Raw genomic sequence first — 144,179 nt, forward strand, 5'->3', positions numbered from 1 at the left:
AACCCTTCCAACGCCAGACAGGGTAGTGAAGCCACTTAAAGGGAAAGTGCACCCACACAAACCCCCGTGCACACCAAACAGGGAAAGTGCACACATACATATACATGCTGCCAGGTTCAACCGCATGCACTTGACAGCAAGCTGCCTAGCAACAGCTCAGGCTGCTGTACTGCTAAATACAATATGTTGCCAGCGGCAACCACAGGTGAGGCAACATACATCAGCCCTCCCCTGTGATTGACAAACAAGACCAGAACGCAGGCAACTGCATGCGGTTCCAGGAGTCACGGCCATGACCATGGTCGTGACAGGCCATTTCGAGACAGAATCCGACAAACTGTTCTGGTTGACACAGGGACTTCAGGTGACCAGGTCTCGTGGAGCTCTGCTGCAGTGGAAAACGGTCCTCTCGAGCAGTTGTCTTGCAGGGTCAGCCTGACCTGGCCTTGTCCAAAACATCTATAGGCTCTTCAAATCTTTTTTTTTTATCCTCTAAACTTGACGCTGAGACACATTGAAGGTGTCTGCCACATCAGCAGTGGATCTGGTCTTCAGCCTCTTGATAATCAAGACTTTAGTCTCCGGATGAATCTTAGGCATGTTTGCAGAGGTCTAGTTGCAGTTGATGTGATGGTCTAGTGTACTGGGGTTCTTTTTATACACACCCAAGACCTAATTGATCCATTATTAGTCACAGGTGAAGCTCATATGACAAGGAGACAACACTTATGTCTTGGCAAAAATTGACTCAATGGGCTTTACCAAGCTGTAAATATAAGAATACTTTTTGTCAGTTTCGTTTTGCACTGGAACATTATTACAAAAGCTGTTGGGATTAAAATGACCCATTTCTTGTAACAAAATCTTGATTACAAATATATTTTAGCGGCATTTCAGGTCAATTTGTACAAGACTTTTGTCAGGGACTGTATACACACAAGGATATATACAGTGGTCTGAGGTTACAAATACAGGTGGTATGGTATACAAACAGGATTAAACAGAGCAAAAGACAGTTTAACAGATGGATGAGTCCTTTTGGGTTGTGATGAATCCTTTGCTGTAGTCACATGGAGGGCAGTGATGTCAACAGGTTGCAGGTCCCTCTAAACACATGGCACGATGTGACCCTCCTTCAGAAAAAAGACACGCCCGCTTGCTGGCACAAGCTTTTTAACCTCCCCTCCCGGCCTCTGCTGGGTTGGCAGCACATGATCCCGAAAACCGATTAGGGCTCATGGCTCCAGACCAGAATGCTGCAGGGAGGTGGGACCAATGGATCCGCCTGGGTTCCAGCTACCAGTAGAGTCCAAGCATGGTACCATTATTTGGGTTCTGTGGGGAGATATGTATATCTCCCCTCCCTGGCATACCACCACCACGCTATGACCACAGACCTGTTCATCGTAGCCACAAGACAGAAATATGCATCTGCTTTATGTCTGTGATGGACGGGCGATTCATAATTCCTTATAAATTGCTGGTTCCATGATGTCTGACAATGTGAATTGAACTGGGGAATAGCCTTGACCCCCTGCAGGGAAGTTTTTCCAGTTTCTTTAGCTGGGTTCCTGGCTGGCTGAATAGAGGTGAGAAATTTTAACAAAGGTGGACTGCTAGAGGCTCTCTGCCATCTAGCTGGCTTTGAAGCAGAGCTCCCCTGTGGAGCTCACTACCACTGCTACCTTTTAGCAGATGGTTGGTGTGGGAACATGTCTGACAGTAAATATTAATCAATATTCCTCACACCCATGTATTTCAATGGACAACCCCTTTAAGCTCCCATGACTGGCCTTCCATAGTGGATGAATCGCAGAAATGTCAGACACAGGATGCAGTGCCTGCTGGAGAAGAGTAGAGACCAGGAGGTCAGCCAGTGTCCAATCCACGAGCACAGAACGTTCCGAGTTTGCCTACAATGCAAGAGTTATTGTACCACAGACATGTGAACCCAAGGAGCATCAGAGATTCTATGAGTTATGATTATTATTATCTGATCATTGATAAAACAAGATCAATCAAATAATAGAAACCATGAGACACAAGGGAGATGATGGCGGCAGTAGTGACAAACATGAAATATTGGAAATAAAAAATAAATAAAAAATGTAACCCCCATCCTCCAATACAACTCTGCAGCTGTAGCTGCTGGGATGACATCAGGCACTGGGGGTCTCTCTCCCTTCTGAGTTCAGGAAGTGTTAGTGCTTTCCCATGACACTGACCCCAGTGATGAGATTTACTGTAGGCCATGCATCATCTCATCCTCAGCACACACTCTAGGGATCAGTCTTTATGATTAAGGGAAGGGCAGATGGAAATAGGCGCACATTTTTTGAGGCAACACCATCATTTTTAACTATAATAGACAAAATAGCCAGTGTGTGGGACAGAGTTAAAGCAAATAAATGATTTTTTCTCGGATGGGGCTGGTGCAGATATGTCCTACATACAGACAAGCAATTCACATTTACGGCATACATATTAGGACATCGTCAGACATCATCCACAACTCCACCGTCCGCCAGGCAAAAGATGTCTGATGTCCTAGTATGTATGCCGTACACATCACCCTCATATTCCTTCAGCAGATACACCTTATCCAGGTAGATCCGATCAGATCTGTGTGAGAATACTAGTAACAGCACAATGGCAGGTATACTTCTGTGTGTCAGATACTGTATATATCATCCTGTTATATTGAGGTCATCTTCAGCACCTATGCACACGGCACAGTACCACTTCTTCTATTTTATATGTACTACTGCTAGTATTCTTTAGCCCTTTATGTTAAATGTAATTATCAGCATTTGCTCCTGTTCTATAGATATGGACACTGCACAGTACCACTTCTCTTGTCCTGTATACTGGGTGTAATTCTCAGTATCTGCTCTTATTCTGTATATATGGACACTGCACAGTACCACTTCTCCTGTGCCTGTATACTGGGTGTAATTCTCAGTATCTGCTCTTATTCTGTATATATGGACACTGCACAGTACCACTTCTCTTGTCCTGTATACTGGGTGTAATTCTCAGTATCTGCTCTTATTCTGTATATATGGACTCTGCACAGTACCACTTCTCCTGTTCTGTATACTGGGTGTAATTCTCAGTATCTGCTCTTATTCTGTATATATGAACTCTTTTAATTTGAAAAATAAATAAATAACAAAAGGCCATAACAATATCTATACACAGAAACAAAACACATTACTAAACCCACCCCGACCAGTCCACCACCCCACTAGAACCTACAATACTATTCACACTTAAAACACTTTCGTAACCCCATACTATACATATTTACATCTTACACGTATATATAAAATCCATAAAATATATACACAATATACATAAACTATACACAAACTATATACAAATTATATACGACTTATAGAACTAAATCTAACTAACCCACCACCAGTCCACAGCAAATATGCAAACTGATAACCCCCAAAGTTCCAAGGGGATAAACCCCGAGCTTTGAGAAGTCCTAGTCTTTCCCCAGTCGGACTGGGGTCAGTCAGTTTGCAACAAACAAAAACACCCTTTTTTTTTTTTAATAATTTTATATATATATATTTTTTTTTTATAATTTTATATATATATTTTTTTTATATATACATATATATACATACACAGACATACATACATATACACATACACACACATATACATATATGTATACAATACACAATAGAAAAGAAAAATATATACACTCCCTCCTCCCTCCCAGCCCCCCTCCCAACCTAACTAAACCCCACTATAAACTTAACAATACTAATATAATAATATATTATCACAATACTAACATAATACAAAACATACCTATATAATACACTATAAATACAATATAGACACCATAATACTATTACATCTAAACCAGCTATGGTTCGGTACCCGTAAGCCTTTCCATACTTACATTACTACAAAACAAAACAAAAACCTATAAGTGTGCTATATCAGCCCACCACCAGGAAAAGAGTACTACTCAGCTAAGGAACCCCAAAACAGAAGCCCCTCCACAGACGAGAGGCCTTGGGGTCCCCCAACCTTTCGTACTCAAGAGAGCGTACCTTCACCAGGTCACCCATGATATTCCTATATACCGTCTCCACCGGGAGGATTTTGTGACTCTTCGTTGACACTAGACACCTTGCACACCAAATGTGGTGCCTAACCACTGCACTAACTACAAATAAAGTGCGACGGTCCCTCCCACCAAGGTCTTTGAAAGCCCCATAGGCCCACTCCGCATAGGACAGGGCGGCCAGCCTAGGCCAACCGATGGAAGCTCCACCCTTTTGTATACCTCTATATTAAAGAGACAATGAAGTAAGAAGTGGTCCATGGTTTCCAGCAGGTTACCACACTCCTCCCGGGGACAACCCCTTTCCTCTGAGTTTCTACACTTCACATTGTCCCTTACATATAGCTTACCGTGGAAGCAGCGCCAAGTCACATCCCAAACTTTCTTAGGGATCCTTTCTGAATTCAACAAAGACAGCCCACCCTCCAGATCCTGACTTGGGCAGTCCCTCAAGGCCAGTGGGGCCTGAAAAAGGTAGGATAGAACCTTCATGTCAAGGGAAAACCTCGACATGGTCTCCACCTCTCCCTTCCCAGACCCCACCGTCTCAGGATTCTCAGAACCGGGGCAACATAAGCCGGGAGATATCCATGTGACGCACGTAGGTCTTTCACTCGCCCTCCTGTCTCCCATTCCTGGAAGAAAGGCCGAAACCACTCCCTACAGGAAATTACCCACAAAGGAGCCCTCTCTTTCCAGAGGTTTGCAATATTAATTTTCAAAAAGGTATTTGTTAAGAATACCACCGGGTTGACCATATCCAACCCGCCTAGTCTCCTTGTGCGGTAAGTAACCTCTCTCCTGATTAGGTTCAGCCTGTTTCCCCACAACATCTGGAAAAAGAGGCTGTAGACCGTACCCCAGAGAGACCCTGGCAAAACACAAACACTGCTTAGATACAAAAGCACGGGAATCAGGTAGGCTTTGCACAGGTGAACCCTTTCCCTGAGGGATAAAGACCATCCCTTCCAACGGTCCACCTTTTGGGCGACATCTTTTAGTCTACTCTCCCAATTTTGCTGATGATAATCTCCATCCTGGCCAAAATTGATGCCTAAGATCTTTACAGACTTCTGGGGTTCTGGAAGAGTGCCCTGGAGATCGAAGACAGGATCCCCTTCCCCCAGCCAGAGAGTCTCACATTTGTCCCGGTTGATCTGAGACCCAGAAACCTCTGAATAGCGGTCCACCTCCGACATCACCCAGCTCACCTCCTCTTCCGAAGAGGCAAGAATGGAGACATCATCGGCGTACGCCACCACCTTCAGAGATGGCCCCCGCACCGCCAGTTCCATCCCCACCCCCGCCAATGGTCCACGATCTACCCTTCTAATGAAGGGATCAATCGCAAACACATACAGCAAAGGGCTTAAAGGACATCCCTGGCGGACACCAGAAGCCACCTCAAAAGGTCGACCCGACCAACCGTTAATCAATGGGAAACTCTCCGCCCCTTTGTACAAAGTTTTTAACCAGTCTACAAACCTCCCGGGTAGACCATACCACAAGAGAACGGACCACAGGTACTCATGGTTCACCCGGTCAAAAGCCTTTGCCTGGTCCAAAGATAACAGGAACCCTTTCCAAAGGCCCGCCCTGCCCCGCTCCACGGCTTCTCGGACACCGAGAACGGCGCTAAAAGCGCTCCGACCGGGAACAGAGCAGTGCTGAGCCTCAGAAAGAAGTCTCGGTGCAAACTTCACCAATCTGCAGAAAAGTATTTTTGCCAGAATCTTCCTGTCCACATTGAGAAGCGATATGGGTCTCCAGTTCTCAATGCGGGATGGATCTTTACCCTTTGACAGAATAATCAGGGCTGACTTACCCATTGACTTTGGCAGAGTGCCCGAGGAAAGACACTCGTTAAACACCTCGGTCAAGAGAGGAACTAATTGTTCCTTGAAAGCCTTGTACCACTCGGATGTTAAGCCATCCGGACCTGGCGATTTCTTGGGCCTAAGCCATCAATGGCCAGTCCCACTTCCTCTTGCCTGATAGGTTCTGCCAAAACATCAAGAGAGGGGTCTATTCCTGCCTTGGGAATAGCTTCAGCCAAGAAAGCTGAAAAACTGTCCTGATTTAGTTCTTTCCTACCCAAGAGGTGAGAGTAGAAAGACCTGACGACCTCCAGGATCCCTGATTTGGACCTATTCAGGGAACCCGTACTGTCGACCAGGCCTACCACAAATTTACTTTTTACTGCCATCTTACAGTTTCCAAAGGGGTCAGGTGAGCGGTACTTCCCGAAATCCCTTTCAGCTATCAAAGAGGCGTATCTATCGTACTGACACCTCTTGAGCAAGGATTTCACACCAGAGATATCCTCACGGCTACCCCCCATCGAAACCAGTCTTTCAAGTTTCTTCCTCAGTTCCTGGTACAGACAGTATCTGTCCCAGCTCCTGAGGTTAGAAAGCTCACAGGAAAAACCTCGCCGTCCTTTTTTTGAATATCTCCCACCACTCCGACTTACTGTTGCAGAGGTCCACCAAGGGTTCCTGGCTCTGAAGGAAATCCTCAAAGGACTGTCTTATTGTCACTTCTTCCAGGAGAGATGAATTCAGCTTCCACATACCTCTGCCCATACAGGGAGTCTCTGCAACATTCAAAGAGAAAATAATCAAACAGTGGTAGGAGAATTCCACTTCCACGGCTTCTAAAGCCGAGAAAACGGCCTCCTCCTTTAAATAAAACCTATCTATTCTAGACCTACGATTTCCCTGATGAAAGGTGAAATCCACGTGGTCTGGCTTATGCCGTAAATGGGCGTCCACCAGACGAGTATCCTCAACTATCCTAGACAACACAACGCTATCAGCATCCAGCCCACCTTTGGAGCCTCCCCTATCACAGGCCCTCGTCACATTGTTGAAGTCCCCTCCAAAGATCACTTGCCGGCTGGTAAAAAGAAAAGGCTTAATCCTCATGAGGAGACACTTGCGGTCCCACTTACTCTGTGGGCCGTAGATGTTTATTAGTCTCAATTCTTGTCTCCCCATGAGGACATCTAAAATCAGGCACCTTCCCATTTCTAACTCGATTATCCTCCTGCATTCCACTCTTTCGGCGGTCTTAAAAAGTACCGCCACCCCGCTACGTGGCTCGGCCGCAAGAGACCAGAAAGACGGACCTAGCCGCCATTCTCGCTTGGCTTTTGCCAGCAGAGTTGTACTTGTTAACCAGGTCTCTTGCAAAAACAAAATATCAGCTTCAATACGGCTGAAAAAATCAAAGGCCAGGAAACGAGCTGCGTCTGACTTAATACTGGCAACGTTAATGCTTGCCAGTGTCAACGGGGTGAGTTCCGCCATCATTGATGATCGAGTTAGATAGCCTTCTTTTTCCCCACCCCACCACCATCAGCATTGTCATCTGAACCATCACACTCCTTCTGTCTTTTCAAACATACAGAGACACTCATACCATCCTTTTTGCCCATTGTTTCAGGCTTAGCCCTCCCCCCCTCCAGAAGGTAATTTACCCGCCGAAGGACAGGGCCTGGCAGCCTGCGAGGAAGCCCCCGTGCCCTCTGGCACCACGCCCTCCTCCCCCCCAGCTGAAGCAGTTGGTGGCTCCTCGTCAAGGGCCTGGTACCGATTAGAGACTTCCACCAGAGGGGACCCAGTTGATCCTTCCTTAGGCCTCTGGTCAAGGATGAGTGGGACAGATGGGTCCCACTCCAGAGAGGGCTTACGACCCTCTCCTTTCTTCTTCTTCTTACTCCGCTTGTTCCTCCTACCCTCCAACCACGCTCTGCCACCCTCGTCCAAGCTTTCGCCGTACGAGGAGACAGGGTTGGCGGATGGGTTAGCCTCCACAGGTTGGGCCTCTGGTTCCCCATCGTCGCTATACCCCGGGTCACTACAACTGGGATCCTCAGCCAGACCAGCCGAAAGACCAGCTGAAGGGTCAGCTGCCACCTGTTCCCTATCCTTGCGGCGTTGTTCTAGCTGCCTGATCTTGGATGGCCTTTGCTTCTTCGGATCCTGCCTGCTTCTTCCAGCGCTAGTAGTTCCAGCGCTCGTCCCCTCACCAACTGATTCAGTCCCGGCAGCAGGCTCCTCTCTAACCACAGACCCAGCCTCGCGGCTAGTGCCTGCCTGATCTTGAGCCCGGCCCTGAACCCTGTTGGCGAAGGCAAGCGGACAGCGACTAAACGGGTGACCTAGGTCCCCACAGAGGTTGCACCGGATCCGCCTACAAGATGCGGCAAGATGACCAGTGTCCCCACACTTCGCACACATGCGAACATCGCATTGTGCGCTGAAGTGGGTGGGACTGCCGCACTTGTGACAGACCTTTGGCTGGCCCCTATAGAACACCATAATCCTATCCCTTCCTATGAAGGCAGAGGAGGGAATATGAGCAACAGAATTGCCCCGATCAAACAGCTCCACGCTGAAGGTCCAGGCACCTGACCAGATGCCATGCTCATCGAGCACCTTGGCGGGGAACTGCCCCACCCTACCATATCGACTAAGCCAAGTCATGATGTCTACACTAGACAGTGATTCATTACAGGTCAAAACGGTCACTGTCTTCACAGTCGATTGGCGGGTGATGGCCTCGACGGCAAAACCCCGCCACCCCGGGGTGTTCTTCATCAGCTCATATTTAGACCAGAAGAGCTCCAAACCCTCCGGCCTAACAAAGCTGACGTCGAACATAGCGGTGCCGTAGGGATGTATGAGCGCAAAGATGTAATTTGCGACAAACCCCGCCCCCAGGAGAAGTTCCACAACAGTCTTCCTAGAAGGAACTGCTGCTTCCTTACTCCTCCAATAGAGGCGGGCCACATTCCTACGGTCCCTCCCCGGTGTGGGGTGAGTCCATACGATCTCACCCCTCCTTTGTTCTCGGAAGGCTCTAAAACCATGCCTTTCTGTCCAAAAGGCCAGGTCAACCGACCCTCCCTCTACCTGTATGGAAGTCCCCGGTCCTTTTTTTAGGGCCTCCAGGAGGCGCCGTTGCAAGTCACCCCCGCCCGAAACCTTGGGCAAAGAGTCACCGAAACAACACCCGCATACGTCTTTGTTTTTGCCATCCTCTCTCTCACATCCCTCCTCATTGCTTCCTTCCGCATAACTTCCTCCTGTTCATCCACTTCCGTATCCGCAATATACTTCTCAATCAAAGCTTCCTCATCCACCATCTCAATTTCTCCCTCATCCACAATCCCATTCACCAGTTCATTTGTATCCTCATTTATAACCTCATTCACGTACTCATTCACCCCCACCTGCACATCATTACCCACAATCCCATTCACAACCACATTTGCATCCATATTTGTTTCCGCATCACCTTTCACTCCCCCTGGACTGGTCGGGTTCCCTAAAGAGACCGCAGTATCACTGGGGGCGGGCCCTGAGGAGCCCCCCGCAAAACCCGCAGGGGACTCCCCACCTCCCGCACCCCCCACTGCCTCCATGGCCCGCACAGTCCTGGGATACTCGACAATAGTGTTCTCCCCAGGTTCCAAAGTCTTTACACCTTCAACTGATTCTAATGGTCTTTTCGCAGTTTTGACAGTTTTATCAGTTTCTAATACTTTCTTCTCCTCTTTCTCAGCACCACCACCTTTAACCTTGTCCACAATCATCACATCCTTGTCCGCCACACTGTTTGGGGTTTTACCCCCTGCGCTTCTTGTGACCACCCTACCACTACAGGAAGGGGGGGCACCACCCGTCACCATCTTAGAATTAATCGAAGCACTTCTTCCATTACAGTTTTATTTTTCTCCTTTCTGATATTCACCAGCTCATCCTCAGGGACCTCCTCATCCCCAAAATACAGTCTGCTCACCGGGGACTCCAGCTGCCTGACTTCCACCATTAGCCTTCCCCCAGACCCGCTTTCATCCCCGGAGACGGCCGCAATCAGGTCTGAGGGGTCCCCCTGGCCACAAGGCAGAGAGTCCGCCTCCGAATCCTGTGTTCCAGGAACCACCTTCCCCTGGCTCCCAGCCTGCTGCCCTGACAGACTGGGGCCAGGCGTACCAGAAAGTCCAGACATGCCCTCAAATCTGCAGTCATTCCTGAATTTCTCCAAGAATGGGCCGCCATTTTCCTCAATGGCGGCCCTCTTCTCCTCCAAAACCGTGATTATCTCCTCCAACTTCACCAGTCTGGAGGAGAGGATTGCCTTCTTTGTCTTAGGAGCCATTTTCGGTTGCATTTTTACAATTTTAAACTCCACATTAAGTCGTTTTAATTCCCTCTTGACCTCCTCATGCATGTTCAGAAAATATGCTACTCGGGAGGAAAAGGTTTTTGAGGACTCCTTAGGGCCCAAAATACCCCAATTCTGCAGTCTCTCAGCCGCTGGGCAGGAAGAACCCCCGACACCAGGCTTCTTTACAGGAACTTTGTCGCCGGGCTGAGGCACCGACACAGACATACCACATGCTGAATCACCTACCTCAGCCTCTGGCCTCGTCACCTTCTCCACGGCCTTCCCTGTATCCCATCCAGCAGCTTGTCCAGCCACTGTACATATCATTTTTTCACCCACTGCTTGTGCAGCAGCGGCCTTTTCACAGCATCCTGCTTTCTCGGGTGCTGACTCAAATTGTCCCGAGTGGATCCCAAGCTGGCTGCTCTCCTGGAACCCCTCCGGACCCCACCTGGTACTCCGTTGGGCTCACTGCAGGGATCACAGCCGCTCCTAGCAGCAGGGCCCCTCCTGCCCGCGGCACTTGCGGGGCTGCCCTCCATCACCTGCGACCTTGCGGCCGCTTGCAGCAGTGTCTTTATATCCGCATCGTCGTCCACCTCCAGTAGCGCCAACGTATCCAAGCCCAGGTCTCCAGTCCTGGAGGCCCTCCTCTCCACTCGCGCATCTCCGCCGCGGCTGCCGACGAGTGGTGATGAACGTCGGCAGCCGGAGGCCTGGGGATCCATACCGGGAGAAACCGCCACCCCCTGGGGAAAGGGTAGCAATTCCCCCAGCAAACAAAGTGCTGGTAAGTCTCCCGGACCTCACACACCCACAAACAACAGGAAACAGGAACAGGAAGGAACAGCAGCTCTTCCTACCACTTCTCCTGTCCTGTATACTGGGTGTAATTCTCAGTATCTGCTCCTATTCTGTATATATGGACACTGCACAGTACCACTTCTCCTGTCCTGTATACTGGGTGTAATTCTCAGTATCTGCTCTTATTCTGTATATACGGACACTGCACAGGACCACTTCTTCTGTCCTGTATACTGGGTGTAATTCTCAGTATCTGCTCTTATTCTGTATCTATGGACACTGCACAGTACCACTTCTCTTGTCCTGTATACAGGATGTAATTCTCAGTATCTGCTCTTATTCTGTATATATGGACACTGCACAGTACCACTTCTCTTGTCCTGTATACAGGATGTAATTCTCAGTATCTGCTTTTATTCTGTATATATGGACACTGCACAGTACCACCTCTCTTGTCCTGTATACTGGATGTAATTCTCAGTATCTGCTTTTATTCTGTATATATGGACACTGCACAGTACCACCTCTCTTGTCCTGTATACTGGATGTAATTCTCAGTATCTGCTCTTATTCTGTATATAAGGACACTGCACAGTACCACTTCTGTCCTGTATACTAGGAGTAATTCTCTGCATCTGCTCTTATTCTGTATATAAGGACACTGCACAGTACCACGTCCTGTATACTGGGTGTAATTCTCTGCATCTGCTCTTATTCTGTATATAAGGACACTGCACAGTACCATTTCTCCTGTCCTGTATAATGGGTGTAATTCTCTGCATCTGCTCTTATTCTGTATATAAGGACACTGCACAGTACCATTTCTCCTGTCCTGTATAATGGGTGTAATTCTCAGTATCTGCTCTTATTCTGTATATAAGGACACTGCACAGTACCACTTCTCCTGTCCTGTATAATGGGTGTAATTCTTAGTATCTGTTCTTATTCTGTATATATGGACACTGCACAGTACCACTTCTCCTGTCCTGTATACTGGGTATAATTCTCATTTATTTCTCTATGAACATTGCACAGCCCACTTCTCTTATAATAACTATTAAATCCTGTTTAATTGGTGCATATTAAGATAAAGGTTTATTTTATAAGATATTGGTTTATTTTAGGAAGAGGTGAAATGAAATCTTAATATCCATAAAAATTTCTCATTCCCGTTTATGGTTTAAACAATTTACAGTGAGAAATAAATAAAACTCAAAATAAGTATGGACCCATAGTGGAAGCAGGAAAACGTGGGAGGTCAGGGGCTGATAATTTCATAGTGGAAGGAACAGCAGTTAGCTGCATGTATATAATCCAGGGGAATAGTTGTTATTAAAATAGATGACAGTACAGTGCTGGGTGTACAGAACAAGACTTTGCAGTGTGGAAATCACCAGAGTAAACTCTGTGCAGACACTAAATAAGCAGGGAATGCTGGAAGATCCAAATCTGAAACTGCAGAATAGTGAATGCAACTTTGTAGTATAACTCGGGATCAGTACAGGATAAGTAATGTAATGTGTGTATACATTGATTCTACAGCAGAATAGTGAGTACAGCTCTGGAGTACAATACAGGATGTAACTCATGATCAGTGCAGGATAAGTAATGTATGTACACTGTGACTCTACCAGTAGAACAGTGAGTGCAGCTCTGGAGTATAATACATGATGTAACTCATTATCAGTAAGTAATTTAATGTATGTAGACAGAGATTCCCCTAGCAGAATAATGAGTGCAGCTCTGGGGTATAATACAGGACGTAACTTAGGACTAGTACAAGATAAGTAATGTATGTTCACTGTGACTGTACCAGCAGAATAGTGAGTACAGCTCTGGAGTATATACAAGGGGCAAAAGGGGCAGCTGCCCCGGGCCCAGTTGCTCCTGGGGGGCCCAAGGCAACTGCCTCTTGAGCCCTGCTAGCCACTGCCCAGGGTGTCAGGCTGTCAGCTAAAGGGGGGTGCTGCCATGCCATGCCTGCCGGCACTCCAGGCAGCGTACTGTGAGAAGTGTGATTCTCTAGGACCTTAGATGACATCATCACCATGTGACCAGTAACCTAGCAATATTACTGGTCACATGGCTATGAGGTCATCAAGGTCCTACCAGGAGTGTTGCTGTAGAAGTTTGCCTTAGCAGTGGAGCTTTTTATGTGAAGATTACATCAGAAAAAGGTGACAGGGGCTGTTATGCTAATATACTGTAAACTACTGTATAGTGTGGGGGCCTGTATAGTGTGTGGGCCTGTATACTGTGGGTGCTGTATATTGTCGAGTGCTATACTGCTGTACTGTATACTGTGGGGGGCTGTATACTGTGGGTGCTGTATATTCTGGAGTGCTATACTGCTGTACTGTATACTGTGGGGGGATGTATACTGTGGGTGCTGTATATTGTCGAGTGCTATACTGCTGTACTGTATACTGTGGGTGCTGTATATTCTGGAGTGCTATACTGCTGTACTGTATAGTGTGGGGGGCTGTATAGTGTGGGGTGCTGTATACTGTGGGTGGTGTATATTGTGGAGTGCTATACTGCTGTACTATATAGTGTGGGGGGCTGTTGACTGTTGGTGCTGTATATTGTGGAGTGCTATACTGCATAGTGTGGGGGGCTGTATACTGTGGGTGCTGTATATTGTGGAGTGCTATACAGCATAGTGTGGGGGGCTGTATACTGTGGGTGCTGTATATTGTGGAGTGCTATACTGCTGTACTGTATACTGTGGGTGCTGTATATTGTGGAGTGCTATACTGCTGTACTGTATAGTGTGTGTGGGGGGTGTATAGTGTGGGGTGCTGTATCATGTATAGTTTGGGGTGCTGTATACGGTGAGGTGCTATACTGCTCTACTGTATACTGTGAGGTGTTGTATACTGTGGGGTGCTGTATACTGTGGGCTGCTATACTGCTCTACTATATACTGTGGGGTAGTGTATAGTGTGGGGTGCTTTACTGCATACTGTGTGGTGCTGTATACTATAGGGTGCTATGCTGCATACTGTGGGTTGCTGTATACTATAGGGTGCTATACTGCATACTGTGGGGTGCTGGGGTGCACTGTAACACTAGGGTGAGCCGAGCCCTGGTCTCCTTCCTGCAGAGCGGTGCCCACTTCCAGCCTGAGCCCAGCTGCCCAGAGCACTGACCTTGAGCCACTGGAGTCTTCAGAACTGGAAGTATTTTCAGTCATTCACTGTACTCTACCAGATGTGTGGATTTTTTGTGTGTGTGTTGTGGTGGAGGGCGTGATTGCCTGCTAAGGTGTGGGAAGGCGGGTGCCCAGGGGCCAATCAATATTAAAGACGGCCCTGACAGGATGTAACTCAGGATCAGTACAGGATAAGTAATGTAATGTATGTACACTGTGACTGCACCAGCAGAATAGTGAATGTAGCTCTGGAGTATAATACAGGATGTAACTCAGGATCAGTAAGTAATTTAATGTATGTAGACAGAGATTCCCCAGCAGAATAATGAGTGCAGCTCTGGGGTATAATACAGGACGTAACTTAGGACTAGTACAAGATAAGTAATGTATGTTCACTGTGACTGCACCAGCAGAATAGTGAGTACAGCTCTGGAGTATAATACAGGATGTAACTCAGGATCAGTACAGGATAAGTAATGTAATGTATGTACACTGTCTCCACCAGCAGAATAGTGAGTGCAGCTCTGGAGTATAATACAGGATGTAACTCAGGATCAGTATAGGATAAGGAATGTATGTATACAGTGACTCCACCAGCAGAATAGTGAGTGCAGCTCAGGATCAGTAGATGAACAATGCCTGTAGAATATGGTAAATTAACTTTTTAAAGGGCAATTCCCATCTCAGCTTTGTATGGTCAAGAAGGGAATAACCAGAGTAAGCGCTGGCTAGGGTGGCTGAAGTTATGGATTCATCAGAGTAAGGACTCATGCACATGACCGTATGCGCTCCGAGACATACGGTCTGTGAGCGGGCCATATGTCCCGGAGCTGCATACATTGTGCGCAAGGGAGTGCACAGCATCCTAGGGTACTAGGATGCTGTGCGCATCAGGCCGCCCTCGGGACTATTTTCCTACACTCATAAGATCATAAGTGCAGGACAATAGTCCCGCGGGCAGCCCGATGCGCACAACATCATAAATGCTGTGCGCTCCCGTGCACACGATGTATGCCGCTCCGGGACATATGGCCCGCTCACGGACCGTATGTCTCGGAGGGCATACGGTTGTGTGCATGAGACCTTACAAACAGTGTATTCCAGTGTATTCCGTTGTTTCCAGTAATTCTGCCGCTATTGAAATGGTATAGCACGATGTTCTGTTTGCGTAGCTCCTATTCCGTATGGGATTTGGGAAACAGCACAACCCACCCAAGCATTTCGGTAACTGTTTAATCCTGGGCTGGTGCTTCCTCTGGTTATTCCTATCTCAGCTATGAAAGGCTGAGAGTATGTTCACACTGAGGATTTAGTCTGCCTTCTCATATCCAGCAGCAGAAACTGCTGCGATGTGCTGCTGTTTCTGCAGTGCGTTTTCATGTGGACCTGCTCTATTCCATTGAATGGAGCTAAACCTCCAGCAGGAGCTCCTGCTGCGGTCCATGTGGTAACCGTGTGCCAATAATGGACCACTACATCCTTGGCGCAGCGCGAACAACTGTCGGCCACATGAACTGTTTCAGCACAAGTTCTTCCAATTCTCAGCACCAAATCTGTACTGAAACCTGGGCCTAAGGTCCTCTGTGTGAGCCTGCCCTGAGATGGGAATAACCCTTTAAATCTCTATCACATGCCACAGCCTGGAGCAACACAGAGACTTTGGACTTTATGTACATCAGTTTCTAGATTGCACTGCCTGAGCAAGCAATGGTCGGGAGGGAACTGTTCTTTCCTGATAATTTCCTGCTCCTCAGTGGAGGTGAAGCACCTCCACTGTATGGGAAGAGAAATGGCTACTGCTATCCCTCATCCTCATACAGATTGTTCCTGAGCAGCAGATCACTGTTCACACAGCACAGACTGCGGCACAGAAGCGATGATTTAGGTGAGCACATCAACGATGAATACACCCGACAGACAAGCATTTTGCTTCATCGGGGGCTCGGTGGCACCTTTACACAGGCTGATTATTAGGAACGGGCGTTTGTACGAATGTTCGCTCCCGTAAATTGGTCAGATAGTCGTGTGTAAATCCGCTGCCTAGTTTTTCCAGTTTTAATCTAGAAACAGAAACCTGAACAGCGGCCTGGATCTGTCAAATGAGGGACAACAATGGTACCCGATGGAACCCAATGGCTATAGTGGGTGAGTCAGGTTTCCATCAGGGAGCGTGACATTTTAGCTGAGAAAATAGTGAGGCACGCCAGTGTCTGGCCTCTTTTTACATGTCAGTGAATCTCAGACGTGTGCTGTTCGTGTTCTCTGCAGACAGCACACACATCCATTGATTTTAATGTGTTTTTTCACGGTCAGTGGAAAACCATGGAGACAAGCACTACTTAGGTATGTGATGAAGACCAGACACGCCCATTGAAGTCAGTGAAAACCACTGATGGCATCCGTGTTCTGTCAGTGGTTTTCACGGACCATTGGTAGGAGACAAAGGCAAAAAAATATACAATGCAACAGCACTCTGCAAACCAAATAAAGTACAATAATGCCAAAATAATAGAAAGTATTCTGGTGCTAATGCTACGCTAATAAATTTGAGATGCTTGGCAAATCATTTTGTAAAAAATTATTTGGGCCCGTCTGCCAAACGTCAAGGTGATCTCAGTAAGACGAGAACCTAACACTAAATACCACATTAACTGGTGCCATACTGGCCTCCATTTCATTCAGGGAATGCAGGTTCCACAATTGGTGGAAGAGACAATTGGTAGGAGGCTGGCCTCTTTCACACAGTCATTGTCAGTGATTTCCATAGCTGATTGTGAGCCAAAACCAGGAGCCTGTGTTGTAATGGTTGTGATTATGTAATGTCCCGGAGTGCCATTACCACTTCCGCACCCCGCTACTGTCACCTATGGTCTAATATAATGTCATCGATGTATTTATTTCAGGTCCAAACAATGTGCATTTCCTATTTTGTAACTGTTATTGTTCATGTTATTTATCTGGTTCACCAGAAGGTGGCAGCAAGCATGGCAGAGCTACAGTTAGAGAGAATGGAGTCCTTCTTTCCATTCTAATTCTACCTCTAAGGAGGAGAGGGAACTAGTTAGTTAGAGTCAGTCTAGCTTACCCCGATAGGGGAAGGAAGCAGGTGCACGTCCCTGCTGGACGTGCCTTGCGTAAGCCAGCCAGAGGTCCTTCAGCTCTGCTGAATGTGTAGGCTACAGCTTGGAGCCTTTGAAGGCAGGAGCAAAGTTCCCTGGATTAAAGGGCTTCTGTCACCCCCCAAAAGTCATTATTTTTTTTAAGCTAATTAAAATCCTTATACAGCGATATTTCAATATATAGGGCTCTTACCCTTTTCTGTTGGCTAGTTTCTTTAAAAATGGCACTTTTATAATATGTAAATTACCTCTCTACCAGCAAGTAGGGCGTCTACTTGCTGGTAGCCGCCGCATCCTCCTTTCAAAAAAACGCCCCCTCCTCCTGCTGATTGACAGGGCCAGCAAGTGCTCTCCTCCTCCGGCTGGCCCTGTCTGCAATTCAAATCCCGCGCCCGCACCTCATTCGGTGCAGGCGCTCTGAGAGAAGGACGCTCGCTTCCTCAGTACTCCCTGAGTGCGCCTGCGCCGATGACGTCACCTCTAAACCCGAAAGAGAAGACATCATCGGCGCAGGCGAAAGGCATCTGCTAGGACATAGGAGCTCCGCCCAACATCCAAACCCACTCAGCTCGTATGCCCTGGCAAACCCGATTTCTCCAATAAATCATTGCCAGGTTTTTTTTTTTGCTTTTTTTTTATATACAAAGTGTTTGCCAAAGCATATGAACACCGCCCCTCAACTTATATGCCTCGGCAAACGTATCTTTTTTACTGCAGAGGAGAAATCTCGTCTTGCAGCGCCGCATACACCGACTTTTTCTGTAATTTGACAGCAGCGCAATGCTTCTGTAAGAATGCACATCAGTGCTGCAGCTGGTCGATCGGTTGGTCCACCTGGAAGGTAAAAAAACTAAACAAAAAAAAAAAAAAAAAAGGCCGCAACACAATAAATTTATTAACATGAACTTTATAATAACATTTGAACAGAACATTAACTTTTATAAACTTTATTGAATTTTTGGAACAAAACATAAACTTTTTTGCTTACTGGTGATTTTTTGTTTTGTTTTGCTTTTTTTACCTTTTTATAGGACAAACCTCTCCTTCCCCATGGGACAATGTGCAAAGCGCAAATCGCCCAAAGATGTGGCGAAGTGCGTTATGCACTTTGTCCCAGGTGAAAGGAGACGTTTGCAGCAGCTGTGAGTGAATGGGCCCTAATAGCCCTGTGTGCCTGTCCTGTGTAACGCAATCCCTATGCTAATAGTGTACCTGTGTGTGGTACTTCCGGAAACACTCCCCTAAGCATAGGGCAGGGTGGTCAGGGCAGTCAGGACAGAAATAGCGGGTGTCACGCCTTATTCCACTCCTGCTACAGACACAACAATTTTTTCGGGGTGGCGGTTGGTTTGAGGTACCAGCAACGACATTGGGGAAATGTCGCTCGTGTAGACGGCTCACTACACTGGTGGTTGGGGCCACGGAACCTTCTGGATACAGGAGGTTCTCGATGAGCTCTTCCTGAAATTTGAGGAAGGATCTTGTTCTCCCAGCCTTACTGTAGAGAACAAAACTATTATACAGTGCCAATTGAATTAAATATACAGACACCTTCTTATACCAGCATCTGGTGTGGCGGGACACTAAATAAGGAGCCAACATCTGGTCATTGAAGTCCACCCCTCCCATGAGCAAATTATAGTTGTGGACCAAGAGGGGCTTTTCAATGGCTCCGGTTGCTCGTTCAATTTGGATTGTCGTGTATGCGTGAATGGAGGAGAGCATGTAAACGTCACGCTTGTTTCTCCATTTCACCGCAAGCAGTTCTTCGTTACACAAGGCAGCCCTCTCCCCCCTTGCAAAACGGGTGGTAACGAGCCGTTGGGGGAAGCCCCGGCGACTAGGCCGCGCGGTGCCACAGCAGCCAATCTGTTCTAAAAACAAATGCCTGAAGAGGGGCACACTTGCCAAATAAGGGTGACACCAAGTCCCAGACTGTCTTCCCACTGCTCCCCAGGTAGTCAGAGCAACCGACTGGCTCCAGGGTCTGATCTTTACCCTCATAGACTCGAAATTTATGCGTATAGCTTGTGGGCCTTTCACAGAGCTTATACAATTTGACCCCATACCGGGCGCGCTTGCTTGGGATGTATTGTTTAAAGCCATGGCGCCCGGTAAAATGTATAAGGGACTCGTCTATGCAGATGTTTTGCTCAGGGGTATACAAATCTGTAAATTTGGTGTTAAAGTGGTCTATGAGGGGCCGAATTTTGTGGAGCCGGTCAAAAGCTGGGTGGCCTCTGGGACGAGAGGTGCTATTATCACTAAAGTGCAGGAAATGCAGGATGGTCTCAAATCGTGTCCTGGACATGGCAGCAGAGAACATGGGCATGTGATGAATTGGGTTCGTGGACCAATATGACTGAAATTCATGCTTTTTGGTTAGACCCATGTTGAGGAGAAGGCCCAGAAAAGTTTTAATTTTGGAAACTTGGACGGGTTTCCACCGGAAAGACTGGGCATAAAAGCTTCCCGGGTTGGCAGCTATAAATTGAGTGGCATACCGGTTTGTTTCTGCCACGACTAAGTCCAACAGCTACGCAGTCAAGAATAGCTAAAAAAAAACCAGTGCTGATCCGATCTGAGCTGTCTCAACCCGAACTCCAGACTGGGCGGTGAAAGGGGGAACTACTGGTGCGGCTGAAGTTGGGGGCTTCCAATCAGGGTTTGCCAGCACCTCAGGGACTCTAGGGGCTCTACGGGCCTGTCTGTGCGGTGGCTGCGACGGGGGAACTAATGCACGTGCCACCGTACCAGCTTCAACTGCCCTTCTGGTGCTCGCCACTTCACCATGTTGTACGGCAGTGCTGGTACTCGGTCCAGGATGGGCTGCACTGCTGGTGTATGCCTCACCACGTAATCCGACAGCGCCAGCCCCACTCTGCTGCCCTTGAAGCGGATCCTGCGCGACCTGTGGTCGGGTACGCCTGGTGGTATCAGGGACCTCAACCTCCTCGTCCGAACTTTGGGTCAGACTGCCACTGCTTTCTACAGGTTCGTATTCTGACCCGCTGGATTCGTCAGATGAGGGTTCCCATTCCTCATCCGAATGGGTCAGAAGCCTGTAGGCCTCTTCAGAAGAATACCCCCTGTTTGACATTTGGACTACTAAATTTAGGGGTATTCCCTGAGACTACCCAAGAAAAAAAGCAAGCCTGTCTTACAAATGGGAGGCTAGCGAAGTACCGGAGGCCGCTGCGGTTGATAAAAAATATCAAAACAGATTTTTTTATCGCCGCAGCGCTTGTAAAGTGATTGTGCAGTGATCAAAACATAATAATTTTTTTGTCACTGCGGCGGGGCAGGCGTGGGTGAACGCACGTGTGGGCGACCGATCAGACCTGATCGGGCAAACACAGCGTTTTGGGTGGAGGGCGAACTAAGGTGACACTAATACTATTATAGATCTGACTGTGATCAGTTTTGATCACTTACAGATACTATAAAAGTACAAATGCTGATTAGCGATACGCTAGTCAGCGAATCAGTGACTGCGGTGCGGTGGGCTGGGCGCTAAATGACGCTAACTACCTACCAAAGGGGCCTAAACTATCACTTTTTCCCTTTCACTAGTGATTGACAGGGGTGATCAAGGGGTGATCAAGGGGTTAATTGGGGTGATAGGGGGTGATCTGGGGGCTAAGTGTAGTGTTTGGTGTGTACTCACTGTGATGTGTGCTCCTCTGCTGGGACCAACCGACGAAAAGGACCAGCAGAGGAGCAGAGAAGCCATTTAACACATTATATTTATAAATATAAGGTGTTATATGGCTTCTGATTCGATTTTTTAAGTCACCAACCTGCCAGCGCTGATCATTGGCTGGCAGGCTGGTGACGAACTTCTGATGTAACGATTCCCGGCCCGCTCTGCGCATGGGCGGGCCGGCTCTGCCCGAAATCTCGCGTCTCGCGAGAGGACGCATCGGCGCGTCCAGGAGGAATAACAGGGCCGCCGCCCGGACACAATCCTGCGGGCGGCGGTCCTGTAGTGGTTAAAGGGCCCTGGGGGGAGGCGCCTGCTGCAATTACATACACAAACCTACAAAAATTAGCAGACCGCACGCACGCAAGTACAATACTGCATATACTTTATTAGTACATATAATGAGGGTTTGCAAAAAATGTGACATCATTGGAGGAAGAGGGGCACAGACAGGACTGGCGATATTAGCTGTATGCATATATGGAAACAGATTTGACTATGCAGATAAAAGGCTAATCATAAAGTGCAAAGAAAATCACAAGCCTAATGCAATAATCTGCAAGCGGTTATACAAAATCAAATACAGTTCATAAGAGAGCCATTACCCATGCTGCGTCCCACAATCCAAGATGGCACCTACCTAGGGTTGCCACCTTTCCTAACAAAAAATACCGGCCAAGTTAAGCCACACTCCAAAGGGGGTGTGCCTGTGGGGGCGTGGCTTAATGCAGGTTGTTGAGTAGTAATAATGTGGCTCCCAGTATAAATGATGTCCCCATTAGTGCTCCTGGTAATATTAATTCCCCCATTAGAGCCCCTCAGTAATATTAAAGGGGTTGTCTCACTTTAGCAACTGGCATTTATCATGTAGAGACTGTTAATACAAGGCACTTACTAATGTATTGTTATTATTCATATTGTTTCCTTTGCTGGCTGGAATTTTTTTTCCATCATATTATACACTGCTAGTTTCCATGGTTACAGACCACCCTGCAATCCATCAGTGGTGGCCCTGCTTGCACACTATAGGTTATAGTGGCAGTGTCTCTGGTGGACGGAACCATGTGAGCGCACATAGGCTAGTGCATTTTCTATAGTGTGCAAGCACGACCACTGCTGATGGATTGTGGGGGGTCGTAATCATGGAAACAAGCAGCATATAATGTGATCGAAACATGAATGAAGCCAGCAAAGGAGGCAATATGGCAAATCACAATACATTATTAGGTGCCTTGTGTTAACTTTCTCTACATGATAAATGCCACCCTTTTAATGCTCTTATTAGAGCCCCCCCCCCCCCCCCTCCCAGTAATATTAATGCCTTCATTATTATTAATAATGCCCTACTTCTCTGCTTGTGCGGGAAAAAAAAAAAAACTCACTCTTGCTGCTGAGTGGAAGCTCAGGACAGGACCTGCGCTCCAGCTTGATGACGTCTCACAGGTCCTGTCCTGCACATGCAGTCAGCAGCCATCAAATGGATGAGGTGAGTTTTTATTTTATTTTTTCTTAACACAAGTGGGGGAGGGGCGGAGGCACTCATTAGTAACAGTTCTGATAGGAAAATACCGGTAATTATTATTGCAGGGAGAAAAAAATGTGTAGCCTGCGAGTTACCAGCCAGATGGCAACCCTATGCCCACCCCCGAACACGTGTGTATGTATCCACAAGCGCAGGCACAACCAATGCCACATATAATGCGGATTTACACAGAGATAAAGTGTCATGGAAATGGCTGCACCTATCTGACCATCATCTGGTTTGGGCTCCCAATCACTGGCTGTGTGGGGTCGGCTATATTCTGGAAATTCATTTTCAGTCTTGTACATGGAGGAGAAGAATCCTACATATGAACCAAACACGGATCTCCGCAGATAAACACTGACCCTCTCTGATCATAACAGATGTGTGAACGGAATCTGCGCCACCTGTGTCCCCGATCTATGAACATAGCCCAAGTTGTATCTGTCCCCTGGAAAGCTGAGTGTTGATCAGGATGCTCTCTGTTTACTGGAATGAATGCCACCCAGCTTTCCTGGAGCCCTGAATGGGAAACTGTCCGTATCCAGGAGTCTACGATGGAGGAGGAGACTCCAGGCTGAGGACGGCGGGCACCGGGTGATGCCCACCCCTCCCCCTTTTATGCCCAGGGTCTCCCCATCCCCCGGAGCTGCTGCATTTCGCTTACATCCCTGGAGCCCTGACAGGTGCACTGTTCTGTGAGTACTCGGGGAGAATGGGGGTTATTCTCTTGGTATCTCTCCAGTGAGGAGGCTCGGAGGCAGGGGCAGGCGTTGCTGATATTACCGTAGGTCTGCAGCCTGACAAAATGCATGAATGGCGACCGCCAGCTCGACCGTCCCCTGTTATCTGCCTCTGTATGATGTACTATTGTCTTTCCTAGTGTGATATAACCTGATGGGAGTACGATATCTGCAGTATATCTTCCATTATTCTGCATTGTGCTATATTGCGCAGCGGCCACTAGGCGGCGCTCTCTGGTGACATCCTGCAGGAGATGCCTATACGTTCGCACTGCGATGTAAGAATTCGTGCTATGCCGAGGCCATTAGTCTGACATATGACTATATATTATGCTGAGGGCCGTTAGTTTACAAATCTCTGGGGGGCAGGGGGATAGCTGTTACTTTACAATGTGCCCCCCTTGCCTGTCACTGCAGGGAGCTCGGCCCATATGCTGCATGTAGTACGCCATTGCCCATGGGGAGAGTTCATGTATTATTACTGTGCTCTTCAGATGAAACCCTCTAGTATTATATGACCAGATACCCCCAGACCAAGAAATCCTTATATGATGTCCCAAGTGATAGAGCCCCCCTAAATCAATAGACATTGGACCCCCAAATCAGAGGTCGTATGAGAGAGAACATCCCCAAAAACAGAAAACCTCCAGCAGATGTTACCTGTAAGTAGGCACCAACAGAAAAGGAACCTCTCAACAGATTTCTCATATGGCAGGGCATCTCTAGATCAGGAAACCCACACCTGATATAGAGGCCCAACCATCAGATGTCCCATGTGACAGGGTGCCCCCCCAGGTCCAAGAAACTCCAGCAGATGTCCCGTTGAACAGGGCACCCCTAATCAGGAGACCTGCAGCAGATCTTATTTGTGACATGGAAACCCAGAAATAGTGCCCCAACCATCAGATGTCCCATGTGACAGGATACCCCCAGGTCCAAAAAATCCAGCAGATGTCCCGATTAACAGGGCACCCCAAATCAGGAGACCTGATGCAGATATCCCATGTGACAGGACACCCCCCAGGAAACCCCTAGCTTATGTCCTATTTGACAAGAACCTCCAGATCAGGAAACACCAAGCAGATTTTGCATATGACAGGACACCCCCCTGATCTGCAGCCGCTGTCCAGTAGATGTCCCATGTGACAGGACACCCCCCTGATCTGCAGCCGCTGTCCAGTAGATGTCCCATGTGACAGGACACCCCCCTGATCTGCAGCCGCTGTCCAGTAGATGTCCCATGTGACAAGACACCCTGATCTGGAGCCTCTAGTCAGCAGATGTCATATGTGACAGGACACCCTGATCTGGAGCCTCTAGTCAGCAGATGTCATATGTGACAGGACACTCCTGAATCAAGAAACCCCAAGCTGATGTCCCATGTGACAAGACACCCCCAAGATCAGGAAACCCCTTACAAATCTTGTGACAGGGTTCCTCCAGATCTGGAGCTCTCACCCAGAAAATATCCCACGTGACAGAGCACCCCAGATAAGGAATCTACAGGCAGATATTACATGTGAACGTTTCTCCCATGTGAAAGGACAACCCTGATCTGCAGCTCTTATCCAGAAGGTCCCGTGTGACAGGTCACCCCTATCTGGAGCCTTCACCAGGCAGATGGGCTTCCTACAATCTGGAGCTTGCACCTAGCAGATGTTCTATGTGACAGGGTACCCCCCACCAAATGAGGAAACCCCAAGCAGATCTTCCACGTGATAGGGCACCTCTGATCTGGTACCCCCACCCTTCCAATGTCCTATGTGACTGGGACCCCCAGATCAGCTGCTGACGCTCCTGTTTCCTCTCTCGTTCTTGAGATTCTCACAGCTCCAAATAAGTGGAGCCTGGAGTAGGGAGATCTGTGAGGAAACTAGAGAGGAGGCAGCAACTGATCTCACGACCTAAAAATAATCCCAGCTCCAGCCTCATCCATCTGATAGAAGCCCCCAGAGCGGGACCTGCCCTGACTAATACCAGAGACCTGGAGCCTCAGACCCCCACAAGGTAAGAGTCAGGGTGCAGACTGGGGTACTACTGCAGTGTCAGTTATGCTGGGCTACAACATTGTGGGGTCACAGTCCTGGGTGTGAACATTATTCAGCATTTCTCTAGTCAGGATCAGGGTCTGTATGGTGACAAGCAGCAGATTAACCCGAACGGCCCCTGCTCCCTGCTGGACTGGACTGCCATGCTGTTTACCCTGGGTCGGCTTGGCGTTGTGAAATATGTAGTTTTCCATTGAGATAAAAACTGCAAATCTTATGATATCTTGTATCTGTGCATAACATGAAACAGCATATAGCGTATCATCTCATACAGAGTACACACATTGTATCATCTCATACACATTATATAATCTCATACACATTATATATATTGTATCATCTCATACACAGTATACACATTGTATCATCTCATACATATTATATATATTGTATAATCTCATACACAGTATATACATTATATCATCATCTCATACACAGTATATACATTATATCATCTCATACACAGTATACACATTGTATCATCTCATACACAGTATACACATTGTATCATCTCATACACAGTATATACATTGTATCATCTCATACACAGTATACACATTGTATCATCTCATACACAGTATATACATTGTATCATCTCATACACAGTATGTACATTATATCATCTCATACACAGTATACACATTGTATCATCTCATACACAGTATACACATTGTACCATCTCATACACAGTATACACATTGTATCATCTCATACACAGTATATACATTGTATCATCTCATACACAGTATGTACATTATATCATCTCATACACAGTATACACATTGTATCATCTCATACACAGTATACACATTGTATCATCTCATACACAGTATACACATTGTATCATAACATACACAGTATACACATTGTATCATCTCATACACAGTATATGCATTGTATCATCTCATACATATTATACACATTGTATCATCTTATACACAGTATACACATTGTATCATCTCATACACAGTATATACATTGTATCATCTCATACACAGTATGTACATTGTATCATCTCATACACAGTATATACATTGTATCATCTCATACATATTATACACATTGTATCATCTTATACACAGTATACACATTGTATCATCTCATACACAGTATATACATTGTATCATCTCATACACAGTATGTACATTGTATCATCTCATACACAGTATATACATTGTATCATCTCATACACAGTATATGCATTGTATCATCTCATACATATTATACACATTGTATCATCTTATACACAGTATACACATTGTATCATCTCATACACAGTATGTACATTGTATCATCTCATACACATTATACACATTGTATCATCTCATACACAGTATATACATTGTATCATCTCATACACATTATACACATTGTATCATCTCATACACAGTATGTACATTGTATCATCTCATACACAGTATACACATTGTATCATCTTATACACATTATACACATTGTATCATCTCATACACAGTATATACATTATATCATCTCATACACAGTATACACATTGTATCATCTCATACACAGTATACACATTGTATCATCTCATACACAGTATATGCATTGTATCATCTCATACATATTATACACATTGTATCATCTTATACACAGTATACACATTGTATCATCTCATACACAGTATATACATTGTATCATCTCATACACAGTATATACATTGTATCATCTCATACACATTATACACATTGTATCATCTCATACACAGTATATACATTGTATCATCTCATACACAGTATGTACATTGTATCATCTCATACACAGTATGTACATTGTATCATCTCATACACAGTATATACATTGTATCATCTCATACACATTATACACATTGTATCATCTTATACACAGTATACACATTGTATCATCTCATACACAGTATATACATTGTATCATCTCATACACAGTATATACATTGTATCATCTCATACACATTATACACATTGTATCATCTTATACACATTATACACATTGTATCATCTCATACACAGTATATACATTGTATCATCTCATACACAGTATGTACATTGTATCATCTCATACACAGTATACACATTGTATCATCTCATACACAGTATGTACATTGTATCATCTCATACACATTATACCATCTTATACACAGTATACACATTGTATCATCTCATACACAGTATATACATTGTATTATCTCATACACAGTATATACATTGAATCATCTCATACACAGTATATACATTGTATCATCTCATACACATTATACACATTGTATCATCTCATACACAGTATATACATTATATCATCTCATACACATTTTATTGTTCTATAAACATATACATGATATCATCCAATCATATCTACATTGTATCATCTCATACACATTATACACATTGTATCATCTTATACACAGTATACACATTGTATCATCTCATACACAGTATACACATTGTATCATCTCATACACAGTATTTACATTGTATCATCTCATACACAGTATATACATTATATCATCTCATACACAGTATATACATTATATCATCTCATACACAGTATGTACATTGTATCATCTCATACACAGTATATACATTGTATCATCTCATACACAGTATGTACATTGTATCATCTCATACACATTATACACATTGTATCATCTCATACACAGTATATACATTGTATCATCTCATACACATTATACACATTGTATCATCTCATACACAGTATGTACATTGTATCATCTCATACACAGTATACACATTGTATCATCTTATACACATTATACACATTGTATCATCTCATACACAGTATATACATTATATCATCTCATACACAGTATACACATTGTATCATCTCATACACAGTATACACATTGTATCATCTCATACACAGTATATGCATTGTATCATCTCATACATATTATACACATTGTATCATCTTATACACAGTATACACATTGTATCATCTCATACACAGTATATACATTGTATCATCTCATACACAGTATATACATTGTATCATCTCATACACATTATACACATTGTATCATCTCATACACAGTATATACATTGTATCATCTCATACACAGTATGTACATTGTATCATCTCATACACAGTATGTACATTGTATCATCTCATACACAGTATATACATTGTATCATCTCATACACATTATACACATTGTATCATCTTATACACAGTATACACATTGTATCATCTCATACACAGTATATACATTGTATCATCTCATACACAGTATATACATTGTATCATCTCATACACATTATACACATTGTATCATCTTATACACATTATACACATTGTATCATCTCATACACAGTATATACATTGTATCATCTCATACACAGTATGTACATTGTATCATCTCATACACAGTATACACATTGTATCATCTCATACACAGTATGTACATTGTATCATCTCATACACATTATACCATCTTATACACAGTATACACATTGTATCATCTCATACACAGTATATACATTGTATTATCTCATACACAGTATATACATTGAATCATCTCATACACAGTATATACATTGTATCATCTCATACACATTATACACATTGTATCATCTCATACACAGTATATACATTATATCATCTCATACACATTTTATTGTTCTATAAACATATATACATGATATCATCCAATCATATCTACATTGTATCATCTCATACACATTATACACATTGTATCATCTTATACACAGTATACACATTGTATCATCTCATACACAGTATACACATTGTATCATCTCATACACAGTATTTACATTGTATCATCTCATACACAGTATATACATTATATCATCTCATACACAGTATATACATTATATCATCTCATACACAGTATGTACATTGTATCATCTCATACACAGTATATACATTGTATCATCTCATACACAGTATTTACATTGTATCATCTCATACACAGTATACACATTGTATCATCTCATACACATTATATACATTATATCATCTCATACACATTTTATTGTTCTATAAACATATATACATGATATCATCCAATCATATATACATTGTATCATCTTATTTACATTAGGATACAGTGTCTCTCTATAACATGGAGCTGTATACAGTGTACACACTATGCAGTATACTTTATCCTCCTACATTCTAACATTATACAGATTGAATACATTGTATAATTTTAGATGTCATGTAAAATTACACATTATACGCAAATTTAGTTTTTACAATCATTTATCGTACAGTGATGATTAGGAGCTCATATACTGAGATTACTAGCTGATACCAGCGAGCCAGAGGGACGCCTCTGCGATTGCTGGAGTCAGGGGCCAGATGCTGACATCACTATTGTGTCTACTGACCGATCCTGACATCAAGTCTTTGCACTGTACCACATGGTGATCATAGTGTGAACTTTCCACAGATTTATGATGTCATAAACCATTATAATATTTGTATACGGGGCACTGGATCTTGTCTCCCACATGAACAGTGCCGAAAAGTTATCGTGACATATCCAGCACTGTCCTTACTTATATCCTACTGATCCTGAATTACATCCTGTATTATACTCCAGAATCAGATCAGCGGGGGAGACTGCTGCTATTACATGCAGCGATCCCCTCCACAGTATGGTGAGGAGTGATCGCTAAATGCCATCGCTCATCCCCATACTGACTCGCTATTTGCTGGCAACTGATGGATGCTCTTTACACAGAATGATCTGCTGTGGCAAACACCAATTTGTGTGTCCGCACAAATGATCCACGATGCATCGGGTAATCGGTGGCAACTTTACGCTGTCAGATAATCCTGTGAACGCTTGTTATCGATTATTTGGTGGATTCTCGGCCCATGTAAAGAGCCCTTCAGGCTACTTTCACACTTGCACTAGCAGGGTCCGGCAGGGGAACAGCCTGCTGGATCCGTACTAACGCTAGCCCACGTCTGCTCCGTCCCTATTCACTATAATGGGGGCGGGCCGCATGCAGCATGCACACATGGGCTAGCGTTAGTACGGATCCGGCAAGCTGTTCCCGTGTCGGACCCTGCTGGCGCAAGTGTGAAAGTAATTATTATTATTATTATGATTTATTATAAAAGCGCCATTCATTCCATAGCGCTGTAGATATGATAAGGGGTGCACATACATAATACAGACAAGTGCTCTAATCATAAGCAAGATGAGTTACAAACTGGTAGAGAAGGAGAGAGGGCCCTGCCCGTGAGGGCTTACAATCTACATGGTTTGGGAGAAGGACACAGTAGGTGAGGGTGAGGTGGGTCATGGCGGTATAGAGGCAGCAGTGTCACGGGTTGTAGGCTTGTCTGAAGAGGTGGGTTTTCAGGTTTCTTTTGAAGGATTCCACTGTAGGTGAGAGTCTGATATGTTGGGGTAGTGAGTTCCAGAGTATGGGGGATGCACAGGAGATATCTTGGAGGCGATTGTGGGAAGAGGCGATAGGAGGAGAGGAGAGAAGGAGGTCTTGTGAGGATCGGAGAGTGCGTGTGGGGGTGTATCGGGAAAGTAGCTCAGAGATGTAGGGAGGGGATAGGTTGTGGATCGCCTTGTATGTGTTTGTTAGTACTTTGAAGTGGATTTGTTGGGCAATGGGGAGCCAGTGAAGGGATTGGCAGAGGGGAGAGGCAGAGGAGTAATAAGGTGAGAGGTGGATTAGTCGGGCAGCGGAGTTGAGGATAGATGAGAGGGGTGCGAGAGTGCTAGATGGAAGGCCACAGAGGAGAATGTTGCAGTTGTCTAGGCGGGAAATGATAAGGGCATGTACAAGCATTTTCGCAGACTCAAAGTTAAGGAAAGCGCGGATGGGAGAGATGTTTTTGAGTTGGAGGCGGCAGGTGGTGGAAAGGGCTTGGATGTGTAGTAGGAAGGAGAGGGCAGAATCTAAGGTCACTCCAAGGCAGCGGACTTGGTTGACCGGGGAGAGTATGCAGCCATTGATCATGATAGATAGGTCTGTTGGGGGGGTTGAGCAAGATGGGGGAAAGAGGATGACTTCTGTTTTATCCATGTTAAGTTTTAGAAAGCGAAAAGCGAAGAAGGGGGATATAGAAGATAGACATTGTGGGATGTGGGAAAATCACAGAATAGAGTGGCCTAACTGGGAGGAAATGCTTAAACCCCAAATACTGTAGCGTATTTATTTATAGCAGATCCTCCACATGTGATCCGTTGCTAACTTCAATCCCCAAAAATGCATACAATGGAGGATGCCGGCAGCGGACTACATGTACCACAAAAACATCCTACACAAGATGAAATAATGTGTGGATTAAAATATAAGAGTAAATAGATCACTGCAAATGGGGCACCACAATAGTATGCAACTGACAATAGGCTACTTTCACACTTGCGTTCAGAACGGATCCGTCTGCATTATATTTCAGAAAAAAGTCTAAGTCTAATTGTCAGTCAGATGGATCCGTCCAGACTTTACATTGAAAGTCAATGGGGGACGGATCCTTTTAAAATTGCACCATATTGTGTCAACGTCAAACAGATCCGTCCCCATTGACTTACATTGTAAGTTTGGACGGATCCGTTTGGCTCCGCACGGCCAGGCGGACACGAAAACGCTGCAAGCAGCGTTCGGGTGTCCGCCTGCTGAGCGGAACGGAGGCGAAACGGTGCCAGACAGATCCGCATTCACTCAGAATGCATTGGGGCCGTACGGATGCGTTCGGGGCCGCTTGTGAGAGCCTTCAAACGGAACTCACAAGAGGAGCCCCGAACGCAAGTGTGAAAGTAGCCTTAACCCTCACACTGATGCTAAAAAATGAGATTTTAGCCAATATATTCCTGTCAGGAACATATCGCAGCCCGCGCACTCCGCCAAGATATCTCAGTGTAGCGCGGGACCTACCGCTAACCTACCTATAGTGTGTGAACACTGTCCGATAGGTGCCAAGGTCGACTCACAGCCACATACCTCCAAAGTAAGATCACTAATACAATGGGATGTTCTCATACCGGAGAGTAAACCACAGCATGCAGCGGTTTTCTTTCCATCCTGGGATGCGGAGCAAAACGGATACGTCATGACCCACGTCAATGGGGGACAGATTATTTTTCTCTGACACAGTAGAAAACGGATCCGTCCACCATTGACTTTCAGTGGAGTTCATGATGGATCCAACTTGGCTATGTAAAAGATAATACAGCCAGATCCGTTCATAACGGATGCGGTTGGTTGTATTATCAGTAACGGAAGCGTCTTTGCTGAACCCTGCCGGATCCAGCCAAAACGCTATTGTCAAAGTAGCCTAAGACATGATGTAACGGCAGAATTGTGGCTGCTGCTCTGGATGTGACTTGAGTATAAGACAAGAGGTAACAGCAGAATTATGGCTGCTGCTCTGGATGTGACTGGAGCATAAGACATGATGTAACTGGTAATCTTCACCCCCCATTGACCCCATAATGCTTTGTTTTCTAGGAAGAAATGAGCCTCTCGTTCTGTGGTAACAACACAAATGCCTCCTACAATGTGAACAACGGGGTGCTGAACAATATCTGCTTCCTGGACGCCCTGAACCTCGTCCCTCATGTCTTCCTGCTGTTCATAACTTTTCCCATTCTGTTCATAGGTGAGTGTCCTGCTCAGAATCTGAGGATATGGGGGGTCCCAAATGCCACATGTGGACCGCACCTGGTTCATAGTGAATGATACATACGTGTGGACTGCACCTGGTTAGGGGGGGTACATATATGCACGTGGACTGCACCTAAGTATGTGGAGTTGCAAACATACCTGTGGATTATACCTGGTTACATGTGTGGAGAATTACAGAAAAGAAAGAAGGAGCTGACAATCTACAATAGTTTTCTCCTGAAAACTTTTGACCGGGTAGAGTGTTTTTGGAGGTCAGCTCCGCAATCTCTGCTCTGCCCAGATTTGGACCCATGACCAAGGTGCTGTAGAGGATTATGCCACCACCTTGGAGTATATGGACCCTGTGACTTCGTCATAGAAGTTTATATGTTTATATGTTTTCTGTACTATTTTCAGGATGGGGAAGTCAAAGCTCAAAGGTCCAAATTCACCACAACACTTGGCTGCATTTCCCGGGACACAGCCTGCGATGGATCCTGACCTTTGTGCTGCTGTTTGTCCATGTGTGCGAAATCGCAGAGGGCATCGTGTCCGATACGTGAGTCCATGCCACCTACACAAACATTGGAGGATCCTGAGACATGAACTTTACATCAGAGGGGTAACATGCAACCATGGGGCCCCATGACAAAACTTGGAATGGGGCCCCATTCCACCATGAGTTCAGCAGCATTTTCAGAAAAGCTTATGACTGGTCTCTGAAGCAAAGGTCTAAGGCACACATTCATGTCACAGTACAGGGATAACGCACCCAGTGATGTCACAGTACAGGGATAACGCACCTAGTAATGTCATAGTACAGGGATAATGTGGACAGTGATGTCACAGTACAGAGATAATGTGGACAGTGATGTCACAGTACAGGGATAACGCACCCAGTGATGTCACAGTACAGGGATAACGCACCTAGTAATGTCATAGTACAGGGATAATGTGGACAGTGATGTCACAGTACAGAGAAAATGTGGACAGTGATGTCACAGTACAGGGATAACGCACCCAGTGATGTCACAGTACAGGGATAACGCACCCAGTGATGTCATAGTACAGGGATAATGTGGACAGTGATGTCACAGTACAGAGATAATGTGGACAGTGATGTCACAGTACAGGGATAAAGCACCCAGTGATGTCACAGTACAGGGATAACGCACCTAGTAATGTCATAGTACAGGGATAATGTGGACAGTGATGTCACAGTACAGAGATAATGTGGACAGTGATGTCACAGTACAGGGATAACGCACCCAGTGATGTCACAGTACAGGGATAACGCACCTAGTAATGTCATAGTACAGGGATAATGTGGACAGTGATGTCACAGTACAGAGATAATGTGGACAGTGATGTCACAGTACAGGGATAACGCACCCAGTGATGTCACAGTACAGGGATAACACACCCAGTGATGTCACAGTACAGAGATAATATGGACAGTGATGTCACATTACAGGGATATTGTGGACAGTGATGTCACAGTAAAGGGATAACACATGCAGTGATGTCACAGTACAGGGATAACACACCCAGTGATGTCACAGTACAGGGATAACGCACCTAGTGATGTCATAGTACAGGGATAACGCACCCAGTGATGTCACAGTACAGGGATAACGCACCTAGTGATGTCACAGTACAGGGATAACGCACCCAGTGATGTCATAGTACAGGGATAACGCACCCAGTGATGTCACAGTACAGGGATAACGCACCTAGTGATGTCACAGTACAGGGATAACGCAGCCAGTGATGTCATAGTACAGGGATAACGCACCCAGTGATGTCACAGTACAGGAATAATGCACCCAGTGATGTCATAGTACAGGGATAACGCACCCAGTGATGTCATAGTACAGGGATAACGCACCCAGTAATGTCACAGTACAGGGATAATGTGGACAGTGATGTCACAGTACAGGGATAATGTGGACAGTGATGTCACAGTACAGGGATAACGCACCCAGTGATGTCACAGTACAAGCATAATGTGGACAGTGAAGTCACATTAAAGGGAACCTGTCACCAGGATTTTGTGTATACAGCTAAAGACATGGGCTTCTAGATAGCCACTAGCACATCTGCAATACCCAGTCCCCATAGCTCTGTGTGCTTTTATTGTGTAAAAAAAACCGATTTGATACATATGCAAATTAACCTGAGATGAGTCCTGTATGTGAGACGAGTCAGGGACAGGACTCATCTCAGGTTAATTTGCATATGTATCAAATAGTTTTTTTTACAAAATAAAAGCACACAGAGCTATGGGGACTGGGTATTGCGGATGTGCTAGTGGTCATCTAGCAGCCCATGTCCTCAGCTCTATACCCAAAATCCCGGTGACAGGTTCCCTTTAATGTCACAGTATTGGCATAATGCACACAGTGATGCTACAACACAATTATAATGCATGCATGATGTTACAGTATACAATGTAGTGATGGCACAGCACAAAATAATGCAAACGGGCCCCTTAGTTGCTGGACCCCATAAGAGCTGCTATTCCTGCTGTTCTGGTAGTTACATCCATGCTTTACATACTAACTCCGAGGAAAATTATATCAGATTCTTTGCTGCAGGAGCATTACACCAGTCACATCCAGAGCTGCAGTCATAACAATGCTGTTACACCATGTATTATACTTCAGTGACATCCAAAGCTGCAGCCACAATGATGCTGTTACTATGTATTATACTTCAGTAACACCCAAAACTGCAGCCATAGTGATTCTATTACACTATGTATTATACTCCAGTGACATCCAGAGCTGTAGCCATAATGATTCCGTTACATTATGTATTATACTCCAGTGACATCCAGAGCTGTAGCCACAATGATGATGCTACACCATGTATTACACTCCAGTGACATCCAGAGCTGTAGCTATAATGACATAGTTAAAACATGTATTATACTCCAGTGACATCCAGAGCTACAGTCACAATACTGCGGATAGATCTTGTCTTATACACCAGCCAAACCCAGTGCTGCAGTTATAATGATGCTCTTATATTAAGTCTTGTACTCCAGTCACATCTAGAGCTGCATACTCAGTTATGCTGTTACATCATGTCGTATATTTAAGTCAGATTCAGAACTTCTGTCACAATTCTGCCATAACATCATGTCTTATACTCCAGTCACATCCAAAGCTGCATTTACAATTATGCAATTATGCTCCAGTAACAGTCAGTTTCTGATGTGTTATGTGCAGGAAGATGACGTCGCGGCACCTCCACCTGTTCATGCCGGCCATTGTGGGATTTATTGCTGCAACCACGTCCATTATCTATTACCACAACATTGAGACGTCAAACTTCCCAAAACTGTTACTAGGTGAGAGGATGAAAGAGAGAGTGATGCACAGGATGTGCATGGAGGGTCAGTGTAGAGAGCAGGGAAGATGAAGAGAGAGAGTGCAGGGAAGATGAAGAGAGAGAGTGCAGGGAAGATGAAGAGAGAGAGAGAGAGTGCAGGGAAGATGAAGAGAGAGAGAGAGAGAGTGCAGGGAAGATGAAAAGAGAGAGAGTGCAGGGAAGATGAAAAGAGAGAGAGTGCAGGGAAACTGAAGAGAGAGAGTGGAGGGAAGATGAAGAGAGAGAGAGAGTGATGCACAGGATGTGCATGGAGGGTCAGTGTAGAGAGCAGGGAAGATGAAGAGAGAGAGTGCAGGGAAGATGAAGAGAGAGAGTGCAGGGAAGATGAAAAGAGAGAGAGTGCAGGGAAGATGAAGAGAGAGAGTGGAGGGAAGATGAAGAGAGAGAGAGTGGAGGGAAGATGAAGAGAGAGAGAGAGAGAGAGAGAGAGTGATGCACAGGATGTGCATGGAGGGTCAGTGTAGAGAGCAGGGAAGATGAATAGAGAGAGTGCAGGGAAGATGAAGAGAGAGAGTGCAGGGAAGCTGAATAGAGAGAGAGTGCAGGAAAGATGAAGAGAGAGAGATAGAGTGCATTGAAGATGAATAGATAGAGAGAGAGAGTGCATTGAAGATGAATAGAGAGAGAGAGAGTGCAGGGAAGATGAAGAGGGAGAGTGCATTGAAGATGAATAGAGAGAGAGTGCAGGGAAGATGAAGAGAGAGAGAGAGAGTGCAGGGAAGCTGAATAGAGAGAGTGGAGGGAAGATGAATGCGGAGAGTGAGTGTTGTGCAGTAGAGTGCAGCACAGGTCAGTGTAAGGCGAGATGTCGAGCAGTTTAGGGGTGATCTGGGGTATATCATGTGCTGCCGTAGTAGATGGGTGTGACACATTCCTGGGGGGTTGGAGGACTTCCAGTCTTTCCTCAGTCCTCCTATTACAGATCTGTCATGAGCAGACCTCACAGAAGTATTGACAGAAGGCCTCTTAAGTTACCTTCAGTCTATGCAGTTGTATTTGTGGGCGGCCATGTGGGTTTTAACCCTTGTGTACCACTTCACAGCGCTCTTCCTCTACTGGGTCTTGGCCTTTATCTCAAAAACGATCAAGCTTGTGAAGTATTGTGAAAATGGCATTGGGGTCCACCAGCTACGGTTCTGCATCACTGGGGTCATGGTGATCCTGTACGGCCTCCTCATGGCAGTGGAGATCAATGTCATCCGGGTCCGGGTACGTCATTGGTTTGTCTGCCGTCCCTTCCGCTCTCAGACTGTCCCCTGATGTTCCTCTGTCCTCTTTTTCCAGAAATATGTGTTCTTCATGAACCCTCAAAAAGTAAAACCCCCAGAGGATCTCCAGGACCTGGGAGTGCGCTTCCTGCAGCCATTTGTCAACTTACTTTCCAAAGCAACATACTGGTGGATGAACCCGGTAATCATCGCTGCACACAAGAGGCCGATCGACCTGAAAACCATCGGTAAATTACCAATAGCGATGAGAGCGCTCACCAACTACGTCAGCCTGAAAGACGCTTATGACGACCAGAAGGTAAGGGAATCCATTTCCCCGTGCTTGTATATAGGCAGGGTATATCCTATGTAGGATTACCCTTCTGATGATAAGGGGGCAGTGGACAGAGGGGCCCCAGAACTTTCCTTCTATATATGTCCTGGTGTTACTTAAAGTGATAAGGAGGCAGTGGACAGAGGGGCCCCAGAACTTTCCTTCTATATATGTCCTGGTGTTACTTAAAGTGGTTGTCCTGATTCAGAACTGAACCCGGAGATATCCCCATCTTCACCCCTCTGGCCCCCTGCTATGAGCATCAGAGCATTTCATGCTCCGATGCTCTCCCTTGCCCTGTATCGCAGGGCAAGGCCTTTTTTGTTTACAATAGCACACTACTAGGTGGAGGCTTCTGTCCAGCAGTGTTCCCAGGCTAGGGCAGCGCTAAAGCTCGCCCATGAGTGCCAGTGACGTCACCAGGTTCACTGCTGAGCGGAAGCCTCCACCTAGTAGTCCCTATTAGAATTGAGCGAGCATGCTCGGCCGAACACCAGTTCGGCTCGAGCATCGCTATGCCCGGCACACCACCACAGGTGCTCGAGCGCAATGATTGAGGCAGTGTATTTAAATCTAATTTAGCCTCTATTTTTATGCAGAAGATCAGTGAGGGAATCCCTCAGTGTGAGTCAGCGGCTTAGGAGTCCTGTTCTGACTCCATTTATAGCTATGTCCATATATGGAGTCAGTGCTTGGGGACACCCAGTGTATTTCAATCTAATTTAGCCTATATTTCAGAAAAGTTTCGGCCAGGATTCCAACTCGCAACCTTCTGTATTAGAGGCAAGGAACTGATGATCATCAGCATCTGACCGGCGGGGGTCCGACACCCGGGACCCCCACCGATCAGCTGTTCGAGAAGGCAGCGGTGCTCAGCGGCCTTCTCACTGTTTACCGCTGGCCCAGTGACATCACGACTAATATCAACTGGCCTGGGCGGGGCTATGCTCCATTCAAGTGAACAGAGTTTAGCCGCGCCCAGGCCAGTTGATACTAGTCGTGACATCAATGGGCCAGCGGTAAACAGTGAGAAGGCTGGAGCGCCGCTGCTTTCTCAAACAGCTGATCGGCGGGGGTCCCGGGTGTCGGACCCCAGCCGATCAGATGCTGATGATCTATCACAGAAGTTCGGGTTTGGGTTAGGTGTTGTGTAGATTGTATTATTTTCCCTTATAACATGGTTATAAGGGAAAATAATAGCATTCTTAATACAGAATGCATACTACAATAGGGCTGGAGGGGTTAAAAAAAAATAAAAAAATTTAACTCACCTTAATCCACTTGTTCGCGCAGCCTTCTTTGAGGAATAGGACCTTTGATGACGTCACTGCGCGCATCACATGGTCCATCACATGATCTTTTACCTAGGTGACTGACCATGTGATAAGCTCAGTGACGTCACCACAGGTCCTTTTCCTGTGCACAGCAATGATGAAGACAGAAGAGAAGCCGGGCTGCGCGAACAAGTGGATTAAGGTGAGTTAAAAAAGTGATATTTTTTTTTTAATCTGTATTAAGAATGCTATTATTTTCCCTTATAACCATGTTATAAGGGAAAATAATAATGATCGGGTCCCCATCCCGATCGTCTCCTAGCAACCGTGCATGAAAATCGCACCGCATCCGCACTTGCTTGCGGATGCTTGCGATTTTCACGCAGCCCCATTCACTTCTATGGGGCCTGGCTGCGTGAAAAACGCAGAATATAGAACATGCTGCGATTTTCACACAACGCACAAGAGTTGCGTCAAAATCACTGCTCATGTACACAGCCCCATAGAAATGAATGGGTCCGGATTCAGTGCGGGTGCAATGCGGAAAACTCGCTCGTGCGAAAGGGGCCTAATACAGAAGGTCGTGAGTTTGAATCGCAGCAGAAACTTTTCTGAAATACAGGCTAAATTAGATTTAAATACACTGGGGTTTCCCCAAGCACTGACTCCATATATAGACATAGCTATATATGGAGTCAGAGAAGGGACTCCTAAGCGGGACTCCCGACAGGGGGTGCCTGGGGTTCTCCCATTGACTTCCATTGTGCTCGGCTGCTCAGTAGAAGACCCGAGCATCGCGAAATGTTGAACACGAGCACTTTGATGCTCGCTCAACACTAGTCCCTATGGAGAGCCCGGTACACCACCGGTTTTCCAAAAAATGCATTTGCCCTGCGAGATTCAGCACAGGGCAAAGAAGAGTATCGGAGCATGAAATGACAGAATGAAAGGCAGGTGAAGCAAATACGCCTGTATAATTTTACACCTAAAGCCCGGCGAGCTTGATAAATGTGCCCCAGTCTATCTCCAAGTAATCAACCTATAGCAGGGGAAGGGGGGATGCACGAGACAGATGTGTGCACTGCTATATACGTTACATCAAAAGATCTGCAGGATTTTCTCTGGATTTAAGATTAATTGGCAAAAGTCTGCTCTGATGCCGGTAGATGGGCAGGCCATGTCAGCTGAGCGAGTTGATAGTAGGATTCCCTGGGTGGAAAAGTTCAAGTATTTAGGGTTGTACATAACACCTAGATTGCTGGACTTGGAAGAACTAAATCTGACCCCCTTGCTTGTTACTTTCAGACTTGGTGTAGGCTCTTCCTATCTGTAGTGGGTAGAGTGAACCTTTTAAAGATGGTAATGATGCCTCAGCTGCTTTATGTACTCAATAATGCTCCTGTCTGGATCCCTCTAGATAGGTTCAGGAAAATACATTCCATATTCAGGGACCTCATTTGGAAGTATGGCCAAGCAAGGATCAAACTGGAGACGCTGCAATACCCTAAGGCAGGAGGTGGTTTGGCGGTCCCGAATGCCTGGATTTACTTCTTGGCTTCTCAGTGTCAGCACTTTAAGGGCTGGATTGATTTTCAGTCACCGGATGTGACAGGCAAGATACTGCAGCACTGGTTGGGCAGTCGTGACCTTATGTGTATACTGGAGGGGGCGGGAATGCATGAGGGGAAGGAGACGGTCTTACTTATTGAACTTATGAAGAAAGGTATGGGCTTTGATGGGATATGTTTTGTGTCTAAATTTTTTTGCCATATCTAATTTTGGAGATGTACATTGTATACCATTGCAGTTATTCTGGATTGTGTACATTGCCTATTGATGTAATGGTTATGTCGTCTGATGATGTCCTATGTTATTATACATTATTGTGTTTTGCACTATGGTGAAATGTTGATCTGAATGCAGAAAATGCTTATTATAAGTGATCAATAAAAATGATTTGATAAAAAAAAAAAAAAAAAGATCTGCAGGATTAGACGTTGAGGGAATTTAAACTGCCCTGCGCTCCGGATTTCTGGCTTAAAAAAGTCACAAAATAGGGGGCCGCAGTTTTTTGGGCGTATTTAGCATTTTACTCCAATCTCTCCAGTTTCATTTTCAGTTGTCTCAATCTTACTCCAGTAAAGTAACGTCTCCAGAAGGAAGCGTTAGGGTGCCGTCACACATAGTGAAAAAAATGGATAAACTGTCCGTTTTTCATGGTGCATCTATTTTCTGTCTATCCATTTCTAACATCCGTTTTCATTGGCTTTTTTTTAACCCCAGCCCCTGCTGTACCCTCAGTATATATTATGACCCCCACTGTGTCCTCAGTATATATTATGACCCCACAGTATCAGTATTTTTTTTATCTGCAATTTTCAGACTCCAAAACGGATACAGTCGAGTGCATAGGGCGTAAAGGGAGCCTGTTACCAGGAATTTCACAGTTAAACCAGGCATGCTGCCATTAAGGCTGGGTTCACACCTGAGCGTTTTACAGCGCGTTCCTACGCGCTGTAAAACGCTCAACAAGGAGAAACCAATGATTCCCTATCGGCATGGTTCTCACCTGGGCGTTTTACAGCGCGTACGATCGCGCTGTAAAACGCCCGACGCCCCAAGAAGTACATGAGCTTCTTTGGGGCGTCTTGTCGCGCGTTCCCGTACATAGACTTTCGGGAACGCTCGACAATGGGCGTTCGCTTGTCTCTGTATGCGCGATTGCAAACGCCGGTACAATCGCGCATACAGAGCGCTCCTTTCAGAACGCTCAGGTGTGAACCCAGCGTTAGGGCTAGTTCAGGTGAATGTCGTGATATCTTTCACTTAGTGATACATTGTTACATTCTGGAGAAATCACTTTTAATCCATGTGCAGATGAGCACCGAGGACGGGCTTGCCAGAAGTCAGAACCAGGAGTGGGTCCAAAACAGCTTTTTTCCATTATACTTTTTTCTGTAGCTTCCACTCCTGGTTTTGGCTTACAGCTAATGAGTAGTTTCACATGTCGCAGATTCAGTCGAAAAAGACTGAAAAAATAGAGCATTACGTTGTACTATTTTTTACTCAAAATGATGGACCTCATTGTAATCAATGGGGTCTGTCAAGTTCTGTAAGTGTCCATCATGAAATGGATCCGGCACTGCCTTTCTTTTCAGATAATGGAACAAAAATAATATGAGCACTGCTATATTTCTGATTGCTGTCAGTGACTGGGAACATTGGGGGAGATTTATCAAACTGGTGTAAAGTAGAACTGGCTTAGTTGCCCATAGCAACCAATCAGATTTCACCTTTCATTTTCCAAAAGAACTGGGGAAAGTAAAAGGTGGAATCTGATTGGTTGCTATGGGCAGTTCTACTTTACACCATATATCTGTAAAGAATAAATCAAGGCAACTGGACGTACTGTAGATTTCTTGAAAACGTTTCACTCGTTCTTCCAACGAGCTTTCTCAATTCTGAGTGATTGTACAAAAATTCTGGGAATAAATATGTAACTGAATCAACATCTGGTAATATTACCCAGCATTGGGTCAAAGGTGTTGATACCATTATCCTAATTGGAGTCAGTAGGTGATACAGACTTCCCAGAAAAAGGTGTCAAGACAGCATTGTATGTGGCAGACAATAGATGTCTAACCCCCCCCCCCACCTCTATTCAAGCTTGGCTTCTCTATTGTCTGCCACATACAATGCTGTCTTGACACCTTTTTCTGGGAAGTCTTTATCACCTACTGACTCCAATTAGGATAATGGAATCAACATCTTTGACCCAATGCTGGGTATAATTACCAGATGTGGATTCAGTTACATATTTATTCCCAGAATTTTTGTACAATCACTCAGAATTGAGAAAGCTCGTTGGAAGAACGAGTGAAACGTTTTCAAGAAATCTACAGTACGTCCAGCTGCCTTGATTTATTCTTTACAGATATATACCATGACCTAGATAAATGAGAACCTTCACAGACATACTTTACACCAGTTTGATAAATCTCCCTCATTGTTTACATCCAGGGGTTGGAAAACTGTCCTACCCTAATACATATCACAGCTGGAGGTTTGTTACAGTTCTATCTGTTGAAGACAATCCTGTAAACAGCCTGGACTCCTGTGCTGAAACATTGTAACAGACCATTTATGTGTGTTTACTTCATAGTACTGTCTAGACTGGAGTACATTGTAACAAACCTTTATCTGTGAGCACAAAGCAGGAAAGGGTTTCAACTTCTGGATGTAAATTAGAATGTTTCCACTCATTGGCAGCAAGCAGAGTGTCTGAAAATGGTGAAGAATAAAAACATAAAGGGGTCATTTATTAAGACTAAGGCGTTTTAGATGCGAGTTTTAATAACCCCGTGTGTGCTGGCCTCTATATAACTTTGGCACATCTACCACTTCCTTGCTGGCTTAAATTTAGACCATTTCTACACCTAAACCAGGCGTAGAAAATGATAAATGAGAGGCGCCTGCCATCCTGTCCCCTTCCCCGCCCATGCAACGCCCCTTTTTTAAACCTGGCGTGAGCAGGGAAAAATTGCTGATTGCAGCGCAATTAACCTTTGCGCCACAATCTGAGGCAAAAATATGCCTAAAATTTCAGGCAAATTTCTATTAGTAAATGACCCCCAAAGTTTATAAGAAAGTTGATATGGAGATGTTGATAAACCCTTTAAGCCTCATGCACACGTCCGTGGAACACGGTCCGTGTGGTACTGGCCTGGATTTCTTCTAAGTGCAGTAGCGCACGGTGTCATTGGTTGCTATGACGCCGTGCGCTTCCTGCTGCCGGCGCAGTACAGTAATACACTGGTATAGATCATACTAGAGTATTACTGTACTGCGGCGGCAGCAGGAAGCGCACGGCGTCATAGCAACCAATGACACCGTGCGCTCCTGCACTCAAAAGAAATCCAGGCCGGTAACACATGGACCGTGTTCCACGGTCGTGTGCATGAGGCTTTAATGTGAGATTGTAACATCCAAAAACCCATAGATCCCTGGGCCCCCAGGAGTAGATGTGGCCCGCAGTCGCCGCGGGGATGTGGCCGCATTGCTGCATGCTTTGCACATGGATTGTTTCTGCCAGCGATGTTGTGGGCAGTAGGAGGTGACTCCTGGGTGGTGCGGTTATCGCCTGCGCTGTGTGAGTGTGTGGAGGGTTAACCACGTTATCGCCTCTTACATTCTGGCACTTGCTGCATTTTTCCATTGTGAGGTGAGACGCTGTTCTGAGCAGCGATTTAAACAAGTGCCTGGGCCATGGCCAATGTGACTGGCGTGGAGTCTGCTCTTCTGCTCTCAGGACGTCATCTTCACTCAAGAGCCTGGGTTAAAAGGGGCACTCCACCCACAAAATGTCACTGGGTCAAATGCTGCCCATTTACTGAAAGACAGAAAGTAGGATAATGAGTCATGCACCTGAAGGGGGATGTAGTTCTGTGTGATTCTATATCATACATGATAGCTTTAGATGTTTGATGTATCTTCATGCAATCATATACGAGACCATCTGCTTAGCTGTTGTATCTAATCCTCTCTGCTGAGCTGTGTGTCTAAGGCAATTTGTGTGATGCTGTCTGTGTATCTAAGCCTATCACATATTATTATGTTTGTTGAGCCACTGTATCTAATCATATCATATGTGATACTATCTTTTAAAACTATTTCTAATCCTATCATGATTGATGCTGTCTGCTGAGCTGCTATATCTAATCCTATCATTTGTAATACTGTGTTCTGGGTCTGTATCTAATCGTATCTGGTGTGATACTGTCTGCTGAGCTGTTGTATCTAATCTTGCCATGTGTGATACTGTCTGCTGAATTGCTGTATCTAATCCTATCATAGTTGATACTGTCTGCTGAGCCGCCATATCTAGTTCTGTCATTTGTAATACTTTCTTCCGGGTCTCTGTCTCTAATCGTACTATGTGATACTATCTGCTGAGCTGTTGTATCTAATCTCATCATGTGTTGTGTTGCCTGCTGAGTTCATGTATCTAATCTTGCCATGTGTGATACTATCTGCTGAGTTGTTGTATCTAATCTCATCATGCGTTATGTTGCATGCTGAGTTGATGTATCTAATCTTGCTATGTGTGATACTGTCTGCTGAGTTGTTGCATCTAATCTAATCATGCGTGATATTGCCTGCTGAGTTGATGTATCTAATCTTGCCACGTGCAATACTGTCTGTGTTTGACCAGTATAATGCCCCTGTCCCAGTAACATTAGATGATGAGGGTTGTAGTGCTGTGTGAATAACCTTTTACATCTTTCAACTGTTTTGTACAGAAAAAGGTGATTGATCAGCCTCACAAGACTCCATCCATCTGGGTCGCCATCTATAAAGCATTTGGGCGTCCAATCTTGTTGAGCAGCACCTTCCGGTATTTGGCTGACCTTTTGGGGTTTGCTGGTCCTCTGTGTATATCGGGGATCGTCGAGCATCTCCGAGACACCAATAAAACCAAAATAGATCAGGTGAGTCCTCTCCAATAGGAGCGAGTTCCATAGTGTGACTGCTCTTACTGTAAAGAATCCCTCCTCTGCCGATAGAGGAACCTTGAAGTGGTGACATAAGGGGCATGGCTTCCTAACTGCTACAAGATCCCATGTATGCTATGTGTCCTCTAATCTGAATTCAGCCTCATATCTTACTTGTCTCACTATAATATGTGCCCCCTGAGTAACTTTCCTCCTCCTCTGTCTCCAGGACCTGCCCAGCAGCCCGTTCATCAGTGTCTGCTTCCTTTCTTCAAAGGAGTTTCTGGAGAATTACTTTGTATTGGCTGTCCTTTTATTTTTGGCTTTAATTCTCCAGAGGACGTTCTTGCAAGCGTCATACTACGTCACCATAGAGACCGGGGTCAACTTTCGGGGGGGTTTACTGGTAAGTGCACCTCTCTTCCCTGACTGCTAAGCTTCTGTCTCAGACTGTGAAAGAATATGAAAAATAATATTTATAGGGAAAGCATAGTTGCCAAGGGCCCCGAATTAACAGCGTCTGTCCCTCATTTTCAGTGGCGGTCCCAGTCCAAAATGGGCAGGGCTTATGTAAGCCTACCCTAATCCATATGTAACGGTCAGCAGAGGAAGAGACCGTAGAGCAGGACTCAAGTACAGTGCAGCAGACAAGGAGGCTGAAGTAGAAACCGGCTTTATTAAAAGAGAACTCTAACTGCCGGAGAAGCAGATTTACAATATGAACAGCTTGGGAATTCACAATAAAGATAATGGAAATTTGCATAAAGAACACAAATGAATCACAAACACAAGTACAGACAATAGCAGGCTACTCTCTTCTAGGTAGTCCTATCTGTCCCCGCTACCCGGGGTGCACCTCTACGGTGCACTAAACTAAATCCTATTCCACTATGTCCTAGCTCAGGTTAGCATCAGTGCACTCACAGTTCGGTGTCAGGCACATGCAGGCAGATACAGTCTGGGTCCCGATCTGGTTGCTTGCTTGCTTCAGCGTGGCTCAGCTCTGGCCTCTCTTTGTAGTCTCTGTAACTCTGGTTAGAGATAATCAGCAGCTCTGGACGTGTAATCAGGCAGGGCCTGGAATTCACTCACAGTTCCTCTGGTAAGTGCCTCACACTACAGCAGACTGCACACAGATACTGTGTCACAGCAGGCAGGGAGAAATCGCTCTAATCTTCCCTGTGGATCTCCCTCTCAGTGCACAGCGTCCTTCTTCCTGTGTACTCAGACACCTTCAGCCCAGGCTCTCTGCTCTGCCCGGGAAAAACACTTAACTCCTTGTCCTCTGGAAACAACTCCTCTGACTGTCCTACTCAGCCACAGTGGCCTCTGGTGGCTGGAGGGAAACATGACAGTCTGCTATATATATGTGTTGGAAATGTTGCTGGATGATCAGGGCTGCCTCTTACATGCCTCCCCACTTAAAGGTGGCCGTCCTCGGCCTTGCTATATAGTCCATAGAAATAATGGTTAATGTAACTTTTTATACAGCAGTACAACATTGTCCACAATACATACAGGTGGACCAAATGAACTCATCAGCAGCGTACCTGTTTGGTGGAACCCCTGCAGTAAGCCTACTGGATCTCCGGAGGTCCTGGCTATCTGTTACGACCTGACTCTCTCCACTAGGAACTGCCAGTCTGGATTCATCCACCACAATAGGAGGTTCGGGTGTGTCCGAGGGCCCCTCTCCATTACGGGCTGGCAATGGTTCTGTGACAGTGCCTTCATCACCTGAAACCTGGGAGGCTTCTTCAGTGTTGGGAGCAGTCCACCAGTCTTCACCATAATCTCCATCAGAGATAACAAGTTCTGAGTATGGGGCAGGAGGAGGTGTCCTCTGAACAGGTGCGGGATCTTTGGAACGGCATGGCCGTAACATATTCCTATGTAGAGTCCGTGAAGCAAATTCCTCATTCTCAACCTGCACTTCGTAGACCGGACCATTAGGGTACACTCTCTTGATCACTTTATACGGCTGTACTTCCCAACGCTCACTCAACTTGCCTCTGGGACGTTTCTCTCGTACCAGTACCCGATCCCCAGGCTGCAATGGAACCTCCTGAACTGGAGGACGGTCTGTATGAGCTCTCTCCTGTAACCGCTGACCTGCCAACCGGCGAATGGTCTGGAGACGCCGACGGTGTTCTTTCACCCATGAGGTGGTTGATCGCTCTATTAGGTCTTCTGGCTGTTCTAGGTTTAATTCCACGATCTCTCGACCAGCCCTACCGAACAGTAACATGTATGGGGTGTAACCGGTGGTGGTGTGGACACGATTATTGTAAGCCCAGACTAATTCTGGCAGGTAGTCAGGCCAGTGTGCCCTCTTGTCTTCCTCTAGCGTCCTCAGCATTTGCAGCAATGTGCGGTTAAAGCGCTCACAGGCTCCGTTTCCTTGGGGATGATAAGGAGTTGTCCTGGATTTTTCAATGCCGTACAGTCGATGTAGCTCTTCCATCACTTTTCCTTGAAAGCACGCCCCTTGATCTGAATGGATCCGCTTTGGACACCCATAGACCCGAATGAAGTCTTGACAAATGGCTCGTGCAGCGGACTCGGCCGTCTGGTCCCGAGTTGGGGTGACTACTGCAAACTTGGAGAAGTGGTCGATCATGACCAGGCAATACTGTGGACCTCTTGACGATTGTCCCACAAGAAGATAGTCTATCATCAACACTTCCAGCGGTTCTGTGGTCTGGATGGACTGTAGGGGTGCTCTCTGTTCTGTACTCTTCGTGAGTTCACACACTCGACACTGTCGGCAAACTTCTTCAACTGTGGCCTCCAGTCGCGGACAATACACATAACGCTGCAGCCACTGGTATGTCTTGACTGGCCCGAAGTGAGCTCCAAACTCATGAGCCTCTTTGGCTATCTCCCGTGCCATTCTTCTGGGTATCACTACCTGCCACCTCGCCTCTAGGTCGGCAGGCTGTTGCCACTTGCGGAACAAAACAGCTCCATGCACTTCCAGTCTGTCCCATTGATGTAGAACGGACTTCATCTCGGCATCCAGATCAGTCCTTTCTTCTTTGTTGGGTTTCCTGCACTGGGTTACCCAGCTTTTCATTTGCTGCAGTCCAATGTCTTCATCTTGCAATCTGCCCCATTCTTCATTAGTTCTCCCCAATGCTTTGGGTAGCTTACGGGCCTCCCCACTTGTCTGGGCCGCGACTGTTGGGGGAGCGAACTTGCGGAAGTCAGGAGTTTCATCTTCTTCCTTTTGTTCATCCATATCCCCTACTGGAGTTTCAAAAGTAACCCTCGAGAGACCATCAGCATTAGTGTTCTCTGTAGCGGAGCGGTAGCGAATTGAGAAGTCATACTTTGCGAGGCGAGCCGCCCAGCGTTGCTCCAGGGCTCCCAACTTGGCCGTACCCAGATGGGCCAGGGGATTGTTATCCGTCCGTACGAAGATCTTAGCTCCTGTCAGATATCCTGCAAATTTCTCCGTCATAGCCCACACCAGGGCAAGGAGTTCCAGCCGGAAGGAACTGTAGTTATGGGGGTTTCGCTCCGTATCTCGCAAGGATCTACTGGCATAAGCGATCACTCTCTCATGTCCATCCTGTACCTGCGACAGGACTGCCCCAAGTCCGTAGAGGCTGCCATCAGTAGCTAAGATGAATGGTTTATCAAAATCGGCATAAGCCAAGATGGGGGCCGATGTCAGGGCTTCTTTCAGGGCCTGGAAGGCCTCTTCCTGTTTCTGTCCCCAGGGGATACTTTGGCCCTTGGGTTGCCCAGCCGTTCCTCTCAACAACTCATTCAGAGGGCCCGCTATTTTTGCGTAGTCTTTGATGAACCGCCGGTAGTACCCAGTCAGTCCCAGGAAGGCCTTCAACTCACGCAGTGTTCTCGGCACTAGCCATTGTCGTATTGCAGCCACTTTGTCTTGGGACGGTAGCACTCCGTCTTGGGACACCCTATGGCCCAGGTACTCGATCTCCCTCTTGAAGAGATGACACTTCTTTGGCTTTACCTTCAGGCCATGGGATCGCAGTCGCTCGAGTACCTGCCCTAGCCGATTCAAGTGTTCTTGAAAAGTAGCAGAGTATACGATGATATCGTCTAGGTATATCAGAGTGGCTTCAAAATTCAGGTCTCCCAGGCATCTCTCCATCAGCCGCTGGAAGGTTCCAGGGGCATTAGTCAGTCCGAATGGCATCCTGTTGAATTCAAATAACCCCATGGGGAGTATGAATGCTGTCTTTGCCTTGTCCTGCTCAGCCACTGGTACTTGCCAGTACCCACTTGCTAGATCCAGGGTGGAGAAGTATTTGGCTCGTCCTAGAGCCGTCAGAGACTCCTCGATGCGTGGCAGAGGATATGAGTCTCGCGCAGTGCAAGCATTCAACCGCCGGTAATCCACACAAAATCGAATAGTGCCGTCCTTCTTCTTGACAAGCACCACTGGGGCTGCCCAAGGGCTCTGGCTTCCCCGCACCACTCCGGAATCTATCATCTGTTTCAATAGCGTCTTCACTTCCTGGTACAACTTGGGCGGAATCTGTCGATATCTCTCCCGAATTGGTGGAGTGTCCCCCGTCGGTATCTCATGTGTGATAGCATTCGTGCAGCCAAAGTCATCGGCGTGGCGGGCAAACGCAGCCTGATTCTCCCACAGCATGGTTTCAACTGCTCGCTGTTGGTCTAAACTGAGAGCCTTAACATCTATCTCCATTTGATCCAAGATGGTTCCCCCATTCCATTCTGGGGTCGGCGCCTCTTCTGCACTGGCAGTAACTGCCAGGGTCCAACCAGCATCCCCTACCGGAGCTAGAGTCACTTCTCTCTGACTCAGGATTTCTCCCTGATGTAGGTACACACGAGCCAGTTCCACCCCTGGCGTCAAGGGAACTTCTAGATATCCCACATTCACAGCTCTTATGGGTACTCGTCCATTCTGGACCACTCCCAGTGTCCGGGCCACCAGGACGTCCTGACCCAGCTCTCCTAGGCCTGTTGGTTCAACGAACACCTCCATGCCTTCAAGATTACGGAAAGTTCCCACGGGTAACGTCAGCACGGTCTCCCGACCAGGGGGAAGGGTGAAGGTAGCCTTTCCTGGCGCTCGGATCGTTCCCACCGCCTGGTGTGCTGGTACACTTTTCTGTGTTCCACAAAAACGGATTAGCCGTTGAAATGCTTTCTGGGTAGGTTTGTGCGGGGTGGCTTGTTTCCAGTAACCCGGCCCCCGTTTGGTGAACATGATCTGATCCAATTCTCGCAGGATATTCATGCCCATTATCACCGGCACATCTTCTTTGAACGTTTCGGGGACCAACAAGATACCTTTCCGCCCCACTTCCTGTCCACACAGCCGTACATTCATCCACACGACCCCTGTGACAGGAATCTGTTGTTGGTTAGCCGCTGTAACCCGGACCAGTGTCTCTCGTTCTGGCTTGGCCAGCGCTTGAAAGTAACGGTAGAAGAATGACTCGGGCATAGTTGTCACCTGAGACCCAGTATCCACTAAGCAGTCGACAGGAACACCTTCGAACTCAGCTCGTATAGTGGGGCACCCTGCGACCAGGTGTTCGGAGCTTTGCTGGGTAACTTGGCTCTCCACCTCCCCTGCAGTACGCCCCACTACTGCAGGGGTCGGTAGTTTAACGGCGGCTCTTGGCGTCCAGCTGGATTATTCCGACACTCTCTGGCGAAATGTCCTAGATCTCCACACCGCCAACACTGTGCCCCTTGACGGCCCACTTTTAGCCTGCGAGTGGGAGGTGCCCTCAGAGCTTGGCTGGATGGCCCCACTGAAGGGTAATGAGGGGCTTGATGGTATGGTAAACTAGCATAAGGGCATTCGGGTGTAGGAACCCATGGAGTCGCCTGATAGGTTTGTTGTCGGGCTGGATAGGCAGCCTCAGTAGTATGGCGCGACTCTATCCGTTTCTCCAGGTGTGTCAACTTTTCGTGCATGGCACTCAGGGAGCTCTGCAAGTCTTGTACCACTCTGACCAGGGCTTCCTCATTTCTTGTAACCCCGGGGGGTGTAACGGTCTGGGTCCGTATTACTCCAGAAGCATAGCTGTCTTCTTTGTTTCGCGTCACGGCCTCTGCCAAAATTTGTCGAAAGGTTAGGGTAGGGTCTACTCTGACTCGTTCCCGCAGAGCCTGTTTCAGGGGATTGCTGTAGAGCCCCAGAATAAATTGTTCCCGCAGTATCCGGTCTATGGGTCCCATGCCAGTAACCCCATCTGCCTCTTTTTTTTGTACCTCGGCCAACACTTCCTGTAGGGCTGTAGCGTACTGAGAGACACCTTCGTCTTCCCGTTGAATCCGGTAAAAAAACTTCGCCCGGAGGTGCCCTGCACTGGCTGTTTCCCCATATATTTCTTCCAGGAATCTCACCATCTCTTGCAATGTATTGCGCGTGGCTTCTGGTTGTAGGAGAACATTTCTTCGGGCCTCACCCTCGAGAGCGGCCAAAGCAATTTCTACTTGTAGTTCTGGGCTGACATTGTAAATCCTAACAGCACTCTGTAACCTTGTCACCCAGTCTGACAGTGTCATGTTCTGGCCATCAAATTTGGGTAGCAAGTTGAACAACGTGCCAGTAGGAAGGGCCCTTGCAAGGGTTCCACCATTGCCTGAGGTACTCACATTAACATCATGCACATTGCCTTCAGCCGCCTCCATCTCTGTGACTGTACCCTGCTCGCAGCGCCACTTGTAACGGTCAGCAGAGGAAGAGACCGTAGAGCAGGACTCAAGTACAGTGCAGCAGACAAGGAGGCTGAAGTAGAAACCGGCTTTATTAAAAGAGAACTCTAACTGCCGGAGAAGCAGATTTACAATATGAACAGCTTGGGAATTCACAATAAAGATAATGGAAATTTGCATAAAGAACACAAATGAATCACAAACACAAGTACAGACAATAGCAGGCTACTCTCTTCTAGGTAGTCCTATCTGTCCCCGCTACCCGGGGTGCACCTCTACGGTGCACTAAACTAAATCCTATTCCACTATGTCCTAGCTCAGGTTAGCATCAGTGCACTCACAGTTCGGTGTCAGGCACATGCAGGCAGATACAGTCTGGGTCCCGATCTGGTTGCTTGCTTGCTTCAGCGTGGCTCAGCTCTGGCCTCTCTTTGTAGTCTCTGTAACTCTGGTTAGAGATAATCAGCAGCTCTGGACGTGTAATCAGGCAGGGCCTGGAATTCACTCACAGTTCCTCTGGTAAGTGCCTCACACTACAGCAGACTGCACACAGATACTGTGTCACAGCAGGCAGGGAGAAATCGCTCTAATCTTCCCTGTGGATCTCCCTCTCAGTGCACAGCGTCCTTCTTCCTGTGTACTCAGACACCTTCAGCCCAGGCTCTCTGCTCTGCCCGGGAAAAACACTTAACTCCTTGTCCTCTGGAAACAACTCCTCTGACTGTCCTACTCAGCCACAGTGGCCTCTGGTGGCTGGAGGGAAACATGACAGTCTGCTATATATATGTGTTGGAAATGTTGCTGGATGATCAGGGCTGCCTCTTACACATATATGGGCAGTCCCGATGCATCTGGGGTGTTCCCAGCGGTGGGGCTTATATGCCCAAATTTACCAACTGTCTATCCTCTCTCCATCTTCTGGAGTGTAACTGTTGTATTATGTATGGACGGGGATGTTAAACATTTTTGTAACCTACTTTACTAGTGAAAGATGTTTCTTTTTTCTAGAAAGCAGGGTGTAAGAGTATTTTTAGTGAAGCTCTAACTGAGCGTTAGTAAGGAGAGTCTGTCTTCAGTCTTCAGTGTTGGAACTGAGCGCTGAAGACGCCTGAGTGTGACATACAGAGGCTTCCAGCTTGCCTCTTGTCACTACCCCCGTCTATGGCTACTGTATATGCTCTCTATCACTGCCCATCACCCTGCCTATCTGACTTGTTACACACAGGGGTCTTCAGTGCTCAGTACAACTTTGAAGACTGGAGACAGATTCTCCTTAGCTTTATTCTGAAGAATAGAAACATCTTTCCCTAATAAAGTACATTACAAAAATGTTTACTATCCCTGTCCCTACACATTATTAAAAATAAAGCAACACCGCCTGCCATTGGCTGCCCCCCGACACTGGATGATTTCATGCGTGTGCAGAGAAAAGCAGCAGCGGCAGTGCGAGGACCAGGAGCGGCACCGGAAGCGGGGACCAGGGTAAGTATATTCCATGTGGGGTGCCCGGCACATGAGGTGACATTTTATACTCTTGGAGACCCTCTTTAACTGATGGTTAATGAGACCACAACACTTTCCTTTCTGTTTTAGGCCATGATCTACAACAAAATCCTCAAGTTGTCCACCTCCAACATGTCCATGGGAGAGATGACCCTGGGGCAGATCAATAACTTGGTGGCCATTGAGACCAATCAACTGATGTGGTTCCTCTTCCTGTGCCCAAATCTGTGGGCAATGCCTGTTCAGGTACAGCTTCCAAGTAAGGGAATCTTTAATAATGGGGCAAAATGAAAATGAGCTTAAAGGGAACCTGTCACATTGAATATGGTGGTTGAGCTGCAGGCAGCATGTAATAGAATGATATAGGATAAACCAGGCACTCAAGTATGGAGTAAATTGATAAGGATATTTATTCCCACAATGACAATAAAATATAACAATAAAATTCACCAATAAAAATCACTAATAAAACATTATAAAACACTTTAAACCGTAATAGCAGCAATATAGGACATGTGCACTAGATAGCAGCAATAGACATATGCATTAGTTGATATATAGCAGCATTGGACATATGTGGCTTGTAGATACTGAAGTCGTTGGGTTCAGAAAACAAGGAAAACGCTGAAAACCCGTAGTTGATAGCAAAGTCTTATAAGCGCTTATTTGGTTTCGATACTACTGAATTTGCACAGCGGTGGCGTCCCACCGATTTGAGCAACTCTGTTGCTTAGTTTTACCTGGCCAGTAGTCTTTCTTTCTCCTACGTCCGGATCTGTGGAAATTCGCTGTGAGCGCGGTGTCACCTGGATATCCTACTCACCGAAGCAATGTCCGTGGCTTTATTAGGATTCCTCCGGTGTTCGTCGCTCTTAGTCACAGCTGATGAATTCTTGGAAGTCCAGGGGAGCTATTTTTCCAGCATGCCGGTACAGGGTATTAGACCATACGCGTTTCGGGGTTCTCTGAATGACCCCTTCCTCAGTGGTAACCCTGAAGAGCTTCCCCACATCCTTTTATATGAAATCTTGGAAAGAAGCAAGATCCGGACAGGATTTCGTCGTGCCAAAATGTGGAAAACTGGATTTGTCCAATGAAATCATTATATGCGTTTTCCCTTGTGCGATTCCTATGGTCTGGTTTTTGCTGCGTTTTTTTGTAATAGATTGCGTTTTATGTTCCACTGCTATTTAAATGTAAAATAAATCATATGCCACATGATTTCAGTTACAATATAATACAAAATATATAAAAATGTGAAAAATGTGAAAAAAATCTAAAAATATACATATATATGTATATATATATATATATATATATACATAAAAACGACCACATCACAAGTCTCTTTATTCCTATACTTATTAGACAATATTTTGAGGGAGGGGGAGAAAATTTCAAGGGTCTTGGGATCACAAGAAACCAAAAAGTTCCCAGTCAGCGTTCAGTCCTTGTGGGACTAGGGAACCAAAGTCAAATATAAACTTGGATTCCACCCTTGACATCTTTTTTTATCAAATCTCCCCCCCCTCCACTCTGGTGTCACCATTGTTAGAGCTGCGTAGGTGAGACCTGTTGGATCGCTATTATGACATAGCTTAAAATGCCTTGAGACAGTGTGATTTTCATAGCTTTTACGGATATTTGCTATATGCTCTGAAATCCTTGTCTTAAGGCACCTTTTTGTACGGCCAATATATTGCTTTCTGCAAGGACAAGTTAACAGGTATATTATATTTCTACTGTTACATGTCAGAAAAGTTTTGATTTCATACACATATCCATTACTGGTTGAGGAAACTTTAACTGTCTTTCTTTGAAAGTTTGTTATTTTGCAGTTTGGACAAGTTCTGCATCTGAAAAAGCCCTCAAAACATAGCCATTGTTTATCCTTTTTTTGGAGTTATTTTTAAATGTTTTAATCGTAGGTGCAACTTTTGAACCTAGATTATTGGCACGAGTATAGATTATTTTTGGTTTTGTCGGCATCAATGGTCCTATGATTTTATCTTTCTGCAGAAATGACCAGTGCTTAACAATGATGGTTTCAATCTTTTTGTACTGGGTGTTAAAGGGCAGAATTATCTGTAACTCCCCACATGTCATACCATCACTACTTAATGCAACTGGTTTCTCTGCAAAAAAATCTCGTCGATCTAAATTTTTTACTTTATTCAGGGCTTTTTCGATGCAGTCATTTGGGTAATCTTTTTCGACAAACTGCTGCTTCAGTATTTCGGCCTCATTTTCAAATATCTCATTCTTCGTGCAATTCCTCTTGAGGCGCCTGAATTGGCTTGTTGGTACATTAAGCAGCCACCTTGGGAGGTGGCAGCTTGAATGTAAAATAAAATTGTTCCTGGCTGTAGATTTATAATAAGTACTACAGCTCAGTTTATCCCTATCAACATCAATCTTCAGATCTAGAAATTCAATCCCTGTTTTACTCAGGTTCGCTGTAAACTGAAGGTTCTGATCGTTTAGATTGATGTTCGACAAGAAGGAAACCAACGCCAAATCCGTGCCTCTCCAGATAAAAATCACGTCATCTATGTACCGCTTCCAGAGCACCAGATCCACACCCAGTATTGGCTGAATATATTCATCCTCCCAATTCGCCATAAAAAGATTTGCGTAGCTGGGTGCGAACCTGGTGCCCATCGCGGTACCAGATTCCTGTAAAAAGAATTCTGTGTTAAAAGCAAAATAATTGTGCTTCAATATAAAATTCACTGCTTCTAAAATATATTCTATTTGTGCTACTTTAAAATGACCACTCTTGTCAAGTTGAGATCTCAATGCCGCAAGTCCCTGATCATGCCTGATGGATGTATAAAGGGATCGGACATCGAGAGTCCCCAATGTCCAATTCTCTTCTACCATTAATTCCTCTAGTATTTTTACTACCTGTGTGGTATCTTTTAGATAAAATTTTGTTTTTTTAACTACCGGTTGCAATTGGTGATCCACATATTGGGAAAGGTTGGCTGTGAGGGAATTAATCCCCGAAATTATAGGGCGGCCAGGGGGATTAGTAAGGCTTTTGTGTATCTTCGGCAGATAGTAAAATACAGGAAGTCTACACTGTGTACTTAATATAAAATTAGCCTCACTTTCTAGTAAAATGTTTCCCCTTATACCTTTTTCACATAATTGTTTCAATTGCGGATAAAAATCATTAGTAGGATCAGCCCTTAATTTAGTATATACATTTGTATCCAACAGTTGTCTCTGGCATTCTCTATTGTAGTCATCAGTATTTAGGATTACTATCGCACCGCCCTTATCGGCGGGGCGTATAGTAATACCATCATCCTTCTGCAACTGTTTAATTGCTGCAATCTCCTGATTGGAGAGATTCGATTTTTTATTGTTCTTTGCACCTCCTAAAATTCTAATATCCCTTTCTACATTCTTCCTAAATGTTTCAATCTCTGGACTGATCTCATTTCTGGGATATTTAGTCGACCTGGCTTTTAATTCTGTATGAATAAAGCCAGATGTTGCCTGAGATTGTGATGTGATAGGATTCTTCATAAAATACTTTTTAAGACAGATTTTCCTTACAAATTTTTCTATGCCCACATAGGTATCAAATTTGTTTAGCCGCGTACTTGGGGCAAATTTGAGGCCCTTGTTTAATAAGGATATTTGGGATGATGTTAAATTAGCTCCACTCAGATTGATGATAGAGCTTGGTGATAGTGTTGCTGAATCTAATATCTGTGTCTGTATCTTTCTCTTTGCCCTTCGTGTCTTTCTTTTGGTCTTTGATAGTCTGGTATCCAATCTAGTGACCTGTCTGGTGTTCTGTTGTGCCTCCAATGTGAGTTGGGATTCGGGGGTGTCCAATTCTGTGTGGTATGCTTGTTCCGTAAATTGTACGTGTGTTGGGCAGGTGGATCTAAGTGATGCACTCTCTTCGGGGAGTGTTGTATACGTTGTCGTACATTCTGAGTTCGGTAATGTGCAGGGCTTTGATCTAAAAAAGGTTCCCTGCTCAATACTTCATATTTATTTGAAGTTTTTATATTAGTGTCTAAATTAGTGTCTATTTCTTCTATAGTATTTCTGTGCGTTTCTTTGTGTTTATTTTTCCCTTTTACTTTTGAATGTTGTACAGTGATTTCTTTTGCCTGCACTATCTCGCTTATATGTTCCCTATCATTAGCTGAGTGTCGTCTACTATGTTTTTTCATTTTTTTATCTATTATTTCTTGTTCCAATTTGTCTATATTTTTACAGATCCTTTGTTGCCAATTATTATAATCCTCATTTTTTGGAAACATTTCAACTTTATCTTTAATCTTCATAATTTTTCCAGATAATTCGTCTAAGATCTGTACCCGTCTCTTGATTATTAGTTCCATTAATAAAATAGACTGGTTTTTAAGTAATTGATCCCACTCTGTATTAAACTTGTCTTCACAGAGATCTTGTGCTGGAGTCTTTGAGAGCTGTAGTCCCTTCGGGATAATCCCATTCTTAATATACTGTGTAAGGGATTTAATCTCCCATTGTTGTTTTATTTGTTTCAACAATAGGGTTTCAAGCTCTCCAAAAACTCCCGCTACAGACTCTGAATAGCATGATCTGTCATCAAAGCTAAAAGAATCTATCAGTTGTTTTTTTGTCTCAATAAAACTCCATATATCCATGTTCTCAGCTGAGGAGCTCATCAGAAGAGGTGGATCAAGTAAAATCAAAGTGCAGTATCTGTGGATCACTGCAGCTGAGTAATGGATTTAAGGTGCTCTTGGTTTATGTGACCCACCCAGTCACAGAAAGGGATACAAAATGATATAGGATAAACCAGGCACTCAAGTATGGAGTAAATTGATAAGGATATTTATTCCCACAATGACAATAAAATATAACAATAAAAGTCACCAATAAAAATCACTAATAAAACATTATAAAACACTTTAAACCGTAATAGCAGCAATATAGGACATGTGCACTAGATAGCAGCAATAGACATATGCATTAGTTGATATATAGCAGCATTGGACATATGTGGCTTGTAGATACTGAAGTCGTTGGGTTCAGAAAACAAGGAAAACGCTGAAAAACCGTAGTTGATAGCAAAGTCTTATAGCATGTAATAGAGCAGGAGGAGCTGAGCAGACTGATACAGTATATAAATTTATCGGAAAAGATTCAGTATAACGTGTACTTTTCTCATTTAATTTCCTGCCCATTCTGGTTTGTGACATCAAGGAGGCGGTGACAGTGACAGCCATGACTGTGTATACAGAGATAGCTGTCAGTCACTGATAGGACCGCCTCACAGCGAATGGGCAGGAAATTAAATTAATAAAATACACGTTATACTGAATCTTTTCCGATAAAACTATATATCAGTCTGCTCAGCTCCTCCTGCTCTGTAACAATGTTCCTGCATTGCACTGCATTTTCATGGTGACAGGTTCCCTTTAAAAAATATAAGCAAATGTAAAATTATGATTTTTGGTCACAGTGTAATTATATTACTATTATATTGTGATGTCAGTAACAGGTGGCGGGGCTGTGACAACCTCTCAGACATGATATAGAGGCTGGTTGTCAGCAGTAATAGATGGAATAGCTGTTACTGTAGTATAAGGTGTGTGGATCTCATGTCTGATCACAATGTAATTATATTACTATTATACTCAGTGATGTCAGTAACAGGGGGCGGGGCTGTGACAACCTCTCAGACATGATATAGAGGCTGGTTGTCAGCAGTAATAGATGGAATAGCTGTTACTGTAGTATAAGGTGTGTGGATCTCATGTCTGATCACAAGTGTAATTATATTACTATTATATTCAGTGATGTCAGTAACAGGGGGCGGGGCTGTGACAACCTCTCAGACATGATATAGAGGCTGGTTGTCAGCAGTAATAGATGGAATAGCTGTTACTGTAGTATAAGGTGTGTGGATCTCATGTCTGATCACAATGTAATTATATTACTATTATATTCAGTGATGTCAGTAACAGGGGGCGGGGCTGTGACAACCTCTCAGACATGATATAGAGGCTGGTTGTCAGCAGTAATAGATGGAATAGCTGTTACTGTAGTATAAGGTGTGTGGATCTCATGTCTGATCACAGTGTAATTATATTACTATTATATTCAGTGATGTCAGTAACAGGGGGCGGGGCTGTGACAACCTCTCAGACATGATATAGAGGCTGGTTGTCAGCAGTAATAGATGGAATAGCTGTTACTGTAGTATAAGGTGTGTGGATCTCATGTCTGATCACAGTGTAATTATATTACTATTATATTCAGTGATGTCAGTAACAGGGGGCGGGGCTGTGACAACCTCTCAGACATGATATAGAGGCTGGTTGTCAGCAGTAATAGATGGAATAGCTGTTACTGTAGTATAAGGTGTGTGGATCTCATGTCTGATCACAGTGTAATTATATTACTATTATATTCAGTGATGTCAGTAACAGGGGGCGGGGCTGTGACAACCTCTCAGACATGATATAGAGGCTGGTTGTCAGCAGTAATAGATGGAATAGCTGTTACTGTAGTATAAGGTGTGTGGATCTCATGTCTGATCACAGTGTAATTATATTACTATTATATTCAGTGATGTCAGTAACAGGGGGCGGGGCTGTGACAACCTCTCAGACATGATATAGAGGCTGGTTGTCAGCAGTAATAGATGGAATAGCTGTTACTGTAGTATAAGGTGTGTGGATCTCATGTCTGATCACAGTGTAATTATATTACTATTATATTCAGTGATGTCAGTAACAGGGGGCGGGGCTGTGACAACCTCTCAGACATGATATAGAGGCTGGTTGTCAGCAGTAATAGATGGAATAGCTGTTACTGTAGTATAAGGTGTGTGGATCTCATGTCTGATCACAGTGTAATTATATTACTATTATATTCAGTGATGTCAGTAACAGGGGGCGGGGCTGTGACAACCTCTCAGACATGATATAGAGGCTGGTTGTCAGCAGTAATAGATGGAATAGCTGTTACTGTAGTATAAGGTGTGTGGATCTCATGTCTGATCACAGTGTAATTATATTACTATTATATTCAGTGATGTCAGTAACAGGGGGCGGGGCTGTGACAACCTCTCAGACATGATATAGAGGCTGGTTGTCAGCAGTAATAGATGGAATAGCTGTTACTGTAGTATAAGGTGTGTGATCTCATGTCTGATCACAGTGTAATTATATTACTATTATATTCAGTGATGTCAGTAACAGGGGGCGGGGCTGTGACAACCTCTCAGACATGATATAGAGGCTGGTTGTCAGCAGTAATAGATGGAATAGCTGTTACTGTAGTATAAGGTGTGTGGATCTCATGTCTGATCACAGTGTAATTATATTACTATTATATTCAGTGATGTCAGTAACAGGGGGCGGGGCTGTGACAACCTCTCAGACATGATATAGAGGCTGGTTGTCAGCAGTAATAGATGGAATAGCTGTTACTGTAGTATAAGGTGTGTGATCTCATGTCTGATCACAGTGTAATTATATTACTATTATACTCAGTGATGTCAGTAACAGGGGGCGGGGCTGTGACAACCTCTCAGACATGATATAGAGGCTGGTTGTCAGCAGTAATAGATGGAATAGCTGTTACTGTAGTATAAGGTGTGTGGATCTCATGTCTGATCACAGTGTAATTATATTACTATTATATTCAGTGATGTCAGTAACAGGGGGCGGGGCTGTGACAACCTCTCAGACATGATATAGAGGCTGGTTGTCAGCAGTAATAGATGGAATAGCTGTTACTGTAGTATAAGGTGTGTGGATCTCATGTCTGATCACAGTGTAATTATATTACTATTATATTCAGTGATGTCAGTAACAGGGGGCGGGGCTGTGACAACCTCTCAGACATGATATAGAGGCTGGTTGTCAGCAGTAATAGATGGAATAGCTGTTACTGTAGTATAAGGTGTGTGGATCTCATGTCTGATCACAGTGTAATTATATTACTATTATATTCAGTGATGTCAGTAACAGGGGGCGGGGCTGTGACAACCTCTCAGACATGATATAGAGGCTGGTTGTCAGCAGTAATAGATGGAATAGCTGTTACTGTAGTATAAGGTGTGTGGATCTCATGTCTGATCACAGTGTAATTATATTACTATTATATTCAGTGATGTCAGTAACAGGGGGCGGGGCTGTGACAACCTCTCAGACATGATATAGAGGCTGGTTGTCAGCAGTAATAGATGGAATAGCTGTTACTGTAGTATAAGGTGTGTGGATCTCATGTCTGATCACAATGTAATTATATTACTATTATATTCAGTGATGTCAGTAACAGGGGGCGGGGCTGTGACAACCTCTCAGACATGATATAGAGGCTGGTTGTCAGCAGTAATAGATGGAATAGCTGTTACTGTAGTATAAGGTGTGTGGATCTCATGTCTGATCACAGTGTAATTATATTACTATTATATTCAGTGATGTCAGTAACAGGGGGCGGGGCTGTGACAACCTCTCAGACATGATATAGAGGCTGGTTGTCAGCAGTAATAGATGGAATAGCTGTTACTGTAGTATAAGGTGTGTGGATCTCATGTCTGATCACAGTGTAATTATATTACTATTATACTCAGTGATGTCAGTAACAGGGGGCGGGGCTGTGACAACCTCTCAGACATGATATAGAGGCTGGTTGTCAGCAGTAATAGATGGAATAGCTGTTACTGTAGTATAAGGTGTGTGGATCTCATGTCTGATCACAGTGTAATTATATTACTATTATATTCAGTGATGTCAGTAACAGGGGGCGGGGCTGTGACAACCTCTCAGACATGATATAGAGGCTGGTTGTCAGCAGTAATAGATGGAATAGCTGTTACTGTAGTATAAGGTGTGTGGATCTCATGTCTGATCACAGTGTAATTATATTACTATTATACTCAGTGATGTCAGTAACAGGGGGCGGGGCTGTGACAACCTCTCAGACATGATATAGAGGCTGGTTATCAGCAGTAATAGATGGAATAGCTGTTACTGTAGTATAAGATGTGTGGATACCATGTCTGATCACAATGTAATTATATTACTATTATATTCAGTGATGTCAGTAACAGGGGGAGGGGCTGTGACAACCTCTCAGACATGGTATAGAGGCTGGTTGTCAGCAGTAATAGATGGAATAGCTGTTACTGTAGTATAAGGTGTGTGATCTCATGTCTGATCACAATGTAATTATATTACTATTATATTCAGTGATGTCAGTAACAGGGGGCGGGGCTGTGACAACCTCTCAGACATGACATAGAGGCTGGTTGTCAGCAGTAATAGATGGAATAGCTGTTACTGTAGTATAAGGTGTGTGGATCTCATGTCTGATCACAGTGTAATTATATTACTATTATACTCAGTGATGTCAGTAACAGGGGGAGGGGCTGTGACAACCTCTCAGACATGATATAGAGGCTGGTTGTCAGCAGTAATAGATGGAATAGCTGTTACTGTAGTATAAGGTGTATGGATCTCATGTCTGATCACAATGTAATTATATTACTATTATAGTCAGTGACGTCAGTAAGAGGGGCGGGGCTGTGACAACTTCTCAGACATGGTATAGAGGCTGGTTGTCAGCAGTAATAGATGGAATAGCTGTTACTGTAGTATAAGGTATGTGGATCTCATGTCTGATCACAATGTAATTATATTACTATTATACTCAGTGATGTCAGTAACAGGGGGAGGGGCTGTGACAACCTCTCAGACATGGTATAGAGGCTGGTTGTCAGCAGTAATAGATGGAATAGCTGTTACTGTAGTATAAGATGTGTGGATACCATGTCTGATCACAATGTAATTATATTACTATTATATTCAGTGATGTCAGTAACAGGGGGCGGGGCTGTGACAACCTCTCAGACATGACATAGAGGCTGGTTGTCAGCAGTAATAGATGGAATAGCTGTTACTGTAGTATAAGGTATGTGGATCTCATGTCTGATCACAATGTAATTATATTACTATTATACTCAGTGATGTCAGTAACAGGGGGAGGGGCTGTGACAACCTCTCAGACATGGTATAGAGGCTGGTTGTCAGCAGTAATAGATGGAATAGCTGTTACTGTAGTATAAGGTGTGTGATCTCATGTCTGATCACAATGTAATTATATGATTTTATTATGATAATATTTAGTGATGTCAGTAACAGGGGGCAGGGCTGTGACAACCTCTCAGACATGGTATAGAGGCTGGTTGTCAGCAGTAATAGATGGAATAGCTGTTACTGTAGTATAAGGTGTGTGATCTCATGTCTGATCACAATGTAATTATATGATTTTATTATGATAATATTTAGTGATGTCAGTAACAGGCGGCGGGGCTGTGACTACCTGTATGGATCTCATTACCAGGGGATGAATGATGAGTTTGTTCTGAGGTTCTTCTATAGATTATTCTGGTTCTTTTTGACTCTTGGTCTTTGTAGATTATCATGGGGGTCATCCTCTTATATAAGCTGCTGGGTGTCAGCGCTCTGGTGGGTGCCGCGGTCATCCTCCTTCTCGCTCCGGTACAATACTTCATTGCTACGAAGCTGGCGGAGGTTCAGAAGAACACACTGGTAAGTGTGGACCCTGGGCCCCAGCTGATGTCCGTCAGACTTTGTGGTAACAGATCATTCTTTGTCACTTCAGGATTATTCCACCGAGAGGTTAAAGAAGACAAATGAGATTCTGAAAGGCATTAAGCTGCTGAAGCTGTACGCCTGGGAGAACATCTTCTGCTCCAGCGTGGAAGAGACCAGGATGAAGGAGTTAACCAGTCTGAAGACATTTGCGCTTCACACCTCCCTCTCCAGTGCGTGCCAGGACTTGGGGAGCGGGGGCTTCAGTCTTACAATGTTCAGGGGTGACGTTAGGGACTAACACATCAGGGGCTGAGACCTTAGGGCTCTGTTACACAAGCGGGTCCCTTGCAGGAATCACGCTCCGTGTAAGAGAGGAAAGATGTGTTCTGGACTTAGGAAACGCACAGCATTAAGCTACATTCACACGACCGTATGTGTTTTGCGGTCTGCAAATTGCGGATCCACAAAAAAAAGGAGGATGTCCGTATGGCATCCGTTTTTTTGCGGATCCATTGTAACAATGCCTATCCTTGTCCGCAAAACAGACAAGAATAGGACATGTTCTATTTTTTTTTGTGGGGCTACGGAATGGACATACGGATGCGGATAGCACACGGTATGCTGTCCGCATTTTTGTTGCGGACCCATTGAAATGAATGGGTCTGCATCCTATACGAAAAAAAAAAACGAACGGACACAGAAACAAAATAGGTTTGTGTGAATGTAGCCTTAGGGCTCATTCACACGGCCGTAGATGGGCCGTTCCGTGCATTGGGAACTGCAATTTGCGGTCCCCAATGCACGGGCAACCTCCGTACGGCCACCGGGATGAATCCAGATCCATTCAACTTGAATGGGTCTGCATTCGTCTGTTCTGCAAAAACATAGGACATGTTCTATCTTTTTGCGGAACGGAAGTACGGGACGAAACCCCATGGAAGCACTCCGTAGTGCTTCCGTAGGGTTCCGTTCCGTGCTTCCGTTCCGCACTGCTACGCATCTCTGAATTTGCGGACTTATTCAAGTGAATGCAGAATGCACATGGAACGGTGTCCGTTTATTGCGGATCCGGAAACAGAACCCATATGTTCGTGTGCATGAGGCCTCATGATGAGTGATAATGCTGTGTGCCTCTGCGTCACCTTTCTGTAACAGAATCCTACTGACAGCTTTATGTCAGTATGATTCCCTTGCACCTTTACACAGGCAGATTGTTGGGAACGAGCATTGACAGGAACGTTGGTTCCCGATAATCTGCCCGATTGTCTGGACATGTAAATCCACCATTGGAGGCCCCGTACACATCAGATAACCCGGCCAGAAGTGTCGGATTTGGTTAACGATAATCTTATTTGCAAGGGGACCTTTATTTTAGGGTCATAGGCAGCAGGGGCTACATCCTTAAAGCGTGCGGAGGTTGTGCCAGGGGTTGCAGTATTGTCAGGGACTTGGCGTCACCACCTCGTGATGCCCATTATTACAGCAGTCTGAGCACAGAAAACACGGAAGTGTCAGGAAACATTGTCATGTGAAGATCATGGGGAAATAGTATGTGAAGTGAGAGCAAATGATGGGTGTACGTGGTTCGGGAGGGGGGAGCGCTACAGCCTGGGATTACATTCTGCTGATGACTTGCGGATGCTCAGCAGGGACCGCACATCTCCGAAAGTGGGTCATCAGAACAAATGGGAATATATAGGAAGCTGGAGCGCCCTGCAGGGTGAGGGGGATGTAGTGTCTCATTATGTCCATGTATAGAAGAAGCTGGGAGGGGGTAAGGGGCTGGGGCTCAGGAAAAGTTAATATTGACCCTTCACAGACCAGTATGTATTCTAAAGGGATGGTTCTGCTCACCTGAGCCACTACTGGTGATCTCTATTATAGAGTGGATCCATCTCTCAGCTGCACTGGATCCTATGGAGTCTATAGGCTGTATTAAGGAAATCCTGACTCTGTTATGTGTTGGTAGAGGGTAATCTGGATTTGGTCATTTGGAATAGAGCAGTCTGCCAGTGCATGCTGGGAGCTGTAAGTCTAAAGCAGCTGTAGAGCCACAGACCCCTGCCCTCTAAAGCCTGTAATCTTCTGTATTTTGCAGTATTCATGAACGCAGCCATCCCCATAGCGGCCGTGCTGGCGGTAAGATCAGATTCTTTTACTGTGATTTATAATGATCCTATACTCTGAGACCTCCTACGTGATGGATTATCAGACACTCTAGAACAGGCATGCTCAACCTGCGGCCCTCCAGCTGTTGCAAAACCACAACTCCCAGCATGCCTGAACAGCATACAGCTATCAGCCTACAGCGGGGCATTGTGGGAGTTGTAGTTTTACAACAGCTGGAGGGCCGCAGGTTGAGCATGCCTGTTCTAGAATATAGGAGTATACATCTGGATCAATACATCAGGAGTCATGTAGGGGCTTTACAATGGTCACTCATCAATACTCATCTGTTGGGGCTCATTTACTTTCCTGTACGGCTAAATTCAATTTATTGTTAATGACTCCAAACACACTGACCTCTGACCCCCCCTACACCACCACCACCAATGGTATAACACTGATCCTGCGGCTCCTTCTCTACCCTGATATCTGCCTTCAGGGGTGAATTAGGAAGCCTCCATACATATTAGACGGTCAGCTGGACCTGTCGGTGCATTTGGCCAATAGTTTTCTATTGAAGGGACCAGCGACCAATGGCACTCCGGCTGCTCTGAAACTACAACACCCAGAATGCTCCATTCATTTCTATGGGAGTTTAAGAACAGCAGAGCAAGTGTGCATGCTGGGAGTTGTAGTTTCACAGCAGCTGGAGTAACAAAGGTTGTTGACCCCCTGTTCTAATGTGTATGGCCATATTTAGATATGGTCTAATAGCAGAATTGTGACTGCAGCTCTGAATGTCATTGGGGTCCAGACATCTGCTAGTGTACTGTGTGTTATATGGAGGGGCACCCTGTAAAAGTAGGGGTGAAAGTAAAGCTACCTTTGATGCAGAGAAGATGATATATTATTTAGTGATGTCCTCTGTTGTTGCGTTTAAAGGGGTTTCCTTGTATATAGTGCTATGACCTTTGGATAAGATGGGGCATAAAGCATTCTCTGTTGGGCAGAACAGGACATGTCCATACAGCCTCTCCATATAGAAATGAATGGGAGTTATGAACACTTGTCAAGTGAAGGCCCCCAGAGACCCAGTGACATCCTCTCATTATGGGGATCTCTAGCAAGTTCCTCCTGCTTTGCTCGGATTGTGTAAAATACTGGTTTCTTGTGTGATCCTCAGACATTTGTGACCCACGAATATGTGGAGAGCACGACCCTGACTCCGGCCAACGCCTTTGCATCCCTGTCGTTATTCCACATCCTAGTCACTCCACTCTTTCTGCTGTCCACGGTGGTCAGATTTGCCGTGAAGGCGCTTGTCAGGTGCGTCATTAGATTCCTTATTGTTATAAGTGACTCGTAAATAACAGTTATGGCCACTGGGGGCGCTGTTCTGTGATTCATGATGCTAAAGGTGGACTCCACCCAGAGATTCTCCTAGAAACATTTTGGATGGAGTCTTCCCTTGACTACTCACATAAAGTGTCCGCCTTGGCCCATCAATTTGTTTTTTAATGTAAATAGATCCAAAACTCTCCCCTCTTATAATAGATTTGTATAACGGTCAGATCTGGTTTTCTGAGGTCATCAGATCTTATATGTAACATTTCACCTTTCAGTCGGACATGTAAGTCTGTCTCGGCTTTTTTCCCTCCAGCGTTCAGAAACTAAACGAGTTCTTCACAAGTGACGAGATCAGGGACGACAGTGCAAGGAATGGAGACTCCCCTGCCCTACTGGATGCCTGCAGGAAACATCCTGGAATTGTATGTACCGTGCTCATCGCACTGAGGTCATCAGTGACACTGCCGTCTATAGATGTCACCACTGCAGAAACATAATGTAACTAATGAAGTGTAGATAGAAAGTGACCCTCATATTTAGTAACATGGGCACAGTGCACATATATTATATTAAAGGGGTTGTCCAGCTTTAACACATTTTTTGCCACCACCCAACCTCTCATGCAGTGGCTGGGTTTGGGGTGGCCCCAACGCTATGCTGGGTCCCAGGGACACTGTCAATGTGTCACCACGTGTTGCTGCTCTCCGGAGGGGATGGTAAGGCGTGGTGCGCCCCAATGGGAAATAAGTCCAGAGAGTCAAGGTCTACAGTGCTCTTCTGTACTGGAGGAACTCAAGTGCAAAAAATACAGGCAAGGCTCTGGGCTGGCTTCTCCAGTCTCCTCCCTGGCAGAAGGAGGGTTCATGCTGAGGAATGACCTGAACTAGTTATCCCCCACTCTCTCACAGAAGGCTGGTACCCTGGCCAAAGGCGGGAGGCCCATGCTCTGTGGCTTGTAGTCCGGCTGGCTCCTTGGTCACAGGGCTGGTGACCCATGGTCTGTGGCTCAGCATCCCAATCTCCCAGCGTCTTCTTCTGGTCACTCATGCATTCTGGCAAGAGTCTCTTCTTCTAAGCATTGATCCCTAATTGCAGAACACTAGTCTCCTTATATACCGTTTCTGGCTGAACTAGAACCTTCTAGTGGGAGGGGTGGAGTGGAGAAACTCATCACAAACAAATATTGTTTATCATAGACTTGCATTAGACCTTCAATGGTACTCAATGGCAATAACACAGCAGTTTTTCCAGACATATTAACAAAGCTAAACCAAGTCTGGCTTTTTCCTACCAAAACATACTCTTCTTCAACTCTTATGGTAGCTGTGGAAAATTACCAGCTTGTCATTATTAGCTAGAAAGTCCCAAAAATCTCTTAGTGTTGTTAACCCTTTCCACAGTGCTGTGCCATCACAGTGCAAATGAACATGATACAAACTTATAAAATACACAACAAACTTATAAAATACAGTTAAATGGTAGTAAACAGTAAAGTCAGGGCAAGTTAACCCTTTAAAGTAAAATAAAATGAGGAGTTTGCAAAGGGGAAACAAGCAAATGTCCAGACTTCACAGTTTCCCTGCTCCATGGCACTACACCCACCCTGCTGAACCTGCGGAGGGAAGCATACTAACCTGCTACCCGCCTCTCGGGTCTAGCTCCTTCAAATTGCCACCCTCCTGTTCCTTGCTTGTCAACTTTCAGAGTGGACAAGGTTGGTCATGCAGAGACTGGTTGCTGTAGTGATATGTTCTCCATTCATCACACCATTGGGTCACTGGCTGGCGAAAATAGTTTTAAACTGGACAATCCCTTTAAACCCCACCCACAATACATTATATATACTCCTTGCTTCAAGTCCTCACTATTTTAAAGACTGTTTGCTGTCAGTGAATTAGAACATTTTTGTTTAGAGTGTAAAAACATTTTTGTTTAGAGTGTAAAAACCCATTCTGACCTAATACTTTTAACAACAGCTGAAGGTTTGTTACAATGTATCTAATCTAGACAATACTCTGTGAACTAAATAGCTTGGACTCCAGACTGATACATTTCGCCAGCATTGATACATTGTAACACAGTCAGGACAAGAGAGAGATGTGTACTGCTGATCTGTTGAGCTCACAGAAGATTGTCTACACTAACACAGTTGTAACACTCTGTTATGAGAAGTATCTAGCCAAGGCATGTTTTCTTCTTCTGGATGTAGACAAGAATGTGAACAGCAAGCAGAGATGTTGAAAAATAAAAATGGGGACATTTATCACCCACTTTACACCAGAAAACTGGGGTCAAAGTTTGGTGCACGTCATGAGCAAAGTTTGGGGGCTTTTCCAGAAAGTGGGCAGAGCATGGTGGAGTTGGGATGGCTATAGCTGACCCAGCACTTTTATTATAATCTACACCAGGAAACCTTAGTCGATTATAGTGGAAATTTAAACGGGTATAGATTTCGGTATTAGCACAAAGATTCTTAATAATTGTGGCGCATCTGACGCCAGTAGGGGAGAGATTAAGACTAGCATGTAATACTCTGGTCTAAATAAATTTCCCTATAAAGGGGTTTTCCGGGTTCAGAGCTGAACCCGAACATACAGTACCTCAATTTTCACCCCGGCAGCCCCCCTGACTTGAGCATCGGAGAAGTTCATGCTCCGATGCTCTCCTTTGCCCTGCACTAAATCACGCAGGGTAGAGGCATTTTTGGGAGATCCGGTGACGTACTTGTGCTCTCCATGGGGCTGCCAGGAAGCACTGCCCTAGTCAGTAAAATGGTTAGGGCAGCGCTAAAGCCCGCCCATCAGAGCCGGTGACGTCACCGAACACACTGCTGGGCGGAAGTTTCCGCCTGGCAGTGTGTTGTGATAAACAAAAGAGCCCATGCCCTGTGCTATTTAGCGCAGGGCAAGGGAGCGCATCGGAGCATGAGATGCTCCGATGCTAGCCTCAGGGGGGCTGCCTGGGTGAAAATAGGGGCATGTGCAGGTTCAGCTCTGAACCCGGACAACCCCTTTAAGTCTATTAGGAAGAGCTTGGGCCCCCTGGAGGATCTTCTAGTATTCTGGTGAAGAATGCCGAGACATGAATACTGTAGAACGGAAGAAACCAGCTGATAGACTGGGATCGGAGTAGGGACTATGGGTGAAACAGTCATACACGTTTCCTGCCTGTGGTACTGTGACCTCCTTGCTGTAACTCCCAGGATACAACATACATCACATAGATGGGGGCGCAGACTGTTCCACTTGTGTCTGCAGCATTTTGCTATCTTTTTTTCCATAGCATTCAAGAGCCATCAACAGGAAGCAGCCCCTGAGGTACCAGCTGGACAGGTACGAACAGTCCCCGCGGAGACAGATACGCTCCCCAGGCAGCGAAGAAGCCGCAATCAAGGTTCCTAGTATCTGATATCTCCCATTCTCCTAGCATCTTAATGGCTGAAGCTACAGCATCGATTACCAAGATATATGCAGAATGAGCAAATATAATGAATGTATACATCTAGATGAATAACACTGTATCTGTACTGTAATACCTGTAATTGGAAGGAGTTAGGGTCCTTTTAAATTGGTCAATTAGAGCCCCAAACAAGCACCAATCTACAATTTACAAGTCAATCTGCGCTCATTTAAACAGTCTACAGTCACTACGGTCTGATGCAAAGTGAATGGGGGATGAACAACCGTTAATACGATCATTCATATCCCATACAGTTGCCATATTGTCATTTGCACATCCTGATGTGCTGCTGTCAAATGATGAATTTTGCTGGCACATTAAAAGATGCATTTGCTTGTTTCTCAGGTGATCAGGGTCGCATTTACACGGGCAACTATCTGAAATAAATGTTTGTACGAACTCTCACTCCCGATAATTGGCCCTAGATTTGCATGTGTTAAAGGGCCCTTAGATTTTATCTACAGATTCAGGATAGTAATGGTGCTGTTCATTCTTTTCTCTTAAAGGTGTACAACGGCTACTTCTCCTGGGGGACAGGCTTAGCAACATTATCCAATATTAATATCCAAATACCAACAGGTAAGATAAGGTATCATCTCACCCTGAGAAATACATTGTGGTTTTCTCGATTGAAACATCTCAGTGAGGTCACAAGAGACATGTCTCTGCCGCTCTACCATGTATGGCTCTTAGCCAGTCAGAAGAGCAGAGTGGAGGTACAAGACACATATCCCTGCCGCTCTACCATGTATGGCTCATAGCCAGTCAGAAGAGCAGAGTGGGGTCACAAGACACATATCCCTGCCGCTCTACCATGTAGGGCTCATAGCCAATCAGAAGAGCAGAGTGGAGTCACAAGAAACATATTCCTGCCGCTCTACCATGTATGGCTCTTAGCCAATCAGAAGAGCAGAGTGGAGTCACAAGAAACATATCCCTGCCGCTCTACCATGTATGGCTCTTAGCCAATCAGAAGAGCAGAGTGGAGTCACAAGAAACATATCCCTGCCGCTCTACCATGTATGGCTCATAGCCAGTCAGAAGAGCAGAGTGGAGTCACAAGAAACATATCCCTGCCGCTCTACCATGTATGGCTCATAGCCAGTCAGAAGAGCAGAGTGGAGTCACAAGAAACATATCCCTGCCGCTCTACCATGTATGGCTCTTAGCCAATCAGAAGAGCAGAGTGGAGTCACAAGAAACATATCCCTGCCGCTCTACCATGTATGGCTCATAGCCAGTCAGAAGAGCAGAGTGGGGTCACAAGAAACATATCCCTGCCGCTCTACCATGTATGGCTCTTAGCCAATCAGAAGAGCAGAGTGGGGTCAGAAGACACATATCCCTGCCGCTCTACCATGTATGGCTCATAGCCAGTCAGAAGAGCAGAGTGGGGTCACAAGACACATGTCCCTGCCGATCTACCATGTATGGCTCATAGCCAATCAGAAGAGCAGAGTGTGGTCACAAGACATTTGTCCCTGCAGTTCCACCATCTGTGCCCGTTCCCTGTAAGGCCTTAGCCAATCAGAAGAGCAGAGAGGGATTACCTAGGATCTCTACTTTCTAAGAAACAAAAAATGTTGCATGATCTACTTCCTTACAGCTATAACTCCTAGAAGACAGGCATCTCTATCCTAATTGAACCAAGAGGTCACACGACAAAATTCCCTTAAGTCCTGATCCCTCACAAACAAGAAGAACCATCTCGACCAATCAGAAAGTCCCTTGAGCCAATCATCAAAGTCAGAAGTAGTCACATGACACACTGTGCTGCAGCAGTGATAGAGCAGAAGTACAGGGTCATATGACCCACTCTATGCAGTTAGAAACAGGAAGTGTCCCTTTAACCAATTAGCAGAGCTGAGGGTAGTCACATTTTCTTGAGGACCTGCAGGAAGATTCTGTTTCCAGGGCATCTTCTGGCCTCTGGATTGGCACCATGCTGCCTCTGTAATGTTAGTGTGTGGGGATAGGTTAAATTTTTACTGTATTTCTACCATTGTTGCCATGGAGACTCTTTGCGCTGATAATCTTCCTGTTGTGCAGGTCAGCTGACCATGGTGGTGGGACAGGTTGGGTGTGGAAAATCCTCGCTGCTGCTCGCCATTCTTGGAGAAATGCAGTCGCTGGAAGGAAGAGTTTGTTGGAACAAGTAAGTGGAGCTGAAAACGTTTATCTACTGTTGTCCTCAGGCAGCCATTTTACAGCGATGTAAAGTATAGAACCTGAGTTTAGGTCGGTAATAACCGGTCTGCGGATAAAGACGCTTATCTGTAGAAATAGTATTCTAAGTAAAAACCCTTCAGCATGGTGGAAAATCATTGATAGATGATTGGCGCTCAATTCTGGTATTCATCTTTTGTGATGCTGGTTTTACGTGTTTCCAGAGCGTAATACACATATTACAGCACCCAATCAGTAGGGGTTAAAAAACGGTGCAGTAAACTCTGAGCGCCAGGAGGAATCTGCAGGTCTCCTCTTTTGTTCAGTTAAATCCAGATAGTGCGACATATGCTTCTTATTCTTTATTTTTTCTTTTTTTTTCTTTTCCGATAGCAGATTTTTTACTCTATTTCCTGAACATGATAATGGAGACGGCCATCTTGCCTGAGCCGTTCTTAACAGCATTTAAAGAGGACCTTTCATGGGTCCGAACATTGTAAGATAACTATCTGGACATGTAGAGCGGCGCCCAGGGATCTCACGGCACTTACTATTATCCCTGGGCGCCGCTCCGTTCACCCGCTGTGGCCCCGTTACCTTCTCCCGCACTGTATGCTAATTACTCCTATCAGTAAAACAGGGAGGAGTCTGCCCTGTTTCTCCCTGGGCTTTCCTTCTCCCTGGCTGCAGCGCTGTCCAATTGCAGCGCAGAGCTCCCAGCCTGGGAGTTTTTTTCTCCCAGGCTGTTAGCTCTGAGCTGCGATTGGACAGCGCTACAGCCTAGGAGGAGGAGACGCCCAGCAGAACAAGGGCAGACTCCTCCCTGTTTTACCGATAGGAGTAATTAGCATACAGCGTGGGAGAAGGTAACGGGGCCACAGCAGGAGAACGGAGCTGCGCCCAGGGATAATAGTAAGTGCAGTGAGATCCCTTGGCGCCGCTCTACATGTCCAGATAGTTATCTTACAATGTTCGGACCCATTAGAAAGGTCCTCTTTAAAGATGAGCTTTATAGCAGCCACCATGGTCCATAGAATGGACAGGAAGGGACCTCATTGACTTCTGTGGGAGAGTTTTCTAGGATCCTAGGTTATCCCCTATGTATAGATAACATAATTGTAATTCTGCCTGTGATGATAATAAGATGACTACTAAAAAGTGATCTGTATAGATCAAGAAGGCCTAATGAAAACTGCAGGCTTCTTAGAATTTTGTTAAAATATAGATTGTGCCATGGAAAATGAAAAATGTTTAACATAAAAACTTGATTTAAAGGGGTCGTCCCATCTTGGACATTGGTGGCCTATTCTAGCGATAGGTCCCCAATGTCCAAGATGGGACAACACCTTTAAACAATAGGTCATCTTGCAATAACACATTCCCTTTAACCCCCGAGGGCTTTCAGAGGAGGAGGAGCTCATAGGCCCTGATATTTATGACATCCTTGGTGGACACTTGGAGTGAATGCCCACACAGCACTACTCCCCCATCATGCTGTTTCTAGGCTTAGGCTACATGGACATGACCGTATGTGTTTTGTGGTCCTTTTTTTTTTGTTTTTTGCGGATCCATTGTAACAATGCCTAAAACGGACAAGAATTGGACATCTCCTATTTTTTTGGGTGGGGCTACGGAATGGACATACTGATGCAGACAGCGCGCAGTGTGCTTTCCGAATTTTTTTTGCGGACCAATTGAAATGAATGGGTCCACGTCCTATCCGCAAAAAAAACAACGGAACGGACACAGAAGCAAACAACGTTCGTGTGCATGTAGCCTTATCTTGTGCGATACAGTCTGAGAGATCCACACAGCACTACACCCCACATCATGTGCTCCTGAGCCAGTGTATCTAAGCTCAATCTGTGTGATACATTCCAGTTGCTTTCCTCCATTCTAATAACATATGCGTTTCTCTAGGCTTCCTTCCTGCCGCGTTCCTCTGCCGCAGCCTTGATTATGGTCAGAGGTGACAGATTATTATTTGCAGGACTCTTTTGCTATAATGACTTTTTTGCTACACATTTCAGACTCCCCCCTGAAAGTGACTGGGGTACAGATGAACTCTTCAGGTATTGACCTGTTCTGAACATGTTCACAAATCATTATAGGATAGGAAGAGTGGAAATTGCGTGTAACCTGTGAGGAAACCGTATATAGAGGGCTGCATGACGAGAGAAGAATGTTGCGGTCAAATATTGTCCCCTCACACTGCATGAAGCTGAATGTTCGGCTACATTTACACGGCCGTGGTTTTGGTCTGCATCCGAACCGCAGTTTTTGCGGCTTGGATGCGGACCCATTCACTTCAATGGGGCCGCAAAAGATGCGGACAGCACTCCGTGTGCTGTCCGCATCTGTTGCTCCGTTCCGTGGACTGCAAAAAAAACATGTCCTATTCTTATTCAGCCAGGGAGGTGAGAATAGGTAGTTTTATTACAGGCTGGCCACACAGGACGCCATCCGTGTTTTGCGGATCCACGATTTGCGGACCGCAAAACACACCACGGTCGTGTGCATATAGCCTTAGTGACATCTTATTACAGTACAGCAGCATTATAAGAGGAGTGGCACATGATGTACATGTCTCAGAGGGTCTCAGCTCTGTGGTTATGGTAGTGATCCTGGAGGCAAGGAAGGTTCTACACCTCCTGTCACTCATCAATCGTCTTGAAATGGCTGATACAGTCAGCCTCTCCCTATGCTGAAATGGCGTATTCACCTTCCCTACAGTCAACCTCTCCCGAGCATCATATGTTATTCTTCAGTAACATGCAGAGCTACATCTTAAAGGGGTTGTCCCACTTCAGTAAGTGGCGTATATCATGTAGATACAAGCCACTTACTAATGTATTGTGATTGTCCATATTGCTTCCTTTGCTGGATGGATTCATTTTCCCATCACATTATACACTGCTTATTTCCATGGTTACGACCACCCTGCAATCCAGAAATGGTGGTCGTTCTTGCATGCTATATGAAAAAGCGCCGGCCTATCTGGTGGCCAGGACCATGGCACTGCACGTGGGCTAGTGCTTTTTCCTATGATGTGCAAGCACAACCACCACTGATGGATTGCAGGGTGGTCGTAACCATGGAAACAAGCAGTGTATAATGTGATGGAAAAATGAATCCAGCCAGCCAAGGAGGCAATATAGATAATATCAATACATTAGTAATTGGCTTGTATTAACTTTGTGTACATGATAAATGCCATTTGCCAAAGTAAAACAACCCCTTTAATGGCAGTTCTGGATTTGACTGGAGTATAAGACATTGTGACAGCAGCTCTGAATGTGACCAGAGCATAAAATACATAGCAGCAAAATATTGGCTGCTGCTCTGGATCTGAAACGATGTAGCGGCAGAATCTTGAACACAGCTTTGGATGTGACGGGAGTCCATGATGTAACAATCCTATGGAGATTTCTCCTATGGGCCGGGATTGATGTCTTGTTTATGTGAAGACTCTTCCTCGCGTTTCTTTCATTCTAAAGCTTTTCTACCGTAACTTGCAGCGTAGGAGAAAGTGACCCCTCTCCTGACGATGATGACAGGTATTATTTCTGCTCTCTGTGGGTCTTGTAATCCTGAGCCCATTCATCTGTATTGTGATCCTCTAACATGTGGGGGAATCTACGGTTAACCTCCAATCATTGCTGGTGATTGTGGTGACGCATCATCTGTGTCTCTAATCTTGTCATGTGCCTGGGGGCTCCATGTCCATTAACTGCAGACTCTTCATTTTCAGCTTGATTTCTTAAAAATCCATCACCCCCCTTCCCCCAATCCATTAACTGTAACTCTTCTCCCTCCCAGTCCTTCTCCTTTATTTGCAGGGACGTTCATCCCGTGGGATCGCCCGTGTGTCGCGCATGTTATTATTTTTACCAGCAGGTCCAGCACTAACCTGGAAACATATTTATCTGAGTTTTCTGTCTTACATTTCTAGATTTCCTCTTTTCCCCCATAATCCCAACATTATCTTCTTGCCTGCACTAAGATATCATTTTGGGGTCGATCTATAATAATTTTCACATGGCAGATTTTGCCTCTATGGTCGCTGCCATGTTTTTCACCTTGAATGCTATGAACCCGCTCGCTGTTTAGCCCCACTGAATGAAACTAAACCATAACCTGCACCTGCCATGGCTTCCAGTGGTATCTATCTAGACACTGCACCAAGAAGGGACATGTACCGTGACACGGTTGTGTCGTTAAATCACTTGCCGCGTAAACAACAGCATGGCCTCCTATTGAAAACAATCGGAGGCGGACACCGCGTGGCCGTGGCTCTGAATTCGCACTAAAATTCTGGCAAGAGACACTGGCTGTCATTTATCATGCTCGTCTGTTTTTTAGAGTGCGATTAGACAGGTGTAATGAGGTGATGAATTAGTCGATATGTCCTTGTATTCGTCAGGGCACAGGTGGATTGTGCGCAATTAGACTTCTCATTGGTCAGCTCATGAATTAGACCCAAAAGTGCAGCGAAAAATTTGCATATCAGATGAAAAGTTGCAGCCATATACATATGTTTGTGAGAAGGTGCACGTCTACTAGCCGATACAGCTATTTTAATAAAATTTTCACCCGGCCCAACACAAAGCTGACCAACAGAATTACGCCACCCCTGGAGTGGAGTAAAAATGTGAATGTTTTAGTGCCTAATACATGCAGAAAAAGGCGCACCTACATAAATAGGCCAAAAAAAAAGGCCTTAAAGAGGACCTTTCATGGGTACCGACATTATGAAATAAGCGGGTTGTGTAGGGCATAATGCAGGCATGTTAGATCATTTACTAACTTATCTTGCCAGCATTCCATTCGCCTGCTGTGCCCCCATTTTACTTTTCTCGCCTGGTATGGAAATGAATAGCATCGGTACAGGGAGGAGGAGACTGCCCTGTTTCTCGATGGGCGTCTCCTTCTCCCTGGCTGAGAGCTGTCCAATCACAGCGGAGAGTGTCACCGCCAGGGAGGTGAGATTTTAATTTTCTCCGCTGTGATTGGACAGCTCTCAGCCAGGGAGAAGGAGACGCCTATTGAGAAACAGGGCTGTCTCCTCCTCCCTGTTCCGATGCTATTCATTTCCATACCAGGGAAGAAAAGTAAAAGGGGGGAACAGAGCGACAGACAGATAAGCTAGTAAGCGATATTACGAGCCTGCACTATGCCCTACACAACCCCCTACTTATTTTGTAATGTCTAGACCCATAAAAGGTCCTCTTAACTTCTTAACTGAAAATTGTCAAATAAGGCACAACTGCCTCCAAAACTAGTGCCCTTTCATTAGTAAATGTGCCCAAAAAATTTGTCTATAATAGGAAACATTTTACTAAAGCAGGTACAAAACACTATAATAAATGACCCCCACTATGTGACCGGGCCCACAGATGCTCACAGTAAAGGTGCAGCAGAGCTCTATAAACTGTTCAAACGACATCACCGTGGACCAGTGGCACAGCATGCTTATTAGAGATGACCAAATCACTAAAAATTAGTTTTATGTACAATTCAGCTAAATTGTCTACGTCATTTGATTCCAAATAGAATCTACCTGAAATCTAAAGTGCTGTGATTGCCTAGAAAAGTCTCTCTCTGTCACCTTCTCTCTATCTCTCCTCTCCTTGATTCTCACGAAGTGAAACAAAGTTGGAAAAATTCAAGCCAAATTTCCAAATTTTAGAATTGATTTGCTCATCTGTAGCAGAGGGATATTCCATACGCAGGTCTGGACTGTCATAACTATATAGAGAGGGGCCAATATATCTAATAGCCAGTATCTTGGTTTTGGTCCCATTAGCACCTTAACAATGCAGACGGTCCCATGACGTACTGCACTGGCAGTAATGCAACCCAATGCAGATTACAATATAATCAATAATAATAATGTAATCCAATCTAAGAAACAGAACATGTCATTTCTATTTAACCAGTTGATAACTGTCTTCCTGTAAGTTGTCATAGAGTCTGCCCTTTTTCCATTATCGATGACCGACGGATTGTATTGTGGTTGAGGTATTCTGTTTCCTGCAGGGGTTTCTCGGCTGTCTCTTATATTCTTTCATTTACAGTAAGAACAGGTATTCAGTGGCATACGCTGGACAGAAGCCTTGGCTGCTCAATGCCACCGTGGAGGAGAATATCACCTTTGGGAGCCCATTTATCAAACAAAGGTAAGACGCTGTGTCCTGAGCTGCAGCCTGTGTCCAGCGTTAGGCTTCATGCTCACTTCCATATAACAGCTCAGTACAACCACTGTATAATATTACACCCATAGAGTGCTCTTCCTTGGTACCTCTGGAGGCCTCATGTGCCTTCATTGCACCACCTAATGTTTCCAGTACATACCGATGGATACAGGATGCTCCATTTGGATTCCATATGCCATGTTCTATCAGATGTAGTGTGCTTGGTTGCGTTATCCCCTAGAATCAGTGGTCCAGAGGGGCACCATATAGAGGCACATGGAATACCTAAAGCTTTGTATGTGGGAACTTCAGAAACTCATTGGGGAGATTTGCTCATAAAACTGCACCAGAATTGTAGCGCAGTTTTAGCTAACACATTTGTCTTGTCCAAAAATTTGGTGTGGCTTAGAGAGATATGGGTGTGACCTACCATAAAGAGGAATGGCTCAGGATATGACAACTTACACAAAATTCTGGCATACAGTAGACTTATAAGTAGGTGGTATAAAGTTAGACTAGACAGTCTAAATGTGCACCAGATTTATAATCCAGCATCAGCCTGGAGAAATTTGGAGCATTTTTAGACTGCCTATCTAGACAGTATTAGCAAATCTGCCCTGTATGTTTATAATGTTGTCCTTCCAAAAACTACGAACTCAGGTACACATAACCTCATAGCATTGTGAAAGAAGTAATGTTTTCTAAATCACCAGCCTCTGAGGCTGGATTTCTGTAACGCTTGTGTGTGGGAGAAAAACACCACACCAAGCCAGTACCCACATCCTCTCCTCTGGTCCATAATCCTTCCAGTGAACAAGATACTGAAGAGATCTACAGAGAACTCAAGAGTCAATAATCTTGGCGATCTGGAATTTAAAACGGCTGTCCACCATGACAGGAGTGGGTGGCAAGGGGGGCGACTCCAAAGGTTCAATATATCTCTTCAACAAAGGTTTGTGAAACACATTATGAATTTTCAGAGCCTAAGGAAGTTCAAGACAAAAAGCTACAGGATTAATAATGGCAGTGATCTAATATGGACCAATAAACCTCGGACCTAACTTCCAAGGAGGAACCTTCCACTTAATATTTCATGTGGACAGCCACACAAAATCACCCACACTTAGGTCCGGACAGTTGTACCCCCAGCTGAGCACAGAACGCCTTCCAGAATCTGGACACAAACTGAGTCCCACGATCCAAGACCACTTCAGAGGGAATGCCCTTAAGTTTCACAATGTTGTCAACAAACACTTGCGCAAGTGTTTTAGCATTAGGTAGGCCAGGCAATGTTATAAAGTGCACCATTTTACTAAAACGATCAACTACCACCAGAATAACTGTCTTTCCAGACGAATTAGGCAGATCAGTAATAAAATCCATAGACAAGTGAGTCAATGGTCTGGACGGGATGGGCAACGGAAGTAGAGATCCAGAAGGTTGAGTATGTGTAATCTTAGCACGTGCACAGATACTACAGGCCGACACATAGTGCTCAAAACACTTACGCAACCCCAGCCACCAGACTCTACAAGAGATGAGGTCAGCAGTGGATCTACTCCCAGGGTGTCCTGTAGGAACCATACAGTGATGTTCCTCAAACACCTTATGATGCAATTCTGATGGAACAATCAATTTCCCAGACAGGCAAGACTCCGGTGTGTCTCCCTGAGCCTCTAACACCTTCCCCTCTAAGTCAGGGTATAGAGCGGATATCACCACCCCTTCCGACAGTATCAGACTCGGATTTTCAAAGTCAACACCTCCAGGAAAACTACATGACAAGGCATCTGCATTGACACTCTTAACCTCAGGACGATAAGTGACAATGAAATTGAATCTAGTGAAAAACAAAGACCATCTGGCCTGCCTTTGGTTCAGCCGTTTAGCCGACTCCAGGTAAGCCAGATTTTTGTGATCTGTGAACACCATAATCGTATTAATCGCCCCTTCCAACCAATGACGCCACTCCTCAAAAGCCAACTTAATGGCCAGCAACTCTCTGTTAGCCACATGGTAATTTATCTCTGCGGCAGAGAGTTTTTTATAGAAAAATGCACATGGGTGCCATTTACCTGGTGACCGGCCCTGCGATAAAACTGCTCCTACCCCCAACTTGGACGCATTCACTTCCACAATGAAAGGTTGTGATACATCCGGCTGCACCTATATAGGGGCAGAAGAGAAGCACTCCTTAACCGAAGAAAAGTCTTGCAACACCGAATCAGACCACACTGAGACATCCGTCCCTTTCTTAGTCATGTCAGTTAAGGGTTTCACTACTGTTGAATAGTTCTGAATACATTTTCGGTAATAGTTGGTGAACTCCAAAAACCGCATAAGAGCCTTCAGATTTTTGGGTCAATCCCAGTTCAATACAGCACCCACTTTCTCTGATACCATTCGAAGATGACAGCAGGTAGCCCAAGAATTGCACAGCAATTGTACAGCACTTCTCTAATTTTGCGAACAATTTATTATCTCTTAGGATCTGTAACACCTGTCTAAAGTGAACCTGATGAGTCTCCATGGCTGGAGAATAAATTAGTATGTCATCCAAATACACAACAACAAACCTCCCCACCAGGTGATAAAAATGTAATTCACAAAATGCTGGAAAACCGTAGGAGCATTGGTCAACCCAAAAGGCATGACTAGGTTCTCAAAGTGACCCTCTGGGGTATTGAAAGCCATCTTCCATTCATCTCCTTCCTTGATCCGGACCAGATTATATGCCCCCCTTAAAGGGGTTGTCTGGGTTCAGAGCTGAACACGGACATACCCTTTTTTTCACCCAGGCAGCCCCCCTGAGGCTAGCATCGGAGCATCTCTTGCAAACGATCTTTTATTTACAATAACACACTGGCGGGCAGAAACTTCCGCCTGAGAGTGTGTTTGGAGACGTCACCGGCTCTGATGGGCGGGCTTTAGCGCTGCCCTAGCTGTTTTACTGGCTAGGGCAGCGCTAGATCCCTCCCATCAGTGCCGGTGACGTCACTGGGGTTCCTGGCAGCCCTATGGAGAGCCCTGGTACGTCACCAGATCTCCAAAAAATGCCTTTTCCCTGCGCGATTTAGCACAGGGCAAAGGAGAGCATCGGAGCATGAACTGCTCTGATGCTCCTGTCAGGTGGGCTGCCGGGCGGAAAATCGAGGTATGTCCAGGTTCAGCTCTGTCCAACTTGTAGAACACCTTGACATCAACAATCTGGGTAAACAAATCAGGAATCAAAGGAAGAGGGTAAGGATCACGGATAGTGAAATCCAGACATGGCCTAAGAGTTCCGTCCTTTTTTTAACAAAAAAAAAAAATGCTGCCACTGGAGATTTGGAAGGTCTTATGTGTCCTTTAGCCAAACACTCGGCAATATACTCTCTCATGGCCAGTCTTTCAGGTCCAGAAAGGTTATAAAACCTAGATTTGGGCAACTTAGCTCTGGGAATAAGATTGATAGGACAATCATATTCCCGATGCGGAGGTAAATCCTGGCATCCACTTTCAGAAAATACATTGGCAAAATAAAATATAAAAGAGGGTAATGTATTAGTGGTTAAAGCAGAAAAAGATGTATTCTGACAATTGTCAAAGCAATAATCACCCAAATCCAGAATCTGTCTAGCTTAACAATCGATGGTTGGATTGTGGTTGCTGAACCACGGCAAACCCAGAATGACCGGAGCAGAGAGACCCTCCAACACAAAACCACGACATGAATTCCTGTTGAAAGTCACTCACTCTTAATCGGATGTCATGCACCATATGAGATAAACACTTCTGAGTTAGAGGTGTAGAATCAATAGCAAAAATGCACTTGGAGACAACCTGTGCATATGGACAAACTGAGCATCAATCAGGTTTATCCCTGCCCCACCAGGCAAAGACAAATACACATTTTCTGACTTTCCTCCTACCCCTCCAAGAGTCAGATGGGAATTAAACGTCCCCTTTTTTCTTTCTGACGCTGAATGCATGGACATACATCGATAAAATGTCCTTTGTGTCCACCGAAAAAACACACTCCCTTCCTACGACCAGAATGCTTAAAAGTGGATCCAGGAGTAGCTCCCCCTAACTGCATGGGTTCGTCCCTAGACATAAACCCAGGAGTATCTTTACCCAAAATGTCAGAGGAAGACGATACGTTATGTGATAGTATGTCCTCAGAGTGGTGGCCCCTAGATCTCTCTCTCAGGCGTCTATCAATGCGTACTGCAAGAGACATAGTGGCTTCCAGAGACTCAGGATTCTCATGAAAGGCCAAAGCGTCCTTCAGCCTCTCTGATAATCCCTGACAATGGAGAGCCGGATCATTCCACTCAGTATCGGTAGCCCACCTCCTAAACTCAGAGCAATAGATCTCAGCAGAACGCTCTCCTGGACGAAGGCCACGTAGCTTGGTCTCGGCCAGGGAGGTCTGATCCGAGTCATCATACATGAGACCCAGAGCTTTGAAAAATTAATCCTCCGGCAGAAAAAAAGCCCATGACTGAGTATCCCCCTTAAGCAATGAAATAATCACACCAACTCTCTGATTCTCATCTCCCAGATGTACATAGCTTAAAATACAGTTTGCATGCCTCCCTAAACAAAATGAAAAATCACTTTCCCCAAAGAATTTGTCCCGGAGGGCAACATTAGGCTCAAGACAGGCTTGGTAACCACCAACACCACTAGGACCAGTAGCCTGTGGTCTCTGGATCTGCAAGACAGTCATGCGGAGGTCAGCTACCTCCAAAGACAGCCCCTGCAGCTGTCGGACCAGTGCAGCAATAGGATCCCTGGCTGTACTGAAACAAGCAAAAATGACGGTTTTGGTGGTTTATATTGTCACGCTCGTGTGTCGGAGGAAAACACCACACTGAGGAAAGGAGGGAAAATGGATACTGGAATAAGGCCTGGAAACTAGGGAAGGAAGATGGATACCTCCTAGAGAAAACCCTAACTCAAGTCCTGACAGACAACCAGTATGAACAGGCCCCAAAGGTAGGAAAGTTCATACACAGGATAGCTAGAACCCTATCTCACCCTATAGGACCCTGGAACTAATGTCAGGACTGAGTCTACCTGTTCCTCCAAAGGGAAGGACGAACAGGAGTCTCCCTCAGGCCTAATGACAAACAGGGAAAGGCAATACACACATATATCAAAACATAATACATAAAGGAAAGGGAACACTTATCTTCAATGAAGCTTTGGTAGCACCAGGAACTCAGCCGAGAACCAAACACAAGCTAACCACAAGTCCAACAGAATTATAGCAACGGAGCGAGGCGCAGACATAGCGTAGGGCAGACTGACTTAGGGGGAAGACTGTAGGCTAGGAGGGGGTTAATGCTGCTGGGATGGTGCTTGGTAGGCGGCTGGTTTTTGAACTAAGTGGGGAGGAGCTGGTAGTTGGCGGGCGGTATATAAGATACAGAAGGAGGGGCTAAGGGTCAGTTGCCAGCTAGAGCCAGAGAGTTTTTTCCCACCCTTGTATCGGTTGGAGCCCGGTGGCAGTTTCGGAAGGGCTGCTTGATATGGGATCCTGGGGGAGCAATACAATGGTTAAGAGATGCAGGACATGTTGGAGCCTGCATCTCATATGGTTTGTTAATGCCGAGGATGGGGCTCCTGTTTGGGCTACAAGGCCTACAGGGGGGGATACTGGTATACTTCAAGGAGTTGGTGCCCTTGGGTCGGCAAGTGCAGCCAAGGGTAAGTTTGAAGTACGAGGTGAGGGGGTGAAGGAGGATACTGCTAGTTTGGGTTGCCCTCCAGGATCTTTGTTACGGTGCAGTAGGTGATAATGTTGAGGGATGTGTCAAAAGTGCCTGCTGTTATTATTATTATTATTATTATTTTTATTATTATTCATGTTATATGGTGTAAGATGTTGCTTGTACTGTGTGGAATAATAAAGTTTGGCCATCATGGTCATTTTCACCAAAGCAAGTCAGTGTTGGTGTGATTATTTAAGGGGGAACAAGGTAGGGATTAGTAGACGGAGGAAATTCTTCCATCCTATTAGGTTAGTTATAAACCGCATCGCATAGTGGGAGAATCAACAATAAATAGAAAAGGTTAAATGATCACAATAGCAACACCTGGGGATAGAAGGTGTGGCAAGCACCAGAAACAACACAGATGTCATTTGATCCAAAAGGAAAACATGTCAGATCAAACCACGTGTTGCCAGTCTCACAGATCTCCTACCACCTGTCGCGGGAACGTCCGTGACAATTTCTTTACTCTTTGAGGCTGGATGTCTCTACTCTGGGGCTGCATGCCTGAGCTTTTTGAGGCTGATTGTCTATACTATTTGATGCCAGGTGCCTGCCCTTTCTGAGGCTTGATGTCCAGGCTCTCTGAAGATTGATATCTGCTCTAATTGAGGCCTGATCTCTGTGCTCTCTGAGGCCGGATATCTGTTCTCCCCGAGACTGGATATCTGTTCTCCCCAAGGCCGGATATCTGTTCTCCCCAAGGCCGGATATCTGTTCTCCCCGAGGCCGAATATCTGTTCTCCCTGAGGTCGGATATCTGTTCTCCCCGAGACCGGATATCTGTTCTCCCCGAGGCTGAATATCTGTTCTCCCTGAGGCCGGATATCTGTTCACCATTAGTCCGGATATATGTTCTCCCTTAGGTCAGATATCTGTTCTCTCTAAGGCCAGATATCTGTTCTCCTTGAGGCTGTATGTTTGCGCTCCCTAAGGAAAGATGTTTGCTCTCTGAATCCAGATTTATGTACTGTTTGAGGCTGGATGTCTCCTCTCTGTGAAGCCTCATGTCTGCTCTCTGTGAGGCCGCATGTCTGCCCTCTGTGAGGCCGCATGTCTGCCCTCTGTGAGGCCGCATGTCTGCCCTCTGTGAGGCCGCATGTCTGCCCTCTGTGAGGCCGCATGTCTGCGCTCTGTGAGGCTGCATGTCTGCTCTCTGTGAGGCTGCATGTCTGCATTGTGACTGGTTAAAAATATGTATTTTACAATTAATGATCCCTGTTTTTACTTTATGTAGATATAAAGCTGTAACTGAGGCATGCTGTCTACAGCCGGACATTGACCTCCTGCCATTTGGAGATCAAACAGAAATAGGAGAAAGGGTAAAGTGAGGAATATAAACTCTATGTCTACATGTAAAGTCGTCTGAATGAGCTCTTACCCTTATACTTTTCCTCTCATTACAAATTACTCCTTCTATTATACACATCTCCACTCCATCATACATCTCCTTTTCCATATGCATCTCCACTCCACCATACATTTACCCTCATTACACATCTACTTTCCTATTATACATTTACCCCCTCTTATTATACATTTATCCCACCATTATACATGTTTCCCCCATAATATATCTCCTCCTGTTATAATTACCCCCATTATACTCCCTTCCTCTCCACTAGCCAACTGTGATAAATTATGGATCTCTGGACATGTAAATGTTTATCAGCTGATGTCACATTTTTCAGTGAATTCTCGGCACATCCTGAAATCTCACCATCCATAAATACCGACACCACTGCGCACACAGGCTAAATATACCCCTGCTGTTTGCATTCCTGCGGCCCTTGGTTAGGTCATTAATTGTGGTGTGCAGATTGTTTTGACTCTTCCAGTGATAACATTTCATCAGCATCTGACCCTGGGGTGGGGTGGGTGGGGGTAGCAGGAACTTCTGTGATGACATCTTGTTGTTTAGAAACAAAAATACTTATAACAAACAATAGTGGTGTCCTCAAAAACTAGAAAATAATTTATTTTACAAAAAGAAGGCCCTTAAAACTTACAACTTTATTAGGATTAAGATAAAACCCCCTTATAAACCCACTAATATATAGGTATTAGTCCATGGCAACAACAGTGGCCCAGCAGCCTTAGTACAAATAGTACCCAAAGGATGACAGGCACAATGACAAGGACAGTATGATTGTGGGACAGTATGATTGTGGAGCAACGAGCGCTTTCCCTATCGAGGCCATACTAGAAGCCTCAGCACAGGGACAACCCCTAATGGTGGGGTCTCACTGTCCTCGTGCCTGTCCTAATAAAACCTGAAATGCCCTAAGTGATTAGATTATTATTAACAACACCCCAATGCGTTTCACCCGGATGGGTTCCTCAGGGGGTTGGTAATAGTTAGAAATAGTCCCAACAATTTTGATAATGTATTAGATGTAATAAGATAGACACAAAAAACATCAGTTTAGGCAGACTTAACAATGGGTACCAGATACATCACATGTTCCTGTCAGGCTTTTGGAGGAGGATGCTACCTACAAATAAAAGAAGCAGATATAAATGCCCATGAGGGAGGACCAAGTGACATAAGAGTCACAATATGTACAATGGAAGGTCTAACATACATGTGAAGTGCCCCATCGGTGGCTAGACTGCCTCAGGAAGAGTGCTCGATACAGCAGTGAGGCCTATTAATTGGAGGAGGTTTAAATAGGGTGCCGGAGCGCGCTTCTCAAACACCGGAAGGAGCACTTCCAGTAGGTGGAACGCTTGGGCATTTATATCTGCTTCTTTTATTTGTAGGTAATATCCTCCTCCACCATTAGGGGTTGTCCCTGGGCTGAGGCTTCTAGAAGGGCCTCGATAGGGAAAGCGCTCCCCGCTTGTTAAGTCTTTCTAAACTGATGTTTTTTGTGTCTATCTTATTACATCTAATACATTATCATAATTGTTGGGACTATTTCTATTACCGACCCCCTGAGGAACCCGTCCGGCGGAAACGCGTCGGGGTGTTGTTAATAATAATCCAATAATTTAGGGCATTCCATAGTTTTTTTTAGGGCAGGCACGAGGACAGGGAGACCCCACCATTAGGGGTTGTCTCTGGGATGAGGCTTCTAGTAGGGCCTCGATAGGGAAAGTGCTCCCTGCTCGTTGCTCCGCAATCATACTGTCTTTTAACCCGGTCCTTTTGGCACTATTTGTACTAAGGCTGCTAGGCCACTGTTGTTGCCCTGAACTAATACCTATATATTAGTGTGTTTATAATTGGATTTTAACTTACCGGTAATTCTAATAAAGTTGTAGTTTTAAGGGTCCTTCGTTTTGTAAATTAAATTCTCATCTTGTTTCTCTCTTTTCTATAGGGGATCAATTTAAGTGGTGGACAGCGGCAGAGAATATGTGTGGCGCGGGCGCTGTATCAGAACACCAGCATTGTATTCCTAGTAAGACAAATTTCTCCTACTTCTCCTCACCCATTGTATCTTTCTTTACAAATATGTGCTGACAGATTAGGAATTCTATCTGTTCCTAGGAAAGCTGGGTTAGGCCCCATGCACGCAACCATATATCTTTTGCGGTACGCACATTGCAATCCGCAAAATACTGGATAACGTCCATGTTGCTTCCACATTTTTTTGGGACCCATTGACTTCAGTGAGATCGTGGTCCATTTTGCAGACAAGTATAGGTTGTGTTCTATCTATTTGTGGAACGGACATACGGATTCAGAAAGCTCAAAGATCATCCTTGTGCTTTCCTCATCTTTGTGTCTGTTCCGCAGAAAGAATGATTCGCAAAATACGAACCACGGACCCATTGAAGTCAGTGGGCCTGCAACAAAATGTGGACGGCACACACACCGCATCTGTATTTTGCGGATCCGTGGTTTGCGGAATGCAAAACAGACACGGTTGTGTGCATGAGACCTTAGGCATTGAAGCTTTTCCCTGTTCAGTACTGCTGCATAATTGTTATTCAGGGGTATGGGAAAGCTAGATGAAAGCTATCGAAGTACGACCACATGGAGTCGAAATTCTGCTGCAGATTTCGGTGTATATATTGCAAAAGCTTTATAGTTGGTAAAATCGTTTTAAATTAGACATTCCTATTTGCCTATTTGAAAATCAGGGACAGTCCCAACAAATTCAGGACAGTTGGCAACTATGCAAAAGGTCCAGTTGCTTAAAGGGGTTATCCCATGATTAATGTAAGCTAGAACCAGCCCTGTACCTCACATGGATCCAGAGATATCCCCATTCATTGCGCTGCTAGATTTATATCAAGCTCACAGCTGAAGGGGAGTGGCTTTTCTGCTGCAGCTCAGGGGGTGTGTCTTATATGCTGGAGCGCTCTCCCTATCACAGCTCAGGGGGTGTGTCTTATCTGCTGGAGCGCTCTCCCTATCACAGCTCAGGGGGTGTGTCTTATCTGCTGGAGCGCTCTCCCTATCACAGCTCAGGGGGTGTGTCTTATCGGCTGGAGCGCTCTCCCTATCACAGCTCAGGGGGTGTGTCTTATCTGCTGGAGCGCTCTCCCTATCACAGCTCAGGGGGTGTGTCTTATCTGCTGGAGCGCTCTCCCTATCACAGCTCAGGAGGCGTGTCCATGCTTTCTTTATCACAGCTCAGGAGGCAGTTGAAGGATGAAACTGAGCATGTGTGGCCTTCTCAGTGAACAGGTCAAAAAAAATAAGTAAAATGAAATTTTTATGTATGCAAATGAGTCTCTAGGAGCAAGGGGGGCATTGCTATTGCAAAGAGAGCTGAGCCCATTGCTCCTACAGACTCATTTGCATATATTAAAGCATAATTTTTCGCAGCAATCCGGACACATGTGAACATAGGGCCAACACAGATGCCTTCAGCTGCCAAGTGCACATGTACAGTAACAGGTCAGCCAGTGTTGTAGGTACAAATCTGCTGACAGATGCTTTATAAATCTTCAGCATTTCGATTTATGCTGCGGATCTCCACTGCAGATTTCACTCTTTCATCCGGACAGGGGGAAGTCCACAGCCATTTCTGTGGCAAAGACCAGAAGTAATACAATACATGCAGTTTTTGTTGCAGTATTTGTCATGAGTTTCCACTGTGCATCTTCATCAAACTCTGCAGCAGGACCAGCCAAGTGAATGAGATTAGACAATCTCATGTGCACTTTGCTTTTTAACTCCATGCAGAAATTTGTGAGATTTTTTAGCAGATTTGCAAATGGAAAGGTGAAATCTACAGTAAAATCAGAAAAAGTAACACACACTGTTTTTGGTGTGGATTTAATGTGAAAATGCACAGAAACTGTTAGTACGTGCACACAAATGTATTTTGTTTCTGTGTCTGTTCCGTTTTTTTTTTTTCGGATAGGATGAGGACCCATTAATTTCATTGAGTCAGCAAAAAATGCGGACAGCACACCGTGTGCTGTCCGCATCAGTATGTCCGTTATGTAGCCCGGCGCAAAAAATAGAACATGTCCTATTCTTGTCCGTTTTTGCCATTGTTACAATGTCATCTGTTTTTTTTTTGCGGATCCTCAATTTGCGGACTGCAAAACACATACGATCATGTGCATGTAGCATAAACCGGCCTATTTTTTATGGTCCGTGAAGAAAAGGCATAGTAATAGGGCATATACTGTTTCTGCGATCTTTTTTGGATCGATGGCCCCCATACAATTGAAGTGGGCTGTTTTTAGCAGCTATCTTTTAGAAAGCACCTGTTAAAAAAGGCAGTTAAAAACATTGATAAAACACTGACATCTAATGTTCCTCGTAGGATGATCCATTCTCGGCTCTGGATATACACCTCAGTGACCACTTGATGCAGGAGGGGATCCTGAAGTTTCTGCAGGAGGATAAGAGGACGGTAGTTCTGGTGACGCACAAGCTGCAGTACTTGACCAACGCTGACTGGGTAATGATCCACAGCAACCACTGACAAACCTCTGCTGCAAGTAATAGACTTTGGGTGGTCTTTTTATATGACTCCCACACTACAAACTGGTGTAAAAAAAAAAGTTGCATAGCCTCGTTTTAGAACTTTTTGAACAGCCGTGAGCTCACATTTAGGAGCACGCAGCGTTTTTACGTTGCCCTCTTCACTCTGGAGGGGTGTGGTGGAGACAGGGCACCAGGCAGCCAATTCACTTTCCTATAGTAAGGCTACTTTCACACTTGCGGCAGGACGGATCCGACAGGCTGTTCACCATGTCGGATCCGTCCTGCGGCTATTTCGCCGTGCCCGCGGACCGCCGCTCCGTCCCCATTGACTACAATGGGGACGGGGGCGGAGCTCCGGCGCAGCACGGCGCTGCACGGAGAAAGCCGCCGGACTAAAAAGCCTGACATGCAGTAATTTTAGTCCGGCGGCCTTTCTCCGTGCAGCGCCGTGCTGCGCCGGAGCTCCGCCCCCGTCCCCATTGTAGTCAATGGGGACGGAGCGGCGGTCCGCGGGCACGGCGAAATAGCCGCAGGACGGATCCGACATGGTGAACAGCCTGTCGGATCCGTCCTGCCGCTAGTGTGAAACTAGCCTAAGGCCTAGTTCACACTTCAGTGTTTGGTCAGTGATTTCCATCAGTGATTTGTGAGCCAAAACCAGAAGTGGAGCCTCCATAGACATTAGGTAGAAGGGAAAGATCTGCTCCTGTTCTATGTTTAGAGCTGCACCTGGTTTTGGCTCACAAATCACTGATGGAAATCACTGACCAAACACTGAAGTGTGAACGAGGCCTAAGTGATGAATGAAATCTACTCCACCTAGGGGCTGGAGTAGATTTCAGTCTTAGTGCATGGGCTGCCAAAGGATGCACCTAATTTATTTATTTATTTTTCTTTTATTTTTTGTCAGTGTGAAATTCAAGTGTTACTGCTGTCATATTCTGTTATAAAAAAAAAAACATTTTGGGCAAAACACGAAATTTGCGGCTTTGTCTGCATCTGTCAGTGGGAAATACAATTTTCAAATATAGCAATAATATTCTGGGTTTAAAAAAAACACCCATTTTGGGCAAAATACTCAATTTTACAGGACTTTTTTTATTAACTTTCTTTATTATTATTTCAATATTAACAAACAGATTTATATCATTAACATCATTTTTCATACTGAAGCCCCCCCCAGTTCCCACCCCCTCCCATCCCATGATGTGCCCTACTTCTCCACCAGCCCTCCGTAACATGACCGAGGAATGGTGGAGAGAGATGGAAAGTGGAGGGAGCTCTATAGGTTCCATTCTCCCCAAATTCTACTCCATTTTTTCTCTATATCTCTTTGCTTATATAAAGTATGTTCATATCTCTTATTGATCTTTACCAAATTTAACCATGTGTTAATACTAGGAACATCTCGCGCAAACCAAGAGCGTGCTATTAGGAATCTTGCCAAAAACATTATTTTAAACAGAAGATTTTTTTTTATATTGGTGACAGCCCACCTTGGCAAGATCCCCCAATACCCAGCATTCAGCAATAAAAGGAATCCGCACATTCAGTTTTCTTTCTATGTAATCGTGAATAGTCTCCCAATATTGTTTCAACTCTGGGCAAGACCAGAACATATGCAAATAATCCACATCAGAAACATCACACCTAGGACAATTAGAATGTTAAGCCAGGAGGGAGTGACATAAAGTCTATGTAGAATATTAAACTGCACCAGAACGTGATTGAAATTATGTGATACCAATTTTAAATCCTGAGCTAACGTCCCCTGATCCTCCAAATGTGTCGTTAAACATTCTTTTTGCCAAGCCCTCTGTCCCGGGGACCAAATATCACCAAATCGTGCTATTAATAAGCTTTTATAAAGTTGAGAAATCTTCATCTTTTGCCCCAAGTTCTCTATCAATTCATTAAATTGTGTACCAGTGTAAATTTGCAGCCTGCTTTTTTCTTTAATACTTAAAAGTGCCGATCTTAACTGTAAATACCGAAACCATGATAATTTCTGTGATTTTTGTCTTTGTGATAATACAAAACAATATCCCCACTTCCTACTACCTGTGTCAGATATAAAATGTTACCTTTTTGCCAATATAAATCTCTACTTAATTAAACTAAAGTTTGTAAGTGCTTATTGTACCACAACGGCGTACATCCAATTGACCCTTTTACTCTGTACCAAAGTCTAATCAAATACCATGATTTCATAAACAAATTCCTGGCGGATTTAAATTCTCTGTCGGGGTCGGTCAATTGATCTAACTCCAGCAGAGTAAAAAAAATTATCATAAGGAGATCTATTCACTAAATGCTTGCGGAGTGGACTATCCATCCACTCAACAGAACTGCGCGGCCAAGAAATAACCCCTGAAGGAAGGGAGATTAAGTCCTCCTCTCTCCAAGGGCTTATAGTCTAATTTGAGTCTTACGCATTTCTGCTCCCCATAATAAGTCCCTAATAAATATTTCTATCAATTTAAAAAATCTATCCCCAATCCAAACTGGAGAAAGACATATAATAACTGGGGGAGGATCACCATCCTAATTAGAGATACCTTATCAGCCTTCGACAGAGATAAACGGAGCCATGTTGTTATTTTTGACCTCAGTTTATTTATCAGTGGAATCAAGCGAAATAAAGTCTTCCACCCTAGGAGAGATTATAATACGGAAGTACTCAAAAGAATCAGAAATTTTCTGAGTGTTCATAGGGGCCTCGTTAGGGAGTGAAAGGTTATCTAACGACATAATCCTATTATCCAAAGGCATAAGGGTAGTTTTTCCCCAGTTTACATCCAGACCTGAGACCTTTCCGAATTGATGTATCGTTTGAATAATGTTCAGCAAAGTAGATTGTGTCCGTTGAACATAAAATAAAATATCGTCTGCATAAATAGAGATTCGGTCTTCGATTCCTAGTACCCCAAAGGATGCACCTAATTTATGACAAGGCCTGCGCCTCGTCATAAATAAAGTTAATCCTCCGGAAGCACAGTGGATATCAAAGAGCGGCGTAAGAACAGCCATTTTCCAGTCACTGGCAGGGTTCTTCAAAAAGACAATAAATTAAAACACACAGGCGAAGATGTATTCAAACCAGCCTTTCTGCACTGGTCTTGAAATACCCCGCACTGGCGGAGGATGCGCTTAATTTATGACGATGTCTTCATTTGTGCCAGAAAACTGCTGTAAATTACGATAAATTTGATGGAGCTGCTTGCCACGACCCCTTCCCACCCCTTGCCATGCCCCCCTTTAGGGAAACAGCGTCCGTTTAGGGTGGAGTAAAATTGATAGAGGGGACGGTTTTTATAAAATTTTCACCTGGGACTTTTTAATGCCACTTTTCAAGCAGAAGGGATAACTCTCCCCCACAGTCTACCGGAAGAGTGCAAGACTTTAAATTATGCAGGGATTCTGCTTCAAGTAAAGGAGACCATGCCAGCCCTTTAGTTTCTGGTTGTCACTCCTCCATGGTGTATTTGTCAGGTCATGTGACATCCGTTGTTCTCATCATTCCAGATCATTGCCATGAAGGACGGCTTCGTTCTCAGAGAGGGGACATTGAAGGATATTCAGAATAATGACAATGAATTGTACGAGCACTGGAAAACCCTGATGAACCGTCACGACCAAGAACTGGAGAAGGTATTAAAGGGACATTACACAGAGGTTTACCAAAAAGATAAGATTGTATGAATGATGGGGCTGTCATTCTGCCAAACCTCTCGTGTGTGTGAACAACTCAGGAGTCACTGTACAGGAAGTCATCATGGTTCCTTCTGGGAATCGTTGGGTTTTCAGCTGTAGCACCCCTGTGAGACAATGGGTGGACTTCCCTTTTATCCTTATACTCTATTCATATCCAGAGCTTAATCCACAATTCTGCTTTTGCATTATTTGTTATAGTCCAATTGCATTTACCGCTGCATCCACAATTCTGCTATTATATCATATGTTATTCTGCAGTCACACTCAGACCTGCAATCAAAGTAATGTAATTCAATTATTTTTATTTCTGGTCATCCACATGCAGGACACAGAAGCGGACCAGGCCACGCTAGAAAGGAAGACCCTGAGGCGAGCCATGTACTCCAGGGAAGCCAAAGCGCATCAGATTGAGGAGGAGGGTGACGGTAAAGTATTCATCTAGACAGAAAACATTGGGGGGACCTTTATCCATTCCTCCGTGTAAGCAGTGTCCACCATTTTTCTTTGATGTCAGTTTTTTTTTACTCTCATCACACAGAGGAAGAAGAAGAGGAGGATGAAGAAGACGAGATGTCTACTGCCTTGAGGCTCAGGACAAAGATGCCGTGGAAGACCTGTTGGAGGTACCTGACCTCTGGTGGATACTTTCTGCTCTTTTTGATGGTTTTCTCTAAGCTTTTGAAGCACTCGGTAATCGTGGCCATCGACTACTGGCTGGTCCGCTGGACAGCGCCATCGCAAAATGTCAGCAGAGACTCGTATAACATGACGGTAACGCAGCATTAGTGTTATTATAATACAGTAGAAATCCATTAGCAAGGCAGGCACATTATGCCAGTTGCGTGTAGATGACACGATCCATTCCATCTCAGGCAGGGAAGAATGCAGATGATCGGACATATTATGTGATGGGGTTCTGCATCCTCAGCGCCTCTGGAATCGCCCTCTGTCTCATCACCTCACTGACCGTGGAGTGGTTGGGCCACACAGCTGCCAAAAATCTACACGATAATCTGCTGAAGAAAATCATCCTGGCACCAATCAGGTAATGTGTCCAGAACCCTTCTCATTTCCCCCCTCTCTCAGAACTCCCTGGCATTCAATCATAATGAAATAACCCTCTCAGTTCTCCCTGGCAGTCATTCATAATGATATAACCCTCTTAGTTCTTCCCACCTATCAGTCATAATACAATAACCTTCCCAGTTCTCCTTGGAAGAGAGTGAACCACCTGTCCCTATCCCTCATTCAGTTCTCCTTCACATACAGAACTCTTCTGTCACTCCTCTGGCAGTTCTACCTGGCATTCAATCACAATGAGATGCCTTCATACTGAATTGAGATGCTGGTAATGTTATCTGCTTCACTGTGACCACAATTAGGAGCATCCATGTGAAAAATCTGCTGGTTTTGCCCCAGAATTCTCCTGCCACCAGTTTCTGGGACAGGTATGAAATGTCCAATAGCTACCATTGGCAGCCATATTATTTTCCATGGAGCCAGTTTGTTGTTACTTGGTCACTCAAAGAGACCTTCCTTGGTTGTCCTTGATAGTAGTCAGGGATTTATTATTTAATTTCAACTGTGGCCACGCATCCTATGGGAAAGGACTGCAGATAAAAACTATGATGCTGCCAATATGGAGCAGTCAGATTCCAGACACAATGTTGGTCATCTAGAACCTGACTGGGCTTGGTTTCCAGGGATAAATGTTAGTAAATTTGTCGGGGTGATGTGAAAATTAGGCTCTTTCTTCAGCAGCACAGACGGGGACAAAAAGAAAAGTGTAAAATGCCACTTTTGTACATGACTGATGTGTGCTGGAGTCACATAGGGGAAGAGGCTCGGAGTCAAGCTGGCCATCCCCTAAATGTCCCAAGTGTCTCCACCTCTGTGAATCCAGTAGGGTAATTAGTGGCATAGATGGGACTTAAAGTGCATTTTTGAGGGAAAAAAAAACTGCTTCTGTTTTTCCAGGTGACACCTGTAAGATTCGAGGGAGTCTAATTGCCCTGTAGGTAATGACATATATTGTTTCAGGTTGGATGGTCCCTCTCATCCTAAGTCTCTGTATTTGCAGGTTCTTTGACACAACACCACTCGGTTTAATCTTAAACCGTTTTTCAGCTGATACAAATATCATTGACCAGGTGAGACAGTGGTATGGTGCTCACTTCGTTCAGTCCTGACATGACTCCAGTGCTGATGTGACCCTTGTATCTCCCTCAGCACATTCCCCCCACATTGGAGTCTCTCACCCGCTCGACCCTCCTCTGTCTCTCAGCAATTGGAGTCATCAGCTACGCCAACCCAATGTTCCTGATTGCACTTCTCCCACTCGGCGTTGCCTTCTACTTCATCCAGAAATACTTCAGAGTTGCCTCAAAGTGAGTATGCTGGGACCCTAAAAAGCAGTATATAGTGCAGACATTTTTGTGTAAAGATGCATTTCTCTACCAGTGTGGAGGTTTTCACCCAACTTGCACTGGTTCCTGAACAACAAATCTGACGAGTGAAGCAGTAATATTGAGCAATGGAGGAAACATAATTGAACGTCTATGCAGATCTGCTATACAGGATGTGGAAAAACTGGGTAACAACTTACTCAAGGGTGCAGAGAAATGAAATCACTCATTTACAATGTCAGTCTGTCTTAAGATACAGTAGATAAAACTAATTGTTTGGAGTCTGAGTCCCGGAGGCCCTATTTAGAGCTGCTCCTCATAGACACAACATTTTCATGTTATCAGCCCTCACTTTGTTTCCTCTGTTCTGTGTCTTCAGAGATCTCCAGGAATTGGATGATAACACTCAGTTGCCGCTGCTCTGCCACTTCTCAGAGACAGCCGAAGGTCTCACAACAATCCGGGCCTTCAGGTACCCTCCATGTTTCTGATTTACTGCATATATGAGTCAAAGGCTGCAGGATAAAGTAGAATACAGTATTCAGAAGCCATAGATGAGCAGCTTCTAAGGGGCATGATGGTAGTAGGTTGGTCCCCCATCAGAATGACCGTCAGGTGCTGTGGCTCAGATTCTGGAAGAAAGAAAAAGCACTGATTGGGGGCATTTATAAAGACTTGTTTCCCGCCTTGTGCTGGTCGAGAAAGCGCCAAATTTATGGCCTCAGGCCTCGTCATCAATTAGGCACACTGCCAGCAGTCCATGTGCCTGTAGTCAAAACTACTCCAGGCCCCGTTACTCCCAAGCGATAAGCATGGTGCTAAAACGCCTGTGCAACAAAATATTGTTGCATGGGCGTTAATAAGTTTCGAACAGGATCTTGCAAATGTTTTTACACCAAAAACTAGTCCCCACCATAAATGACCCCATTGTGTTCCTTTCTAGCATGTTTGCATTGTAAAGGTGGTGCAGCCACGTTGTAAGCAGTCCACAGATGGGGGTTAAGATCTGAGGAGAGTGCAGAGATGATGGGAATATCCTTACTGACTGCTGCAGGCTACAATTTACCACGCAATTCTCCTGGGCCTGATAGCAGTTCCTGGCAATATGTCCCTCTGTTGTCATTCAGTACTGGGATTATATACATAAATATGGCGGAGGGTCTTTCCCTCTTTGTTGCGTATTCTGCAAGTTAGGGCTCAGACAGATCAATGTAATTATGAAGCCATGATGAAAGAATAACTGTATGATAAGCAGTGCCACATGCACATGACCGTATTTTCTGTCCCCTTCCGATCTGCATTTATTTGTGGATCGCACATGGACCCTTTCATTTATACTGGTTCGTATTTTGCTGATCCATGGTTTCAGGATTCAGGCTTCTGGATATTGAGCAACATCTTCTCATCCACAGACATGAATCCAGATTCAAGCAGAGAATGCTAGAGCTGACGGACACCAATAACTTAGCCTATCTGTTCTTATCTGCTGCTAACCGGTGGTTGGAAGTCAGAACGGTAAGAATTGTGACTGCTCGTGCTACAGAGGTACGCTAACCACCCACAATACTCATCATCTATCAATGCTGCACACAGCACATCCCCATCCCCACTGCATAATGCCACTCAGCATGTATCCACATTGCACCTTCCCACTTATCATTTATTCACACTACATAATCCTGTTCATCATCCGTCCACCCAACAAAATCCCATTCATCATCCAGCCATATTGCAAACATCCCAGTCATTATCTCTCCACATTGCACACATCCCACCTGCCCCTTCTCACTCATCATTCATCCACACTGCATACACCCTGCTCAGTATCCATCTACACATTGGACACATCCTACTCATCATCCATCTACACTGCACACATCCCATTCATCATTCATCCACACTGCACACATCCCAACCATCATCCGTCCACACTGCACACATCCCAGTCATCATCCGTACACACTGCACACATCCTACTCATAATCCATCCACACTGCACACATCCCGGTCATCATCCATCCACACTGCACACATCCTACTCATCATCCATCCACACTTCACACATCCCATTCATCATCTGTCCACACTGCACACATCCCAACCATCATCCATCCACACTGCACACATCCCAACCATCATCTGTCCACACTGCACACATCCCAACCATCATCTGTCCACACTGCACACATCCCAATTATCATCTGTCCACACTGCACACATCCCAACCATCATCCGTCCACACTGCACACATCCCAACCATCATCTGTCCACACTGCACACATCCCAACCATCATCCGTTCACACTGCACACATCCCAACCATCATCTGTCCACACTGCACACATCCCATTCATCATCTGTCCACACTGCACACATCCCAACCATCATCTGTCCACACTGCACACATCCCAACCATCATCTGTCTACACTGCACACATCCCAACCATCATCTGTCCACACTGCACACACCTCAACCATCATCCGTCCACACTGCACACATCCTACTCATCATCTCTCTGCATTGCACACATCCCACTCATCCACCCTCACCTTCCCCCTTATCAACCATTCACACATCATCCCGCTAATTGTCCATCCACACTGCGCACATCCCGCTCGTCGGTCCGTGACCCCTCCCAATTTGATGTCACCCTGCAAACCACTGAAAAATTGTTTGTATAAAATGAGAACTTTCCCAGATGACGGAACATAGAGAACAGCAGCAGCCACTGCCAGGACTTAAACAGTGTGCCCGGTGCCCAGATACAATGCAGCCATGAAGTGTTTACATCTGTTGATCTACCTGTCACCCTGACGAAGGGCAGCCGCTCTCCGGAGGGCGCAGACAATGAGAAGCCACTGTGCTGTGCAGATTTTATATATAAAGTCATGACTGTTACAAGAAGTTATTGGGTTTACACAGACTCAGTGCACCTCAGGAGCAGTAATGGGAGGGTCAGCCTTGGATTACTGACAGTTTTTCGCATTCAATGGGGCGAATCCACGTGCTGACATATGCCACCTTTTCTGCACGACTGAAACTGAGCCAGAGTGAACTACGGGAAAAATTGTCATTTAAATTATTGGACAGCTACAACGTATTTTAGCACGAAACATACCCTTAACGTATCAGATCACTGGACATGTCATCCCTTGAAAGGGAAACCCACCACATTTTCAAAGGAGAAGAGGATCATTAGTCAGAATCCTTGAGTGAGTGCAGCCTAGAATGAAATATAAACTCTATGATTTCAGTAGACTTCACATGATAAGATGTCTCTTACCTCCAGGAATTATGATGTCATCTGTGGATATGATGTCTTTCTGTGTTTCTTCAGGATTACCTGGGAGCTTGCATTGTGCTCATGGCCGCGGTCACCTCCATCACCTCTGGTCTCACCTTTGGTCTCACCTCTGGAATCAACTCTGGAATCGTTGGATTGGGGCTCACTTATGCCCTGACGGTTGGTGTCTCCTCTTTGGATTGTAAGAATTAGATATTTGCTTGTATGATCCATAGAGATTCCAGTTACATTCGAAGCTGCATTGAGTATTCTGTTTCATACACCTGGTCTATAAACCTATGACTGGTGTTCTGGGTGTGACCGCAGGATAAGCCATGATGTAACAGCTCTGAGTGTAACTGGAGGGATACGGGGGATACTATATCTCCTTACGGAGAGCGCCTAATTGGCATGAAGAGTCTTATAGACCAAGCAATGCTCCTCTGGAAATCTCGGAAGAAGGTATGCAAATGAGCTCTTAGCAAGCTCGGCCTTTTTTGCCACCAGATGTAAGGTAGCGTCCTGTATGTCAATGTTCAACCTTTAAAACAGGCCTTGAGAAATAATAATAATTAAGCCAGCATCTCATCTGCATGACATACATCCTGCCTCCTCTGAATACATGGATTACAGATCCCTTGATAAAGGTCATACATGACCGAAACGTCCGGACCATCACAGATATTCCATGTTATGCTTTAATCAATACTGGATGTAATGTGACACAAAGTGTCTAAATATGAGTAAATAAATAACCCTTAATTTCATCAAAGTGGTGTGATCTTTCCTATATATTGACTTTACTCTCTATGAGCACCCACCTCTAAGTAAAAGGTGTGCAGATCTCAATAACCAATAGTAGCATCTCATCTGCAGACAGCTGACGGTGATTGCCCCTCATCAGTGCAGAGCAGATAGTATTGGCTTAACTGGGTGAGAGGCCTAGGTCAGGATTCGGGGAATACTGTGTTTCCTTATGGAGAATGCCTAATCGGCATGAGGAGTCTTATAGGCAACGCTCCTCTAAAATTCTAGGAAGAAGCAGAAGATGTATAATCTACAGGAAGTCCTTGTTTGAGCTGACATGACCGTTATGTGGAGTGATGTATTGAGGTGTTGCTTTTCGCCCATATTCTGTAGGTAAGTAACTACCTTAACTGGGTTGTGAGAAATCTGGCAGATTTGGAGGTTCAGGTTGGAGCCGTGAAGAAGGTGAACAGTTTCCTAAACATTGAGTCGGAGCCTTACGAAGGGACGATGGGTACAGTATCATATTTAATAGACCTATTAAATTTACCTGATGTGAAGGAGGGGATGAGCTCCTACCTGGAGGTTCCTGTAACTCCCATGTTTCACGTATTTATTCCAGATCTGCAGCAAGTGCCGGATGATTGGCCAAAGAATGGTGAAATTAAGATCAGCGACTTGTGTGTGCGATACGAGTCTAACCTCAAGCCAGTCCTGAAACACGTGAAGGCGTATATTAAGCCGGGTCAGAAGGTGACTACAACCCTCAACATTATACCCAAGGGAGCAAAGCAACTTCTTCCACTTCCCCCTATAATCTCAGACACCACACTTTCATTGATGACACAGGGTTAATATATATTGTGGACTCATATATAGTGACTTGTTCCTCCCATAGTCCCTTGTTCTGTAGCCCCCATTATCTGGCAGCAACCTATAGCTCTGCTCCTTCTGAGCTTCCTGGTTCATGAATAGAATGGCAGGTGAAGACACATATGTGTAGGGAGAGCATTAACATCCTTTAAAATAATCATTTATGAAGGTAGCTGTAATTTTGCAATGTATTTCTTTAACCTTTATTGCTCCTATCTTCCATTGTAGTCTATGGTTTCATGACCATGTCCAGCAAGCTCTTTCTTATTTCCTATGATGTTATGTCCATAGGTGTTTCAGTGACAGGGGAGTGTCTATGTAACTAGATGGGTGGGAGGAGCTATATACTAGCTGGGTGTGGTTAGAGGCAGTGATAAGGGAGTGTCTATGTAACTAGATGGGTGGGAGGAGCTATAAACTAGCTGGGTGTTGTTAGGGGCAGTGATAGGGGAGTGTCTATGTAACTAGCTGGGTAGGAGGAGCTATAAACTAGCTGGTTGTTGTTAGGGGCAGTGAGGGGAGTGTCTATGTAATTAGCTGTGTGGGAGAAGCTATATACTAGGTGGGTGTGGTTAGGGGCAGTGATAGGGTAGTGTCTATGTAATTAGCTGTGTGGGAGGAGCTATAACTAGCTGGGTGTGGTTAGAGGCAGTGATAAGGGAGTGTATATGTAACTAGATGGGTGGGAGGAGCTATAAACTAGCTGGGTGTTATTAGGGGCAGTGATAGGGCAGTGTCTATGTAGCTAGATGGGTGGGAGGAGCTATAAACTAGCTGGGTGTTGTTAGGGGCAGTGATAGGGCAGTGTCTATGTAGCTAGATGGGTGGGAGGAGCTATAAACTAGCTGGGTGTTGTTAGGGGCAGTGATAGGGCAGTGTCTATGTAATTAGCTGTGTGGGAGGAGCTATAAACTAGCTGGGTGTAGTTAGGTGCAGTACTAGAGGTGGGGTGGAGAATGGAGAAGTGCATCATGGGTTTGGTTGGATACAAGAACAGGAAGTGCTACATACAGGATGGAAACAAACCAGAGGGATTTGTTTCCATGGTGAAAATGGGTCAGGAGAGTGCAAATTGAAAAAGAAAAAGCATAGGGAAGATGTACATGAAAAAAAGCAACGACATGAGCATATCTGTTAAAAATTATAGTAATACCAGCAAACCATATAGTCCCAGTGAATCTCTGGGAGGCAACCTCTATTGACTCTACCGGTTACCTGAGTCGGGGACTAAGTGCTCATTCAGACGGCCGTATGCTGTCCGCAAAAATGCAGATCAGTTTTTTTGCGAACAGTTCTGCATGTCCGCAAAAAAAACTGATTACATTCCATTTTTTTGCTGATCCATAGACTTCTATAGGGCCATGTCCTGATTTTCACTGCCAAGTATAGGACGTTTCATTTTTTTGCTGAGCCGTGCAATGGAAGAAAAGGGCCCCATAGAAATGAATTGGACAGCATCTAATCCTCAAAAAAACGGATCAGCATTTTTGCAGACAGCATACGGCCGTCTGAATGAGCCCTCAGACTCCGTTTTTCAAGGGTCTTCATATATTCTTGGAACACATAATAAGGCCTAGTTCACACTTATTATTGTGAGCCGAAAGCAGTAGTCAAGCCTACTCAGAAATCTGGTGTAATTTAAAGAATTGCACATATGTGCACTCAGCCTAAGGGCTTGTTCATACGAACGTGTGAAGACTGTGCTGTGGACCGCAAATTGCGGTCCGCAATGCACGGGCACCGTCCGTGGGGCAGCTGCATGGGGATCGCAGACCTATTCACTTGAATGTGTCCGCGATCCTTCCGTTCCGCAAAAAGAAAGAGAACGGAACCCCAGAAAGCACTCCGTAGTGCTTCTGAAAAGTTCTGTTCCGTTCTGTTCTTCCGTTCCGCATCTCCGGATTTGCGGACCCATTCAGTGATGGCCAGTTTGCCGTGTTCGCCCGCGAACACATGCGAGCTGCCATCTTAACTCACAAGGCCTAGGCGATGCACAGGTAAGTCCTTACCTGTGCCTGTGCACGAGCCGGTCTGAAATGAAATGCGGTCACCGGGAGCAGGCAGTTCCGAGAACAGCCGCCGGGGGCCTTCATTGGGCTGTTCTCAGAACTGCCTGCACCCGGAGACCGCATTTCATTTCAGACCGGCTTGCGCACACGCACAGTTAAGGACTTACCTGTGCATCGCCGGACTTGTGAGTTAAGATGGCAGCTCGCAACTGGCCATCACTGGACCCATTGAAATGAAAGGGTCCACATCCGTGATGCAGAATGGCCACGGAACGGTGCCTGTGTATTGCGGATCCGCAAATGCGGTCCGCAATACGGAAAAGGGCAGCACATGTTCGTGTGAACGAGCCCTAACACTGTTCTCTGTTTATAAAGGATATCCATCAAAGATTAAAAATGAACTTCGCAGATTGCCTTGATTTAGAAGTGCTCTTTTGTTTTGTGTCCACAGCTCCTATGCAGTCTCATGTCTCCCCATGCTTACAAATCCTGTGTAGTCCGATTCTGCGGTCATACTCCCCCCCCCCCCCTACTTCTTACTGATGTACACTTGGTAGGGGAGTAAAGGAGAGACAACACAAGCGTTGTTTGTAGTCTGTAACCATGGAGACTCATGTCTGCGTAGGACCTGCAGACACAAGAACAGATTTTAAAATCAAGACCATTTTCAAAGTTGCTTCATTTTTTAGATTAATTGAAGAAATAAAAAAGAAGTTGGTTGTAAAGATAGGCTTTAATAAATGCCCAGGTGACCTACTGTGAGATTCCTTCTCTTCTCAGGTCGGGATCTGCGGTCGTACGGGCAGCGGTAAATCATCCTTATCACTGGCGTTCTTCAGAATGGTTGATATATTTGACGGTTAGTTGATATTATTACATTTACACTGGGACAATTTAACAAATAAGTGAGTGAATTGATAATGAGATTACTCTGCCACTCCCTGCTTGTTCGGTGTAGATCCTTCTACTGCATTGAGGGAGTAGTAGTGTTTTGCAGATTGATTAAAGGATAAGCGACCCCGGTTCATTATTGGAACTCGAGTCTATGAAATTCACATGTTGGTGCAGGGCCTCCGGTGCTGAGGTTACGGGTTTATTTTTAGCAGCGGCTCTAAGTGTTGTATATGCAGTTTATTAACAAGCCAACCGTGAATCTAACGATACAAGATCTCTGCGCTGATAGAAGCCGCCGTCCCTTGTCAGCATTCATATAAAATATACAGGCAGAGGGGGCTGTTGAAAGTGTCAGATTAGGGCCCCCTGTGGTGCTGCCTATATAATTACCCCTCCTTCATCTGGGCCCAGTGCATGCTCTACTTTCCTCTCGGCCCCTGCTCATCCCCTAGATGTGATCCTCGCAGTGCCTCTGGGCAGCTGGGGCAGGATACCATGGAAGGGGCCAATCTAAGCTGGGGGACCCTTCATCTCATGGGCCCGGGGCATCCATGGGGGTTCATTTTTAGTACATTGATATCCGAACTTAAACAGTAGCAGAAATATAACTCCCAGCATGTTGTACACAAACATAGAAGAGGATTCTTTACGGTAAGAGCAGTGAGACTATGGAACTCTCTGCCTGAGGAGGTGGTGATGGTGAGTACAATAAAGGAATTCAAGAGGGGCCTGGATGTATTTCTGGAGCGTAATAATATTACAGGCTATAGCTACTAGAGAGGGGTCGTTGATCCAGGGAGTTATTCTGATTGCCTGATTGGAGTCGGGAAGGAATTTTTTATTCCCCAAAAGTAGGGAAAATTGGCTTCTACCTCACAGTTTTTTTTTTTTTGCCTTCCTCTGGATCAACTTGCAGGATGACAGGCCGAACTGGATGGACAAATGTCTTTTTTCGGCCTTATGTACTATGTTACTATGTTCTGAAAGCTGCAGGTTGGATTATTTTGTGGAGTCGGGGCACTGGTTATATTATTAACAGTGCTGGTGATCATTTGGTGACCGTCTGAGAATTTATTATACTTTATATATATATTTATATAACATTATGTCTTTTTCTGTGTTTTATGCAGGAAAAATAATCATTGATGGAATCGACATATCTAAGATCCCACTGCATACGCTGCGATCCAGGCTGTCAATCATCCTCCAAGACCCTGTACTGTTCAGTGGCTCAATACGGTAAGTGCATACTGGGGAACAGTGTCTAATTATTCTATAATGTAGCTTCAAGCTCCTTTAAAGGGCCAGCGTCCAGTCTGCTGTAGATAAAAGCTTTACCATTGTATAATGGAAAGTTCTACAACTTCCCAAATAGATTTGTGTTCCAATTTCTCATCATTTTCAAGATTTCTGCTTGCTTTCATGTTTTATACAGTATGTTGTATAACATAGGACTGCAAGTAAACCTCACACTGCGCACAGGCAGGAAAGAACAATTTTAGCTATGCTATATCTATATGCTAATCCACTTTACACAATTCCTCTGCGCTGCTGTGAGCACTGTCAGTCCTTTTGTTTCATGTACAGACTAAACTTGGATCCAGAATGTAAGTGTACAGATGACAGGCTCTGGGAAGCTCTGGATATCGCACAGCTCAAGAATCTGGTGAAGTCTCTGCCGGGAGGTCTAGGTATGTGGAAGGGGGATGTCACATACAGATGCGCAGCTCACTTCTCCATTTAAAGGAAGGAATACAAGCTGCAAACCACAGACTCATGTGTGAGGAAGCCATAAAACATCAGGAGAGCGAGCCGGGGCCCGAGCTGTCTGAGAATGTGCAGCCATTCCGGATGTAGACCCAGATTTTATTCGTTATCCCCGTAGACTGCACTATGGTGCACTATATATTTGTCTTCCACCCTCCCACAAATCTCCCGTGTTATACCAGTATACGCAGACCACCATACAAGGGCTGGGATGTTGTAACACTTTAGTCTTGTGTTTTACCAATTGTAAAGATTAAGAAATATCTTTGTTTTCTCCCTATTATGCAGATGCCATGGTCACGGAGGGCGGTGAGAATTTCAGCGTCGGACAGAGGCAGCTTTTCTGTTTGGCCCGTGCGTTTGTCCGGAAGAGCAGCATCCTTATAATGGATGAAGCCACTGCTTCCATCGACATGGCAACTGTGAGAAACCCACCATATCTACTCCCCCCTATGTAGACGGCAGATACTCCTGCTACACGCTCTGCTAATCCACTGCCCTTTCCTCTGACCCTGCAGTCACTGTGAGGTTATTAGACCGGCGTTTTAGATGTCGGTCTTAATAAAGCCCCTACGCTGGTGGCGGATCTCTAAAGTTATGTAGAGGCGCCGGCCTCTACAGAACGCCGGCTTTTCATGCTCCGCTTCTAGATGTAAGAGAGCTTCCCAGCGGTCTTACATTTAAACCAGGTGTAGTAAATGATGAATGAGACGCCCACTTTTTTAGACCTGGCTTGAGCGCAATCTACGCCTAATAGAGGCGTATTCCAGGTTAATAAATGACTCCCGAAGAGTCTGTAGATGTTCATAGTCACTAGAAATCAAGGAGCTTCTAGAGCGAATAAAAAAATTGAGGCCGACAGGACACAGGGTGGACTGCTGCCTCTGATTCCGATTGTAAATTTTATTTCCAATGGGACAGTCACTTTGAGTGGCAATTATTTTATGATTGCATTTTACAAATTATGGCCTAAATTTTTTTTTTCAATTGGTCTTTATTAAAATTATTGAGCCATTCAGTCACAAAGGGTTAACTGCCTAGCTTTGTGAATAGTACTTTCACTTTCTGCCAGTCATCTAATAAACCTTATCTCTAAATTACTTAAGGTCTTAAACACTTATTTAAGCCACATTCTTATCAGTAAGATAAGCATTGAGCTGTAATGAGTGTTTATAAGGTCAGAGATAAGGAGCCCCTCAGATGCCTGATTGAACAGAGTGAAAATTGAGATCCTGCTACTAGATAAACTCAAAGCTGTGCAGGGAAACAGGCTCAACAATTTTTAATAACGACCAACTGAAAACAATGATATTTAGCTCAAAATGAGTACAAAGCAATATTTTTTTTTAAATGCCCCCAAAGGTGTCCATAGCTTTTAAGTCCCATGATGTACAGTAGCTGATACATAACTGGAAAGAGGTTCTGAGTGGAGGCTTCCCTTCAGATGCTATTTCTATTTTGTGACTGGTGATTTCCATTGTTGTAAAGTACAAATGATTACAAAGTCAGTGATTTCCTCAAAGTGTGTTTTCTGATGTGATGACTTCCTCATACATTGGGATTTACTTTCTTCTCATGTCACAGGTGGCCCCCTTCCCCCCGGTAATATGAACAATTAATATTGGATGTAACAAATGTATTCCTAATTCACCATATTCTCTGTACAGGAAAATATTCTGCAGAAGGTCGTAATGACGGCATTCGCTGATCGAACAGTAGTCACTATTGCAGTAAGTACAGTGGAGGGGGTGCCCCGAGAGGGATAATGGGTGTGAATACTGTACTGTATTATTACCCGAGCGATGACAGCACCATGAGGAGCGCAGGGGACCATCACGTCATGGACTCAGCACCGCTGTAAACCTGTGACGATCTCTTTCTGTGGTTGTGTCCTCCTTCTCTATTCTTCACCTTCTTCTAACCTGTTCTTTCCTTCTCTGTCTCTCTCCTGTCTCTCTGCACTGTAGCACCGAGTGTCCTCCATTTTGGAAGCAGACCTAGTGTTAGTCTTTTCCGAGGGTATTCTGCTAGAGAGTGACAGTGCAAGAACTCTCCTCTCCAACCCAGATGGTCTTTTTACCTTTCTGGTCAAGAGTCACAAATAGAATCAATCAGGTCATCTTCACTGCTGTCTGCCTGGTACGATGCTCTAAACTGACCCAGTAATAGATTACTAACCCCTTGTATCCCCAATGTACACACAGATGCACTCTTTGGAGGGCTGGGGGGGGGGGGGGCTTTGCTGTAATGGGGTGATCTTCATGATTCTAGACAGTCACTGGAGGTCTTACTGTGAGTGTTGAATACATGGGGAAAGATGCATTGTCAGCTATGGTTGACCCCATTCCACACACAATGGAGCCACGATATGAAGAATAACCACTGAAGCATCTGTAAGCCTACAAACGTATTTTGTTTCAGTGTCCGTTCCATTTTTTTGCGGATAGGATGCGGACCCATTCATTTCAATCCGCATCAGTATGTCCATTCCGTAGCCCCTCAAAAAAATAGAACATGTCCTATTCTTGTCCGTTTTGCGGACAAGGATAGGCATTGTTACAATGGGTCTGCAAAAGAACGATGACATACGGACATCATCAGTTTTTTTTTGCGGATCCGCAATTTGCGGACCGCAAAACACATACAGTCATGTGCATGTAGCCTCAGGCCTTTTTCACACAACCATATCGCTTTTTCGATGTTTTGCGGTCCGTTTTTCACGGATCCGTTGTTCCATTTTTCGTTTCCGTCGTGTTTCTGTTTCTGGTCCGTTTTTCAGTATGGCATATACAGTATACAGTAATTACATAGAAAAAATTGGGCTGGGCATAACATTTTCAATAGATGGTTCCGCAAAAACAGAATGGATGCGTTAGACATATGGATGCATTTCCGTATGTGTTCCATTTTCTTTGCGGACCCATTGACTCGAATGGAGCCACGGAACATCCTCCTTCCTCTTCTTAATGCCCCTTGCACACGAACATTTTTTTGTCCGTTTACGTTACGTTTTTTGCGTTCCATATACGAACCGTATACTGAACCATTCATTTCAATGGATCCGCCCAAAAAAACGGAAGGTACTCCGTATGCCTTCCATTTCCGTATTTCTGTTCCTTTCAAACATAGAACATGTCCTATTATTGCCCGCAAATCACGTTCCGTGGCTCCATTCAACTCAATGGGTCCGCAAAAAAAAAACAAATGCATACGGAATGCATCCATATGTCTTCCGTATTCCTTCCGTTTTTGTGGCACCATCTATTGAAAATTTTATGCCCAGACAAATTTTTTTATGTACTTACTGTTTAAACATTATTGTATGCTTCCGTTTCCGTTTGTGATCCGCAAAAAACAGATCACAATCGAAAACCAAATGGAAAAATGGAACCGCAAAACGGAAAGGAAACACATCAGGAAACAAAAAACGGAACAATGGATCCGTTAAAAACAGACCACAAAATACGGAAAAAGCCATACGGTCGTGTGCAGGAGGCCTAATGATTATAACATTTCACTCCTTTGTCCCCTCTGTGCACAGTATAACCTCCTCAACCAACAATACTGCTCAAAAGTATTTATTCAACCAAACCTTCTTTTCCTTCCTGCTGCATCTCTGTAAATGTTCAAAAACCTCCTCAGTGAAAAAATAATCTAGTGTAATACAGTAAACAGCACACATGTAAGAGGGGAATGCAGCTTTAGCTTCTCTGTGTCTGAATGCTGTGAGAAGAAAGGGGAGGAGGGGTATGCAGCTGCATCTTGTCTATTGTTCTCTGTCTGTGAGGCTAAATGCTGTGAGAGGGGAGTAGAGAATGCTGCTGCTCTTTCTTCGTGTATCTGTAAGACCTCAGGCACACCACTGTATGAATTTTCCAGTCTGGAGACTGGGGATCCACAAAGTACGGATACCCGCCCTCATCGCACACTTTCCTCTGTCCCTATTATGCTAATGCTTAGACTGCAGTTACAACTTTCCTGTGTGTGTGAGAGGATGAATGCTGTGAGAGGGGAGGCGGAGCAGCAGGAAGAGAGATCTCGACACACAGAAAAAACAAAGTAGAAGAGGCAAAATCTGTCGTATATGCCCAATATTTTTGTTTTTAATACATCTAATTTATAACTATAGCTGCTGGGATTGGAGGTGGGGGAGTACTATTTTTTATTTAGTAATGGCCGATGCACAATAACACATCTTCACTCTTCATATCCCATATCATGACTCTGACTCCGCATCCATACTACTTCACAATCATAACCTCACATCCTGTGTTGTTCTCGGCAGCATCGGGTTCATACCATCCTCACCGCAGACCTGGTGATCGTGATGCGCCGAGGGAACATTCTGGAATACGACACACCGGAGAGTCTCCTGGCACAGGAGGACGGGATCTTTGCTTCCTTTGTCCGTGCCGACATGTGACACAATATCATCGGCGTGAAGTATTTTTCTAGCTTTTTATATGAAGTGTTTATATTTTCTATTTATAAAACGCATGAGAAAAAGGAATGAGAATTTCTAAGTCTCCAGCATTTCTACTGCACTGATAATAAAGGTTTGCTCACAGATGCTTCCATCTTATTGCTGCATCCAAGATCACAATTAGAGGAGGTTCCACAGTGGCACAGAGTATGTCAAGAGAGCAGAGTGCTGATTGTGTGGGGGGGGGGGGGCACTGAGCAGCACTGAGTATGTAGTGAGATACGTGGTGATCATGTGGTGGGTCATAAAATGAGTTACATCATGAAGGAACTGGTTACTCCCAGCAGCACAAAGTGTTTCAGCAAATAAGAGTGCTGATCTTGTGAAGATCATAGACTAAGAGGTACATAATGGAATGAAAGGAATCCCCAGCAGCACAGAGTTTGTCAGGAAGGTAGTATACTGATCATGTGGCATAATTACTAGTGAGTTAGGATACAATTCTACAGACAGATGCTGTTTGTTGCTATCAGACATCCTCCTCAAAGTATAAAAATTCCAGTCTTTCATATGATAGTCACTGAAGTTTCCCCATAGATCTCAGGCTACTTTCACACTAGTGTTAGGTTTGTCTGGCAGGGGAACAGCCTGCATGATCCATACTAACGCTTGCACATGTGTGCTGCCGGAAGTCCGGCCCGGCCCCATTCACTATAATGGGGACGGTCCGGAGGACCCGCCGCAGCACGGAAAACAGGCTGAGAGACGGCCAGACAAATACCTCAGCATCCAGACCACCTCTCTAGTGATACCAGTTACACACTACAGTAATAGTGATGTCAATTATCAATACAGAGGAGTGTCTAATATATTCTTTTTTTATATATATACAGTACAGACCAAAAGTTTGGACACACCTTCTCATTCAAAGAGTTTTCTTTATTTTCATGACTATGAAAATTGTAGATTCACACTGAAGGCATCAAAACTATGAATTAACACATGTGGAATTATATACATAACAAAAAAGTGTGAAACAACTGAAAATATGTCATATTCTAGGTTCTTCAAAGTAACCACCTTTTGCTTTGATTACTGCTTTGCACACTCTTGGCATTCTCTTGATGAGCTTCAAGAGGTAGTCACCTGAAATGGTCTTCCAACAGTCTTGAAAGAGTTCCCAGAGATGCTTAGCACTTGTTGGCCCTTTTGCCTTCACTCTGTGGTCCAGCTCACCCCAAACCATCTCGATTGGGTTCAGGTCCGGTGACTGTGGAGGCCAGGTCATCTGGCGCAGCACCCCATCACTCTCCTTCATGGTCCAATAGCCCTTACACAGCCTGGAGGTTGACAAATAAATGATGGTCCAACTAAACGCAAACCGGATGGAATAGCATGCCGCTGCAAGATGCTGTGGTAGTCATGCTGGTTCAGTATGCCTTCAATTTTGAATAAATCCCCAACAGTGTCACCAGCAAAGCACCCCCACACCATCACACCTCCATGCTTCACGGTGGGAACCAGGCATGTAGAGTCCATCCGTTCACCTTTTCTGCGTCGCACAAAGACACCGTGGTTGGAACCAAAGATCTCAAATTTGGACTCATCAGACCAAAGCACAGATTTCCACTGGTCTAATGTCCATTCCTTGTGTTCTTTAGCCCAAACAAGTCTCTTCTGCTTGTTGCCTGTCCTTAGCAGTGGTTTCCTAGAAGATATTCTACCATGAAGGCCTGATTCACACAGTCTCCTCTTAACAGTTGTTCTAGAGATGTGTCTGCTGCTAGAACTCTGTGTGGCATTGACCTGGTCTCTAATCTGAGCTGCTGTTAACCTGCGATTTCTGAGGCTGGTGACTCTTGGTCTTCCTTTCCTGGGGCGGTCCGCATGTGAGCCAGTTTCTTTGTAGCGCTTGATGGTTTTTGTGACTGCACTTGGGGACACTTTCAAAGTTTTCCCAATTTTTCGGACTGACTGACCTTCATTTCTTAAAGTAATGATGGCCACTCGATATTCTTTACTTAGCTGCTTTTTTCTTGCCATGATACAAATTCTAACAGTCTATTCAGTAGGACTATCAGCTGTGTATCCACCTGACTTCTCCACAAGGCAAATGATGGTCCCAACCACATTTATAAGGCAAGAAATCCCACTTAATAAACCTGACAGGGTACACCTGTGAAGTGAAAATCATTACAGGTGACTACCTCTTGAAGCTCATCAAGAGAATGCCAAGAGTGTGCAAAGCAGTAATCAAAGCAAAAGGTAGCTACTTTGAAGAACCTAGAATATGACATATTTTCAGTTGTTTCACACTTTTTTGTTATGTATATAATTCTACATGTGTTAATTCATAGTTTTGATGCCTTCAGTGTGAATCTACAATTTTGGTGTACATGGAAATTACAGCAATTATATGAAACAGGCATGGAAAATACATATAATGATACAAATGCACAGTTAACTTACACAAGATGACAATACATTTACACCTAACATATTGTAGCAGGGAAACGGAAGTTTAGTGACATACTTCAGGATGTTACATACCCGCTTACTTTAAGATAAGCCGTCCTCAGCGTATGCTAAGAGGGTGGAGGAATCAGCTTGGGTACCCAATAAATACATAGACAAAACATTTAACAGCTTTCTCGAGGTTCCTGCCTGCTAGAGTAAGGTGTCCAACACACAGTTTCCTTCTCTTGGTATAACCAGGTAACCTAAATACTGAACAAAGAAAAACCTTTACTGACTGACTTTGTATGTTCTGGATCCTTTAAGCACTAAAGAAAGTATGGGGGTGTCTTTACTCCGTAATCCCACCATTATGTAATGAAATGCCCGCAAATAGAAGGGTCGCTTTATCCTGTATTCCCTTCCCTGCACCATAGCCTGAAGAAATTTGGCTTGTAGCACGATCAGTATGATGTCCATGAGGAAGCTAAGTAGCAGCTCTAAGGTTTGAGGCGCCTTACCTTAGGCAAAAGGCTCAGAAGGGGAGGTATTTATCGTCTCCATGTCTTCTGGCAAGTCACAGGAGGAGGGTCTTTAATCCCGTGCGCTCCTGGAAATGAGACACCTCCGGATGGGAACAATCCGGAACATAAAACAAGCGGGAAGGAGCAGCCTAGGGCTTCTAACGATTCCCGAAGCAGCAGGGGTACCTGTGTAACTGGATCTGCCTGGACTTACCACTTGGTCCTACCCTGGGTACCTATGGGTATACATCACTGGGTGTAGGCCATTAGTATACAACGTCCCTATGATGACAATCCGTATAAGGGGGGAGAGAACAAGAGCTGTAAAAAAGGCACACTTTAAGTAAGTTGCTACATTTTTGTTAAGTGCAATGGTTAAGCGCAATCATTATAAACTGTGCATAAATTCACATTGTGGCACCTAGAAGGAGAATACACACAATGGGCATGTTATCTTAAACGTTGCATAACAGGTAACTGGTAAAATTAGTGCAAAAACATTATGCAAATATCAGTGCAATCAATATTATCATTATAGTCAATTGTAATCCAATGGAACAATAACGTTAATTGCAATCCACACAAGGTAGTGGGTAATTGCTATAGTGGGTAGTTTTCCTCACAGGAAAGTCTGGAAATCTTCCTCCTGGATCCCATGTTTGAGGATGCAAAAGTTTTTCCTTAAACTGTCTGGTGCTCTCAGCAGCTGTAATAGTACGCCACTGTCCTCTTGTGGTGTCTTTTGGAATTGGCTGAGCAGTAAGCCTGGTGAATGCAGCTGTGACATGCTGCAAGCCGGGATCCCTAGCTGGTGCAGAGGTGGACAAAACCTCCGGCTGAAGGGGCTCTGGTAGGCAAACTGAGGGTGCCTGTGGCAGCTTCCAGGGCAGAATGTAGGGTTGTACTCTGGGATTGAAAGTCAGGACAGAGTTATTTATTTTCCCAAACCTGTAGAGTTGGAGCCGCAGGGATTTCAGGGATCACTATGGGGACCTCAGGATTGAGGCGTCCTGCTCTGGAGGTGTTGGTTCTGGGCGCCTCCACCAAACCAGTATGTGTGCATGACGGAGCAGGCTTGGGCCTATCAGGGGTACCAGAGTCCCTTGGGCATGATACAGGGGCAACTTCGGACCGGGCCTGGGCCTCAGGGAGCGCGTCTGCTCCTACCTGATGTCGCAGCGGGCGGCCGGTTCCGGTGCCTCCTGGTGGTGTGCGGGAGCCTCCATGGTAGGTGACGTCATCGTGGCTGCCTCCGAAGCTGCAGATGCCGTCAGTGACGCAGGTATGTTCGGGGCCTGGGCAGCTTGGCTGGTGGTGGTATCCGCAGGAGCAGGCTTAACACTGACGGCCATCTTGGGGGGGGATGTCTTGTCTGTGCGTTCGGTCATCGCGGAGGGATCCACAGCCTCCGGGGTCCGGACTGGAGATAGGACGTCTTCATCCGCGGGAGCGGGTTCCGGGACGGCGGCTATCTTTGTTTGAGTAGCGGCGGCCATCTTGCCACCAGTTGAGGAACTCACAGCCTCCGGGGACATTCCAAAAGCGCAGGGGCCAGCTCTCTTCACAAGCCGGGAGACCAGGATTTCTGGTGGGTGAGCCTTGTACACTGGTTCTTCTGGTATCACCATCTGGTCCCACTTTGGCTTTGGGGACTGCGCCATCTTCTTTGGCTCCTCTGTCACAATCAGTGCAGGAAATGCATGAAGTGAGGGTGGAGCCCAGAGGGAGGAGTCTGCACTCCCTTGGTCCACAATAGAGAGTTCATGGTGGGCAGTCTCAATTTTTCCCGCTCCCAGGGGGGCGTATTTGACATTTTCGCGCCTTTGAGGGGGAGTTACTAGATTTTCCCGCTTCTGGGGGGCGTATTCGCTAGTTTCGCACTCTTGAGGGGGCGTGTATTCGACATCTTCGCCATCTTGGAAATCTTGAATGAGTTGCTGCGCCATGAGGGAAACATGGCCGATTAACCCTTGCAGTGCTGATGCGCACAATGCGGCTTTTTCTGGGCCAGCAATAAAAGTAAGAAAGTCCATTGTTACGGTTTTTTGCACAATCTTCAGCCCTTATTATTATTATACTGTGAAACATGCGATTTAAGTCTGTTTTAGCGCACAATTGGATCCGGTTCTGTTGTTAGGGATGGACACACAATTCAATCCGATCCTGTTCGTGACACCACTTAATGCAATGAGCAGGACACTGGGTCAGTGGGGTTGCTATGCAGTGGGTCAGTATATATGTGTAATAGTTCGTGACGCCAATTGCAGCTTGCGCAGGTACTGTAGCAGGGCCCTTTAAGATGTTATAAATCACGTACCAGGTGAGGAATGCCGGAGGGGGACAATGTCTCTGTATAGCAGATATGATAGTTTCAACTGTGTGTCCTACCTTGGTACGGCTGGACTCCTGGATCCTGGCTCACATGCAACAAATTGAGTGTTGTTAATAGGAGTAATTGAGGAATTAATGAGATCCAAACAGGTAATATGATCCAACTTGTCTTTACTTAATGGTTGCAGCATAAATCCATTTGAGTACAGCAATAGTCTTTAGGTCCCAGCAGGTATTGGCAATGTATGGCAGGGGTTAATGCCTCTTCTGCTCCTATACTATGTGCCTGGGGAATCTGGCAGGTATTTATCTTCTGCTCTGTCTGTCTTCTGCTTGGTATGGGCCTGACTAGCTGAGGAGGAATTTGGCTTCTCCTGGTCTCTGGATATGTACTCACAGCTTGGCTCACAGGGAATGCTTCTTCCTGGAGGCTGGAGGTGGCTGCTTTTCTTGTCAACCAGCTGAGGCTGATGGCTCAGGCTGGGAAGGGTGATCTTTACCTCAGCTGAGGCTCGATCCTGTCTTGGGATCCCTGTTTCTGGGAGCTCCTACTAACACAGCCTTCCCCTAGCCGGGGTGGCTGGTACACTCTTTAGAACTTTCTTTCCTCCCCATGAGGCAGGATGTGGGAACATTCCACACCTCCTCAAAGAGGGGGGGGGGGGGGGGGCTAGATTGGAATGGACTATTCCAGTCTAGATATGCTAAACTGATACTTAACACATTGCTGCCACCTGCTGGTGTACATGGAAATTACAGCAATTATATGAAACAGGCATGGAAAATACATATAATGATACAAATGCACAGTTAACTTACACAAGATGACAATACAGTCACACCTAACATATTGTAGCAGGGAAACGGAAGTTTAGTGACATACTTCAGGATGTTACACATTCACTGACAGCAAGCAGTGATAGTGACAAAGAAACATGCGATTTTTCCACTTTGAACACTGCGAAATCCTCCAGGGCACTCTCGGCTGCAGGGAACACCAGCCAGATGTTGGTTGAGGTGCCCTTGATGGTAATTGGTGTTAGGTGCTTTGTTGGCTGGGCCCCTGGTTTGTGACGCCAGCACCGTTAGATGCAAATGTTGGTGGTAGTAGTTAAAATGATGATATAGAATAAGGGAGACTAGAGCTTTCAACAAACTCCCAGTACTTAACTGAAGCTGATCCACAGATCATCAAGGTATGTAACAGTCATTTACATAAAGGCAGCTTTCACAGTGATTCACATTAGTTCCCAGAAGTTGCATAAGGCATAGTCCTCTATGACAATCAGACATTCTCTCTCTTATTTCTCCAGGTAGGAGGGGTGAACTATCTCGGTTGTACTGTATAATGCTGTACCTCTGTATCCTCTTCTAGGATTACTATACTCAGACAAATGGCCTTTTTTTCTTTAAATATGGTGGGTAGCTTGTAGCTTTGAATCTCTCCACATGAAGCAAAGGAGGCTGGAGTCTGATAAATGACAGTTACCTTCCTTCTTCAATATCCTCATTCCCTCTCTGGGTAGCCCGGAGATACTGTAATCTTTTCCCTTTTATGGGCTGGTACATGGAACTAACTATGGAGCTTTTATATCTCTGCAAAATGGCTGCTGAGGTTCAGCTTGTCCTCAGACATCATCACACACTGACCTTCTTCTTCCTGCACTGAGCACTGAGTGTGGGGCGGAGTCAGCCCTGGGAGGCCTGTTAGAACCTCCCCCTCCTATGAGAACAAATTTAAAAGTACAGTTTGCATGAAACACAATCACAACATTAAGCAGTGTGTTTCAGGACACTGCACTATAAATCTACCATAGATGTAAAGCTCACCTCTAGGACCTGCACCTTTCTGTAGAACAAGAGTCCACTGACCGTCCTGATGAGGTGACCTGACCACTATAATCTTAGGGAGAATGAACGGACAGGTGGATGTGCATGTCCATAGCTGTTATGCGCTTCTATAGGAGTTATAGAAACAGCTAAGCAACACTGACACCGCTATGGTTACAGACTACTCACTGGTGGTCCTGAATTAACTGACGACACTACTGCCGAGGGCCCTTTGGATAATTGTAACATCGTTCGGGGGCCATACAAAATTCTCAACTTAAAAATTAGATGGCTATATTTGGTCAAACATATAAGTGACTTAGGGGTAAGTTACAGAAATTGCGCTTCAATAAAAAAAAAAAAATAGAGCGCTCTATTTTTTCAGATCAAAATGGGCCTGCACTATATATTACAAATAGTACAGGCGCCATTTTGACCACATATAGCAGTCTAATTTTTTAGTTGAGAATGTTATGTATTTAATTCTTTATTTGGCATTAATGGCAGCCAAGCTGAATGCAGGGAGGGGTTCACCCAGCTTTCTCTCTCTCTGCCACTGTCCCTGCCTCTTTCTTCGCACCTTTCCCTGCTTTTGTCCCTTTCTCAGCCTCAGATCTGCCCCCCACCTCCTCCAGCCTCAAATCAACCTCCTATCAGACCCCACCAGCCTACATCAGCCTCAGATTAGACCCTCCCCAGCCTTAAATCAGCCCCCCAGCCTCAGAACACACCCCCATCAGACCTCCCAACCTCAGATCAGACCCCCATCAGACCCTCCCAAGTCTCAGATTAGCCCCCATCAGACCCCCCAGCCTCAGATCAGACCCCCAGCCTCAGATTAGGCCCACCAGCCTCAGATCAGACCCTCAATAGGCCCCATCAGCCTGAGATCAGACCCCCAGCCTCATATCAGACCCCCCCCAGCCTCATATCAAGCCCCCAATAGGCCTCCCAGCCTCATATCAGACCCCCCCAGCCTCAGCTCAGCCCCCATCAGACCTCCCTGCCTCACATCAACCCCCATCAAACCCCCCAGTCTCACATCAGACCCTCCCCACCCTCAGATCAGCCCCAATCAGACTTCAGATCAGACATTTAAAAAAAATAAAAAAAATAAACTTACCTCTCCAGCTCCGGACAGATTCACTTACCCTCCCTGGTGTTCTTCCTGCCTAGCTGTACTGTGACCTGACAGCGCACAGCGTCAGATCATAGTGCACGTCTATGTGCACTACGTCCTGACACTGTACATGTCAGGACACAGCATGGTTCTGGAAGACCAGTTAAGGTGAGTACAGCTAGCAATGTGCTGTTCTCACCTTCCTGTGGCTCCCGCATGCTAATGATCGCTTCCATAATGGAAGCGGTCATTAGCATTTTCACAGTATGTTCTGGCTGGGGGCCATAAGGAATGGTCCTGCCGCATGAAATGGTCCCCTGATATAAGTAATGCTGGGGTGACTGGAACCACTGTGTATACATACTACCCCTAGTGGCACTGAAATAACTAACAGAAACCATTATGTATACAGACTGCCCCCAGAAGCAATGAGGTAACTGACACCACTGTGTATGCCTCCGGGTGGCAAGGAGGCAACTGATACCACTGTTTATGCAGACTGTCCCCTGGTGGTGATGAGGTAACTGACACCACTGTGCATACAGGGTAACCATGCCATGACAACATGCGTTTATCCGAAATGCATAGGAATTTGGAAGCACTGTGTGCACTGAACTGTTTTTGATGATGACGGAAAGTATGGATTTTATATAAAGGTATGCTGGATATGTTCCTCTTGTGGAGTAATTATCCATTGCTGAAGTGGCGCTGACCAAGTACCGGTCATCACTTACTCACTGGATCTACATTCAACAAGTGAGCTGAACTGTTGCAAACAGACTAAATTCTGGTGGTCCTAAGCAAAGTACTCTCTAAGCCTTTCTAGCTAAAAAGCAGGGAATTTAGGACTTTGGATGCTGTTCTTGGTAAAGCAGGACAGCGGCAAAAAAATATTGCTGTATAGCGACCAAATAATTTGTCATAATTAGATACGTAGGACTGTTAAGTGGTTTTATGGTAACATCTCTAGGGCAGAGAAGAAATTGATGTCTGCAACTCTGATGGTCTGCAGCAGTGAATGGGTTAATGTCTGCATGCCTGGTGGACTAATGTAGTGAAAGGGTTTGGAAGGCTGTGACAAGTATGGACTAATTTCCCCCTCTCTCAGACTGCTGTTACACAGACTTTCTCTATGCCTTTTGACTCACATAGACTGCTTGCCATGCCCCTCCATGTTAGACAGCTCCCATGCCCTTCTCTAATACACAGACTGTTCCCCATGATCCCCTCTGCTACACAGACTTCTCTCCATAGTCTTTTTTATCACTAGAACTACTCCACATGCAGACTCCCCAAGTGTCCCACTTTTTGAGTGAAAGTCCCTATTATGGACCCACGTTCCTCTGTTCCTCTTTGCTCCTTAAATGTCCCTCTCTTTGATCTGAGGTATAGATTTGCATTGTTACATTAACAATATTGATCAAGAAAGTGTTTGGTTCCTCTTCATATATTTTACCCCACCTTGTGTATTATTTAATGCAATTTGGATTTTAGAAATGTCTATATTCAGATAAGTTTTGCACAATTAATCTATTAAAGCTATGAAATATTTTTTCTCCTCTGTAATCACTGAAGAAAATAAACTAAATAAAGTGTCAGATGAAATGCAGAATGTCAAAGTAAATTCCCCATTAAAAGTGCCCTGTCTGACCCAGAAAGAAGTACAGGTGCGTCTTAAAAAGATTAAAATAGACAAATCGCCTGGACCAGATGGCATAAACCCCCATATCCTAAGATAATTAAGTAATGTCATAGCCAGACCCATCTTTCTGATATTTAAGGACTCTATACTGATAGGGAGTGTGCCACAGGATTGGCGCATAGCAAATGTGGTGCCAATATTCAAAAAGGGTCCAAAAACAAAGCCCGGAAACCATAGGCCGGTAAGTTTAACATCTTTCGTGGGTAAACTGTTTGAAGGTTTTCTAAGAGATGCTATCTTGGAGTACCTCAATGAAAATAAGCAAATATCAGCATGGCTTCATGAGGGATCGGTCATGTCAAACTAATTTAATCCGTTTCTATGAGGAGGTAAGTTCTAGACATGACCGCAGCGAATCAATGGATGTTGTATATCTGGACTTCTCCAAAGCATTTGACACTGTACCACATAAAAGGTTAGTATATAAAATGAAAATGCTTGGACTGGGAGAAAATGTCTGTATGTGGGTAAGTAACTGGCTCAATGATAGAAAACAGAGGGTGGTTATAAACAGTACACACTCAGATCGGGTCACTGTTACTAGTGGAGTACCTTAGGGGGTCAGTATTGGGCCCTATCCTCTTCAATATATTTTTTAATGATCTTGTAGAAGGCTTGCTCAGTAAAATATAATTTTTTGCAGATGACACTAAACTGTGTTAAAGTAATTAACACGGAAGAGGACAGTATACTACTACAGAGGGATCTGAATAGATTGGAGGCTTGGGCAGATAAGTGGTAGATGAGGTTTAACACTGACAAATGTAAGGTCATGCACATGGTAAGGAATAATGCAAGTCACCAGTACATACTAAATGTTAAAACACTGGGTAACACTGACATGGAAAAGAACCTAGGAATTTAAGTGAACAGCAAACTAAGCTGTAGAAACTAGTGTCAGGCAGCTGCTGCCGAGGCCAATAAGATAATGGGTTGCATCAAAAGGGGCATAGATGCCCGTGAAGAGAACATAGTCCTGCCACTTTACAAGTTCATAGTCAGACCACACATGGAGTACTGTGTACAGTTCTGGACTCCTGTGTCTGCACCTGCTCCTGAGGAAGGGGAATTCTAGTCCCCGAAACGCGTCGAGCCATACATTGTCTAAATAAAGTGATAGATCTGAAGCCTTGAAGAGTGCTGCCATCCATCACTATCCATCTATATGCGATCCTGGCCGGGAAGGGGGGGGGGGGGGTTCAACATCACAGGTGTTATGTGCTTATCCTGATGACTACCCTCCAGTGAAGTGAGTGCACATATATTTATTGCCTTTTTATGTAAATTATATCTTTAAATATCCTTATAATAATTTAATGAATACTGGTTTTGATTATCCTTTTATCCATTGATTATCTAATAGCCTATATACTGGTTCGTATGATCGATAGTTCTATCGAGTGATCTGAACCTCTCACCTTAATATTATTACTTCTATACGTGTCTACCTTTGGACTATTATTCTCCTCACCTACTCCATTAGCCTCTACCTCTACCATCTCAAAACGCAAATACTTATAGTACTTTTTTCTAAAACTCTAGGAGTGGCACTCATTACTTATCTGTCCCTTTTTTTTCTGTGGGCAGAGACTGTTTGCTGGGGGTAACCCCCCCCCCCCCATTCAGGGGACATCACCTCTCCCCACATTTCCGTAACCACAGTTTTTTAGGTGTTCTGATATTTATCAAACATTCTCCTTTGAGCAGCCTACTCTTATTCCTGCTTTCCCTCTCTTCTTCACACACTATCCCACCACTGTCGGCGCCCTTATTACTTAATTCCCTTTGGGATTCTTTGATCCCTGAAGGATTGGATTAACTTCCTTTTTTTCTGTTTCCACTGCCCTCCTGTGAACAAGGCAGACATAGCAGAGCTGGAGAGGGTTCAGAGGAGGGCAACTAAAGTAATAACTGGAATGGGGGGACTACAGTACCCTGAAAGATTACCAACATTAGGGTTCTTCACTTTAGAAAAAAGACGACTGAGGGGAGATCTAATTACTATGTATAAATATATCAGGGGTCAGTACAGAGATCTCTCCCATCATCTATTTATCCCCAGGACGGTGACTGTGGCGAGGGGACATCCTCTGCGTCTGGAGGAAAGAAGGTTTGTACACAAACATAGAAGAGGATTCTTTACGGTAAGAGCAGTGAGACTATGGAACTCTCTGCCTGAGGAGGTGGTGATGGTGAGTACAATAAAGGAATTCAAGAGGGGCCTGGACGTATTTCTGGAGTGTAATAATATTACAGGCTATAGCTACTAGAGAGGGGTCGTTCATCCAGGGAGTTATTCTGATTGCCTGATTGTAGTTGGGGAGGAATTTTTTTTCCCCCCCCAAAGTGAGGAGAATTGGCTTCTACCTCACAGGTTTTTTTTTTGCCTTCCTCTGGATCAACTTGCAGGATTACAGGCCGAACTGGATGGACAGATGTCTTTTTTCAGCCTTATAAATGATGTTACTATGTTACTATTGTGCACTAAGAAAACTATTAAAGTGTATAAATATGCAGGGGAAATGGACTTTCACACAAAGAACCATAAGTGACCGTGCAAAAAGTTGGGAGGTGTGCACATGTCCCCTCTTCTCTCACAGACTGCTTCCCATGCCCCCCATTACACATGTCCCATATGCCTTCTCTATCCATTGCAGGATCTAAACAATGATTTTTCAGCTTCCAGTTGTCTCCTTGCATTGATCATAGAGATGACTGCCGCGAGCGGATACAGAGGCCCATGGAGTGTATCTATAAGGCTACCTGAATCTGTCAATAATTGGGCAGAGCAATTAAAGGAGTTTTCTAGGCCTCCAATATTGATGATCTGTCCTCAGGATAGGTCATTAAAATCCATGCAGTTGGTGTCTGACACCACAATGCCACTAAACTGTTCCATTGCTGATCCCTGCAATTGATGTAACTACCACTTTGAACAAAAGTGGAATCACAGGTATGTGGTCAAGCAGATTGAAGGTTACACTGAGGTACCTGACATCACTGTGTATACAGACTGCCCCAAGGTGGAGTGGAGGTAACTGATACCACTGTGTATACACACTGCCTCCTGGTGGTATCAATTGACACCTGAGTGTTACCAGTTGCGAATGTGTCCCTGCAGTCTGACATTGTCCAATCAGTGTTGACAGAAGTAGACTATGTAGGGACACACCCAACCAATAATAGTCAGTTGTCAATGTCTAGGAGGTTGTACAAGGGGGTTGTGCAAGAATACAAAATTTCTAACAGGTGCTGGCAGCCTGCCTCCACTACAGAAAAGATCATACTTACTTGCTCCCTACTGCTCTGGTCCTCTGCTCTGGCTCTGGATCTTCTATCCTTGGCATCAGCATAATCACCAGATCCTCTTCAGGCAAACGATGGCTTCAGCGGTGACGTATCTCTTGTGGACATGTCACAGCTGATGCTAGCGGCTGGCTGAAGATGAACAGGTGACTTTGCCAATGCTGGGGAGGAAGAAAACAAACCCTGGACTGGAAGATGCAAATGTGAGAACCAGCATGGGGAACTGGAGTGGCGAGGAGCAGGTAAGAATGATCCCTTTAGTTGGAAGGCAGGCTGCTGGCACCCGTTAGAAGTTATGTATTCCCGAGCAACCCCTTTAAAGTAGCTTATAATGCCAACCGCAAGTAAGAAGATAGTAAGGAGAAGCTGAAGGCTACTACTTGGCAGAGGGGACCAATTGCTCTCAGGTTGTGGGGGCTTTATGAGATTCGGTGATCTTGGGTTCCTCAGGAGATTTCTGAAGGGGTTTTTCTAGTGTTTAGTGGAAGCCCTGATATTGAGACGGTTGGTTCTATGGCTGCCGGTCAAATCATTATGGCCATCATACTGGACGTCAGTCTTCCTGATTTTTCCTGCACTGATTTATATCCACGAGCAACAAACGAGAAACACAAAACATCGCTTACAGATGATTGGACCTGGGCCATAATACCATCCCCTAGTTTAGTGATTTAACCTTTCCATCCCTGGGGTTGCTTCTTATTGGTTTCTAGATGAAATTCTATGTGGGAAAGAAGTTGTCAATGATTTTTGCTTTCTTTCTGATTCACCTTCCTGCTCTGACATCTTTGTGTTTATAATCTCACAATTTCTTGAGTCCTTTGTGGATCTTTCATTGTCCAGTCTCCACGTGCTAGGAAGTCCCATTACATGATGTCCATGCATGATCCCTGGTCAGTAAACTTCCACAGTCCTGGGGTCACCCATATCAGCCAGGGATCATGACTCCTGTTTGATGTTCCTGCATATGGTGCCAGGGCTGGCTGTACCTGGGCACATTACCCTGATCTGCAGTGCCCAAGCCTCCAGGGACACTAAGACAGAAATCCTTCTGCTCTCAGACCCTCCCCTCACTACAAACTGCAGCTGCTGCAGGAAAACTTCCAGACTGATTGCTGGACAGGGGAGCAGACTTATGTGCTATGTGGAAAGTTCTAAGACAACCGAAAATAACAGCTCTAGATCCAAAGAAGGTGATCCAGGACATCAAGGTATAAGGACTGGTCAGTCTGTGGGTCACACTGAAGGCATCAAGGTGCAGGGACCAGTCATTCTGTGGTCTACAGTCATCATCTACTCCACCAGCGACCTGGACCTAAGATCTGTATCTCAAATCTGTACAATGTGGACAGACGGTAAGTAGTGGCTATTTAAGATATGAGACAGTATGTATGCTACTTAGACAGGTGGAGTAGACTGTGCTGTGAGAGGAGGGGTGCACTTTGTCCAGTAAAGGGGTGACGTTCCTAGAATACTAACAATTCCTGATACTGGTATATTTACTCCATATATACCACATCTTCAAATACTAGAGTAATGTACATGGGGTCAACACTGCTCACTAGTCCATGGATAATTTCCATTATTAGTGATGTCATCACTGCTCTGTAGTGAAAGGATAATCTCTATTCTTAGTGATGTCACCACTGCTTTCTAGTGAAAGGATAATCTCTATTCTTAGTGATGTCAGCACTGCTTTCTAGTGAAAGAATAACCTACATTCTTAGTGATGTCTTCGTTGGTCTCTAGTGAAAGGATAATCTCCATTCTCAGTGATGTCATCACTGATCTCTAATGAATGGATAGGCTGCATTCTTTGTGAGGTCACCTCTGCTCTTTAGTGAATGGATAAGTTGCATTTTCCATGATGTCACTGTTGATCTCAGTGATATCATAAATTTTTTTGGTCTTCACCGGAGTGAAATCTTTTCTCTATTTTTCCCATTTAGATTGTACCCCCTGGAGGTAGCAGGACTCTGCCCCTGACATCTCACATATTGTAGATTATTATTAGAGCATGAAATCAGCAGAATGTTGGCCCGGAAGAGCATAATACCTGAGGAATATGTTTTGGCCAGAATTGCTGCAGAAAATCTTCGGAAACCAAGAATCCGTGACTGTCTGCGAAAAGCACGTTTTGTAGCAAAGAATGGAGCATGTAATGTGGCACATAAAAACATCCGGGAACAAGGACGTTTTCTACAAGACGTGTTCACCACCCTGGTGGACCTGAAGTGGCGGCACACTCTGGTTATCTTCACTATGTCCTTTCTGTGCAGTTGGCTGTTGTTCGCCATGATGTGGTGGTTGGTGGCTTTCGCTCATGGTGATATGGACATCAGAGAGAATATAATCAGACGGGAGCCATGCGTCGCCAACGTTAAGTAAGTGGGGAAAGTGGGTGGTGGGTGGCAGTGGGAAGATTTAATATGAAGGGAATTTTTAAAGTCACTTTTGCAGGAGTCTCTGTTTCCGTAATTTGGGCCTAATTTATCAAATGTTGCATGCCATTGAATACATTTGGGGCAGACTAAGGCCTCTTGCACACCAATTTGTGTACCCCGTGGCCGTGTTGCGGCCCACATATACACGGGGCACCAGCATTGTGCATTCCGCATCACGGATGCAGACCCATTCACTTGAATGGGTCTGCAAATCCGGAGATGCGGTGTGGAACGGAACGGAAGCACTACGGAGTGCTTCTGTGGGGTTCCGTTCCATGCTTCCGTTCCGCAAAAAGATATTCTATCTTTTTGTGGAACGGACGGATCGCGGACCCCATTCAAGTGAATGGGTCCGTGATCCGCATGCAGCACGGCCAGCACCATTTCTATCAATGTCCAGTGGCACATAAAGTGTGGATATTGATGTAGATGGTGAGTTACAGCTACACAATGGCCCTATAAAAAGGATGTCAGCAGAGGAGCTACAGGCATCAAATGATGTGTAGACCACAGTGATTCCATAACAGTGACATTCTTAGTGCCCCTGTAACAGTAACAGCCTCAGTGTCCTTTTCTAAGGCCTCATGCACACGACCGTTGTTTTGGTCCACATCCGAGCCGCAGTTTTTGCGGCTTGGATGCGGATCCATTCACTTCAATGGGGCCGCAAAAGATGCGGACAGCACTCTGCATGCTGTCCGCATCCGTTGCTCCGTTCCGTGGTCTGCAAAAAAAATATAACCTGTCCTATTCTTGTCCGTTTTGCGGACAAGAATAGGCAGTTATATCAATGGCTGTCCGTGCTGTTCCCCAAATTGCGGAACGCACACGGACACCATCCGTGTTTTGCGGACACACAATTTGCGGACCGCAAAACACACAACGGTCGCGTGCATGAGGCCTAACAGTGACATCCAGAGAGCCTGCTACAGTGTCTTCATTACAATAACAGCCACAGATGTCCCATAACAGACAGTGTCAACATCTACAGTGTCCATATGACAGTGCCAACCACAGTGTCTCCATAAAGGTGGCAGCCACAGATGTCTCATAAAAGAGACAGAGGCTGCATTGCCCCCATAACAGTGAAAGGCACAATGTTCCCATAACAGTGCAAGACACAGTGCCCCAATTAAAGTGACGGCCACAGTACCCTCAAAATAGTGACAGCTCCATTGCCTTTGCATTCACAGTGTGCATGTGATATTAGAATACTCAGCACCCTCATAACATTGCCAGTCACAATGCCCAATAACATTGACAGCTACTGTGCTCCCATAACAGTGACAACCACAGAGACCCTATACAGGAGCAGCCACAGTGCTACCCTAACAGTAAGAGTGACAGTGTTCTCTATAACAGTGACAGCTGCATTTGTCCCTATAACATCAACAGTACCCCAGTAACTGCCACAATGGTTTCCCATCCCATAATGCTGATGCCCACATTGACATCCAAAGTGTCCCCATAAACGTGACAACTGCAGTACCCCAAAATCTGGAACAGCCACAATGTCCTCATATCAATGACATCCACAGTTCTCCCATGACAATGACAGTCACATCCTTTGGAAAAATTATAGGTATATAGGCTATGTATAAGGACAATACTATTGGTCCAAAACATGTAAGCATCTTCTGTGGATACATATTATGGGGGTCATTTATTATACTGAAATACACCTATAATAGCCGCATTTCAGGCGCAGATTTCTGCATAATGGTTAGTTGCGCCGCCATCTGTGACTTCTCCTTGCTCACTCCCAGTCTAAAATTCTGGGTATGGCATGGGTGGGGAAGGGGGCAGGCTGGCAAAGGTCTAAATGTAAGACACCTAGGAAACAGTCTTACATTTAGAACCGGCGAAGGATCCACGAAGTTATGAAGAGGCCTGCACCTCTTTATAACTTTGCAGAACCATCGCAATAGGGCTTATTAAGACTGATGTCTAAAATGTCAGTCTTAATAAATGTGCCCCTTTGATGCCGCCATAGCAAGGACATCCACAGTGTTCTAGGAAAACTCATAGAGCCCCCACAGCAATCACAAAGACAGTGCTCCCCAAAAAGTTTTATTGCATTATGTGAATGCTAAAAATTCTGATTTCCTGTTTAGCTTCACACAATAACGACCATTTTTTCCTCTCTTCCAGGTCATTTACGGCTGCTTTTCTTTTTTCCATTGAGGTGCAAGTGACTATTGGATTTGGTGGACGGATGATGACAGAAGAGTGCCCCCTCGCCATCAGCCTCCTGATTATGCAAAACATTGTTGGTTTGATTGTCAACGCTGTCATGCTGGGCTGCATCTTCATGAAAACAGCGCAGTCCCACCGCCGGGCTGAGACCCTGATCTTCAGCCGCCATGCTGTCATAGCTGTGAGGAATGGGAAGCTTTGCCTAATGTTTCGGATTGGTGACCTGCGTAAGAGCATGATCATCAGCGCCTCTATAAGGATTCAAGTGGTCAGGAAAACAGTTACTCCAGAAGGCGAGGTAATTCCTATCCATCAGATTGACGTTCCTGTGGACAACTTTATAGAGAGCAATAATATTTTCTTGGTGGCACCACTGATTGTCTGTCATGTGATAGACAAGAGGAGTCCACTATATGATGTCTCAGCCTCCGACCTGTCTACACAGGACCTTGAGGTCATTGTCATCCTAGAAGGAGTGGTGGAGACCACAGGAATCACGACCCAAGCCCGGACCTCCTACATCACTGAGGAGATCCTGTGGGGTCACCGCTTTGTGTCCATTGTCTCAGAGGAGGAAGGCATCTATTCTGTGGACTACTCCAAATTTGGCAACACAACTAAAGTGGCCACACCACGCTGCAGCGCCCGAGAACTGGACGAGAAGCCTTCCATATTAATTCAGACCCTCCAGAAGAGTGAGTTGTCCCACCAGAATTCCCTCAGAAAGCGCAACTCTATGAGAAGGAACAACTCCATGCGGCGCACCAACTCCATGAGACGCAACAACTCAGGACTTATCATACCCAAAGTGCAATTCATGACCCCAGAGCAGAACAAGTCATCAGGGGAGACATGACAGAGACACCCCATCCCCCTCTGCCTTCCACTACCCTTCTTTACCCCCCTTTGCCACAGTCATCTGCTCTCACCCCCTATCTCCACCCACGTCCACCCTCATCAGCCTTTCTCCATCTACCTCTTCTGCATTCCTCTTCTGCCCTCCTCCACTTTACTCAGTCTTCCTACATATCCTTCATCACCAACCTTAGTGCTCATTTACATCAGTGCTATTATTATCAGGATCTCTGTTTGAGGCTCTGCATTGCAGATGTTAACAAACCTTAACTCCACCTTCATCTTATTTCTCCCCACTTAACCTTTCTTTTCATATGTCTTCCTTTGCCCTCCACCTTTGCCTTCATCCACTCTCCTCCATTCTTCTCCACCTTTCTGTGTCCCTCCTCATCTTCCGCAGTCCACCCACCAATGCCCCCTACTCTGCATTTCTTGGCCATCCTCCACTGAACTCCTGCTCTCCTCCTCCATCTCATTTCTCTGCCCTTTTCTGTCTTCCTGTGCCCTCCTCTACCTTCCAATCCACCTCTGTCTATCTTTCTCCACTTTCCACCATCTTGCTCCACCTTCCTCCACTTTCTCTGCTTTCCTTCTCCACTTTCCTCTGCCTTCCTCCACCCTTCTCTGTACCCCTTCACCCCTTATCATCTGATATAGTCCTCTCCTCTGCAATCCATTTCTTTTTCCACCCACCTCTGCTCTCCTGTTCTACCATTATTCATGTTCCTCCACTCAACTCTACTCTTCTTCTCTACTCCCCTGCACCTATCTGTGTCTTCCTTCTACTTCTATTGATCTCTTCCAACTTCCTCCACATTTCTTTGCCCCCCTTAACTGCCTTTCTCTGCCATCCTCCAACCTCCTCTGCTCTCCGTCACCACCCTATGTCTTCCTCCTCCCATCTCTGCCTGCCCTTCTTCTTTTTCCATCTTTCTCTACATTCCTTCACCCTCCTCTTTTCCCCTCTCTCTCTATTTATTGACTTGTATACAACACTTGTTATTACTTCTAGAATTACACTTTTTTTTTTTACCTCTTGCACACAGTGAATAAAAGCCTTAACCAGGGTCCTCTCTTGCACATCCTACATTGAAGCCCCCTATGGACATTACATGGGGTATGGTCTGATGTCAATGGACAACCTGAATGACTGGAGCTTGCTCATTTTTTCATAAATATTTTACTCTGTGTAATAGTGTTTTCTCAGTATAAAAAAAATAAAACTTTTGTTGCCTAGAAACTATCAGCATATTGCTGTTGGCTGATCTGTTTACTAAATCTGTGACACTTAGGGTGACACGGTCAGGTTTCTGCATGCAGTTTTGAAAGCCAAAACCAGGAGTGAATTAAAAAAAGAGAAGTCATATCTGTCCTTTATACTGTCTCTCCTTTTTTGATACAATCCTGATTTTGGCTTCGAAAACAACATCAGTAAGCCTGAACGTGTGGCAGTATTCTTAGCATATAATGGACTTCACCCTTTGATCAATAATGACTCAGGTACCTGGCTGTATACATAACAGTCATCAGTCATGAGTGAGGTGGTGGGGAGTCTGGTGTCTTAGCGACTGTTATGGTATTGTGGCACGGGGGTAAAAAGTGCGCAGTAATGTGACAATTGCAATAAAATCCAACATTATTATGCATTTGCATAGGGTGACAATGTGTGCAGATCTTTGCTTGCTGTCAGTAAATGGGAATATGCTTATATTCAGAGGCTGAAAATCTGTACAAAACTAAAAGCGGTTGTCCAGCCACTTCAAATTGTTTAAAATCCACTCAAAATAGTATAAAACAATAAAATAAATAATACATTCCCAACCTCCCTCAGCTCACATTCTGATGTTCCCCGGGTTTCTAGAGGGCTCTGTACTTTTTGGTTCCTCTCTACAAGGACATGTGACCACTGAAAACAATCATTTACTGTAGCAGGTCACTGTATCCTGATGATAAGTTTGGAGATCCATCTTGCAAGATATGTTAGACACTTTTCTCCTCCATAGTTGGCTCACTTTAAACAAATATTCTGCACCATAATAATAGTGCACAGCATTACTAAATTTAGCAGATGGGCACGTTTTAGGACTCCACTTTGGCACCCCCCTTTTGTAGACACTTTATGAAACTGTCTAGGGAGGCATAAAACGTGTCTAAAACAGACAATAAATTAATAACGCTCCCCATTGTGAACAGCATGGAGCAGCAGGACAGGCGGGGAGATTAGCCCCTGGTGGGGACGCAGCACAGATTTCCTTATAAGGAGAGTTCATTGGAGCCTGGAACATCTCATTACATTAACTCACTAACACTGAGCTCTGCTGAGATCTCATACATTGGAAGCACGCATTTTTTCCAGATGATCAGAGTCATATTGAGGAAATGACTGTGGAATTTCAGTTACAAGTGAACCTTTAGGATTTTTCTGGATTTCTGCACCTACTACTAATACAATGTCACTATTTTAGACAAACACAATCTAACTAATCTAACACTCCCCAGTTGTAGTGTTCATGTCTTGTATTGAGCACACTGAGAAACATCCGCAATGCAGAGAGAAAAAGCAAGTGAACTCTTAAATCTAATAACTTATTGAACCTATTGATTCCCTTTAGCAGCAATTGTCTCCACTAAATATTTCCTGTAGTTGCAAATAATATTTGCACATCATTGAGGAGGAATTTAGGACCATTCCTCCCTGCAAATGTGTTTCAGTTTGCCAATATGCCTAGGATGCATTGTGTGCATAGGACTCTTCAAGTCATTTTACTGCATCTCAATAGGGTTATGGTCAGGACTTGGATATCCCAAAACACAAATATTCTTTATCAACCCTTCTTCAGGTCTGCCATGTCATTTCAATAGGGTTAAGGTCAGAATTCTCACTTGGACATCCCAAAACACAAATCTTTCTTTACAACAATTCTTCAGTTGATTTACTTGTGTGCTTTGGGACATTGTCCTGTACATCACCCAATGTCTCTTCAGCTTGAGGTCATTGCTGTCCTTACTTTCTCCTGTAAAATGTTTTAACACACCTTAGAATTCCTTGTTCCCCCAATGTCCACAAGGTGTCCAAGCCCTGAGGCAGAAAAGCAGCAATGATCCCCCATCCACCATGCTTCACAGTTGAGATGTGGTGTTGGTTTGCAACAGATCCAATAACAGATCCAAATGGATGAAAAATAATAGACATAAACGGATGAAAAATTAGCACAGCAGATGTTCAAAATAAAGGATCCTTTTTAAATTTTCTCTTCTTCTGACAGATCAGAAAAATGGAAAACAAAATGGTGGTGTGAGTGAAGCATTACACAAGTGTAATTTGTCCCAGATGTTACAGATTACATGGCTGGAGTAGGAATGAACAGACACAGTTGTATCTTTACAGCTATTATGCTTACATTACACTTCACTAGCTGACTTTTTTTGTAAAGTACCAAAGACTATAAGGGGTTGCAGAGCTAGAAAGTTTTTTTTACCAGTTTTTGGGGTAAAAAGCCTTTTTGCAACTTTGTAAACAACCATGTGACAATATTTTGTTGCACAGGCACTTTTATGCTGTACTTGCCACTTGGGAGTAGTGAAGGAGTGGCAAGAACCTGACGGGGGCCGAGCCAGGACAACGGGCCTGACAAATTTACTAACATTTATGCCTGTTGTTGAAACACTACTGCTGTCAGGGGCTAGAGTAGTTTTGATACCAAGTGTACAGACTGCTGAGGGTGCGCCTAAGTTAAACTCCTTGACACAGAGCTATGGAAGCTAGAGGTCGTGATCAGACAGCAATTCTCCACAGACTTCACTACGCATCCCCTTGGCATCTGGCATACTCCACTTTGCTATCTTGTGGGTATAAGGCTGGGTTTGGGGTGGCCCCACGTTACGCAGGGTCTTCTGGTCACTGAGTTTACTCCAGTCTCCTCCCGGGTAGAAGAAGGTTTCGTGCTGAGGAAAGGCCTGAGCTAGCTGTATTTCTCTTTCTGTCTCAGATGACTGGTACCCTGGCCAAAGACTGGTGGCCCAGGTTCTGTCTCAGTTGTCCAGCTGGCTCCCCGGTCAACAGTCTGGTAACCGAGGGTCTGTGGCTCAGCATCCCCATCTCAGCATCTTCTTCTGGTCTCACATGTAGTCTGGAAGAGTCTTTCCAACTAAGCACTGTTTCCTATGTGCAGAGCAGCAGAGTATCTTCTACTGAGCTCTAGTCCCTATCTGCGGACAACTAAGGGGTCTTACTGGTCTACCTATATACAGTTGCTAGCTGAACTAAAACCTTCTAGTGGAAGGAGTGGAGTTGAGAATCACAGCCTAAACTGGAACACTGCTACAACTTCTATCATAGACTTGGATAGAATTTCAGTGCAAGTCTATGGGAATTACTAAGCAGCTTTTCCACACATAAACAAGTCTTTAGACAACAGAGCTAAACCAGATAGACAGAATGTCTGTTTTTCCCCCAAAAAACTTTACATAGCTAGAAAGTCATACAGTCTGTCAGGATTAGCTGGATGTGCATTAACCCTTTCCACCGTGCAGTGCAGCTTTAGTGTAATAATAGTGCAAATGATCAGGATACATTATAATAAACATATAAATGCAATTCAACAATGTGAAAAAGGGCACACAACAACATAAATCACACTGCAAATTACCCATTTAAAGTGCAATAAAGTAGTGAGTTGATTGTTTTGCATAGTAGCAATAAGGGCAAATGTTCACAAATGTCCATAGTCCAAAGTACCCTTGACCTGGGGCATGACAATAACTCTGGCGGATTCAATCCAGAGTAGAATTCAGCTAAGCAAGCTCCTTTTACCAGACTAGGCAGAGCTAGACTGACTAGGGGTCATTTATTAAGACTGGCTTCTTATGTTACGTCTTAGATTTCCTCCTTCGCTGCTGTGAGATTTGGCTAATTTATGACGTGGTGTAAATGTTGGTAAATTAGCCAGGATCCATGTCCCAAGTCCTGGCCCCCACCACTCCCAAGTGGTGAACATAGCGCTGTAACACCTATGCGACAAAATATTATTGCAAGGTCGTTAAAAAAAGTTGCAAAAAGGGGTTTGTGACTTTTTTTTACATCTAAAACAGGGGTGCTTTATAAATGACCCCCCACTTACTAGAATGTTGTCACTCCTCCTCTCTATTTAGAGAGGGTGACACCTGCCCCATCTAGTGGTGGCTGGAGGTAACGGCCTAGACTTTCATATGTAAATGTATCAATACACAGCAATATATATTTTACCAAAGTTTTGACCTTACAGCAGTGCATATGCACAAATGCACATAAAACCATTTGTGCAGTGTACTTTTACCTTGGAATCAAAGCTGAGTTTGGATCCAAGTTTTAAAGTGATTTTCCACTTTACAAAAATCAATGCTGAAGTTATTCAATGAAGTCTCGTGCGACTTTGCGAATAACTGACTTCGGCTTATCGGAGGCCGTACATTTTAATGCTGTACGGAGACGGATCTTTGTACAGCATTAATCTGAAGTTTTGAATGAAGCTACTTTGGATCTATGCTTCAAAGCACACTTAGCTCATCACTACTCACGAGTATGTAACGCCACCAGACAGTAGTAACACTATAACATTATTGTGCCAACATTAGCAGAACAATGCAGGACATCAAACAGCAAAACGTCCCTAGCACTGTCTAGTAGGAAACTGCCAGTATGAGTTAGGCCCCATTCATACGACCGTATTTTTGGTTCTTATCCGATCTGAATTATTTTGGATAGGATGTGGATCCATTCATTTCAATGGGTCTTCAAAAAATGCAGACAGCACACTGTATATCCATTCCATAGCCCTGCAAAAAAGATAGAACATGTCCTAATGGATCAGCAAAAAAAAAAAAAGGAATGCAACAAGGACGTCAGATGGAAGTCATCCGTATTTTTTGCAGATCGGCGTTTTGTGGACTGCAAAATACATACGGTCGTGTGAATGCACCTTTAAACAGTACTTTACATTCAATAAAGAAGACATTAGGATTAGTGTTCAGGGAACTTGTGGTTTCAAGTTCGGCATACAAGGTTCGGGTTCAATCGGGTTATCTAAGAATCCATAACGAATTCTTAGAACCTTGTATGCCGAACTTGAAACCACAAGTTCACTCAACACTAGTTAGGATGCATTGGTATTTTCTAAGTTAGATGGTCCTGGTCCCATTTTCCTACTTGATCCCTGTGCAGTAGACCAGTCCTCTGCTAGACCGTAGAGCCCGGTTTTATTAGCAGTCCATTATTAAGTCAGTGCTTAGACCCGCTAGTACTCTGATAAGCCAGTCTGTCCCTGGAAAGCATTGCGAAAACATCCAGGTGATCTTGGGCAATTTTAAGACATCTGCAGTAGCTTCCCTTGTGGTGTCCTCCTATGAACCCTGAACAAATCAACAGAAGTTTGCAGAGTTTATGAATAGCAACAGTCTCATATTTTCTCTACCCAGGGCTTTCACTTTTGTAGCATTTTCCAGCTTCATGCATCTCTGTAACATATCTGACTTCGAGGATGGAAGATTTCTCCTCAGTCTATCATCACAAAGCCCCTTCCTTACCAATAACCACTCTGACACCTTCTTTCTTGGTAAAATGACCATTACGGCCAACTTTATTGTACACACAAATAATATAATAATAACAATAATCACTTTAATACATCCATCAACCTTATGAACCACTGCACCGTAACACGGATCCTGGAGGGCAACACAACCAAGCGGTATCTTCTGTAACCATCTCTCCTTATACTTCAATATTACCCTTGGCCGCACTCACCGACCCAAGGGCACCAAATCCTTGAAGTATCCAAGTATCTCCTCCTGTAGACCTTCTAGCCCAACAGGAGCCCCATCCTCGGCATTCACCAACCACATGAGATACAGGCTCCAACATGTCCTGCATCTCTTAAAACCATTGTATTGCTCCCCCAGGATCTCATATAACTCAGCCCCAAATCCACCACCATACCAACCCCTATTCACCAAATTAAGGGTGGGAGGGCGGGAAACACTCTCCCTTGCACTAACGCCTGCCTACCAAACCACTCCCCCATTCCTATATACTGCCCGCGAAACCTCACTCCTCCCCCCAAACCCAACTTCCAACCTTAACCCCTTCCTAGCCTGAGTACTTCCACCCAAGTCAAAGCGCACTCCGCTATATCTGCGCCTTCGCTCCATTGCTGTCATTCTGAACGTTGTTTGCATTGAAGTTTGGATGTTTGCTTGATGGGCTCAATAAAAACAAGCGAAAAACCCAGAAAATGCCAAAGGGTTCATTTCCTTTTTCTTTATAGGTTTCAAAACGCATTTCGCCTTGGGAAAAAAACCTAGCTATGTAGTGAGGCACAGTTTAGATAACCAGACAGAACTGAATGTGATAATGCTGGGTAACACCCGCTGTGATATCTACAATGCTATGACAGTGGTCACCCAGCTTTCCCTCATATAGATAAGTGCATTTTGGAAGAACACAAAGTATTCCTTAATATGCTGCACCAGGTGGGAGCTCAGTCAGTAGAATTGTGAGTGCTGCTTTGGCTGTGACTGAAGTATAAAACATGATGTAACAACAGAATTGTCATTGCAGATCTGGCTGTGACTGGAGTACATTACATAAATGCAGAAAAGATGATCCTGCCTAATCATTGTTACCAGAGGCGGATTGGCCATAGGCTTACAGGGAAATTTCCTGGTGGGCTGATGCCCAGGGGGCCGCCTGCGCCCTCTTCACAGTCAGCCAGTGGAAGTTTTTAGGTATGTATTTTGTGCTGTTGTCTGCAGTATTTTGTGATGGACTGTGGTATTTGGCTCTGTTGGGGTGGTATAATGTGCCACAATATACTATTGCTTGCCCTGCCTTCCATCAATTTGGACCCGGGGCCACTTTTAGTAGTTTTTCTAGGGCCACTTCAAGTTTCCAGTCCGCCCCTGATTGTTACTGTGCATTAAATCTGGAGAACTGATATAAAATGTTACAATGGCCCAAAATCTGCAGTAAGAATATATGATGGGGCCAGAGCTGACACCTGTATATTAGGAACACATGATTTGCGGCCACCGACCGTAACTACAGTAACAGCTAAAGCAGCAGCAATTGTTTCCTCTGCTAAATTGTTACTAAACAGTAAAACTCATGCTGCCAACGTGGCATTGTGCTTTCCTCTTTAAATCATTGTAGGAAAGCGCAAGGGTCCGTTGTTGACGCAAGGTATGTGTCACCGAGGTTCCTGGCCTCTGTGGAGTAAGAGCCAGTTTTCATGTGTCAGCAGCAGTTGCTGTTTGACACCTAGCTATTTAGTATATCTGTATTGCTGATCCGGGACGGTTCTTACTGGGAGTAGTCAAAGTGCTGGGTGGGTGACTACTACCAATGTTCCAGGCTGGGTCTTGGCAGGCTTATAAAAAACAGCCAGCACTGTCAGGTGGTGATGATTACCTTCCTCTGACAGTGGAGCTCTGGAGATCTCTGTGCTGAGGTCTGAAGACTGTCAGGTGAGCAGGCCGCCTTAAAGCCTGCAAGTGGACTTTCTGAGGCTGAGCATTCAGCCGGGTGTGAACTGACACCCAGGACACCAGGTGAACTTTATTTTGTTTTTCTGTATGTGAACAAGCACCAAGCCTGAAAAGTGACTGTTGTGTTATAAGTGTGAATAAACACTGAAGAGTGATTTACAACCTGGTCCTTTGCCTCTATACTGCATCCGCTAACCTGCCTACCAGAGCGAATCCCCACAGCATTCATGTAACATCCCTCCAAATCTCCAGTATTTGGTCACAATTCTGTCCTCAGTATTATTATCCAGCTCTATCCAGAGCTGCAGTTACAATTCTGCTGCTACCCAATGTCTTAGGCTCCATTCACACATCCGCAATTCCATTCCGCATTTTGCGGAACAGAATTGTGGATCCATTCATTTCTATCGGGATCGCAATTCCGATCCTGAAAAAAATAGAACATGTCCTATTCTTGTCCGCAATAGCGGACAAGAATAGGCATATTCTCTTAGTGCCGGCAATGTGCGGTCCGCAAAATGCGGAACGCACATTGCCGCTGTCCGTGTTTTGCGGATCTGCGGATCCGTGAATCCGCAAAACACACACGGATGTGTGAATGGACCCTTATACTCAAGCCCCATCCAGAGCATCTGATCTTATACTCCAGACACCTACAGAGCTGCAGAAACAATTGCTAAATCATGTCTTATACTACAGTCACATCCAGAGCTGTAGTCACAATTCTGCTTTCTCATCATTTAATATACTCCAATCACAGCCATAGCTGAATTCTCAGTACTGCAGTTCTTAACATTTTTTACTCATTCATATCCAGAGCTGCTGTAACAATTATCTTAAATTATCTTAAGATATAGTCACAACTCTGCTGTCTCATAATTTCTTACACTGAAATCACATCTTCAGCTGTATTCACAGTTCTTATAACTTTTTAAACTAAGATAAAGTGAAAAATCTGCTAAATTGTGATTGGAGTCCTGTATCCTGTTCTGTGCAGAGATGGATCAAGAGTAGAGGATTTTCAAGAATATATCATATAGAAGACCACATGGAGCAGCAGGATGGATACAACCAACTTGTATTTCCAGTCCTAGCTATGGCTATGATTAAGGACTCTCTGAAACATGCTAGTGTTACCTGTCTGACTTCTGCGCTGATTTACAAGCTTTTAACCAGATTGGCTATAAGAGTTGGTTTTAATTATCCTATTGCTTCTGCTGTCTGCAATATTTTATAATTGGGAAAGTGTTTTACAAAGCTTTTAATAGGGACAGTGCAGGGACAGTGCAGGGAGATTGTAGGGAGATGGCATAGGGAGACTGCAGCACAGTGCAGGCTTTGTAAGCTGAAGGGATCCTTAGGAGAGTGCAGTTTGCATCAATCGCCTGTGTAGGGTCCACACATTCTATTATGCCTTTATTCTCAAATTGGGGTGAATAACCTGTGCAATATAAACATTAGTGTGGTGTCCACCCAGGGGTGGGATTCAAATTTTTAACAACAGGTTCCCTACTCAACGGCGGACACGTGGCGTCACAACACATGTTTACATATACATACACCATATATATGCAACACACATACATAAATGCACCATATATACACTGCACACATACCACAAAACCTTTTAAAAGCCTAGGGAGCTAAACTATGGAATAGAAGCACTCATCTCCAGCTGCCGCTGTAATTTTAACGGCCGAGTATGGAGAACCTGAGGGAACTGGCTGAATCCCATGCCTGTGTCCACCTGATTTCCTAGATAAGCAATTGCATTAGGCCTTCATTCTCATATTGGGATGAATAACCTGTGTAATATACCTGTTAGTGGGATGTCCCCATTGACATTGAATAACTTATTTTACATACTGTATACAGTTACTGTTACCATACAGTATGCATACAGTATGTCCAACAAAGAGGTGCCAGGGCCCGCCAAAGGAATGGGCAGTGGCAAAATTGTTGCTAGAGCCAGCAGAAGTGGCAGCAGAAGAAGGGGGAGGTAGCAGCAGCTGCAGCAAAAGGCCAGAGCTACCAGTGTCATCCAGCGGTCGTGTTTTGATAATCAATCCCACTGTCCGGGAATGGTCTTCAACATCATCTCAAGTGACATCAGACACCCACAACCAGAAGTCGGTGGGTTTCTCTGACACCACACTTATGTGGAATGGCCCAGGAACAAGCTCTGTGCCCTCACCTGCCCTGAACCTGCCTCTTTCCTTTTCTGCTCCTTCTGCCAGGCAAGAGATTTATGCCGCCGCCTCTGCTCTGCTTCTTAGCAAGAAAAATATTACTGAGGACAGTCAGCAGCTACTGCCCAGTGCAGATTTAGAGGAGAGGTCCTCTGCTTCCTCCTGTAAGTGTGCAAGTAGCGACGATGAGAGTAGCATGGGAGCTATTGTTGCTCATGGCCAGGGACGCGGCCATGAGACTGGTGAGGGTGACATAAGTGACTAGCAGACAGTAGTGGATGATGATGTAGCCAATCTCACAGGGGAGCCAGGTGAAGAGGGGGCTTCATCATTATCATCAGGGGGAGAGGGTGGCAGATTGCCCGTGAGACAGCGGCAGGGTGGCAGTGTTCCGCTGAGCCAGCAGGGTGCAAGCATGGCTGTGAGCCAGCAGGAGGAAGCCCTGGAGTTAAACATGCCCGAGGTGGACCGTCTGCTAGGATCATTCCTGTACGGAAACAACTTGTGGTGTACAGGTTCATAGAGATAGCGGCAGGCGGTCAGCACACGGTGGGGGTAAAATGCAATTTTCGCCGGTGTAGGAATTTTTCAGCAAATTGCCAGACGACGTCAACATGGCCGTATGTAGGATCTGTGGGCAGAAGGTGAAGTGTGGACAGAACCCTGCATCAACACATGGAGAGTCACCATAAAGTGGCCTGGGAAAACTGTGGCACTAATGTAGTGGTACAGCCTGACGCATCTCCCAATGGCCCCCACCCCTTCTCCAGCAGTCAGGGCACCACCACCTCTGCAGAAGGGAGCTGTGTTTCCTTCCCATTATGTACTGGTCCTGATGCTCCTCCATCTACTCCTCATCAAGTAATAGCCGGACTAGGGGGTGTAGCCTTTAGGGGAGGCGAACATGACGGGGGGCTGGTTTGAGGGAGCCCCCAGGGAAGCTAATTGGCTAGTTTAAGTTAAGAGGGGCGTGGAGCAAGGGGTTAAATAGTCGAGGGTCCGGTGAAGAAGGAGGCCATTTTATAGTGAATCAGAGCTCCCACCTGCCCACCCGCCCACCCTTCTTTCCTTTTCCGGAGACTGAGACAAAGGGACAGAGGAGGCGGAGGGGAGGGAGGGGGTGGGGATCATGGGTCTAAATTTGTCACGGCGGCTGTAGCGGTGGGAGGTCCTTGAAGTTGGAGAGATTCAGGTAACGAGGATGGGAGGGCTCCACAGTTGGGGCTGGACTCCCATGGCTGGTGGTCGGTTATGGCAAAATTTGGGCAAGCCGTCAGTGGTGCCTCCGGGCTGGTGCTTAACAGCTGGGGGCAAGTCGGCTCAAAGATACTGGCGAAAATTCCTAGGTTTGGGGCTTCTAGGACCTCACCCATGTTACTCAGGGATATGTTGGGAATAAGTTGGATATACTGTAAGGTTATGTTATTTATTTATGTATGTGTTTGTAATAAAACGGCTGCTGTCGCAGATATACTCTATATAGTATATGCTAACATTGACCTATAAGAATAAGTTCACACTTGAGTTATTTGGTCAGTTTTGTCCCTGTAACTAACAAATAAGTGAGAGTCTTAACAGTAATGCTTGTCATCTGCCTGTGATACTAACTCACAGTAACTGTTTCACTACCACAGCGGAATAGCTATGCATGTTTCTGAGAGGCATAGTGATGTGCACCGAGATACACTCTCCATGTAGGCCAGGAAATAGCAGATTTATAACGCGCTTCGTGACTAATTAATTCAGATCTAGTCTAATTTTTTGGGGGGAAAAATCGGCAAAGCATCTGAATTAAATTTTGGAAAACTTTGCTCATCTCTAAGGCCTCTTTCACACGGGCGTCATGTTTTTTGCCCGGATAAGAGGTGGGTGCGTTGCGGGAAAATGCGCGATTTTTCCGTGCGAGTGCAAAACATTGTCATGCGTTTTGCACTCGCGTGAGAAAAATCGCGCATGTTTGGTACCCAAACCCGAACTTCTTCACAGAAGTTCGGGCTTGGGATTGATGTTCTGAAGATTGTATTATTTTCCCTTATAACATGGTTATAAGGGAAAATAAAGTTAACTCACCTTCTCCTCTTGTTCGCGTAGATGCCGGTCTGTTCTTTAGCTGTGGGCTGAATGACCTGAGGTGATGTCAGATCACATGCTCCAATCACATGGTCCATCACCATGGTGATGGAGCATGTGATCTGACATCACCACAGGTCCTTCAGCCCACAGCTAAAGAACAGACCGGCATCTACGCGAACAAGAGGAGAAGGTGAGTTAACTTTTTTATTATTTTTAACCCTTCCAGCACTATTATACTAAGCATTCTGTATTCAGAATGCTATTATTTTCCCTTATAACCATGTTATAAGGGAAAATAATACAGTGAATAGACTGTCACCTAGAACCCATGCGTAAAAATCGCACCGCATCCGCACTTGCTTGCGGATGCATGCGATTTTCACGCAACCCCATTCATTTCTATAGGGCCTGCGTTACGTGAAAAACGCACAAAGAGGAGCATGCTGCGATTTTCACGCAACGCACAAGTGATGCGTGAAAATCAACGCTTGTGTGCACAGTCCCATAGAAATGAATGGGTCAGGATTCAGTGCGGGTGCAATGCGTTCACCGCACGCATCGCACCCGCACGGAAAACTCGCCCGTGTGAAAGGGGCCTAATTCCAATACATTTGTGGGAATTTTCCTATGTGTGTCTGATGCATATTGCAGCAGTAGAATTGTAAGTGCAGCTCTGGAGGTGTAAAAGGTAGAATGTACATACAGCAAAAGCCGACGGACGCTATGCTCACCCCTACACACACATAATACGCTCCCCTAGTAATGACATGAGATGCAATTTACTGCAAACTTTCTCTATTAAGGTTATTGGCCTGGCCAAATGCCAGTGCTGTCACATGGTGATCTGTTTTACATTTCCTTTCTATATAGTCACATCCACACAATATTTCCATCCCCCGTGCAGTCAGAGGTTCATTATTGGGACATTCATTGGGTCATGTCATATGTCATGTATATTCACGTAGCTTCCCTCCACGTGTGGTGCTCTGTGCGGTGACACCGCCGCCGTTTTTACCAGTTTTATTCAGGCAGCAGGGCTACTTTCCTTATGAAGAACTGCAGATGCTGGAGTGTTTTTAACTTCAAGGATGATAACTGAAGACATCACTGACAGATCATGGAGCATAACTAAAAT

The 144,179-nt window shown here is 45.0% G+C and overlaps 2 protein-coding genes across 11 annotated transcripts; both read left to right on the forward strand.

Annotated features, from left to right (window-relative positions):
- The first annotated feature begins 23,092 nt into the window (after positions 1 to 23,092).
- Positions 23,093 to 111,644, forward strand: ABCC9 (ATP binding cassette subfamily C member 9). Of its 10 annotated transcripts, none has more exons than XM_044281515.1 (41): positions 23,093 to 23,270; positions 32,821 to 32,971; positions 33,394 to 33,535; positions 36,210 to 36,331; positions 37,415 to 37,581; positions 37,657 to 37,899; positions 45,488 to 45,676; positions 45,909 to 46,085; positions 53,954 to 54,109; positions 64,312 to 64,446; positions 64,520 to 64,682; positions 66,551 to 66,591; positions 67,742 to 67,884; positions 68,219 to 68,327; positions 71,188 to 71,298; positions 71,871 to 71,943; positions 73,414 to 73,519; positions 75,561 to 75,602; positions 77,049 to 77,087; positions 79,608 to 79,709; positions 86,724 to 86,808; positions 88,813 to 88,893; positions 91,222 to 91,359; positions 94,911 to 95,036; positions 95,410 to 95,524; positions 95,638 to 95,870; positions 95,972 to 96,144; positions 97,180 to 97,249; positions 97,329 to 97,486; positions 97,884 to 97,976; positions 98,917 to 99,019; positions 100,842 to 100,967; positions 101,928 to 102,048; positions 102,157 to 102,287; positions 105,197 to 105,275; positions 106,441 to 106,549; positions 106,898 to 107,001; positions 107,366 to 107,499; positions 108,745 to 108,807; positions 109,045 to 109,216; positions 111,363 to 111,500. In XM_044281515.1, exons 2-40 carry the CDS (start codon positions 32,827 to 32,829, stop codon positions 109,180 to 109,182), a joined length of 4,785 nt encoding a protein of 1,594 aa, XP_044137450.1. In that variant the 5' UTR covers positions 23,093 to 23,270; positions 32,821 to 32,826; the 3' UTR covers positions 109,183 to 109,216; positions 111,363 to 111,500. The 10 variants fall into 10 exon arrangements, with proteins under 10 accessions (XP_044137450.1, XP_044137449.1, XP_044137448.1 ...); XM_044281514.1 differs by lacking the exon at positions 23,093 to 23,270 and adding an exon at positions 24,641 to 25,322; XM_044281521.1 differs by lacking the exon at positions 23,093 to 23,270 and adding an exon at positions 24,643 to 25,322 and having other exon boundaries at positions 95,425 to 95,524.
- A 13,147-nt stretch (positions 111,645 to 124,791) lies between these two features.
- Positions 124,792 to 131,502, forward strand: KCNJ8 (potassium inwardly rectifying channel subfamily J member 8). The gene is made up of 3 exons (XM_044281523.1): positions 124,792 to 126,122; positions 126,717 to 127,151; positions 129,363 to 131,502. The coding sequence occupies exons 2-3, from the start codon at positions 126,799 to 126,801 to the stop codon at positions 130,261 to 130,263; spliced, it is 1,254 nt and encodes a 417-aa protein (XP_044137458.1). The 5' UTR covers positions 124,792 to 126,122; positions 126,717 to 126,798; the 3' UTR covers positions 130,264 to 131,502.
- Positions 131,503 to 144,179: the final 12,677 nt, after the last annotated feature.

The sequence above is a fragment of the Bufo gargarizans genome, chromosome 2 (genome assembly GCF_014858855.1).
Source record: "Bufo gargarizans isolate SCDJY-AF-19 chromosome 2, ASM1485885v1, whole genome shotgun sequence".
Lineage (NCBI taxonomy): Eukaryota > Metazoa > Chordata > Amphibia > Anura > Bufonidae > Bufo > Bufo gargarizans.

Bases quoted from the DNA above. Each gene is read 5' to 3' on its own strand.
- KCNJ8 (XM_044281523.1), top strand. From the start codon at position 126,799: ATGTTGGCCCGGAAGAGCATAATACCTGAGGAATATGTTTTGGCCAGA. The intron at 127,152-129,362 runs GTAAGTGGGGAA...CCTCTCTTCCAG, and splicing joins CCATGCGTCGCCAACGTTAA to GTCATTTACGGCTGCTTTTC.
- ABCC9 (XM_044281515.1), top strand. From the start codon at position 32,827: ATGAGCCTCTCGTTCTGTGGTAACAACACAAATGCCTCCTACAATGTG. The intron at 71,944-73,413 runs GTAAGATAAGGT...CCTGTTGTGCAG, and splicing joins TAATATCCAAATACCAACAG to GTCAGCTGACCATGGTGGTG. The intron at 79,710-86,723 runs GTAAGACGCTGT...TACTTTATGTAG, and splicing joins AGCCCATTTATCAAACAAAG to ATATAAAGCTGTAACTGAGG.